This window comes from Chenopodium album, chromosome 1 (genome assembly GCF_948465745.1).
Source record: "Chenopodium album chromosome 1, dcCheAlbu1.1, whole genome shotgun sequence".
NCBI lineage: Eukaryota > Viridiplantae > Streptophyta > Magnoliopsida > Caryophyllales > Amaranthaceae > Chenopodium > Chenopodium album.
The window spans coordinates 23,452,910-23,597,088 of NC_137834.1; the positions used below are offsets into that span (position 1 = coordinate 23,452,910).

A 144,179-nucleotide genomic window follows, 5' to 3' on the forward strand; every position below is an offset into this window, starting at 1 on the left:
ATAACGTAAGTGTCTCATATTTACAGTTTCCCACAAATCGATACATTTTTGTTATGAAAAACGAGATACTTACGTTATATATATATATATATATATATATATATATATATATATATATATATATATATATATATATATATATATATATATATATATATATATATATATAATCAAGATCATGTGAGAACCAATGTCTATAATAGGAACTAGGAACTTATATCAGGCATTGATCGTGCATCATCATACGGATCACAATTCACCCGCTTCATTAAGGGTAAGATGGTAAATGTAGCGGTTTGAATGACTACCCCCAATTTATCCAGTTTCCATTTCCCTTTCTCTCTCTTCTGATACACTTTCTCTCTCTTCATGTGAATTCTCTCTCGTTCTACGAATTTTATGTTCTTTGGTTTTCATCTTGCGATTCTTCTTCACTCTTTGTTAGTTCTTAAATTTGAGCAAGTAAGTTATTTGATTTTTTTTATTCTTTGTTGTCCTGGATTCAATTAGGTTTTAATGTTTAGAGATATAGTTGTATGATTTTGAAACATAAATTAGTGTTTTCAATTTTTTGGTGCAGTGTAACTTGTGATTTTGCTTTTTGTTGCTTTGATTTCCTTTTTATTTTAAATTTGCATTGTTTCGAATCGTTGTTTAAGTTCAAATTTTGTTTTTAATGAATTTCTATGGATACGTTGTCAGCGTCTAATAATTATCGAATTTTTAACTTTTTTTTATTGTAATATTATCATCTGGAATTTGGATTTGATTATTGTTGTTTTCTTTGATTGAATTCGATTTTTGGAAATCAAGGTTATGTGATTTCGATTGCGAAAATTATGGTATTGACAATTGTTCTGTTCAGAATTAGTGGTAATGTTTTTCAATTCTGGGTATAATTGTTTCATGTCATATATTCATATTGGAGTATGCAACTGCAGCTTGTAATAAACTAAACTAGATCTTAGAGTTAGGGTATAGTTGTTCTATTGATTAATTATTCTTTTTCATGTTTCATGTATGTGGTTATTTATGTCAGTCAACTATATATTTGCTTTGTATGTTACTGATGTGTACTTAATTTTCGATATCAATACAAGGAGATTAAAGCATGAGAGATTTCCTTCGTTTAATTCTATTAATTTTATGCTTATGATAATTTTTTATTTACTTTTGTGTAATTTTTCTTTACATTAAAAATTTCTTATTTTTGGGATTACTATAGATGAATATTTTGAGCTATAAAACTTTGAGACCTTTGAACAGCTTAGCTTTTTGAGAACCTAAGAACTATCTAAAATCCCCAATGAAATAAGACAAATGCTATCATCAATGGTACGTGTTTAATAATATACTTTGTTGATATCCATGCCAGTTTATATACAAATAGTTCATGGTGCGTTTGTTGTCTTGTGATTCTAATTGTTTCAATTTTGTGCTTATTTTGGCTTGTGATTCTTGTTTCAATTTTGTGCTGATGTTGTCTTGTGATTGCTTAACATTGACAAAGCACTCATGGAGTCATAGTGTAGAAAAAAAAAATTGATTGTTGCCCAGGTTGCGTGGGGAGTTATGTTGTTGGTAAAAAGTCGAGAAAAAATTACGAGTTTTCTTTGTGGCCTTGTGCATTGTGAGAATGGTGTAGCTATATGTGGTCAAGGAGTAGGGGTGGGGTGTTGTGTCTTGGTGGTTGTTGTGTCTTGGTGGCTGTTGTGGATGAGGGAACTAGACAAGTGATGTGTTGCAGGATAGTTGGTATTAGAAGCAAATGGAAAGAGGGTAGCATCCAAATTTTAGACTTCTTTACAATGTGCAAAAATTTCTAATCTCTGTGATTTCCCTCCCTGCCCCCCTCCATATACATTCATAATTGTAAATGGAGGCATATTTTTTTTTATTTACTTTTGGTTTTCTTTTGTTTACATTAGAGTAATTTTTTATTACTTTCAATGTTAAATATATATAAGCCTACTAGCTCAATAGGTAGAGCATTGTGTAATTGCACAAAGATGTGGGTTCGAATCCCACGACGTAGGTTCATTTGTGTAATGTGAAGACTTGGCTTTATAGTAAAATTTACTTCATAGTTGTTTGTTTAATTAGCTTTTTAATTTTTTTGTTTACTTTTGATATTGTTTTATTTACTTTTAATTAAAAACCCTTTACATTGAACTCCATATGTTTTTTTATAAATTGACTCATCTTGTTAGGAATAAAAGTCAATAATGACTCGAAGATTTTGTACTATAATAACATTTGCATAGTCATTAACCATTTTAAGCTAATTTATTATTCGTATACTTTAGAGCTAATTTGATTTACTTCAAAGATATTTTGAATAACTTTACATTGTTTTGTATTGACTTTTACAGATAACTAATGTAGGAATCGAACCTACACCTCTATGCATTTGCATAGTGCTCTACCAATTGAACTAATAGGTTTACTTTAAAGTTTTTTTTTAATTCACTTTAGATTATTTCTTATTTACTTTAAGAAAAAACTGAATGCATACCAGCAGGTTCAACTGCAAATTTGAACTAATATTCAACTATATACTATATATATAACTTTCCTGATTATAAGGGAATTAAAGGGACCAATTTGACTAAAGAATGGTGATCTCATATAGCTGAATCAATATCCGAAGTCTTTACCGATCACCCCATGTATCATTTGCAAGATGACTAATGCATGCATTTGCAAAGAAGATGCACCAGAAATGGTGTGCTAAAGTTTCCTAGCACTTTATAATAGTAAATTGCCAAGGGCACCCCATAATTGAACTTTAAACTTTTGGTTTTTAAGAAATCAACCTAAGTGCATTCACTGTATCAAAATATTATATTGAGTACTACATATGGCACACAACCTAAGATCAGATTCATTATATATGAGTGATAAAACATAATTCATAGTTCATTATCAGCCACCACAGTGAGTGTTCCCTGGACAGATAACTTGTTAAGTAATCAGTAGTCTGGATCCCCCATATCATAGACGAAACAACAACAACAACAACAAAAAAGAAAAAGATAAAGATGGCTAGTTCTAAGGCAGAAAATCATGTACTTGGAAATATTGCTGTTTCACCCATTATATAGGAGCTAGAAATATATCTACAAACATATGAACGTGTTGACACCTTTTAGATATGTCCACATCCCTCAAATCTGGATGATTGATTGACCAAGCCACATAGAGAAAAGACTTAATCATACTGCAAGGACACTAAATCAATTATTAAGCCTTCATGGACCTGAGGAAATACCATCTTTTATCAATGTCCAAGTCAAAACAATTGATTTCTGATAGCAAAATTAAAGAACAGATTGGACTCAAATCCTCGATACTTCTCTGGTCTTAAGGTGAAGTTTAAGGAAGCATAACATAATTACCCTTTAATCATGCAATTCTGTAGAATGGGTAAAGAACCAATAAGCTAAAACATTAAATGAGCATAATTATGGACTTATGGTCTTGCAAGTAAGTCACACAATTTCACTACACATTTTCATCACCAATACATTGAAGCAATCAACCAGAACAAAATCAACATGAACCCAATTTATTAAGCTCTTAAACCTCACGTAGAAAGGAATCAAACAAAGAATAATTGAGAACAATATAAAGTATCACATCATATATTGCAAAATTAAGCTATATCTAATATTGTAGATTTGTAGTATCAAACTAAGTCTACATTTCACTAAAAAAAACGTATGGATCATCTATCTAGAAACTACAAAATCAATATCCAAAATTATTTTACTTTAAAATATAATTGATTTACTTTTACTTGGTTTCTATCTACTTTTGAATTTGATTAAATAATAGTATAATTCATTGAGGCATTTTGTCAAACAGTTAGTGTGCAGCAAAATAATCAAAATACAAGTTACCTCTAAAGTTGAGAAAATTGCAGTCAAATTATCAAATTGTAGAAGTAGTTAGGTTTGATCAACCTGCAGATTTAACAAACAATCAAGATTGAGAAATTGCAAATTTGGAGCAAATTCTTGATCTAATCCGAAAATTTACCTGAAATTACAATGAAGCTTTAGAAACCGCGATTTTGGACCTAATTTAGCATATGTATCCTGAAAGTACTTGCTTATGAAATCAACTTGCACATTCAAACGAGAAATCGAACTTTCACGTAATAATATCAAGAATTTGAGTGCGAAAATGCATAATTTAAATCAAATCAAGTATTTGTTAGATGAAACTATGAAGAACTAGAGGGAGAAAGTATGGAGTAGAGAGAGAAAATGTTAGAGCGAGAAGGTGTACTGTGTAGGCGTTTTGGACATAAGCTAATCACAATCGTTGATTTTTTTATGATCTGACGGACGAGAAAGGTTCCTAGTTCTCATTATAGGAGAGGTTCTCATTATAACTTGTTCCTATATATATATAGGAACTAGGAACTCATCACAACCGTCATATTAAAAGGAAAGAAACGGTTCAGATAATTTAATATTTAGAATTCTAAATCATGCAATTAGCTCTACACTTTGTCTCTCCTCCGATCAATCTCTCTCCTCCGATCAATCTCTCTCCTCCATTGATGCTACTGCTTTGAATTCTCCTTTAGAGAAGTTTTCGAGCATTCTCTTCTCCATTAAAGCAGCTTTCGTGCTCTTTGTTAAACTCAAGAACAATTGGAGAAAACGGCTTCGCCTTATGTATTCTATTAATCACAAATATATACCCAATACAATAGAATACCTAACTTGCCTAAAACTCCTAACAAGATAAACTTGCCAAAAATACAATATTAACATAAATATAACAAACCAAACTCTAATACTCCCCCTCAAGTTGGAGCATGTAAATCTCGAATGCCCAACTTGCGTAAGAGAAAACCAAACTGCTGACGTCCAAGAGCCTTGGTGAGAATATCTGCCAACTGATTACCTGTCGAAACATATGAGGTAGAAATATTACCGTTTATCAACTCATCACGAACAAAATGACAGTCTACCTCTATATGTTTCGTACGTTCATGAAACACCGGATTCTTAGCTATATGCAAAGCCGACTGATTATCACAAAACAACTGCATAGGCTTTGAATGCTTAACACATAGAACAAACAACAGCATTCTCAACCATTTCAACTCACGAGAAGTGAGAGACATAGACCTGTATTCGGCTTCAGAAGAGGATGTGGCTACAGTAGGCTGTTTCTTAGTCTTCCAAGAAACAGGGGAACGACCTAAGAAAACAAAATAACCTGACAAGGAACGCCGACTCAACGGACATGCCGCCCAATCACTATCACAAAACGCCGTTAATCGTAAATCCGTCGTAGGTCGCAACAAAATACCTTGCCCTGGACTACCTTTAAGATAGCGCAGGACACGAATGGTCGCATCCCAATGAGAAACCTGTGGAACACTCAAAAACTGTGCCAAAACATGTACTGAATGACTCAACTCTGGTCGAGTGATCGACAAATAAACCAAACGACGATACTGTTCCGGATGAGCGAACGGCTCCCTGGAAGCATGTGCAAGACGATGATTCTGCTCCATCGGAGTATCAATGGGTTTACAACCCAACATTCCTGCCTCAGTCAAAATATCTAGAGCATACTTTCGTTGAGAAAGAAAGATGCCCTCGGGACTCCGAGCAACCTCAATGCCTAAGAAATACTTAAGCAAACTCAAATCCTTCATATAGAAGCATTTACTCAAATAGGCTTTAAAACGAACAATAGCATCATGAGAAGAGCCTGCAATTATCAAGTCATCAACATATACAAGGACATGAAAAGAGACACTGCCCTGTACATAGCTAAATAGAGAGTAATCAGCATATGAGTTTTTAAACCCAAAACCTCGCAGAGCACTTAACAGTTTTGAGAACCACTGTCTCGGGGCTTGTTTCAAGCTATTTAAAGATTTCTCCAACCTGCAAACTTTGCCAGGTGTCGGAGTATCGTACCCTGGAGGAAACTGCATATATACTTCTTCATCCAAATCACCATGAAGAAATGCATTATGAACATTCATCTGATGCAACTCCCAATTCAAAGAGACTGCAACAGACAACAAAACACGTACCGTAGTCATCTTTGTAACTGGAGCGAACGTCTCATTATAATCAACACCTTCAACCTGACGGTTGCCATAAACAACCAAATGAGCCTTGAGACGTTCCACCTTAGATTTGTCGGTGTACTTGATTTTATACACCCAACCACTAGCAATAGCCCTCTTGCCTGGAGGAAGATCCACAACGGTCCATGTGTCATTGCGTTCTAGAGCATCAATCTCATCTTGCATAGCCTTACGCCAACCGACGTCTTTAACCGCCTCTTTGAATGAAGACGGTTCCTTCCCCTTAGTGATCGTAGCTAGAAAACACCTGTGTCTGGTAGAAAAATGATTATATTCAACATGACAAGCTATAGGGAAAGGTTTACCCGAGGAATGTGATTGTGAAGGGACGACAGTTGATGTAGATGGGTATATATTTTCAGAAATGATAGTATGAGTAACATAATTCCGATGCCATGAAGGGGGACGTTTTTCACGATGACCACGACCCAAATTATCCGACGAACTCCCCCTCAAATTTTCACCATCTAATTCTCGCTCAACAACAGTCGAAGAACGCACATTACCATCATCGGAACGAGAAAAACCACTATGATCAACAGTATCTTGCTAAAAAACTATATCGGAGCGAGAATTAAGATCACCAACAATATCGGAGGTCACCGGAACTACCTCCGGTGAGGTAGCCACCCGTGGTGGCTGGACAGCAGCCTGCGGTGGCTGTACAGGCGGGGCAGCAGCCTGTCGCAGCTGGCAGGGGATGTTGGCAGGGCTAAAAGAACCTGCCCCATGCGGGGCAGTGCTGTCCGCAGCCTGGCTGCGGTGTGGAGCTTGCTCCCGCGGCTGGGCTGCGAAGCAATCTGCTGTGGGGGGCTGTGTCGCGGCCTTGCTGCTGCTGGCAGACCGTACCGCAGCTTGGCTGCGGTTGGAAGACGTATCCCGCGGCTGGGCTGCGGAGCGGGTTGTCTCGGCCCCCGACACTCCAACTAAAATGTCACCAACCAAAAAATTACCCCCCTCGTCGTCATCCCATACCGGGGGATTTGCAAAGTATCGTTCCCACAAAAGTCTCCGCTCATCCGGAAGAGATTCGAGATACGGAAATTTATCCTCAAAAAACTGAACATCGCGACTTATAAAAAATTCATTTATCTCTAAATCATAAAGACGCCAACCCTTCTTACCATGAGGATAACCTACGAAAATACATTTTCTGGAACGAGAATCAAACTTATCTTTAATCCGGGGACGATTCGCAGCATAAGCAAGACACCCAAAAACTCGCAAACTATGGTATGAAGGTGTCTGACCGAATAAAAGCTCATGAGGGGTTTTACCCTTCAAAATCGAAGTTGGTGTGCGATTAATGAGATGCACTGCAGTCATAACACACTCACCCCAAAAATACTTAGGCAACTTTGCCTGAAACCGAAGAGCTCGTGCCACATTTAAAATGTGACGATGTTTACGCTCAACTCTACCATTCCGTTGAGCCGTGTCAACACACAACGTCTGATGCAAAATACCTTTCTTAGCAAAGAAAGAACCCAAACTGAGAAACTCCTGACCATTATCACTACGAACCACCTTAACCTTACGGCCAAATTGAGTCTTAGCCATAGCACAAAACTCACGAACCAACTGAGAAGCTTCATATTTACCAACCATTAAGAACACCCAAGTAGAACGCGAAAAATCATCAACAATGGTAAGGAAATACCGAGCATCACAACTAGACAAAATCTTATTCGGACCCCAAATATCACAATGAATCAAATCAAATATACCAGATGCTCTGTTCGTACTCAACGGAAAAGTGTTACGGGGTTGCTTCCCCATAAAACAAATATCACAATCAAAAGAACAACCAGAAGAACTACTATGACCATGAGTACTATGAGAAACTCCCGGAAGAGAACTAACCACTTGCATCGACGGATGACCAAGACGTTTGTGCCATAACAAACTTGCATCTGAAATCACCACTTTATTTGCCTGAGGATTCCGAGCACGAACCGGACGAAAAATATAGACCCCATCACACTGCTCCCCCGCTCTAATCAGGTTCCTCAAACTGCGGTCCTGAATAATGCATAGCTTGTCAGTGAACATAACAGAATAATATTGGTTTTCTAACAACTGAGACACAGACAACAAGTTGCATTTAAGAGCAGGAACATAAAGAACATTATGAAGAGTTAAATTATCACACAGAATAACTCTCCCTTCTTTTGTAGCAGTAGTGCTCTTCCCATTAGGCAAACCAACAGGAGACAAAATATCAGATAAATCTGTAAATAAGTCAATATTACCAGACATGTGATTTGAAGCTCCATTATCAATGAGCCAATCGACAGAATATATGTGCGAATAGAAGAAGAACTCGAGCATTGAACGACAGATAGAAGTTCCTTCCATTGCTCATCAGTGATAGTAGGAACACTCATACGATCTGCGTCAGTAAGACGCTCAGAAGTACGGTTAGATTGAGCTCCCATTGAAAAAGAACACCAAGCAACTCAATAAAACACTAACCGAACGATAACAAACACCCAGTAAACACAATGGAGCACCAACCACACGCACCAAAACAAGTAACCAAACTCAAATCGATAAATAACCAAGAATCCTCCCCAGTGGAGTCGCCAAATTGTAGGCGTCGTTCGAAGTGCGCCTACGTTAAGCATGTTGTGAATATGCTTGGCACTCATAGGAAGTGAGAATTGACGTATACGATTAGGGACAAGGAAAGTAGGGAGCCGCCAACAAGTTTTTAAGGAACTTGTAAACCGTTCACGGATCATAAAGCCAACCACGATTAAGGGACAACGATAGACAACAACGATTGACCCGTGAAGGTTACACCCCATTCATAATCCATGAGATTACTAACTCCATATGGTTCGGAACCACGAAAGGAGGATCGGGGATGATGGTACGAAGTGAGTCATGGAGTCACATTCGCCCGTATTGGCCTCTACTCGATTCTTATAGTGAAAAGTGATTCCTGCGATCTCAAAGGCATACAAACAAAGATTCAATTTGTTCCAAACTATTATTAAGCTAAATTGGTTGAATATTAATGCACCACATAATTCTAAAATATCGTGACCACTTGATTAAACAATAAGATTAAAAAGGAACCTAAACCGGTTGTCCAAATTATCTTATTAGGCGTGATTTTCAATTACATATTCCCTTTAAACATGCAATATAGTGATTATAAATAAATATAATAACATCAATATTGGAAGCAATTCAACAATAATAGCATTAGTCAAATTAAATATAAAATAACCCTAATCATGATACTAGCAATATTAAAATAAAATAAGAGTAATTAAATTAATTAATTACTCACATTCTGCGCATTCCTTTAAATTGCTACATCATGAATAAACTGTTAGTAACTTCAATAAAAATATAAAGTAAATGGAAATTAAATTAAATAAATATAGATTTGATTTGGTCCAAACCCTCAGTTAATTATACCTATCACGCCTTGGTTAAAGTATAGAACTTCAGGTATTGTATGGACTCCTTGGAGTGCTTAGCTTAAAGGAAAAAATAGTGAGAGAATGGGGAGGCTAGTGTTTAGGCTAAAGAGGGAGAAGAAAATTATTTTATGATCAAGCTTGTTGATGATTGGAAAAGGGGTGATATGACCTCTATTTATAGAGAAAAAAGAGGGTCGAAGAATCAAGAAAAGATAAGAATTCGAATCGGGTAAAACTCTTGCGATAGACACCAATTTTTGCGGTTTTTGTTTTTATCATATCTTTTGATCCAGAAATCGGAATAAGATGAATAAGATATGGTTGGAAAGATATTGAAGTCTACTTTCTAACCCAATTAGAATAAGATTAAAATATTTTATAGAATAAAAGATATGGCCGAAATAGTGAGACGGTGTCAGTTTTGGATAGAGTTTGACATTTTATTCATATCTTTTCCGTTATAGCTCGGAATTGATATTATAATATATCATTGGAAATATAATTTCAAGGGCTATCCAACCATATAAATTTCAGATAAAAAATATGAGGCACGAAATTCATATCTGTCTATCTTTGAACGTCTTTCAATTCGGATAGAATTAGGACTTTCAAAAAAAGGAGTTTTATTCAATTTCAAACTCTTTAATCTTATCTTTTCAAAAATGAATAATTAAGATCTTTTAGAAACTTATAGAAGCTACTAATTAATCCTAATTGGTTTAGGAATTGGTTCAAATAATTTGGACCCTTCACATGATCATTGGGTCGTAGGTAAGGTGGGCTTAGGTTCGGTTTGGGCTAGTTTAGTATTTTGGCCATAACTTATTCGTTATAACTCGGATTTGGGCTTATAATATATCGTTGGAAAGCTTTTTTCAAGCCCCATCCAACTACTTAATCATTGGACCCAGATTATGAACCAAAATAAACTGGATAAAACGTTTTTTATAAAAAGGACACGAAATGACTGATTTTAAAGGACACGAAATGAATTATTTTGGGTTTAAAGGCACGAAAAGAGGAAAATAAGTTATGGTTTGGGGAAATGGGCTAGGAATTGGGTTGGTTTATGAAATGGAATTATGGATTTAAGCACTCCAAAAATTAAATACTCAACCCGACCAATAATGGCGGTGAAAGGTTGTTCATCATCGGGTTTGGTTTTGGGGAGACATTTTTAGGTGTCTACAGAAGCCCCCACTTTGACTGAGTTTGTAGAAACGTCAGTTTCTAAAACGATAGTCAAAGTAGTCGATAGGGACGGAGAATGATTTAAGACGTTCTGCGATCCTAAATCATTCTGTATACGCCGATACCTGCAGAAAAATGTTAGTTCTACAGATAAAAGAGTAAAGGGATAGAATGCGTATCTGACACCAGTGTATCGGTGACAAATGAGTTTGGTATCTTCCTATGCTTGAAGGAATCCACCGGATGACGTTTGTTGAAATGTTTTCCATGCTTGAGGAAAGCCGATAGATGAGTTTGGTAGCTTTCTAAGCCTGAAGAAACCTACCGGATGACACTTTCCATGCTTGAGAAAAGTCGACATATGATTTTGGCGTTTTTCTATGCTTGAAGAAATCCACCGATAATGCTTTCCATGCTTGAGGAAAGCCGACAGATGATGATATTGCAAGTCTCTGTGTATCGAGAACCTTGCGTCATGAAATGATGGTGGTTCGATTGTCCCCGAACGTAGGTTGTAGATGGTCCGCTTTTCCCCGGACGTGGGCTGTAGATGGTCCGCTTGTCCCCGGACGTGGGCTGTAGATGGTCCGCTTGTCCTCGGACGTGGGCTGTAGATGGTCCGCTTGTCCCCGGACGTGGGCTGTAAATGGTCCGCTTGTCCCCAGACGTGGGCTGTAGATAAGACCTGCAAAATAAAATTTGCCAAGGGACTCGTATATAATGTGATTGACTTGACCAACTGACTTGTCCAGTTTGACTTGACATGACATGACATGACATGTGTATGACTTGTGATTGTGTGTGTCTTGAGTGAGTGTGTGCAATGACACAAGCAATTAAAAATGCAAAAGCAAAAGACTTGACCAAGTTTGACTTGACATGACATGACATGTGTATGACTTGTGAGTGTGTGTGTGTATATGTGTGTGTGCAGACACTAGCAAACGAAGATGCAAAAGCAAAAATTTTCCGTCAATTTTTGTCATGAGTGGAGGGTAACGACTTTCTCCCGAAAAAGAAAGATGTGAAAACTGAACTTTTATTTTCGAACTTCCCTCGATGAGAAAATTTTGAAAAAAGTTTTTTTAAACTTCCCCAAAAGAAAAGACGCGAAAAAAGGAAAGAAGTTTTGAACTTCCTCGTTGAGCAAGACAAAATAAATCGCATGGATTGAATTGCTTTTCTTGAAAGTAATGTATGCATGATGCATGTCCTTAGGCCAAGAGGCTAAGGACAATTACATCATGTGACACGATGAATGAACTTAGATCATGGAGCTAAGCATCATTTATGGTGTAAAGAAACGATCTTGAACGTCACTTAGGTCTGGAAGCTAAGCACGTATACAGATGAAGTGATTATTGCATAATGAACGTTGCTTAGGTCAAGGAGCTAAGCACGATATGCTTTGTATGATTAAAAATCATTGATATATAAATGTTTCTCAGCACATTATGCGATGCATGAAACAATGAATATTGCTCAGGTCAGGAAGCTAAGCAAGTATACAATGTTTCTTCTAATGAATGTTGTCTATAAATATGATGAAACATGCACAGTAGGGAAACAAGATTTCATGATAAAGGGTTCCTAAAGAGAAGATGATATGAATATGTATGTGTGAAAGAAGTGTGTGAAAGTGATACTAAGGTTGGCTGCAAGGGTTATGGCGATGGAAATTTATGTGAGAAGAGTCAAAATGGTGACTCTTTAGGCTGGGTAAGCTAATGTGATGTGGGTTCAAGCCCCCAAGTCTAGCTCTAAATGGATAGGGTCATAGGATTAAGCATTGGATATTCTTTGACGCGATCATGCATTTGAATGTGGTCGCACCTCGATATGAGGTTTCCTACGTATCCGTTCGGAATCAGGCCGAACGTAGCTTTAACTGAACTTTGCACAAGTGTGTGTACACCTCAAAGAGGTCTTTCAAGGGTTGTAATGTGGATAAGCTGAAGGTTTAAAGAAGAAAGGGGTAAAAGGCTCAAGACCCGAGAGAAGCCCCCAAGATATGCAATTATGTATTAGACTTTGCAAGTTTTATTTTTCATATATTTTTTTTGTTTTGAATTTCTTTTTTTTTTTCTTTTTTCCATTCTTGTAAATCAATGTAGGCAATCTCAGATCATGCGGTCCATCACTCACTTAGCATTCATGTTTCTCAGGCACGGTACCAAGCACTCGATGAGAGACGCAATTTGAGACATGTTCATATCGGAGACATTGGAACACTTGCCTTTAGACATTGTTTTATTTTTGCTTTGCTGCTTTTTTTTTTTACTTGCTTTTTGAATGTTACACAAACTGCACATCTTCCAATCCCATGGTTGAGTGAATGTGGGTTGAAAAAATGAAGGTCAAACGTTAGACGAGGCTCAAAGTGGTTGATGAAAAAATGGATATGTGATTGAATGGTAAATGGGGAATGACAGGGTTCCAAAGGTGCCTCAAGTCATTGGTGTACCTTGTATTTAGTTTGGCAATTTTTTTTATTTTTGCTAATTACGTGATCGAATGTAAGAAAGAGATGCTCATTTATGAAGAAGGTAAGAAATGTGACACATAGACACATGGATAAGGAGAGCCTATGCTAGACTTTTTAAGGGGAGGGTTTGAAACAAAAGAAGAAGAAAACGTGAAATCTTGGTGAGAAGCTTGCATCGTGCTTTGTCTTCATAATTGTTTGTGAGTTATTTCTAGCTGCCTGCTGAGGAAAATAGTTTCTTGTTGTTTATGCTTTGATTGGAAGGAAAGAAGGAAGGAGTGACGTTCCCCTTATTCTTCCTACTATTGACTAGTGATTTTAGACTCAAGTAATGTGTAAGGATGAACTCGCTTAATGCATTCACTCAATACTCGGATTGGAAAGGAAGAGTGTATGAAACAATTTTGAAAACTGATGGGAAATACTCCACTCATTCCTATTACGACGGAAAGCGATGCATGCATGGTCCTAGTATACGAACATAAAAAATATAGTGCATTACTCGGAGACAAAGTGTGTGCAATGACTCAACATGTGTGATTCGATGAGTTTATTAAGACTCGTGGTATGATCGCATGGCTAGACATGAGGACGTTGTGAAAAACAAAAGACCCAATGACCAAATAGCACGGAAGACTAAAAGACAAACTAACTTGATTAATTTTGTCCAATTTTAATGTTTATGCTATTTACTAGGTGAAAACGGTCCATTGACAATCGTTAGTCATAAATAAGATCAACCACAATCAAAGACAAAGAACACATGTTAAGGTTAACACAAAAATCGATCACAAGAAACTAGGAAGAGGACTAGAATTCTAGAAGAGTTATGACTCATGGGTATAAAAAAAATCTATAATCCTATGTTATACGAGTTGACACGGATTAAAGGACTTGGCTAAGACTAGCTTGACACGATTTTTTTTTTTTTTAAATAAAATAAAAAAGGTAACGTTAAAAAGACACCTAAACTGGACAGGTTGTAGTATATCGGTTATAACTTTTGATCTGTGACTTTGATTAGGACGAAACCAACTCCAAATGAAAGATAAAACTCGGGGCTACATATCCATAGGCTATACGACACGTAACTCTTTCTAGAACTTCGGCTATGACCAAAACAAGTTGACTCTTGTGCAGTATACGGGAATAAAAATCCGGGTGACTCAAAAATTATAAAAAAATCTATGACTCGACTCTAAAAAAAATAAAAAATAAAAAGGGTTTAATAAAAAAAAATAATTAAAAAAATCAATAAAAAAAATGCACATATAAGCACATCGTCACGAATGATGCAATGAAGTTCGCAACCTAAAGTCAAGTTCTATGTTCGACTATGGTCAAGCTTATTTGGGTGTCAAAGGGTACCATGGTTAAGATTTTGGACGCGTTAGCAAGGCAGCCTCCCTTGAGGGTGTATGCCAACGGGCGGCTCCGCGAGTTCGTGATGAAATCAAACTCGACTCCATGGTTTGGGTGGATTTAAAAACTCGGATGAACCCTTATTGCCATGAGCGTTTTCGGGTTGATAGAGTTTAAATCCCTCGGGCTACCCACATACGTAGAACACGTACTATTGTGGCAAAATAGGTAAGCTAAAATTCATATGCATATGTGACAATGCCAATTGAATCACAGGAATATTTTTCAAGAATCTTTCAAGTCTCATCCACTCATCTCAATTAAATACCGATCACTCAAATCGATAAATAACCAAGAATCCTCCCCAGTGGAGTCGCCAAATTGTAGGCGTCGTTCGAAGTGCGCCTACGTTAAGCATGTTGTGAATATGCTTGGCACTCATAGGAAGTGAGAATTGACGTATACGATTAGGGACAAGGAAAGTAGGGAGCCGCCAACAAGTTTTTAAGGAACTTGTAAACCGTTCATGGATCATAAAAGGCAACCACGATTAAGGGACAACGATAGGCAACAACGATTGACCCGTGAAGGTTACACCTCATTCATAATCCATGAGATTACTAACTCCATATGGTTCGGAACCACGAAAGGAGGATCGGGGATGATGGTACGAAGTGAGTCATGGAGTCACATTCGCCCGTATTGGCCTCTACTCGATTCTTATAGTGAAAAGTGATTCCTGCGATCTCAAAGGCATACAAACAAAGATTCAATTTGTTCCAAACTATTATTAAGCTAAATTGGTTGAATATTAATGCACCACATAATTTTAAAATATCGTGACCACTTGATTAAACAATAAGATTAAAAAGGAACCTAAACCGGTTGTCCAAATTATCTTATTAGGCGTGATTTTCAATTACATATTCCCTTTAAACATGCAATATAGTGATCATAAATAAATATAATAACATCAATATTGGAAGCAATTCAACAATAATAGCGTTAGTAAAATTAAATATAAAATAACCCTAATCATGATACTAGCAATATTAAAATAAAATAAGAGTAATTAAATTAATTAACTACTCACATTCTGCGCGTTCCTTTAAATTGCTACATCATGAATAAACTGTTAGTAACTTCAATAAAAATATAAAGTAAATGGAAATTAAATTAAATAAATATAGATTTGATTTGGTCCAAACCCTCAGTTAATTATACCTATCACGCCTTGGTTAAAGTATAGAACTTCAGGTATTGTATGGACTCCTTGGAGTGCTTAAAGGAAAAAATAGTGAGAGAATGGGGAGGCTAGTGTTTAGGCTAAAGAGGGAGAAGAGAATTATTTTATGATCAAGCTTATTGATGATTGGAAAAGGGGTGATATGACCTCTATTTATAGAGAAAAAAGAGGGTCGAAGAATCAAGAAAAGATAAGAATTCGAATCGGATAAAACTCTTGCGATAGACAACAATTTTTGTGGTTTTTGTTTTTATCATATCTTTTGATCCAGAAATCGGAATAAGATGAATAAGATATGGTTGGAAAGATATTGAAGTCTACTTTCTAACCCAATTAGAATCAGATTAAAATATTTTATAGAATAAAAGATATGGCCGAAATAGTGAGACGGTGTTAGTTTTGGATAGAGTTTGACATTTTATTCATATCTTTTCCGTTATAGCTCGGAATTCTCTAGGGGTTTGCTGGGATCTTATCGGTGACCCTTCATGCCGGCGTCTTTGCGAACTTCCGGTTTGGTTAAATTGATTGCCATGAGCTGTAAAAGGCATCCCTCCTCCATCTTGGGCTGCCCCTATTTCTTTTCTTTTTTTACTCATAGCGGTCATTACTCTAGCAGCCGTTTCCAACTCTTCTGATGTAAACCCTGCCATAGGGTCTGCACCTGCTCCAGTCTGCCCTTCAGGGGTTAACGGCATATGGAATTCATTACCCTCCAAAGTATGAGTTTCATCCTCAATCTGAATTTCTGGATTAGGCATTTTTTCTTTTTTTTTTTTTTTTTTTAATAGGAAAGTATGAGGCTCTTTCAGGCGATAGAAGCTATTAAATAGTTCCCCTCCTTCTAGCGCCAACTGTTTCTGCAGGAATCCGATAATCCAAATCCAAGATCCGAAGCTCGAGTGTATAACCCGTTCTGCTCCTATCGGCCAAATAAGAACCTACACACAGAGAAGAGATTAGCTAGCCCCGGGGTGAATCCAGGGATAACCACTCCGAAGATTAAGTCAGCAAGTGTTTATAGAAAAAGATGATTTAGAGAGAGAAAGTAATGAGAGAGAGAGAGTAGAGAGAGAGTAGTGAGAGAAAAAGTGCAATAAATGCTACCTTCTTTTTGAAGTAAAATCAGATTATTTATAGGTTAACTAAGTGACAGGTGGCAGTTTAACAAGTAATATGATTTCTGCCACGTGTCAAATGTGAGCACGACACGTGTCAGCTACTTCCATGCCGATATGTATACTTTATACAGAAATGCCGACATTAACAAGAGTTATTGATGGACCGGATTCGAATAGTATGTCGGCCTTTCATACCATATCGGCCTATTACGATTACCGTTATGCCAATATTTCCCCATACACTAATGCAAGAATATAAGAAATCCAACTTGATAAAAAAATGAAGAGGCAAGCCACGTACCAATTCTTCCCTCCAAGGTATAAAGAAAACTGACTATATTTTCCTCTAATAAAGAGAAAAAAGAAAAGAACAAACCAACCTCACAAACAAAGGAATACGGCACGGCAACAACACACAAATGCCGCACCTAGACCAAGCTACCGCAACAACACAGCAGCAAACAACACCAAAACCGCAATGCACTTCGCAGCACACGCTACCACGAACACTTGTAGCACACACAAGCGCACCACGCAACCCACTGCCACGCAACACACACAGCAGCAACACACAAGTAGCACTACTCTCACGCAGCACACACGCACCACGCCAAGCACTACCCTACACACTTCACCAAGCAACGAGCACCACACAAAGCGGCACCCCAAACAATAACAACTCACGCAACAAACCCAGTAGCACCACGCAACAAACCGCAGCACCACGAAACACACAGCACTCTAGAACGTAGTGCACCGTAACACCCAAACCAAACCGAAATAAAAAAACAGAAATTGGGGAAATAAACCCTAAGTTCGAACAAAACAGAAATTTTGTGGAGAAAAAAAAATCGAATTGAAGCCTTAATCTCTCAAAGAAAATAATTGCGGAATAAAAATAGCGGAAGAACTAACCAAGATCGTAAAAAAATTCTCTAGAAATTAGAGAGGCCTGATACTATGTTAAACTCAAGAACAATTGGAGAAAACGGCTTCACCTTCTGTATTCTATTAATCACAAATATATACCCAATACAATAGAATACCTAACTTGCCTAAAACTCCTAACAAGATAAACTTGCCAAAAATACAATATTAACATAAATATAACAAACCAAACTCTAATACTCTTTGTACTCCATTGAAGCAGTAAGATGTTTTTTTTCTGTTTATTTATTTTTTTAAATCAACGAGTTTCAATAATGTTATCTATATGTGATTTTTCGTGAATTTTGTCGTTAATAGGGTCAATTTAGGGTTCTTAATAGTGTAATTCTGAATTACCTACTAATTGTTGCTATGTCGTCCAAGGTGTTATATGTTTTGATGATAAATTTTTTAATGCACACTAACTGTTCGACAAAATACCTCAAAGAAACCAAGTAAAAGTATATTTAAAGACTGAAATATGATTTATAATATATATATGAGCAATCAAAATCAAAGGGAGTGTAGAATCAGAGGTGTGAATGCTAGTGTGGTCATGAATCAAGTATGCATGCAACTGAGCTTTAGTTAGGGGTTGCTAAACGCAACCTAAATTTACTTGACGCAACCCTTTTTCCCTTATTTTTTCAACCTTAATAGAATTATAGAAATTATCTTTTCTCCCCCTCATTCAACTTGGTAAAACATATTAATAAATATGAAATTTTCTATCACGCGAGTACCAAAATTAATGTAAGTTTTTCGTTTTTTTTATTATTATTATTATTTTCGAGTACACTTCGTGTGAAACAAGTAAATTTCGACATTGAACAATATCAATGCCTATATTTCGCACACATTGAACAAAACAATATACTTTATTTCGTACATATTGAACAAAATTATATACTCTATTTCATACATATTGAACAAAATAGTATACTTTAATTCGTATATATTGAACAAAATAGTATACTATATTTCATACATATTGAACAAAGCAATAAGCTCTATTTCTCACAAATTAAATAAAACATGACCATGATAACCACGAAGCAACTTGATCGACAAAAGACCACCTGTGCCGTTGTTCTTCTGCGAGGCCTTTTATTCCATGCTCGTTTTGCCTCTACTTCTTTTGTTTGAGACCCATTAGGTTCTTGTGGAGGACAGCTGCAGTGTGGTCGCGGGGCAGTCTATTCATGCCCAAGTGAGCAGCAGGCAGCTTGCGGTGTGGGCTGTTTCCCCCCTCCCCTCCCAAGTGTAGCAACCAATTAACATAACTTTTATGATACAAGTGTAGGCGCTGCATGATTTTGTTAGCAAATGGAACAAGAAACATGAAAGACAATTTAGATCAAAGAATTAAACTTATTTTACGCAGGCTTGAACCAGATGATGAAAATAGATACTAGTTGAGACAAATTAGATCATAGCTTACAAAAAATAAAGGAACATGCTATTAAGAAACAAGCTGCCATTCATCTTACTTATCTTATACCCATTTGGTCTCCTTTCTTTAGAAGATTTAAGAATTTATACTGAAACTACTGTGATCATATCCTATAGTAATACCCAATACATCTAGTCATGATTCTTTGCTAAATGAATTAAGCAACAAGGAGTATGAGGAATAAATTAACACTTGATTATACAGCTCACAAATTAGAATGCAAACTAGTAATTCAGATTCAAATGAAAGAAATAGTAATTTCTATTACTACTCAGTTATACAAAACAACTAGAACTATTATATCCCTGTTAAACAAAAAAACTACAACTATTATATCCCAGTTTAACAATAATACATCTGTTAACTTTCCTAGTTATTAGAGAGTTGAGTGAGCTAGTTATGTTTTTAATATTCCTGATGACAGGCTTGATCTCTCAAGTAGCTCCTGTAGTGTTTGTGAAGTTCTGTATCAAGGTAGCTAAATCTCTTAACTACGCTTTTAATATTCCGTTAGCTCTTAAGGGCGGTAGCCCACTGCTTCAGGGATTACTTTCTTGAAGATTTTGCCACTATCTTGGATCACTTTCTTCCCTTCATTGAAGATTACCCAAACTGCAACTGCTTCCCAATCTTCTCCACCTTCTTTCCTTACTATTTTGCAGGCTCCTTTAAAGAGAATTCGGATGGAATGGTCTGCAACATTGCCAGAGTATTCGTATTTTTTAAGGGTTGGTTTATAGGATTATAGGCACTAAAATATTCATGATAGTTTTGTGCTTGACGATAGTATTCTAATCACTAGCAACCGTTAAATTCCATAACATAATCATAATATAAGTGATCTCTTAACGTAAATAAATAATAAACTAATGTGAATACAAAAAAAACTTTAAAGTAAACCTATTAGCTCAAGTGGTTGAGCAGTATGCGGATGCATAGAGGTATAGGTTCGATTCCTACATAGGTTATGTGTACAAGTAAATATAAAACACTCTAAAATTATTTAAAATACCTTAATGGTGTGTTTGGATTCTAGAATTTCATTTGAAATTTCGGAATTGGGACAATTATAGTGTTTGAATGTCAAAGAATTTCAAATGAGGAATTTGCCCAAATTATACAACTACCAAGTAATAACCCATGAAGGTAAGGATTTCAAATGACAAGGTAAACCATGTCATTTGAAATACTCAAATTCAATAATTCAAATGATGCATTTGAAATGAAATCTATCTTCCCAAACACAACCTAAAAGTAAATTGAAATAACTAAAAAGTAAATCAAGTTAGCTTTAAGGTGTGCAAAACATTAATTTCCTTTGGAGGTATTTTATCAACATTAAACCCGAAAAGAAGAGTTTGGAAGTGCAACTCACTGGGGATTAATGCAGAAAATGGAAAGGAGCTGAAGATCGAAATATGGATAATGAACTACCTGACTTTTTTCTTCTCAAGTAGCATTATGGCAGATAGTACTGTCATTCACTTCATTTGCATTCTATGGAGCCTATGGCTCACTAGAAACAACGTTAATTTTAAAAACCAAGCTGTTGAACCGGCTAACATTCTGTCACTTGCAAACCAGTGGGTTACTAGGTGGGTTAACTCCACTACTTATTTGCAAAAAGCTCAGAAGACGCTAATATCAATGCTACAATGGATGATGCCAAGACTAACCCATGTTGGAGCTCAGATGGAGGTGCATATAATGAGGACATCATTATTCTCATTTGACGGAGCCTGGAAAGAAAATGAGACTTAATCACACAAGTCATGTAGAGCAGCAGGATGGGTAATCAAGTAAAGAGGTGTGGTAATTGACAGAGGGAAGGCCCCTGATCCTTGCAACATCACCAACACTGATGGCCTTACAAAGTGATCGCGAGGTTAATAGGTCGTTAGGACTACTAAACCTAACAAAATTAGAAATTTATAATAAATAAGGTATACGAACAATAAATTAGATTGAACTTATTAATGACTACGAAAACTTTGTTATATCACAAAAAATCCTAGTCATTGACTTTCATATACTTATAAGATGAGTCACGTTATAAGAAACAAAGTATATTAAGTTAAGTGTAGAGGTTTTCAAATTTAAAGTAAATAAACTTTAAACAAAAGTAAACAACAACCAAAAATAAAAAAAAAATAATAATAATAATAAAAAAAAACTAATAAAACATACAAATAAATTAAACTTTAATGCAAAGTGTAATATGTAGATTACACAAATGAACCTGCGTGGGATTTGAACCCATATTCTTTGTACAATTGCAAAACGCTCTACTGGTTTAGCTAATAGGCTAGTAAATACTATACATTTGAAGTAAACATTAATAAAACTACTCTAAAGTTATTTAAAATACATCAAAAGTAAATCAAAATATCCCAAAAGTAAGTTGAAAAATTATAAACGTAAATTAATATATCTCTAAAGTAAATCAAAATAATACTTAAAAGAAATCAAAAGTAGAGAAATATATGTCAAAAGTAAATCATAATTACTCTAAAATAAATAAATAATGTTTAAAAGTAAATCAAAATATTATTGAAGTAAATCAAATTAGCTCTAAAGTATACGGACAATAAATAATCTTGAAATGATAAATGACTAAGGAAGCTTTATTATAGCACATAACTCCAAGTCATTTGACTTTCATATCCTTACAAGATGAGTTAAATTTTAAGAAACAAGTATATTGTGTTCAATGTAGAGGTTTACATATTAAAAGTAAGTAAAATTATATCTAAAGTAAACAAATAAAAAAAAATATGATTAGAAGTAAATAACTAAACTTTATTATGAAATTATAATCTTTACATTACACAAATAAACCTAAATGGGATTTGAACCCACATCTTTTGTGCAATTGCACAATGCTCTACCAATTGAGCTAGTAGGCTAGAATATCTTTAACATTAAAAAAATATATATCAAAAGTAAATAAAAAATATCAAAAGTAAATCAAAACGTCTATACACTATACGTATTAAACTCATGAGGGGTTAGAAACTCTAAATCATTTCAAGCAGCTCAAATAGATAGATTAATAGACCTATCGGTAACAATTCCCCTAAAATTTTGAAGCTGATTCTACCACCAATGATGCAGCAAGTCAGGGCAAACGATAAATAAAGGTAACAGACAACAAACCAAACATCAAGTAACAGGACCACAAGTCCACAACAGATCCATATTAATTCTACAAGGTAATAGCCAACCCTCTATTGCTTTACTTCATCAAACTCTCGATACTTACGGAATCAAACCTTAGCATTAATATGCTTATGGGTAAAGTTTGGAAGTTACAAAGGATGCTTTGATCTGATAATGCTCGTAGGTTGAGAATTGAGCTATGACAGACGGAATAAGTCTACCACTCTTAGTAAGCACCTCATGCATTGGTTGTACATCTAAATCATGCTTCGGGAGAAACTTTCTCCACCAACAAAAAAATCTCTCCAATCCTTCCAAAGGCATCATACATGAGCTATCCATAGGTATATGATTCTTCTTTTTCGCTATAGCAAAGCAATATCTCAATGGAGTACCTTGTCAAAAATCCAGAAACTAAAATCAAAAGAACCCCTGGGTAATACCAAGTACTTTCATGGCAGTTGGTAAGCTCATAATACTGGCACCAACAATAGTGCATGACAAATTAGATACTCCACTTAAATATGAAGCTGTGTTAGCATCATCCTTTGTTATAATCAAAGGATGATCTTGCAACAATGGCACCTTTTTACTCTTTTATTCTCTGTCTATGCCCTTTAGAGGATTAGTCTGCTGACTCTCAATATCAATACTCGTCATCTTTTATGGACTGATAATCAATGGATAACAAGATTAATTTCAGGAGGCAATCAAGAATGCAGTTATAGGTATATGGAAAAAACTCAAGATAAACAACAAATTGATAGTTAGTTAACAATATATTTAAAACAAGATAAACCAAAAAACATATGCTTTGAGACTCAAATGTCTTAACAGTTCAGAAAAATGAGGGTTATGAACCAAGGCTTTGATAATATAGCTTTCTATAAGATAAACTAGCTACCACTCAAAATCCGCTCTTTCCTACAATTGACAATCTGACATAGAGTAGTCTACTATATAGGCCCTCATACACAACTCCAAATTCACTCCCCCACTCCAGACAACTTTAAGCACCTACAAAATATGCTACTAATACACAATTACACACATACAAAATACGGTACCAACAAATCAAGCCACAAAATTAAAGAGGGACAGAATATCATGTTAAAAGTAAATAGATGTGCCATAGCACTCTAAATTAAGAACATAAAAACAATATAAAAAATCAAATTGATTTATATAATATCAAAGTGATGTTAAATTCTCTACCTATGACCAAAAATTCCGAGAAATCTTAACAAAAACCGTAACGAAATTTCAGCAAAATCGTAACAAAATTGCTCAAACTAAAACAACCAAAATACTAATTGCAGACTCAAATTTATTAAACCGCAATTTCAGTAATTGAAATCACAAATATACAAACAAATCATGAGAATACATAACCAAATTATAAATTCACGATCAAAATCAACAAAAATCTCAACAAAATCACAATCAAAATAAGCGAAATCACACAAGTATTCATCAAAAAATAGCGAAAACCCTAATTATATCAAACTTGAAATAATGAAAACTCGAAAACACAAGCCCTAATTAAATAAAAAGAACAAAGAAAAACAAAATAAAAAACTTACTTGATCAGAATTAATAAGGCAATGGAGATTTGAGAACAAATTGAATGAATTTGATATGCAAAGAGATTTCGCAGGAAAGAAATCGCAGGAGAGAGATTTTGAAGGAAGAAAGAGAAAGTATGAAGAAGAGAGAGAGAGAAAAGAAACAGCCAAATTTTTAGGTAGTCATTCAACAAGCCGAAATGACTATTTCACCCTTAATGAAGGGCGGGTAAGATTATGACCGTCCGATGATGAGCGACCAACGGTTGTGATGAGTTCATAGTTCCTATTATAGACCTAGGTTCTCACATGATCTTGATTCTATATACTAGTATATATATATATATATATATAAACATTTTATATGTTATTCAAAACCCAGAAAATTTAAAGATGGCGTTATTATGATAGAAAGGGGGAGGTAAAAATTTGTAATGTTATTTTCCAATATGGCCCACTAAATCTAATTAAATAAAGAATTTAAAGCTTTTACAAAAACATTAAAAATTAAATAAATAATAAAGCAATATAAAATTAATAAGGCCACACTTTTTTTGTCAATTAAAACTCAAATTTGAGTATCTAAACTTAGCAACTTTCTTTTAAATTATCTAATCTAGATACCAACTTATTGGTATCATTTACAAAAAAATGCTCTCTCTCCTTTTAAATAAAATAAAATAAATAAATAAAACTTCAATGAGTCTAATCATTGGAGATGGTCTAATGGTGAGACTCCAATTTGAGTATTGAAATACGAAATGAGTTTTTTTTTTTACCTCCAATGATGATACTATACTCACTTCTCAATTTAGCAACTCATGTGAAACCTAATTTCTCAATGGTGAGACTCTCTAAAATATACAAATATCACTTTCAATTTATAGCTCACCAAATCCATTTATTTTTTATTATCAAATATTGTAAGATTAAAAAAAGATAAAACTTAAATAAATTACAAAATATATTAGAATATTGACAAGGGGCCCATACTTTTTGTCAAATGAGACTCAAAGTTGAGTATCTAAACTTAGCAACTTTCTTTTGGAGTTGCTAATTTAGATACCAACGTATTGGTATACATTGCAATAAATACTCTCTCTCTTAAAAATATGCACTTAAGTATCACCATTAGAGAGGGTCTAAGAGTCCCCAATAGTGAAGTTCACCCCATTAATAAAAATAACTTAAAAAAAAAAAGACAAATTATATTGCATCACAATATCACATTAAGGAAATAGCTAGGAATTTTACTTCACAAGTGATAAAATAGAAAAAACAACCTTAATTACTTCGTCACAAAAAATAAAGCTAGAACAAGATGCAAAAATGCGACAACAATATAACACAAGTTTAGACTAGCAGAATGACTAGTAGATGAAGAAGCTCTTCCAATAATCTCACCGGAGCTCGGTGCCGGACCATATGCCATCACATTAGGGCCATAGGGAGACTCCGCTTGACCACTCGGCGAGTTCGCCTTAGGGAAAAATGAGGAAATGGCTGGTGATGCTGAAGAAGTGGAATCCGATGGTGTAGTAGTTGGGTATGGAAGCACTGCCGGAGACGCCGAAATCATGTTTATTGATGATTTAGTAGCTATAGCCTCCACCTCCATACCAAGTACCATGATAGTCATTACCAGTATGATAGCTTGGATTGCTAAAGAACTCGTTACTTTGGTCATACTAGTTGCCATATTATGCTTAGTATTGTTTATTTTTGGTAGTATACTACTTATAACATGAATTTGCTTTGCTTATATTTATATAAATAAATAATGTAGATTTAGATGCAAAATTTTATGGGAGATGAATGAATAATAATTTTGGGTAGAAATTTGATTTTGGTATCACGAGAAACTTTTGTGTTGTATAGTGGAGTGCATTTAGGCGCATAGGGCCTATGTATTTGGCATGCACATAGGAAGACAATCTAGAGTTCGGTGGTACATTTTCTCTTTTATTTTAGTATAGTGGTACATTTTTGTGTACTACTATACATGTATAATGTATCATTAAAGTATAAGTTATTTGAATAGTATTTTTTATATACTATTATGTACGTAGTGGTACTTTTTGTCATCAAATTTTTCACCTTCAGATTTCCATTATTTACAAAAATGTCATCCTATTTGCATCCTTAATACATAGGGACTATGCGCTTAGATTTTTCCAGTGTAGTTTAGCATATATTGGGTTGGTGTATTCCCACAAATTGTGGTAAGATTTTGGTTTGGTGTGCTGTGTTGGGCTTTGCATTTAGAGATTCTTTGGTTTTTAGTGATGTCTTTTCTTGATGTGGGATCCAATGGGTACTCAGTTGGCAGGTTAAACAGACATTTTTGTGCCGAGACACATGGTTGGATTACCAGCTAGTCACATGGGCGGTTTAAATGTTTAATGCATTTCATCTGTTTCAAGTATATTTAACTTTTTTTTTCTATTAGAAAATTTGTAAATTGCAACCATTTAAAGTTCGTGTTTTGTAAATTGCAGCTCAAAAGGTCGTATAAATTATAAATTACAGTCCAATTCAATTTTTACATCGATTTACATGTTGAAAAATATTCAATTAAGGTTTTAGGGGTCATTTTAGCCCTGTAGGGTCCAAATTGAGCTCGAAATTAGAAAAAAAATATAACATAAGTGTCTCGTTTTGCGTAAAAAAAATATATCAATTTGTGGGAAACTGTAAAAATGAGACACTTACGTTATTTTTTACTAATTCTCAGCTCAATTCGGATCCCTAAAGAATAAAATGACCCCTAAAACCTTAAACGAAGATTTTTAGACATGTAAACCGATGAAAAAGTTGAATTGAGCTGCAATTTATAATTTATACGAACTTTTGGGCTGCAATTAGCAAAAATAAATAAATTAAATAGCTGCAATTTGCAAATTTTATATTCTAAATATTCACAGTCTCCCTGTCTCTTAATAAAGGAGTATTTGAGTTTTTTCACAAGAATTAAAAAAGTTAGTGGAAGTACATCTGGGGTTTGACAGAGATGAGAGAGGAAAAAAAAAGTGATAGAGAATCATTGAAGAGTAGGAGAGATAATGTATTGGAAATTGATGTAAAAACTAAAAAGTCGTCATTAATCTTAAAAAGGGGAAAATACAAATTAATCTGCCAGATAAACGAATTTTTGTTAATCTGATGGCATTTTTGTAAATATATTGAAAAAGCAAGGTCATTTATTCAGTACTTTTGGTGAGTTGTCCAATTACTATTTGCTTTTTGTTTTTACTGTTTGGTGAGGAAATTACACATATACCCCTCAACTAGTACATGAAAAGACGCATATACCCTTCACTAGTATTTTGTTTATCTGGGGAATTAACTGGGTAATGACCATAAAAAAGTGACGACAACTCATCAAAAATTAGAGAATATTCTTAAATAATACAATATTAAATAAAAATAGGCTCTTAATTTTGGGCTTCCCATAAATTAATACAAGCTCTTTTAAGTTATTATTTTGAAACTTTATACTTCCTCTGTTCCTTTATTAAAAGCTTGTATTAATTTAGGATTTTAAGGCACGCATGACTCTTGCTTGTCATGCAGTATATCTTCAGTATATCATGCCCTAAAATCCGAAATTTAATTGTATATATCTTCACTTTTCTTTTAAGTGTAACACACTTTTTTGACATTCCTTTTTAAAAATTGATTAGAATATTTGAATGAGCGACTTTTTCAAAATAATTTGAATATCAAGATTAGAGATGGGTTAGCTATTACATTTATAAATTATTTTGATTAATTTGTTCGTTTACAACATTGTTTAATCTCTTCCTCAAAGCTCATACCAAGGTGTATTGCACTTAAAAGAAAACGAAGGAAATATATTTAAAGTAAAACTAATGCATTGGCATGTATTTTAGTAGTGTCAATTATTTTGAGATAGAGGGAATATGATACTCCTTTCATATTTAAGTGACTTACTAGATTTCCCGTGAAGTTTTACTAGAAATATACTCCCTCATTCTGATAGTGTATCAACTGATTCAACTCGACTAGAAACTTGTCGATGTATAACTTTAAACATTAATATCATTAGTTATGTAATATAAAAAAAATAATAATAATAAGTACTCGTAATATCAAGTTGATATTATGAAAACATACCTTTGACTACTTTAGCAAAACTTTATATGATAACATTTGCCTTAAATCCTTACATAAGAGTGTTGAATTAAGTCAAAATTAGTATGTAAATAGCATGAAATTCAAAATGATGCAACTTATTTAGAAGCATAAAGATTTTAAGTTGCAATGTTTGAGAATCAAATATTAGAATATGAGACATAGAAAAGAATTTTAATTTTAATTTTAATTTTAATTGAATTTTGATTCTTTTACTCTTCATTTAGGATTTTAGGGCATGCCCGACTCTTGCCATAATGTCAGGCAGTGGCGGATCCAGGAATTGTACCTAGGGGTTCAAACTTCATTAAACACTTGATATTCGAATGTACGGATATAATTTGAGTATTCAAGTATAAAATAGAGTGTTCAAATAAATATCAATACACAAATATACAACAAAATAAGTCTAAATTCCAATAAGAATCGACTAGGGTTTTTAATTTTGTAATCAGCTTTTCTATGAGAAAAGAATGAGAAACAGAGGCAATAAGGATTGAGGAGTAAGGAAAAAAAAGGAGAAAATTAAACGTCTAATATTTTATATATTTGTTTCGAACATTATATATATATATATATATATATATATATATATATATATATATATATATATATATATATATATATATATATATATATATATATATATATATATATATATATTCCCTCCGTCTCCGATTGATAGTCACTTTTGCTAAAAATCCCATTATTTTGTACGGAATATAATATTTGAAGTCATTTAAACATCAAGGTGATAGAGGGAATCTTAACACTTCGTATTTATGTAGATTTTAATTTTTAAATTTATCAAGTACGGAGTATTACCCAAGTTTTGTACTACTAAACTTGATGCAGTAATATTTTGACCACCGCTTAAAAACTCACTAACGAGCTGGATTCATTAACACTCTTTAAAAAGCCAAATGACATTTACCAGTGAACTTGAAATATAGGTTATTTACCACCAAGTACATAAAATATTAAGTCAAACAAAGGTTTTCTTCGATGAAGCCACAATCATTGATAAATAGGTTTTGCATCATGCTACATCCGTCACTTGAATTTGCAGCTTTATCGAAATGATGGTCTAAAGATTTCTTGTATTTTTTTTTTTTTTTTTTTTTTGACAAAGGCTAAAGAACAAATTAAGGATTAGAAAACGAAACTAGATTAATTCTACAGAAATTAGCTACTTGGTGTGCCTGATGGACTTGCTGTCTATCCACCTTCCTGATGCATCAAACATCAAAGTGCTTTCCCTTACTCTTGATTCCCTGCAGGGTCCAAAAGTTGGCCATGTTACCATCTACTCTTGACACCAACTGTGTAACCAAAGCCACACTATCTGTAAACATCTCGACCCTCTTGAAACCCTTTGTTTGAGCCCAAGTAAGAGCTCCTAGGCAAGCTCTTGCCTCTGCACAGAAAGCTGACTCCACCATTCCATAGTTTCCTCCTCCATCATATATAACATCCCTATTGTTGTGAGTAAAGGTCCAACCAGTACCCATTTTCTTTGTATGTTTCTCCCACGATCCATTAATTTGGATATGAACATCATAAGTTCCATGGTTAAAATTACCCAGATTAGCAGCCAGAAAACCAGGTGGGTAAAGAGGTTCATGATTTCCCAAAACCACATTCTCTTTACTTTCAAAACATTGTAGTTGCTCCCTACACAGATGTATATTTCTTCTTACCATTGCAGGACCACCAGCTTCATTTCTAAAGACTCTACCATTTCTAGAAACCCATAAACTCCAAAGAGTAATAATAAGAGTCTTGATATTTAAACTATTAATTCCATCCTTGCTATATAACAGCAGGATTTGGGCCTGAATCCATTCCTTTAGAGAAGTGTCATCAATTAAATTCACAGTTGGGTTAATAATACTATCACCCCATGAATCCCTTGCAATCTCACAGTCCCTAAAAATGTGTTGCATTGATTCTATTTCCCCACAAACATCACAAGAAGTATTAAGAGCTATTCCCCTATTTGAGAGATTCTCTTTAGCAGCAATACCCCCATGGTAAAGTTTCCAAATAAAAATTTTCCATTTTTGTGGGATTTGAAGCCTCCAAACTATCCTAAAGAAACTTCCCTGTTCTGCAGTAGTAAGATTACTTTCATTGCTTCCCTGCTGCTGATTCCTTAAGAATTTATAGCCTGATTTGACTGTGAACTTACCATTTGGTGTATGCTTCCAATACTGTCTGTCATGCTGCTCCGAGTCTGGCAATTCCAGAGCTATTATCTCTTTTGCATCTCTCTCCTCAAACCATTTAGCAATCTCCACTCCATTCCAGCTCATTGTATTATGATCAATAAGGTCTGACACTCTTAAGTTTCTTGCTGCTGTAATTGTGTGGTTACTTCTAATTTCAGGCATTTTTCCATTCACCCAGGCGTCAGAAACTGCTGCTACTTTGCTCCCCATTCCTATTTTCCACACAAAACCTTTCCTGAAGCTGGAAACTGCTCTGATTAATCCTCTTTTACCCCAAGATAAGGCACCCTTTCCTGAGAATCTTGGTTGTAGGATGTTAGAAAAATATGTTCCTTGTGCTTTATAGATCCTAGCTATAGTCAGCTGAGGATTTGTTTGAATTCTCAGCGCCTGTTTGAACAGAAGAGTATTATTGAGTAGCTCAGCTCCTTTAATGCCTAATCCCCCTTCAAACCTTGAAGCTTGTATCATTGTCTTCTTAACCCAATGCATTCCCTTATCTTCTCCATTTCCCCACCAAAATCTTGTAATTATGGAGTCAATTTTATTTGCAATCGACGTAGGTAGCTTAAGACATCTCATCACATGGGAAGCAATGCCTATAAGAACAGTATTGATTAGCACTAGTTTTGCCCCTTGAGTCAGATTCAGAGAATGCCAAGCCTTTACCTTTCTCGAAATATTATCCACTAAAAAAGAGAAAATCATACTCTTCTTTCCCACCATGTCAACTGGAACACCCAAGTGCTTTTCAAAATGTTGGACCCTAGAAACTCTTAGGATACATTTGATATTATTTGCGATATCATCTCTTAGATTCGGGGATAATTTAATAAAAGACTTCTGCAGGTTCAATTGCTGACCCGAAGCATCTCCAAATCTTTCAAGAATGTCCTTGACTGCCAGAGTTGACCTCTCAGAAGCTTCAAAGAAAATCATTGCGTCGTATGCAAAGAAAAGATGAGTGATAGATGGAGCTCTTCGTGAAACTCTAATTCCTTTAAGACCATTTATATCCTGTGCAAGAGTGAGCATGCGAGACAATATATCCATACAAAAAAGAAAAAGGTAGGGAGATAAGGGGTCTCCCTGCCTGAGACCACAATGTGGTTTGAAGGTATCAGTTGTTTTCCCATTTACTAGTGCCTTGAAAGAAACAGTAGTAACACACTGAGAGATCAATTGTAACCACTTTGCAGTAAACCCGTACGCCTCAAGCACTTTTAGAAGAAAAGTCCAATCCACTCGGTCATAAGCCTTAGACATGTCGATCTTTAAAGCTGCTAGCTCAGACGTTTTCCTGGTATTAATGGTGTGCAAAAGTTCGTGACTAAGCAGAATATTGTCTTCCATATGCCTCCCAGGAACAAAGGCGTTTTGATAGTCTGAAATCAGCTTAGGGAGCAGACCCTTCAGCCTATTTACTAGGCACTTTGAGATGCACTTATATATCGTATTACACAAACTTATAGGACGGAATTGTGTAGCATACTCTGGAGCTTCAAGCTTTGGGATCATAACTAATAGGGCTTGATTCCATTTCTTAAGCAGAAAACCCGATCTAAAAAATTCTTCAACACTTTTAAACACTTCATTCCCCACTAGATCCCAGTTTGTCTTGAAAAAATCTGCAATTATACCGTCTGGGCCTGGCGATTTATCAGCCTGAAAGGAGAACATAGCTGACCTGACTTCTTCATAAGAGAAGGGGGCATCCAGTCTTTGTTTTTCACTTGCTGAAAGAGTAGGAAGTGCTAATTGGTTTACAATAGCTGCCGTCTTATACTCCTTGGAATCTGAAATTACGGGCTGCAAAGTCTCTTTTAATGAGAGAGTAATTTGCTCAGCTACCTGATCCTGCCCCTCCACCCATACATCCTCACTATTCTTGATCATAGTGATTTCATTCCTTTTCTGTCTTTGCTTGACTCTGCTATACATTAACTTAGTTGGACAATCACCAAATTGAATCCAGCTTTGCTTTAATCTTTGCTGCCAGTAACCAAACTGTAATTCATAGTGTGTCATGGCTCCTCGCAGCCTATCCATGTAAGTGTTTCCATCCTTACTAGTAATAACAGAAGTACCCAAAAGTTGTAGTTCAGCTGTGATTTCCTTCCAGTTTACACCCCATACTTTCTTATGTAGCAGACACCACCTCTGCAATCTAGTTCGAACCAGCTTTACTTTATGAGAGAGGTTATAATTTGCAGATCCCTGTATGTCCTGCTCCCAGCATTGCCTAATAATGTCAATAATTTCAGGTATGCGAAGACACCATTTTTCCAGTTGGTAAGGCCTGTTTGAACCCTTCACCTCAACTGAAGTATTATATGTAATTGCAGCATGGTCAGACACTGTGAGGGGTTCATTAATAACTCGTCCTTCAGGAAAGTTTTCAAACCACTGTCTTGAAACATATGCACGATCCAGTCTTTCCATAATCAGCTCATTCCCATCTCTTTTATTACTCCAGGTGAATCTAGGACCAGAGAAAGGAACTTGGATTACATCTCCCTGTAATCTCCAATCCAGAAAATCCTCATCACCTCTTATAACTGGGTTACCACCCAATTTGTCATCTAAATTTTCCACTTGATTAAAATCGCCAATAATCAAATGGTTAGGATATCTATTTTGTAAGTTTAGTAGAGTATGCCAAACTTCTACTCTATTATCAACACTAGGCTCTCCGTAAAAGAAAAAAACATACTTCATATCATCATTTAATTCCACGATTTTACAAACAATGATATTTTTTGAGGAAAAGACACAAGTAACACTAGCATTAACCCAACCTAAGACTAAAAGGCCCCCTCTAGCCCCATCTGCATCTACTCCACAACAAAAGGAGGGGTTACAAGACCTTAATCTTTTACATAGATCATTCTTACACATCTTAGTTTCAGAAATAAAGAGAAAGGAAGGGTGTTTATTTTTAACTAACCACACTAGATAGGGAATTTTCGGGGCGTGTGGATCATTTAAACCTCGAGAATTCCAGGAGATGAACTTCATTTAGGGGTTGGGAGCTGATCTGGTTCAGCTTCCTCACCCTTTTGTTCATCTAAGATTGAGTTTAAGATGCCAAGTTGGACATCACAATCCATGTCTTCCATTTCCATCAACCTTGCTGAGTTGACTTCTTCACTTTTAAGCCTTTTGCTTCCACGAGTAGCTGAGTTAGTTTGAAGCTCCTCACGCTTAGTCTTACCTCTTTTGACTATATCCTCCCCCATACAAACACCCCAATCTCTTGCCATATCAACATCAGAAAGTGCCTTAGACTTGAATTTCCTAGTACCATTTTTATCCTTATACCACAAGCTAAATCCACCCTTCTCTGCCCAGCCATTCAGAGTCTTCAGCCTTTTGCTTCCCCTCCAGGTACCACCCAAATCTGCTTCTCTTATGTTGCAGTCAGCAGTTGAGTTTGTTCTTCTTCCAGTTCTGCTTCTCTTCTTTTTGTATCCCCATTGCATCAAAGTAGAGTTTGAGAGGTCCTGCAAATCAATGGAATCCAGCGGAGAAACTGGTGTATTTGGTGGAGCACATTCAGTAAGTCGAAAGTTACTCACATCCAAATCAAACAGGTTCGGAACAAATCCAGTTAGCTCTGTGTTTCCTTGATTTTCCATGGTCGGATAACCAAGCGAGGCTTTGAATTCCTGTAAAAGTGTAACTGATCGCGCCATCCTTCTATGTGCTTCTAAGTCAAACCTGTCAGTTTGCCTCCCATTATCATAAAAGCGCTGCACACAAGGTTTAGTAGTTGAAGAAATTAGAGTCGTTCCCCTGTCTTGATCCCTTTCTTCCCATTGAGCATTTGCTTGATTAGTAATATCCTGCAGTAAACCAGACCCTCTCTGATTGACATTCATCAATTCTTGGAAAGGAGTAGCAGCCCATTCAACAATTCCCAGAATAATTTCCATATGATTTATTTGAATATATTCCAAAATTTGACAACCTTTAATATCTCGTACAAGAAAACGTTTTACAAGCAACCAGACTCACCGTTAAGAGTGTTTATTATTCAAATTAAAACCGAAATTCAATCCAATTTAAATCAAATTATTAATTTAGATCTGTTAGTTTAGATGAACTACTACAGAGGGGGGGTGAATGGTAGTAGGTTCCAATTGTGAAACTTATGCGGAAATTAAAAACAAAACATAAAAGGAACTTAAAGAACACAGCAAGTTTTATGAGGAAACCATCCAGTGCCTAGCTGGAAGTAAAACCTCGGCCCCATTGGGACTTATAAACAAACTCCACTATAATAGGCAACTCTCCTAGTACAACCTATTACACAGACCTTTGCTTCGCAAGTTCCTCCTCGGACACTTGCTAATTGATAAGAACCTATCCTATCAGACCTAAGACACACTCAGACACCTTTTTCGACCCAAGATACACTCAGGTTCCTTTCTCGACCTAAGACACACTCAGGTTCCTTTTTCTCACTGTGCAACCCAAGACACACTCGGGGTGACTCACTACCACTTGAATTTTAGAGATTTCAAACTCATACACTCAAATGTGAATTTATAGAGAATTCACAATCTCACCCCAAAATCCAAAACACTCAAACCCATTTTCCCATTACAAGATCTCAAAGAATAACTCTAAATACATATATATGAATAAAGAGATAAAACTAATATGTTGGACACTCAAGATCTGTTTGGAACTCACTGGACGTACTGTAACCAAAATCTGATAGGAACTTTGACCAGGAGAACTGACTTAGCTTCGTGGTGAAGGATAAAACTATTAAGCACGACCACTACACTTCGTCAGTCTCAACTTTGAATGAATACATATGAGCATATTTATAGTACACTCGAATTATTCATTTCATCTTGAAAAAGATAAGTTTTCTGAAAAGATAAGTTTAAAAGATATTTTCTAAAAACAAGTTTTCCGAAAATATATCTTTTTGTTAAGGATAAAATCTGTTATGAATAATAAGATATAATTAACATAAAATCAGATTTTATTCCAATCTTATCTTTTTGTTTAAAAATACTTTTTAAATAAAATTATCTTTTTCCAAAAGAGATTTATTAGAAGATAAATATCTTTATTCAGTAAAACCAAATCCCTAAAAGATATGCACGTATTAGGTAAATATATATATCATTAAAACCGACTTTTAACGACGTGCATACTTAAGTTCCTATTAGGTTCATGAACTCTGACAGTCTCTGAGTTCCTGACAAGTCAGTTACTCTAATTTCATTGACTGTGTTGGGGTTCACCTTGGTTCTGTATAGACGTGTTCCAGACCGACTTTTATGTCCAACATATTTACATGAATCCTAGAGCAATATACTTCTATTTCTCTGTCTTCATGTTGCTTCTCTAAAACTCTTGTTCTGGAATCCTGTAGTCTTGATATATTCTGGATCTTAGGGTTTGCCCCAGCATTACACCGGAACCAGGTCGTTACAACCCGTTGATATATGTTCCTGTCAGGAAACACCTTTGCCCCAGCATTACATCGGAACCAGGTCATTACAACCCGTGGTATGTTCCTGTCAGGGAACACCTTGAAGTTCCATTTCTGGAACTCTTCTTCTAACTTTACTTGTATCCTCATGGATCTTCTAAAGTCCCTTTGTTTCAGTTCCTTCTTCAACTCTCAGAGTTTACTAAACCTGCAAATAAACATGAGCACGGGCCGTGCCGGCACGCGGGCGGCACGGGCCCGGCACGACTCCGGCACGGCACGGTCGGCGGCACGGCACGGCACGGCGGCCCACCTGTGGACCGTGGGCCATGCCGTGAACAAGTTTCTGGATTTTGGCACGGGCACGGCACGTGGCACGGCGGGCGGCACGGTGGCCGGCACGTGGGCCGGCACGCTGGCACGACCCGCCGGCACGGCCGGGCACGGCACGGCCCGTGCCAAATGACCGTTGAAAAATTAGCCGTTTTTGGCCGTTTTCCAACAGCTATAAACGGCTAGTTTTCCACCCCATTTCCCACCCAAATTCCCTATAAATACCTCATATTTTCCTCCAAAATTTTCACAATTCATCAACTCATCTCTTCTCTCTTATTCTCTAATTTTCTTACTCCCAAATTCTCAATTCTCAAATTCCTACAAATCATACAATCTTGCTCTCTTTTGTGAAAAGAAAAAAAAAATTCCTACTCTCTTATAAATTTTACATTTTTACTATTATTACTTTTATTAGTCTACTACCAAAAAAATTGTTATATTTACATTCGGGAAATTATAAGTTCGGAAAATTATAAATTTGGGAAAGCATTGAAGCGTCATTGTAAGATCTAACTCAACTTTATTTTAATTTGCTATTGTTATTGTTAATGTTAGTTGTTAATATTATTATTATTATTATTATTATTATTATTATTATTATTATTATTATTATTATTATTATTATTATTATTATTATTATTATTATTATTATTATTATTGTATTCTTGGAACTACTTAATTATATAAAAACTACTTTCTATTTTAATTGTGGGTTATTTGGATTGTTGAAATCTGTCTAAGGCGGGACTTGGGCTCTGGACAACGTCGCTCCTAACCTCTCCTACCTGGGATCTCATTGATCCAAGTAATCGACTATTATTATAATTATTTTTAAAAATTTAATTTATATAAAAACTACTTACTAATTCTTATTGTTATTGTTATTATTATTGTTGTTAATTGTTATTGTTATTGTTACTTTGTTATTGTTATTTGTATTATTATTATTATTGTTATTGTTACTTTTATTGTTATTATTATTAATTAATCATGGCATCAAACCCGAACGTTTCCTCCTCCTCTAGAAAAGCCAAGTCAAAACATAGGGAATCACCAAACCCAAACACTTCAATGCCTATGCCCCCCCCCCCTAACATGCCCTTTCCCTCCCCTAACATGCCCTTTCCAAACACTTCCACCCCTTTCTTTCATCCCCAAAACACGGGAGGGCAAGAACAAATGGATGATATGGCTCCTTGGACCCAATTTCAACAAACCCAATTTCAACAACATGAATTTCCTTTTCCTCCTCCTTCCCAAGGTAGCCAAACACAAGCCTCCGGGTCAAGTGAACCATCCACCCAAATGCCCAACACCCAAAATCCTAACATATTAGAGTGGTGTACCGAAGAGGATTTTGCTCAAACCAAAAGAAAGAGTGAAGTTTGGTCACATTATCAATTAAGTAAAAATGGACAAAAAGCCAAGTGTCGGACTTGTGGTAAAATTTTCTCGGCCGATACCAAGGGAGGGACGGGACACCTTAGTAGACATACAAAAAAATGTGGTGGACCATCTAGTGATCCAACCCAACCCAAAATTTCTCAATTCCATCCACAAGGCTTCATTTACAATTACGAGAGAGATAGGGATGAACTTGGGAGAATGATTGTACATGCGGAACAACCTTTACATTTCGCCGAAAATGATGCCTTCAACAACTATATTAACCGAGCACTACAACCAAAACACAAAAAAATCTCCTGAAAAACCGTTCGATCTGCTGCCATGAAGACTTATCTAGAGTACAAATTGAAATTAGTAAATGAATTAGCTAATCTTCCTAGTAGAGTTTCTTTAACCGCCGATGCATGGGATGGTGGGTACGGACTTCACTATTTATGTGTTACTTGTCATTGGTTAGATAATGAGTGGTTATTACAAAAACGCATCATTCATTTCAAAATGCTTGAATACCCTCATACCGGTCTTAACATTTCACATCATTTAATGGAAGCCATTGATACATATAGTCTTAGGGATAAAATCATGTCTATGACTTTCGATAATGCAACTTCTATGACATATAGTGCGAATTTGGTCAAATCCCAATTGACCGATGTTATATTAGATGGAGATGCACTTCATGTTAGATGCATTTGTCATGTTCTTAACTTGTGTGTGAAGGATGGAACACAAGCAATTGGTCCATTTTATCACAAAATAAGGAATGCTATTATGTCTATTAATAGCTCTAACATGAGATATCAAGAATGGAAAGGTTTTTGCAGGCAACAACGGATAAAAACCATAAAAATAGCACCGGATTGTCCAACTAGGTGGAACTCCACCTATGAAATGTTGAGTCGGGCAATCGAGTACAAGGTTCATTTAACATTTTTTTATAATATGAAATTTCCACAATGTGCTTTACTAGAAGATGATTGGGTTAATTGTGAAAAATATATGCAGTTTTTACAATTACTATATGGTATGACACATTGTTTTTCTTCTGTATATAATCCTTGTTCTCATTCTTTTCTTAGCAATGCATGTTTACTTGCACAACTTTTTGCGGAACACCGATCACAACATGTTTATCGTGGATATCTTCCATCCATGGAGGAAAAATGGCATAAATATTACACCGATATTCCTATGATTTATATTTTTGCTTCTATTTTAGATCCTAGGCAAAAATATGATGGCACCTTTTTATTAATTGATATTTATTATAGTAACATGAATTTTGAAGATGATGTTGAAACTTTTAAAAATAAGGTGACTGATGAGTTTTTTTCTTTATATAAAGTTTATGAAAGTAAATATGGAACCGTGTCTCGATTTGCCCCTTCTCAAACATCCAAAAATGTAAGTAAACGGGCCAAAGGTTTATTTGCACAAGCTGCTAACATGATGTCCAAGTTTTAAGGTACGGAATCATCATCAAGTAAGAGAACACAAAGCGATGTTTCGGAGTTGCAAATGTACTTAATTTACGACTTCATGAAAGGCATGGACGATGAAGAGAAGTTTGGCCTCGACATCCTCGATTGGTGGAAATCACAAGCCGTGAAACATCCAAGTCTCCTCCGTTGCCTCCGAAAGAGCTTTTAGTGCGTCGGACGAGTTTTAGACGATAGAAGAACAAGACTAAAACCCGAAACACTTGAAATGTGTGTTTGCTTCAAGGATTGGTTGGATGCCGAAACTCGTTCTCAAGATTGTACTTATGCACAAAACGACGACGATGAAGGAACGTCGACTTCTTTTAGTTCTCATACTTCTCAATCAACTCAATTAGCGGATGAACTTGAACCTCTAGGAGACGAAGACGGAGACGAAGATGAAGACGAAGGCGAAGACGAAGACAACCAATAATAATTACATGATTACATATTTACATTATACACTATTGTATTCTTTTTGTATTATCGAACTTCGTATTCCGTATAATAAATGAAGTTATTCAATACTCATACACTATTGTACGATTTTTAATTATCATTACTTATTTTGTATTATTGAATTATCGTACATTTGTACCGGCTACCGTCATATAATAAAATAAGTTATTCTTCAATTTTTTGTGTTTTCGGATTATCGCACTCGTATTTTTTTTTATTATATGCATTGTTGTTTTTTGCTAAATTAATAAAATTGTTTTTATTTGTTTAAATAAACTTAAACATAATTATTAATTAGATAAATAATTTATATAACCTAAATTAAAATAAAGTTGTTCAAAAAATGAAAACAAAATATATTAACATTAACATAAACATAAATTAATCACATATATTAAGTTGTACTAAAAAAAATATATATCGTTTAATTCGTTTTTTTTTCATTTATTTAAAAAAAAAAAAAAAAAGGTGGCACGGTTTGACCCGCGGCCCGGCACGGCCCGCAAGGCACGTGGGTCGTGCCGTGCCGTGGGCTGGGGTGTGCCAATTTCAGGCACGGCCCGCCGCGGAGCCGGCACGGCACGACCCCCACCCCGGCACGGCCAGGCACGGCCCGTGCCCATGTTTACCTGCAAACATCACAACACTAGAAAATCCTTATTAGATGGAAGTTTGCTCAATCATAACTATCATCATCAAAACCTCATAAGGGTCAACAAGTTGCCCCTTTTTTATGATGACAAACTGAGCAAACTTCTGAGAATAACAAAGTAAAGCAGAAGGTTAGTTTTTTTCATTTATAAAAACAATAAAGAAAACTAAACTAAATTAAAAGACTCCTATATATACATGACCTATATATGCATAGGATACTTACCTCGTGAAGCTAACATATGTAAATACCTATTTACATAGTTACCTTCATGGTTCCTTAGCCATCATCATGCTTATCAACCATAACATTTATCATTGTTCTTGTTCCTCTATTGCTTATCATATATTACTCAAGTTCCTTACATATATACCTGTCATTACTCAGGTTCCTTGTACCCTGTTCCAAGTATAACTTGTTCTATCTATGCACAACTTAGCAAACACGTTAGATAGATAATCATCATTAGTTTACAATCATCAAAACCTAATTACTCAAACAAGATCGGATCCGAACTTTAAATCGAATCAGATCAAATTGATTTTTTAAAAAAATTCAAATTTTCGAATCGGATTGACCTTGTTTGGATCAAAAAAACCAAAATAACATATGAAGACATTATTTATAAATAAGTATTGTTACTATTAATCTTGTTAAACTATGTTTATCATCATATTAATATTAATCGTGTAAACTTATAACTTATGTTTTCAATACTTATGTTAATCGTGTACTTTTAAGAACTGAATTTTTATTATTGCATTTTTATTTTTATAATTGCATTAGGCCCAAAAAAATTGCAATGTATTTAATTCAGATTTTTGAATCGGATCCAAATAACCGAGTTTTAATTATGATTAGATCAGATTGGATTTGGTGAGGAATTCGAATTGGATTGAATTTGATGATTGAAGGCCGAAATTTATTTCGGATCAGATTGAATTTGGCGTAAACCCAAACCGAAAATCGAATGAACACCTCTACTCACCATGAGTCCAATAAATCTAACATTAATAATCTAATATCTGACATTAATAATCTAATATCTGACATTATTTATATTGGACTCACCTAATTTTTACTACAAAACTTTCCTAGAGTAAAAATTTAAGGTAAAACAAAGAAAAAGAAAAGAGTAAAAAATAGTCAAAGTCCCTTTATTAAAGTATTGATTGTAAACAAAAATATTTAAAATTATAATTAAAAATAAAATTAAAATTAGCTACCTATATGGGCTATATGAACTGATTTGTTAATCTATGTAGAGGCCAAACTAAAATTTTCCCTATTTATACTTGGGCCCCGTTCTTTAGAGCTGCTCTACTCTGCTCTGCTCAAATCAAATTTGCTCTGCTCTGCTCAAAAGAAATCTGCTCTCCTCTGCTTAATTTTCAAATAATAATTAATAATAACAATTAATATTGTATTGATGACAATAATTTATTATTTTGAATAATTATAATAATTATTGATATTAAAAATAATTTTAATAATTAATAATAATAATAATAATTATTATTTTAATAATTAATATTAATAATAATACTACTAATAATAATTATTATTATTAATAATAATTATAATAATTAATAATAATAATAATTTGAATAATTAATAATAATAATAATAATTTGAATAATTAATAATAATAATAATAATTAATAATAATAATAATTATTATTATTATTATTATTAATTTTAATAATTATTAATGATGATAATAATAAATATTATTATTATTAATAATTATATCAATAGTAATAATAATAATTAATTAATAATAATAATTAATAATAATAATAATTTTAATAATTAATAATAATTATTAATAATAATAATAATTAATAATAATAATTTTAATAATTAATAATAATAAAAATAATAATTTTAATAATTATTAATGATGATAATAATAATAATAATAATAATAATAATAATAATAATATAATAATTATTATTATAATTAATAATAATAATAATTATTATTATTATTATTATTATTAATTATAATAATAATTATTATTAATAATAACAACAACAACAACAACAACAACAACAACAACAACATTAATAATAATAACATTAATAATAGTATTACTAATAATGTTGAAATCTGCTCTACTCGCCTCTGCTCTACTCGGCTGTCCTGTAATCTGCTCTGCTTTGCTGAAATTTAATCTGCCCTGCTCTGCTGACCCCTGCTCTGCTCTGCCCAAAAGAACAGGGCCTTGGTCTCTTATACAGTATATGCTGAGAGCCAGATATTGAAGAACTTTCTTTTGGACAAGAATATAAAAATGCTGAATGAGCGGGCTATAGCTGAAATAGATTGGATGCTGTCATTTGTCTACTTGTGATAAAGCTGTTCAAAGTTGGATTAAGATACGGAGTAAATTGTATGAATGCAATGAACAGATCACAGATGATGGATGATGAATAATTTAGATGGAATAGCCTAACTGCAGGGGCATCGAACAGATGTAAAACTTAAATTTGCCGTTCCTATTATTATCGTGTTTGAGTCCATCCATCGGCCTATTATCCCAGATCCATATTCCCTGATACAGCATAAGAGTTGCATTGAATCTGAGGGGGGGCTGCCTTATTTCAGGTGGCAGAAGCTCCATAATGTAAACAATGTATTGCTGAAGCTTCTTCCAGATTCTACAATTGAACTGTTGATCGAGATCCAAAAATAAGCACTCGATTTGGGGTCAGTCGCAAAAAAGGAAAATTATCTCATTTTTAATTCTGAAAAATACTTCTGTATAACGTACAACTCATGTCAATGCTTACAGATTACAAGGACTCAAGACACTGACCCCAAATCCATTGCTTAATCTGGGGTTACGGAACCAGGAAATAAATAGGGGTATGAGGTTACAGTAAACAACAAAAAATACAGTTACATATGCAAAACATTGGGTAGCAACATGATGAAACAAAAACAATGGCTCCTCGCAATATTGCTTTCTCCAAATCCCACGCATCAGAGGGCTAAAGAAGCCTCAGGTGAGCTGTATCGTTTAATCTTTTTATCTGCCAACCAGTTTTCCAAGAATGTTGTAACACAGTCACAGAAGAATCCTCTACACAAATCTTATGTGACATCACTGGGCTGCAACCGAGGATGCCCAGCAATAGGCACTTGATAGAAGCTGAATGACTGAAGACTCCAATGCAAGTTAAGGAATTCTGAGCATTTATATCACTAATAGAGCTTTGTCGGCTTGGTTCCTTGGGGGACATCTCCTCCTCATGGTAGTTTTCAGTCTTATCACCTGTTGTAGTAACCACTTGCAGCCTGCTTTTTCCAGATTTTTTCCTGGATAACTGCCGGTGTCTGTAAAGCAAATCCCACTGTGGTGCAGGGTAAGACTGTCCATCTCGATCATTAATAGAGTTTGCATAAACATGTGAACTCTGTTGGGAAAACCCGCCATCATTTGTGCGAGGAGAGAGAAAATCTGATCTGAGCTTTTCAGGCAGAACCAGTAAAGTCCCATGCAGGAACTGAACCATTCGGAATTCCACTTGCCTGAGTGACTCTCCAGACGGTGCAGCAAAATCTGGCTGAAGTCTGTCTACTATATTCAGTATGTCAGGAGTATACATTTCAGAGCGCGGGCAACCCTCCCAATGGCCCTGGCTCATATCTGTGAGTGCATCAGCTGACTGTATCTGTTGCTCAGGAAAACTCATCTCCTGCACAGATGCATTGATGAAAATAAATTCCAGGAATATGAGATTTCAGAAAGCCATATTTCAAGTAGCATACAAAAACAAAAGGCAAGAACAAGATGCATTATATGTCACTTGATATTCTTGGTATAGCAGTCGAAACCTTGTCCATGACAAATGCAGTTGTTAAGATATAATTTTGAAGATGTATTAAATTAAGCCAATCAATCAAAGCCTTAATCCCACAAGGGAAGATTCCACAAGTGACATACAGGACACGGAGAATGAAAAGCAGGGGCAGGGTCTTATTCTCTCAATAAATTGAAATAGGGCATCAAGACGTAGAATAATGCAGTTCACCATGTTTCAAGGAAATGAAGGATGTGGCAAGCATATTTCCTAAATAATACTGCGACACGGTCCAACAATTCTTGGATCTGTCTGGATATCCACGAAATTTGTGCACAGTTATTCTATGTGATAAAATAGAAATAGTCCATCAAGCATTATTTATAGAGTGCTATCAGTAATGCAAAATGGAGAGCAATTATATTACTCCGTATGATTATGGTTGCATCCTATAGTGGTAGATTTTAATGAAGCAAGCAATTAATTTGGGTCTAAAATAATCTACATATATATATTCACACAATCAATCAATCAATCAATCAATCAAAGCCTTAATCCCAAAAGTGGGGATATATATCCCAAAAGTGGGGATATATATTCACACAATGTTTAACTGAAATCCGGTATTTAGACGATAAATTTTGAAAAACACCATCATATGCAAAATCTAAGTTTCCAGAAGCACAAAATCAATCAAAGAATTACTCATTCTGCCCCTAAATAAAAGTCCAATTTGACCAAAGATCTTGTCCATAAGTAAAAGTCTTATTTCTCTACTTTCTTTGTTACTATTTTATTTTTATTACTTCCTCCGTCTTTTTATTATTGCACCATAGGGGTTGGGTATAAATATTTTGGTAGTGGGAAAAAAGTAAGAAAGAGAAAGGTAAAAATACAAAATTGCCCATGTGACATATTGATAAATTAAAAAGTTGTGTGAAAAAGCAAGGGTATGTTGGGTATTTGTAGTGTGAACACAAATAATTTTTTTCCTAAAGAGGAAATGGTGCAATATTTGTGAAACTTCCTAAAAAGGCAAGTGGTGCAATAATAAAAGAACCGAGGAAGTATTTAAAATCAACTTCAACCAACTAAACCCCATTTTTTTTCACTATTATCAACAAACCCCACTAACTTGTTTTTTATATTCACCTTTAATCAATCAAGCCCCACTTCTTTTTGTATTCACCTTTAATTAACCAAACCCCACAATTGTTTTTTTTTTTTTTTTTTTTTTTTTTTTTTTTTTTTTTTTTATAATTAACTTTCCTAAATACTTGTGCAAATGGAAAATGAGACTTCCATTTGGAGAGGGAGGGAGTAAATGTAATTAATTTTTGGCAACATCATAAATACATGACAATCAGATGAGTGCATATGTGTGAAGAAAAATTGTGACATTTACACCCTAAAAACCATAAAAGCAGAATACATGTATAATTTGAAAGTAATTCATCAGTAACTTCTATCTATTCAACCTATCTCAGGCTTTTAAATTTGAATGTTTATTTTATTATTTAAGTTAAGAAAATTCTCTTCAAGACATATGACAGTGAGCAGTGAGGCCCTTATCTAATAGATAAAATATGGCACAGCACAAGCAGCTTAATGGTCAAGTAAATGCTTTTTTCAGAATCTTAAACCACAGCATAGACTTATAATTTGTACATTAACATTTAACAAGAGCGTACAGTAATTGAAAACAGAAGCTAGGGTATCTTGTCCATACAAGCCAATGTATACAACATCAGACTGTCCGAAAATGTTGCAAGGTGATTATATTCAAGCTACTAATTACTTCATAAAGAATTGATTAGTGGTTGATAGTACTTCCTTAAATAAACTATAGTAAACACTATAGAGAACAGGGATTTATTATTACGACTGTTTCATATTGACTCCATGGAAGCTAAAAATGGAACTCCTTGCTGTTTGAGGAGTTTTCAAACCAAAAAGGTTCCTTTGTTTCTATATGATTGGGTTGTCAATAAAATTGGTCAGTAAGAGAGGCTTTCAGCTTACAATTACCCAAAAAAATAAAAATGGAGAGCGAGAGAGAGAGAGAAAGGTAATATCTTTCATGAATTAACTTCTAAGATCCTGCTTTGGTTATGGACATTATTATCAGGCTGAAATGAAGTCCAGCATCCATTTACAAACAACTGGGCTTGAAGGTGAGAGATAAGAAGTCAATCTAAACCCTAATTATTGACAGGTGAAAGGTCAAGGAAGAAACAATGAGTGTATCATATAAGAGAAATTAGAAGCTATAGGGGCACAATGCTTACACATTTCTACAGTGGCTAAGCAAAGTATGTTATTGGGGGATTGTCCTACAAAGGAGGGTATTGAACTTCAAAGTTAAGAGTGGTATGGCAAGTAGGGCTATTAGATAGCAAGTTGCCAGCTGGACTTATTGCTTGTAATTTTGATTCAAGGCCCTTTCTAGTTAGAGACGGGAAGTTCATATGCCAACGCCTCAAGAGCCCCATCTATCTGCATTCCTAATTTCACAAGTGATGTCTTAGGAATGATGGAGCAACAAGCAGCCAAGTAATTAGCAGGCTGTGAACTTCAATTTGCAAAACAATTAAAAGAAAAGTGCAAAAGTCCTACGAGCCAAAAGAAAAGGAAAAAATCTCCCATGTAAAGGGTAGAAATATTTAAGGGAGACAAGGTAGAGTAATTAGAACCTTGCAGGCAGCAACTTTTGATAAATCCATATACAACTACTAAGTTTTGATATATCACAACCCCCGTCTCCTTCTGAGGATTTTCTTTCAGTTGTTTTACGATAGAACTGAGTTTTCCCTTCTTGCAGCAGTGCCTTAGTTAAGTACAATCTTACAACAAGTCTCGATCAAAAATTTTGGGTTCACCTGCATCATTCCAAAGAGTTGACGTGCCTCCATGAATCCTTTAAGCTTTAACATACATCAATCTGTCATGGGTGTAGTTGGCCTTTGCCAAGACAACATTCCATTGTCTAGTTATCAATTGTTATTTAATTGGAATGACTGATGTGATAGGAATCAATGGCTTTTTCATTTTGAGGGTCCTAAATATAAGTAAAAATCCTATGAATACAAGTCACATTTATGATTTTTTAAAATCAATTCCCCTATAATCTTGTTTACACAATTTCCCCCCTCTCCTCCTTCCCTTATTATATACGAATTATATTATAACCTGTAAGCCACATTATATATATTCCACAATTAACTTTTACACAATTGTAATTGGAGGTTACTCTAATTGCTAAATTGGGAAACTGTTGATATTTTTCCGATAGACAAACTACCAGAAATATGAACTGGTATTGGCATCAAAACTATTCTGTATTTTAAAATTTTGACTATTCTGTATTTTTCCTTTTTGGAAGAAAAGATTTTAAACAGTAGCAGAGCAAATTCCAAAAGAGAAGTGTAAAGGGTTTTTGGGACAGAAGAAAAAGGAAAGTGTTGAATATTTTGGTGGTACGAAGGGAGTACATAGAACACCTTCATTGGTTGTTGAAGCCTCTCAACTCAAAGAATTAGCTTCAGTAGAGTTCAAGGTCATCACTACAAATTTAGTTGCCACTAATGTACGTGCTAAAATCTGTCTTATAAACTTCTTGTAAACTTTCACTTGAGACACTAAGACTTCTTTTTCATAATACTTGGACTTCATTAAACTGTTTAGAGCATCAAAGTGGTCTTTTTCTCAATGATTTTGAATATTTGTCTTGCGTGTCTAGATTCTAAAAAGAAAGCTAAAACTCAAATTTGGGTATCAAAGAACAAAGTTTGACAAGTGAAAGAATCTAATAATGTCAAGAATTTTCATCCCAATACCCAAAGATATATCAAGTTAAAAAGTGGAAGAAAGGTAATTTTACTTTTTTTTTTTCACTGCGCTGAAATGCTCAGACACTAACCTGATTAGACAAAAAACACATAAAATTATTGTGCTCTTAAGCCCACTAGATCTTTGTTAAAAAATAATAATAATAATAATAATAATAATAATAATAATAATAATAATAATAATAATAATAATAATAATAATAATAATAATAATAATAATAATAATAATAATAATAATAATAATAATAATAATAATAATAATAATAATAATAATAATAATAATAATAATAATAATAATAATAATAATAATAATAATAATAATAATAATAATAATAATAATAATAATAATAATAATAATAATAATAATAATAATAATAATAATAATAATAATAATAATAATAATAATAATAATAATAATAATAATAATAATAATAATAATAATAATAATAATAATAATAATAATAATAATAATAATAATAATAATAATAATAATAATAATAATAATAATAATAATAATAATAATAATAATAATAATAATAATAATAATAATAATAATAATAATAATAATAATAATAATAATAATAATAATAATAATAATAATAATAATAATAATAATAATAATAATAATAATAATAATAATAATAATAATAATAATAATAATAATAATAATAATAATAATAATAATAATAATAATAATAATAATAATAATAATAATAATAATAATAATAATAATAATAATAATAATAATAATAATAATAATAATAATAATAATAATAATAATAATAATAATAATAATAATAATAATAATAATAATAATAATAATAATAATAATAATAATAATAATAATAATAATAATAATAATAATAATAATAATAATAATAATAATAATAATAATAATAATAATAATAATAATAATAATAATAATAATAATAATAATAATAATAATAATAATAATAATAATAATAATAATAATAATAATAATAATAATAATAATAATAATAATAATAATAATAATAATAATAATAATAATAATAATAATAATAATAATAATAATAATAATAATAATAATAATAATAATAATAATAATAATAATAATAATAATAATAATAATAATAATAATAATAATAATAATAATAATAATAATAATAATAATAATAATAATAATAATAATAATAATAATAATAATAATAATAATAATAATAATAATAATAATAATAATAATAATAATAATAATAATAATAATAATAATAATAATAATAATAATAATAATAATAATAATAATAATAATAATAATAATAATAATAATAATAATAATAATAATAATAATAATAATAATAATAATAATAATAATAATAATAATAATAATAATAATAATAATAATAATAATAATAATAATAATAATAATAATAATAATAATAATAATAATAATAATAATAATAATAATAATAATAATAATAATAATAATAATAATAATAATAATAATAATAATAATAATAATAATAATAATAATAATAATAATAATAATAATAATAATAATAATAATAATAATAATAATAATAATAATAATAATAATAATAATAATAATAATAATAATAATAATAATAATAATAATAATAATAATAATAATAATAATAATAATAATAATAATAATAATAATAATAATAATAATAATAATAATAATAATAATAATAATAATAATAATAATAATAATAATAATAATAATAATAATAATAATAATAATAATAATAATAATAATAATAATAATAATAATAATAATAATAATAATAATAATAATAATAATAATAATAATAATAATAATAATAATAATAATAATAATAATAATAATAATAATAATAATAATAATAATAATAATAATAATAATAATAATAATAATAATAATAATAATAATAATAATAATAATAATAATAATAATAATAATAATAATAATAATAATAAAATAAAATAAAAGCTCACTAGATCTTTATTTCATAAATCACAATCTTTATTTTGAAGCCTGCCGATGAATCTAACAACTATGACTCGACCAATGTCACACAAATAATTGTCTAAGCCCACGAGACATACGAACTAAAAAGGTGAAACATTCTCCATTTTAGGCACTATCTGGATTATCTGGAAGGGTAAACGACCGCTTCCCTTTCCAAAAAGGCATTAGAGGTTAATCTGGTTTAGAATGTAAAATGTAAAGACTCGATTGCACAATGATAATAAGGCTTTTACATATCACAAGAATAGAAACACTCCAAATAGATTTGATCATCTGAGGTCATATTGCTATATACTAAATTATTACCAAGGAGGAGGAATCCAAGAAACAAAAGAAAATCGTTTTGAGTTAAACACAAAACTTATATGCATGCACTTTACGTTGCTCATAGTAAGATATTTTCACAACACTCACATTTTTCACATTGATTTCCTAGAAATCTTTGTTTTTGTTTCTGCTAAAGCATCCAAGTATTAAACTGAGTAAGAGTAACTAAAACACATAATGCATAAACAATCTAGCAACATAACGCCTTTAAAAACATCAGAAATCTTATCATGATGAATTAGCATAGAAGAAGACATGGTCCTCCTTATTCTATGAACATAAGGCCAGATCATATTTGATTGTCATATTTGCTTAAATGTGTCTACTGCTTTTCTCAAGGTATGAAATTTACTCCACAAATATAATCCATAAAAGATCAACATATCCTCAAGAGTGCAGCTTCTTGCTTGTACTGCTTTAAGTGCACATCACGCCAGCAGTCAGTATGCAACTCGAGAACCAAACAAGACGGAAAAGACCCATGGTCCACAACAGGAAGGAGGTATATGGATCCCTTGTCAATTGTCATAAACCAACATTTTAAGGTATATACCCAAGTCCAAATTTTAAGCATTTGAGAGATAAACCCTATTGAAGTATGTGTGATACAAGCACAGCTAAAATTATATTGCTCAATGCTCTTAAGCAATCACCATCACAAATTGATGAAACCAATTTAAACTCGTTTCAAAATTCTATAACTACATCTATGAAAATCCTTTTTAGTCTTAGTCCCCATTCCCACCTTTCCTGCCATGTATAGTACTCCACTAACTACAAAGTACAATTAGCTCGACAAACTCTCATTATTGTTATACTCAAACCAACGCCCTTGCAGACACAATACATGCAGCATATACTTGGATAATTCAGAGACAGCCAATAAATGCTCACATAAGAACTCCAACAAATCCTTCAAAGAATCCTCATCATATAACCTCCTTTTACCATATGGCATCGTCTCTCCATTTGAGAGCCTATATTTACTCCGAACACAATTTGAAAACCATATTTCGACCTTAAAATTCAAGAATGTCCCTAATAACCAACAAATGGTAAAAGTTCAACTTCTCCCATATTACCATATATCACATTGTCAACACTAAACATAATACAAACAATTCCACAATAATCAATAGCATCCAATTACAATAAAAGCATTTAACAAACAAAACCCGAAAAACTATACCTGACAAACAGAAACAGCAGTAGCTTTAGCTCGATCCAAAGGAGAAGTATAAACAGCATTAAACCTAACACCTTGAGAATTCAAAAACACAGCCAAAGCCCTAGCTTGCCTCTTCCCATTAGTAGTCAACCCGGCATTTGGGCATCTCCCACTAATCAAATCAGGCCTCAAACTCATCTCACTTTCTCCATGATTAATCAAATAAACCTCCATCACACTACCCCTATCTCTCTCATCTTCGATCAATAGCATCCCATCCGACGAGTAACTCCTGCCGAAGCTCACAGTAGGTGGCGGAGGCGGAAGCGGAGGCGGCGGCGCAAGAACATTGTATGGGTCCCACACCTTGATAGAGGGTCCCATCCTAGGGGTCCCTAGAGAGGAAAGCTGAGGAGAAAGAGGGGAAGCTGAAGCATAACATGGTAACATCTCTGGTTCTTGTTCTAGAACCTTCTTTACAGTGTGTGAATCTCCTTGTCCTGTAACTCCATTTTCTTCTTCTTCTTCATCATCTTCTTCTTCATCTTCTAGAGTTTGGACTGATTGATTGGAACCCATTTGAGTTTTTTTTTTTTTTTAGCTAGATTATGAAATTTGGCTGATTTTGTCAAATTATGATCTGGGTTATTTGCATATTGCAAGAACAAGTGATGTTTTAGAAGCAAGAATTATTGGGCTTGTTTTGGGAGTTGAGAAATTTAAAAAAATATATATAAAATTGGGATAGTAAATTTGAATGATTATGTTTAATTATTGATAATTGGAGTAGTGAAGTTGGTTTGCTGGATGAAAGAGTGTGAATAGATTGCCGGGAATTGAGGAAGAGTGAAAGGCAGATCTGATGTGATGAGAGCTTTTACAATGAAATTCTGTTGTTTGTGGATTGGTAAGAACTAAGAAGAATATTTGAATTTAAAGTTTACTGTGCAAACTTGAGAGTTGAGACTCAGATAAATTTCCCAATTTCAGTTGCATGACACTAGGGGTGTTCAAAACTAGGTCCGGACTGAAAAAATGGCTTGGACCAGACCAAATTAAGTGGTCCGGTCTCTGGGCATAGAAATTTATTTTTTCGGTCTGATTGATCCAAAACCGTATTAAAATCGGTCTTTGTTCAGACTGTTTTTTTCTTAAATTTATGCATAAAATCTTAATTATGGTTAAGATTAATCTTAATAATCTTTGAAAACTTTAATTATTTTAGATTTTAACACCAGCAAAAAACCTCAAAATGGTTTTAACACTCCATAAAAAAAATTAATTTTAACACCATACCATTTTTCGAAAATTTGATTTTACCACCACTTAACGGATTTCGTTCAAGAATTCGTTAAGTAGGGTCACAAATTCATGTGTCGCTTTATTATTGGCCAAAAAAAGGAGGGGAAAAAAAAAACCCCTACCTAGTCACCACTGCCCCACCTCTGCCACCTTGACCCAACGCTGTCGACGACACATCCCCTCCCCCGACCCACCTGAAACCTCCCCCTCCCTATACCGCGACCCTAATCGGCCCCAAAAGCCACCAAACCAAACCAAACCCCTTCTTCTCCGATTTCGGCCACGAATTCTGCCATTAATGGTAGAAATCGGCCGATTTTGGGGCTGAGTGGCCTTAACTGGCCAATTTCGACCATAAATTCGTGGCCAGCCATTATTGTATGCATCTGACAGTGTTGTAGGGGTTACGTACCAAGTCAGTACTACGTGGGTTAATTGGTGAGTGTTTTAGAGGTTACTTTGTTCATTTACAAGTGGTCACATAGTGTGGTCAACCTTGTTGTCAAAATCGTGATCCGTATCGTAGGATTGTGCGATCCTACGATCCCATTTTAGTCAAATAATTCGGTTCGGATGCGGAATCACAAAGCAAGTAGTATCGTTGCAGGATCGGTCAGGACCATACAAAATTGGATCCCCTTAAATTAGTATTGGATAGTATAGGATCGGGCAGAATCGGACAGAATCGTGCAAAATCAGTCAGAATCAGATAAGATCGGTCAAGATCATACAATCCTACTTTTTAGTTATTAAAATGAGCCTAAAGCAATCAAACTTTCTCTAAGATAGGAAAGTTACTATCCAACTGCTAAAATTTATACAATTTTATGGCTTAAAAAAATGTGTATCTAGTTTTGTAGTAGCCTTATTACTACTCCTTTTATTAATTTCGTACGTTCTTACGATTCTACGATCCGATTTTAATTTATCAATTCAATCCTACTCCTATCACTGATCCAATGTAGGATCCCGATCTCGATCCATGTAGGATCCCGATCTTAACAACCTTGTCAGATGCATACAAAACACTTTTTTTTTTTTTTTTTTTTTTTTTTTGCTATGGGAGTAATAGTACTTCCTCCTTTTTAAAAGTGTATCACTTTGACTTTTTTACTATTCATATACCACGTTTGACTTTTTTTTTAACTATTTTAAAATAAATAAATAAGTGTTATTATATACAATCAGAGGCGGATCCACGTTGACGCCTGGGGGGCACGTGCTACCCCTACACACAAAAAAAAAAAAAAAAAAAAAAAAAAAAAAAAAAAAAAAAACTGTTTTTTTTCTGAAAAAAGCTACCTTGATATTTACATAAGGATTATAGTCCGTATATATATTAACTAACTTCAGCATTGGTTCAGTGGTGAGGAAGAAGAATGGTGAAATGTGTTTGTTCTCCTCAAGGTCATGGGTTCAACACCCCCTTAGATAAATTTCTTTTTCCATTTTCACACCTTTTATAAACAATCCTCATAATAATATGAAATACTCTCTCCGTTATATTCAATGACATTCTTCTTATTTTCATTACATGATATTTATTGCAATTATTTGGCCACTATTATATCTTGTTTATATATTAGTATGAAAATTTACACTAAAATGAATATAAAAAAAATCATACTCTATGATGTCTCCATCTGTGTTTAAGTAAATGAAATGTTTTGACTTTTTACACAAGTAATCTAATTCACTTTGATTAATGTTTGTGATTTATACATCAGAATAAATATAGAACGTGAGTACTTGTTAGTATTGTCTCAACGAAAAATTTATTAATATTCAATTGTTATAATTTTATTTTTAAAGATATTTTCAGTCAAAATTTTACATTAGCATACGTGCATAGGAAAAATTTATGCCAAAGTTTTCCATATAAATTCATAAGCAACTTTGACTTAAAAAATAATAAAAAAAAAAATAGGTGGAAAATTTGTCATAGTATAATTGATATCTAGAATATAAATTACTAGATGAAACCCGTGCGATGCATGGTTTGTTTGATTTTTTTTTTATGAGCCTTAAATTTGTTATATATTTAGATAAAATTCCTAATATTAAAAGATAATATATAATGTTTAATTAATTAAAACTTAAAAATCTCATTCGCCAATTTTGCTTACATGGCATTTGAATTATTTAATTCTAAAAGAAATTAATAATCTCCTATTTAATTGGCTACTACTAAGATTTATAATCTTACATGGCGCACTAAGAAAATTAGATCCTATGTGGCTCTCTAAAAACTCGGGAAAAAACTCCCCTTTATATATATATATTAGATTTGTAAAAAAAAAAAAAAATAGCATGCTTTAAAAAAAAATAATAACCTTAAAAAAAAAATAACCTTGTCAATATAAATGTTTGAATTTAATTGTTAATTATTGTACGACTACACAACGCATTATATTCAAAATTTAACGTACTTTGTTGGCTGATTATATTACGTTATAACGCCATTATATTGTTAATTTAATTGTCCAGTGCTACCCCTAGTTAGGATTCCTGGATCCGCCACTGTATACAATAATAAATATAATATATCATTAGGTTAGTCACAATGTCTATTTTCATAATTTAAGTTTGTTACAATTTTTACTAATAAACAATTAAAGATCGATATGAAATTACGAATGGTTAAAGTTACATACTTACATCACCATAAATATACTAGTCAAACAACTAATGCATTTAAAAAAAAAAAAGGAGTATTAAAGAGAAAATCCAAATTTTTTTATCTGATAAACTTGTAACATATCTCCTCTCACAATAGTTTTATCGGTTTTTTCACCATATACCCCTAAGTTTTTTGTTTATACACCATATACCCATGAAAATTTTCAAATTTACCGTATACCCCTGAGGTGTTACTAAAATTCACCATATACCCCTAATGATAACAATATGAGTGAAATTTGATTAATTATGCATCAAAACCACCTCAGATCTCTCCCTCCATCCCCGAAACCACTAATCTCCTTTATCCAATCCCTGAAATCACTCCAAATTCCCATGATCATATCCGTATGATCGATTTTGAGGATGAGAAAAAAAATTTGGGGTGTTTTTGGGGGGTGGGAAAAAGAAATGTGGGTGATTTCGGAGGTAAAAGATTGTATTTAGGGTGCTTTCGGGTTATAATTAACCCTTATGATTGACAAAATTAACAATCAGTAGTTATCAATGGTATATGATGTATTTTTGTGAAAAGCTCGAGGGTATATGATGAAATTTAAAAAGTTCACGGGTATATGGTGACTAAATAAAAAACTCAGCGATATGTAGTGAATAAACAAAAAACTCAGGGGTATATGGTGAAAAACCTGTATTTTTATTTTTTTTGGGTGTTTAACCTGGTTCCCTATTTGGGCTAATTCGAATTCAAGGCTTAGTTATGAGTGGTTCGTTAAGTTCAAGTCCCCTCCTAATTATTGTTGCGAGAGATCCCTACCAAGTATATTCTCAATCACCACTGCACCGACAGTCAATTAGTTCCTCTCACAATATAATGGCCATGCCCTTGAGTATAAATTCTTAAACACGATCTGTCCTTTTTTTTTTTTTTTTTTTTTTTTTTTTTTTTTTTTTTGTAAGGTAAGAAAAAGGAAAGAATTAGGACCCCCTCCTCACGAGGGGCGATCCTAAAGCATCTGAGGTGAGAATGGGGTATAAAGCTGAAGAGGTACAAAATGGAATATCTAATTTGTCGGTGACAATATGCCCAACATTTGCTATCCAATTTGTTGCTCTATTTGCTTCTCTGTAGACATGTCGGAGTTTCCAATGGGGGAATCTAGAAGTAGGATCTTGATATCTTCTATAATGTGATCAATTTGCCATGGGGTCGACCAAATATCGTTTACTGCGTTGACAACTAGGAGGTTAAACACGATCTGTCTTGACTCTTGAGTATGTTTATAAAATCTTAGGCCCTGTTTGGGAGAAAGATGAAAGCTGAAAGGTGAAGCTGATTGAGTTAGCTGATTTTATTAACTGATTTGACTAACTTATTGTATTAACTGATTATATAATAGTGTTTGGTAAATAGCTGATAGATTAAAGGTGATTGAGTATGTGAAATGACCAATAAGCTAATTGTGGGGTAGGTAGTTTAGATAGGATTTTAAATTAAATGAGGTTATAAGTGTCATTTCACAATAATTAATGAATAAGCTAATTGAAAAGGCTCCTAAAATGAGCTTTTTCAAAAAGAGCTTATTTAGTGGAATAAGCTATTTCAATAAACTTACTACCAAACACTTGTATTAGCTTGTTTGACTAGTCAATCAGCTAAAGTTAGTCAAATAAGCTAATATACTTCCAATAAGCTTACTACCAAATAAGGCCTTAAACTTTATACTCCTACTAGTACAGTAGTAGTGTAGTACGGCCCTACTCCTTCCTTTATAAAATAAACACGATTTGTCTTGAGTATGTTTGAAAGTTGGTGTTCACTTTCCCTTCTTTTTTCCAGCTCTCTTAGCTTGTTCTCTCTTATTCTCTCTCATCTATAATAAACTTTTTTCTAACCAATTTCAACAAAATGCTACGATTGTTGCAAAGGTATGTAAGTATCCATTTATTTTTGTCAAAATTTGTCATATGTGCATACATAGTTACATACTTACATGCATATATTCACTGTGAATTATTGGTAAATTTCTTTGTTTTTTTCCTTTTTATCAGAGAAATGAAGTGGGTGTTCTATCACCAAGCAAGATTTTCTTCCTCCACTTCTTCTCCTGGAAGGTATGCCATCGTATTTAGCTTTACGCGTTTATGTTTTCGTTAATGTGTAGAGAGACACAAAGGCAATGGCATAAACAGAATTTGATCTACTATACATGCCCCACACATTCAAATCCTGCAAATAAATAAACGTCTTTTTTCTTGAAAATAACTACATCATTATTTTCAAGTCGAAGGTATAGATTCAAATCCTGCAAATAAATAAACGTCTTTTTTCTTGAAAATAACTACATTATTATTTTCAAGTCAAAGGTAATAAGATACAAACTCATGTAGTCATGTGAGTAAGATTAACTTTGATACCTGATGATTAATAAAGTGTTTGTTCCTTAGGCTTTAAAATATTGGAGCAATTGAAATTCATGTTAGAGTTGAAACTTTAATTGAGGTTGAGTACTCTTATTAGGCTTTTTGGAAATTAGGTGTGACGTGTGAGTCTTACTTTATTTAATTTGTTGTTGGCTTTTATTTATTTTATTTTACAAAATGAATAGTTGTTTGTTGGTAACACTAATTTTGTTATCATTATTTGAGAGTTGGCTGCTAACTTTGTTTGGTCAGCCGTTAGCCTTGGCCATATAGAATTACAATTTACAAGTACTACGTATGTACGTATTATAATCGTAGTAGGTTTGGATGACAATGGTAAGGGAAAAAGAACGTTGAAAAGTCTTTGTCAATAATTGATCTTGCCCATTGGTGTTTAAGCCTCCTAAGCTACTTCTACAATATTGTACCTATACGAGGTATAAAAATATCAAAGGCTTGTTATTGTCTAAATAAGGGCTTGTTTGGTTCACCTTATTTTTTCTTATCTGATCTGGCCTGATTTGGTTTGATCTGATCTGATCACTTGACTAAACTTTGACCTTAAATGTACGATAATCTATGCGGAAAAATATATCAAGTAGGGTCTTGTTAGATTCGTAATAATGTGTATGTTATTAATATATGATTTTCATAATTTTTTTCATTACGAAATTAATGATATTTAGCGATAAAAAACTGTACATAAAACGATAATCTGATCTGAACATATTTTTTCTAAAATATGTAAAAATAAGGTGAACTAAACAAGGCCTAAGGGTGACCTTGTATCATTTCCTGTTCAAATACCCAGTATGTACTCTCTCTCCATCTCATTTTATACTACTCCCTCCGTCCCCTTTTGATAGTCCCTTATGGACAAATTTTAGTCCCAAAATGTTCATTCCATTTCCTTTTTCCAACAACTATTAATATTAATTTTTTTTACCAAAATTCCCTCCAATTTGCAACAATATTTGTGCAAATTTAACTTTCCCATGTAAATTTTGTTTTTCCATGTACTTTTATTACTTTATCTCTCTATTTTTTTGCATACCCAATGTCAATTTACTTTTTTAATGCACTTTAACTATTCTTTTTTGTGTTTATTAATTCCCGTGAAAAATGCCCATAAGGGACGAGAAATCTTAAAGGGAGGAAAGTTAGGCATTTGTAAATGCATAACATTAATTAAAATATTATTAAAACACATGATAGAGAGAGAAAATAGGAGCGAGATAGGAAGAGGGAGGTCTGTAGGTGGACCCCACCTATTTTTTGGTCGAATTGTATCACGTGATGGGGGACCACAAGTTGATTGTTCCACTGAAAGTTTATATGGTACCATTGAATCCTCAGTGGTACTATTTATGCATAAATTTTGTACAACTTAATGCATATAAATACCATTATGTGCATATATAGTATCACTGTATATTCAGTGGTACCATTTGATCATCCAATGATACCAGAATATGCATTCGTTTGTACATAGGTATTATTACATGAATACCCCTTGTTATGCATTTATAAATGCCTAACTTTCCTCCATTTCTAGTTGCTCCATAAGGGACTATCAAAAGGGGATGGAGGGAGTATGTTAAAAAAAAAGTGAAAGTACAATTATAGACAAAAGTTAGAGAGAGAAAGTATTTCCTCTAACTTTTGTCTATAGTTGTACTTTTCACTTTGTTTTTTAATTTAAGGCAAATGAAAAATTCAAGGGTAATTAATATTATTGGGTCTCCAAAATAGGAAAACAAGAAATAAAATGTGAGACGGAGGAAGTATTTAATTATTTATAAACATTATTTCCACGGTTTATTTTAATTGTCACATTTTGACTTCAGCATTTTCATGAAATCCCCTTTGACCGTATGTTATGATCTATATACATATTGAATATACAATCATATGGGGTGTTCCTGATTTACTACTGAACCACAACACACCTATTTGCATTATAATAATTTCTATATAAGGAATCTTGGGTTTAAGCTCCAAGCAATTTTGGGCCTGTACAATTGTACATACGTCAACATTCTTTCAATTTGCACTCATGGGTGTGTGTCTTCGGCCACCCTGTACCATATTCTATAATGATTGTGTTAACTCTTAAGTAAAAATAATCTCATTTTTTTTTCTACCATACTCTTTTTTTTTTTAGTTGCTACACTTTTATTTTCACGATCTCTAGATAATTTTTTAAGAGGAAAGAGACAGAGGAAATTTCCAAAAAAGGAAAATGTAGCAGCTAAAAAGATACAGAGGAAATATAATATTTTTTTTGCCCTGTTTCAAAAAAATAGGCTTGAAGGTAAGATTGCTCTAATTACTGGTGGTGCAAGTGGAATTGGTAAGACAACTGCCCAAGAGTTCATCAAACAAGGAGCACATGTCTTCATTGCTGATATAAATGATAAACTAGGCCTAAAAGCAGCCTTTGATTTAGGCTCAAAAGCTCAATTTGTCCAATGCGATGTTACTGTTGAGGCCCAAGTAGCCCAAGCAGTAGACACCGTGATGGCCCACCATGGAAAACTCGACATCATGTACAACAATGCAGGCATAGTAGGCCCATACTACCCACCTAGCATAACCAACCTCGACTTAGATCAATTTGACCAAGTCATGCGGGTCAATGTCCGAGGCACGCTAGCAGGGGTCAAGCATGCTACTCGGGTCATGAAGCCAGTTGGTTCGGGTTCAATCCTTTGCACCGCGAGCATATCTGGGATCTTAGGCGGAATTGGGCCACACCCGTATTCCATATCAAAATTTACAATACCTGGCTTAGTAAGGTCATTGGCTAGTGAACTATGCAAATATGGGGTAAGGATTAATTGCATATCCCCAAGTACAGTTGCAACTCCTTTGGTAATGGAAAATTTTAAGAAAATATATCCAAAGGCAACAAATGAACAAATAAAGGAAATAATTGGTGGATTAGAGGAATTTAGTGGGACTCAATGTGAAGAAATTGATATTGCAAAAGCAGCTTTGTATTTGGGTTCTGATGATGCTAAGTATGTTACTGGCCATAATCTTGTTGTGGATGGTGGCATTACTTGTTTTAAGTCTCTTACTTTACCATCTCCTGATCAATTTGTGTAATAAACTAAATGTTAGCATCATTGTTTTTTTTAGTAATTGAAGCTCTATTTTTGTATAATGTTTCTATTTTATTATTTTAACATATTTTTTTTTATGACAATAAATAGCCAAGTTGTGCAAGTAAGAATTTATATCAACAAGAGGTTTAAATATAATCTATTCTTGACTTTTCTACTATTCACCTAAACAGGTTAGAAACACTTTCAATAAATTGATTTTGAATTTTTCTACTATCCACAGTATGTGCATTATTTTTCGGTATTTTTATTTGAGAAAATAAATATTATCATGTAGATTTTTGTTATATACATCTATCGCAATGCATATTTTAGATATTATGAGTAAATTTTAGTTATGATTTAAAGTACTAATGATCATTGAGGAATTTATTCGCTGGCAAGCTTAAAACTCAAAATACTTCATACAAAACTATATTAAGAGTTTAAAGTAGAGTAGATCATGATCAACCAGGAGCGTAGAATTCTTTCCTCAAAAAAAAAAAAAAAAGGAGCGTAGAATTCTTAGCTTTGGGTAGAAATTTTGGGCGCCACTATTATTGGTCCAAAATAGCAGATTTATAACGGATTTGTACACAACTTTTTTGGTCTAGACTTGGGCTCGACCCTAAGACGTGGACTAAAATGGGCCGAGCTAGACCACCCATGATCAAGTCTAGTTTTAACATCTCTTTTAGTCCTTTATATGCATTTTAGGATTAAAAAGTTAAGAAATTCATAATGCACAACGCAGAGACATTAAAAAGGATTGTTAGGATTGCAATGATCCAACCGATGATGAACGATTCCAACGATGCTGCTTGTGTTCAATTTTGAGACCAATTCAAGCTACTTAGCCACTCCAAACATACAATTTAGATCGAGATTTTGATAACCTTGCCTATACCCCAATTCAAGCAATTTGGCCAATTCAGACATACAATTTGGATCGTGATTGTGAAAACCTTGCCTATACCATATCATTGAATCCACTAATTTTTTTTTTTTTTTGGTAGATTAGTTACTGTGTACATACTAGTCCAAGGTAAAAATAACAATAAGGCCCTGCCTGGATTCCTTGAAATAATTAGGGGATTAAGTTCATAAAGGATTATCATCTAAAACTTTCATTTTCGCAAAAGCATAGATTCGTTGAGAGATGCGTAAGATGCTCCAAAAATCCAACACCTACACCACGAATAATTATAAAACCATTCTACTAGATTCGTAAAAATTCTCAGAAATTAAAACTTTTTCGAACAGAGTTTCTTCAAACTCAAAATAAAATTCCCCCAAATTCTCTCTCCATAATTTCATGTCCATCTTGCCCTCTCACACCCATCAAGGTTCAGCATCATCGTCTTCGTCTTCCTCTGCTCAAAACCCTAATTTCAATCATGGCTTCCCAATCTCCATTGATGAACCTCAATCTCAACACCAACAGAGCTCTATCTCTTCCCCGCAAACTCCACCTCTCGATTCGCTTCGGATCTCCGACCCTCAATCTGAAGCTTCCTTCCCCAATTCAATTTCAGGTGATTTTAGGGTTCTTACTTTCGAATTCGGATCAATTGAGCTAATTAGGTTGTTTGTATTACTTTTGAATTTGCTTCTTATTGCAATTTATTTTGGTTGTTGTGATTTTAGGTTCAATGGCTGAAACTGCAGGAACTTCTAACGGATCTTCCAAAAAGGTACATTTCAAAGATGTTTTTTTTTCCTAGTTTTGTGTCATTTAGAATTGTTTTCTGAGGTCTATTTTGAATTAATTAATGGAAGCCGGAATTCCGTTGAATAGATATTGCTCGCAGTGGCAGTGTATTACCATAGTGGATTACAGAAAGCATTTGTTCACTTTCATTTATCAACTGTGTGTGATAAGCAAATAGGGTATACTAGAATAGATGAGGGATAATCATTATGGAGTGAAGGGAGAAATCATAGATTAAGGATGTTAAGAACTGATTTATTTTCATGTAACGTTCTATCTGTATCTTTTCTGTAAAACATTTTTGCATGTTGTTGTGGGGGTGGAGGGTGGTGTTATTGTAAGTAGCTATATACTCTATTTTATTTTTGGAAATTGTATGATCTGAAAGAGTATGCATGTGCTTTTAAGTAGGTTGGAGTTGGTAGAACAAAATTCTCTCTCAAATGTTGAGCAAGTTCTTTGCCAGTATGAGTTTATGTGCGTGTATATGGATGTCATTTTATTTATTTATCTTTTGCACATTTTGATTATATACACCCCTTATCTTTTTAGGTGATTGGACATGGGAGTTCAAATGGTAAGAAGACATCTAATCACAGTATCAACAGTAGAGTTCAATCTCACTCTGTTGCTCAAGGAGGTGTTGGGTCTCCTCCATCCAGTGGGGAAGTTTCTGGCTCTCCGCCAAATGGTAGAGCAAGTGGTTCTGCGCGGAGAAGGTATCAAACAGTAAGCGGTAATCACTTACTAAATTTTCAATATAATCCAATCTCTCGTGCTCAACCTAGGGGTCCTCCACTGAAAAAGCCTCAGAAGATTAAGCCTTACAACAAGGACCTTTTCCTCCAGGCTAACTACAAATTTGTTGTCTTGGATTCTGGAAGCTATACTATTGAATCTATGGATCCTGACAAAACATTACAGTGGGAGGATATAATATGTTTGAGATACTCAACTCCGCACCCTATTCAATGTCCAATTTGTTTGGATACTCCTCTCTGCCCACAGATCACGTCTTGTGGACATATATTCTGTTTTCCATGTATCTTGCAATACTTACTTATGGGTGAGGAAAATCATAAAGCAGAATGCTGGAGAAAATGCCCACTTTGTTTTATGATGATATCCTCAAGGGATTTGTATACTATCTTTGCGGAAAATGTTACGGGCCACAATGTTGGTGATGTGCTAGAATTTATGCTTTTAACTCGGAAGAAAGACTCATTTTCTCTTCATGAAAAGGTCAAGGAAGGAACGAGTAGCAAGTCTTGTGACTCCTTTTCAAAGTTCATACTTACTTTGGATGTGGATCTCTCTGTTAGAGAAGCAATATCAGCATTGGATAATTGGCTAGCACGAGCTGAATCAGGGCTTGTTGATGACATAGAGAAGCTTCCATATGTTTGTGCTGCTATGGAACACTTGAAACAAAGAAAAAAATACTGGACTGCTCGTCGAAATTTCGGAGGCAGCAAATCCTCTGAAACTATTGATTGTGAACCTGTTAGCAGTACTTATCCTAACTGCAAAGATGATGAGCTTGGACATGGAACTTCGTCTCCATCAATTCTTGATAACAAGGGGCCAAACAATGTAATGGCAGATGTTGTCCATGAAAGTGCTTGTTTAGTTCAGTCCTCTGAAAATGATGAATCACTTGAAGGACTTGATGTGTCCGTGTCCTCTTCATATGAAGAAAGCAAGACCTTGCTAACTCCAGTAGGTTCCCCGGGAGACACCAAGGAGAAGGAATCATACAATTTCTACCAGGTATGTGATCATTGTCTTATGCTCTTGCTAGTGTCGATATATGATATTCATACTACTATTAGCCCATGGCTGTGTCAAGCGTCAACTGTTATTGACTTTGCTTGGTCAAAGGCATTGTTCATGTTAATGAGTGTTCATGTACATCAATTATCTTTTAGAGCTGAATTAACATGGCGAATTGTAATATAGATTTAATACTTCTGAATGAGGGTTGCAATTGATGTCACATTTGGACAGTTGCTTCAATAGTTCTGAAGCTTAAATCTGGTTCTAATTCTTCCCAGATACCTATTCAATCTTAATGGGGTAAATGTACTTTTTTATATGTTTCAGGCCGTTGATGGTCAGCCTATTATCCTTCATCCACTAAACATGAAGTGTCTTTTGCACCATTATGGTAGCTATGATCTGCTTCCTGCAAGGTATGTACCATTCTGTTTTTTCTGTTGGCTGCAAAAAGAAAGACATACTGTTACCTCCAATACTTTTTGTTCATCCCAATATGGCCAATATTAACTATTAAAAAAAACTTTTATAATTATTCAAATATAAATGAAAAATCATAGGCATGTGGGGTCTTGTTTGATTTGTCTCAATGAGTACTTTAATATTAATATTTATATGTGTTTTTTTTTTCCTAACATGTAATTAAAGATATTAACGATAAAAAAAAATGTGCTTTGTAAACGTGCCAAAAAAAAAGGGGAAAAACATTTAGGATTGAAAGGATTATTTTTAGGGCTTCCTGGTTAAGGACAGTTTAATAGAGGTTTTTGATCCCTATAAGATTGCTTTAAATTGTGTGAATTAGTTATATTCTGTCAATCTTCTTCATATGATGGCAATTTATGTGCTATAACTAGTGCCTTCCGGCCAACAATTTTGCCTCTATGGACCGACTTTGCCAAAATAATTGACTGTCCAGGTTTGGTTCTAAAACGTAAATGGTTTTGTACTGCATTACAATACCAGCAAAGATATGTTTCCAGTGGCCTCTGCCACCTCCGCCGCCGCCACTTCTCCAGCCACCTCCGCGCCACCCACCTTGGTCAGGTGGTTGCCATTCCTATTCCTCGTACGGCCTCTCCCCAACCGGCGTTGGAATTTGTTCCATCTCCGGTCGTGGACTGTTCTCTCCTACCAACGGAGTGGCCTGCGTGTTTAATTGAGGTTGAGCTAGCTTCGCCTTCTCCAATTCTTCTGGCTGTTTAGTGATTTTGCCTCGATCTATTGCACCTTGCGTGTCGACATTGGTTCGGAAACGGTGTATGCGACCTTCCAGTCGAACGGTGGTGGCCGCCATCATTTCCTCTGTCTTCTTCCGTTCATCAGCCATGGCTGCCTTCACCGCCACTACCACCACTCGTGTAAGAGCATCCTCCTCTGGTGGTTGCAGCTTTCCCTCAATGGCTGTCAATTGGTTTTTCAGGCCGGCGAGGGATTCCTCCATGGCGTCCTGTCGTTGCGGCATGCTTGTCTCCATGACCGATCGTTCTGATACCAGTTGTTATGTATAAAATTCTGCTCAACAATAGTTTAGCTAATTTGAGATAATTAAGAAGGAAAGCTTGAAGGTTGATTGATTGATTAATCGGGTTACAAGCTAATGGGGGATAAATATAGCTTTAGGGTATAACTCTCATAGTAACTTGAGGCTACAAGTCTCTCAAATGTTTACTCAATTTTCTGAATGATCCTTCCTTCTTGCTACTACTACATTCTTATACTAAGGCTTGCTAATGGTCAAAGAAGACCTTAAGACAATTACATGTGATACTTAACTAAAATGGAAAAACCATACTTAAACATATAAGAACTTGGTTGCTTGCTTTCCTTCTCTTTCTTTTTATTAACTTTGTCATTTTGCAAAGTAATGAGTCCCTAGGCTGCCTACTGCTTATCTCCTCTTTTGCGCCTTGAGTAAACCCACCTGGGTTGACTCGGGTCATATACCCGGTCCATGACACATTTATATAGCCATGTCAACATTTGGGATGGCAATTATAAACCAAATATGCTTGTCTAGCTGTCTTACCTTTTTGTCTATGGCACATTGTTGGTTATGGTTCCGCATTGGATTTGATAGAATATAGGTGATTTGCTGGTTTAGTTAGGTAGTTCTCATATTTTTTCAATTTGTCATTGCTTTAGTTCCCTCTTGGAAATTATTTAAAGTTTCTGTTGGATGTTGGGTGGCCCCGGGGGATGCTTTCACGTTATGCTTAAATGTCTAGAGACTTGATACTAATGACCTATGTTTATGCTCTCTTTAAGTTCTCTTGATACTAATATCTGTAGACTTGATACTAATGTAACAGCTATGTTTACCTTTCTATTAGGTTCACTCCTATACATGATATGGACCCTCTAACAACTATATACTATAACCACCACCAACAATGACTTGAGTCACCTTCCCTATTGCCTACTATTCTATATTTGTAACTTTAATTAAATCCTTTTTTTTATATATAGTTTTTTTTTTTTATCTTTCATCCTTTCTATTATAATATTATTCTTATTTGATTCTCCGACTATGACTACAATATCTAGTATTCTCTTATCATCTAACATTTCTTAGTAGAGAGGAAAAATGTCTAATCGTTGCAAATAATATGAAACGGAGGTAGTAATTTATTTTTTCCTTGTCTTACATTAAATATAAAAAGTACCCTAGGATCAACAATCACGCAATTTTTCAGAAATCAATTAAGTTGCCTAAAATTAAATGCTGGTCAAAGTGTTGATCACAGTGTTTGTAAAGCCTCCTTCTAGACCACATACTTTGCTGACTGCTAATGTATACAAGACTTAAATGATAGAGTATAAAACATATTCCTAATGGTTAAGCTAATGATGGTTGATGCTCTTGTATGTGGGGGTGTGATAGAGTATAAAACATATTCATGGGCCTCAACCAGTATCTTAAGCTTTTGGTTGAGATGGTCCTTTAACATTAAAAGCATGAGTTTGAAAGAATCAGTATTTGCAGGAAGTTAGTAGAGGTGACAGGTGAGTGGAATACTAGGGGGACTCGTGTGTGAGTGTGTGGCATATCTGTTTTCTTTACCTTGGGATTCGGAAGAGTAATAGAGATTTTTTAAGCTACCATCTCCTATTTTATTTTGCAACTTTACCTTTTCCTTTGAATTTTAGTTCATACAGTGTTGCAACTAAAATGGGATAAAGGCAATATTTGGCATCCTCTTCAGAGACCAATTTTTTAGTGACAAAATTCTTGGAATGGAACTTTGGAAGGATTATGATTGATATTATTTATATGTAAAAATAAAATTTGCAGCTCTGTTGATCAGCATTTAAGTTCACTTTGATATTGATTCATGGCAAGCATTTTCACTGTAAATTTGTCTTCTTGTCTTTGCAATCATTATTGTACTTTTTACCAGCTTTGCATTACCCCATATTCTGATTAAGCTGCATGAATTCTAGAGTGAGTGGGAAAATATTACAATTGGAGTCTGTGACTCAGTCTGAGGCCATGAGGAGGCGTTACCGCTACCTGAGCCATTTTCCTTTGACGACCACATTTCAGGTAATACTATAATGCTGTATTTGGGTTCTTTTAGTGGGTTTGGATCTTGTCCTAATTCTAAAAGTGTTAACAGCTATGTGAAATTGACTTAAAAGACATCTTGCCTGCTGAAGCCTTGGCTCCTTTCAGAGATGATTTAAAGAAACGTGAAAGGCAGAGAAAGCAGCTTGCCAGAAAGGTATTGATAGCTGATTTAATTATCTTAAGTTTTTTTGCTTTCTGCTCTCTTATAAAGATATATCAACTGGCGAGTAACGTTGTGCCTGAACTTATGATGAATTGTGGTGCTTGGAATCTGTATTTTGTAAAGGAGTACTTTCCATTCTTATCTCATGACATTAGTTCTGGCTAAACCTGCTGTAGAAAAAAAGAGATGCCAAACCTTCCTTCTGTAAATTTAACAATCATTAATTTTTTTTTTTAAAAATTGACAAGAATAAATTTTGCTATATTCTCGGATTTGATCTTTCTATTGGTGATTGGCTTTTTTAACGCTCTGTTGGTGTCTTGGTGAGAATGGCAGCTGTTAATTATCTAGCTCTTTGATGTGGTTTCCATTCCTCATTCTCTAAAGCTGTAAGCTATGTATGGTGTGTGGCGTAAATGATATTTTGTGTGCTATGGGTTATTAAATCCTCTGTGAATTCTACTTGTTTTCCGTGATCAGACTGAATTACATAGATTGGACATTTTTAAATTCTCTCCTGTCGGCAATTTTGCAATGCAGGAACACGAGGATAAAATCAAAGCTGAAGCTGATACTTCATATTCCCTACCTGTTCATTACAATAATAATAGGCAAGCTTATGATAGCTCATCTACTTTCTCCATGGATGACTTTGAAGGTAATAGTATGTTCTAGATTTTGTCATCCTCACACAAGTTTAATCTACTTAGAAATTTCTTTATTGTGTACTTTGAAACCAATTGGTATTTTTTGCTCAACACATGATTTCCAAAATGTTGAAAAAAGAAGCTTTTAAGGTTAGCTGGTTGTGAAATTTTAGCCTAATGAGTAATGATAACTTTGACATAATGTCTAAACTTTACATATCTTCCTGTCCAATTACCCTATTCTATTACTTATTTAGCATTTCACTTGCTCATAACAAAACAGCTACAAGTTATTAGCTAATACTATGGAACACTCTTTTATAAATAGCTACTGCGTAATATTAACATCTAGTCAAAACATCTTATGCAACTAACTAGTCAAATTAGCTAATGCAACCAGCTCTTAACAACCGAACATAACTTAGACTATTGGGAAACAACTTTTTTGTGATTTGCTTCCTTTTTTGTAGGTCTCCAATGTTCTGCTCTATGCAACAGTTTGCTGTTCTGAATATTTAAGTGGCTTGTTTATAAGATCCCGTCATATAGTTTCTAACTTTCTGTCTTGGTTAAAATCATCACATCAAGTTAATAAGTTAATAATTCCTTAGTTATAAAGTATTGATGATTGCCAGTTCACTGATAGATTTGTTTTATGATTCAGCTCTTGGAAGTCCTGCCACAACAGTGGCGGCATCAAGCCCTTCAGTTCAAGGACGACAATTATTCTCAAATGTTGCGAGGCTGGGTTTTGCAGCAGGGTGTGGTTCTCCTTCCTTGCATATTCAAGAAACTGCACCTGAAGCTGATGTTGGAAGAACTAGTTCTTCCACCGGGATTAATGGTACTCTATTCTTAGTAACTTGAGCCATTTACATATGCAATATTGGGAACCATCATGTTTGATCTGGATTATAAAGTAACTGCCACCATGCCCCATTACCTTAGTCTTGCTACTTAATATTGGAGAAAGCAGTATTAGCCACTTTCTTGCGTATATAGATCATTGGATAATAAGCTTGTTATCTGGTAGATGATGGGGTGGTCATTTTTAGCTTCAAGCTGGGTGTATTGAGCTGTTTTTCTACCACTGCAATAATCAATATAAATATAACTTGTGATCTGATTTGGTGCTTGTGTAGGGTCAACAAATCAAGGTGTCCAGACTGTACACTCGTTTGCAAATGTAATTTCTCGGGAGAGACCAGAGACACGCAAGACCAATGAAACAGGGAAGAAGGGTAAGAAATCAAGTCGTGTACTCCTGTCTACTGCTGGTGGTCGCCGCTACTAGAAATCTGCCTTAAACCGTTCATAACCCCCTCTTCTGCCATCATATTCTGTATTATATGACGACTAAGTTCTAGTTTGTGGTGAGAGTTTAAGTTCAAGCAATAAAATATGGTTAGGATTTGTGTACATATTTGTTGAGTTCTGTGAATGCAACAAAAGCTTGTCAATGACTTATAAAATGTCATTACTAAGCCTAATTGACTATCAATGCTTGCTGATTTTTCCTACTGTATTTGTTAGCATCCTGTTGCCGTTCATAGAGATGATTATGGTTATATATAGGACGATTGTGTACTAAAGTTTCCAGACGGTAACTCTTGAGGAATTGAAGATATTTATTTATTCGTTTATTTAACTAGGTTAAAATTCCGTGCTGTGCACAAATAATTTTTTTACAATCAATCAATATCAATATATATACCTATACTAAAAGCGAAACTAGAAATGACACTTGCCAAATACTTCCTCCGTTACATATTACTCGCAACAAAGGAATATTTTATGTCTCACAAATAATACCTCTTTGTTGCGAGTAATTTGTAAGGGAGGAAGTATTTAATTTGATACTTACTTTACAATAATATTTCTTTTCTATTTGGCAAGTATATTCATTTTTACACATTTAACAAAGATTTATTTATATATTTTATGACGGGAACAAAGTCATATAATATCAATATCATCAATATATACCTATACTAAAGGCGAAATCAGAAATGACACTTGTCATAACCTGGTTAAAAATTTCCCTCCAAAAAGTTTTTTTTATTTTATTTTATTTATTTATTTTATTTTTTTGCCAAAGCTACTTAGAGAAGTATTTAATTTAATACTTACTTTACAATAATATTTCTTTTCTATTTGGCAAGTATATTCATTTTTACACATTCAACAAAGATTTATTTATTTAATTATTTTATGACGGGAACAAAGTCATATAATACAATAATGTAATCTTATCTATAACTTGTAATGTAATCCATAGTTATTTTTATTAGTCGTGCATGAATTTCTTCCTATGTTTTCTTTAATGATTTAAAAAAAAAATCATAATTACATAATTTTCATCCTATTTTGCAATTTTGATATTATTTTTTATAGTAAAATAATTGTATTAAACTAATGATAAATATTGAAATTACCGTGCATGGCATGGAATCTAACATAGTAATATTATAAAATAATACATAAAATATATTAAAGATATTCAGTAATATTTCATTTGGGTAAATATGAAATATGATTGTCAAATTGGAAAGAAAATATCACAAGTTATAAATAGATTACTCGAAGATTTTGCACAGACAAAAAAAAAAAAAAAAAAAAAAAAAATTACCATTGGTATACCAGTGATTTTGACTATTCACATTTATATACTTTTAAATTTTTGCCTTTTCCATCGGTTCACTCGTGGTTTGGTCTTTTTCTCAACTGTGATTAACACTGTTAAAAACTATTTCACTAAGTTAAACTAACTAAGGAAAAGACTAATACCCCTTTTAAACATTTAATGTTTCAATTTGCGTGTTGAAAATTGTTTGGTGAAAGTTTTGGGAGTCATGTTAGTCCATAATGATCCAAATTAACCTCAAAATTAGAAAAAAATAAAATAAAATAACGCGGCCGTTACTTTTTTGTGATATTAATTGTTCGGTTAAGGTTTTAGGGGTTATTTTGACTTTTTTTGGGTCTAAATCAAAGTCGAAATTGTCAAAAAACAAGTGGAGTAGAGGAAAATAGTTTTTAGTTAGTGGTTCCATGCTATATTTAGTAAGGTGTCAAGCTATTTCGGGATGAAGCTACAATTAGGAGTGAGCAAAAAATCAGGGTACCCTGAATCGGAACCGGAATTTGTTAGGAACCGCAGGTTCCGGAACCAGAACCTGTACAAGAGGTTCCGGTTTCGGGTAGCAAACTGGAGAACCTGTTGTAATAGGTTCCGGTTTAGGTTCTTAATTTTTTGGAACCGGAACCTGTAGGGTACCCTGTACCTGATAAAAGTATCACTTAATTTCAAATTATACACTAATTCTTACTCAATTTTTAAATAATAAATATCAAAATTACAATTATAAAAAAATATATATTAAATTTATTTGTTAGACAACTACTATTAGTTTGTCTTATTTGCAAGTTGCAAACATTATAAATTAGTGACCAACCAGTTTTTTATTAAAAATTCCGCGAAAAAGTTAGTGAGTATATTATTTGCAATTTCCAGGAACCTGTTCAACAGGTTTCGGTTCCGGTTCTCATTTTGAGGAACCTGTTGCAACAGGTTCCGGTTCCTGGAATTTTTACAGGGTACCCTGTTATGCTCACCCCTAGCTACAATGATAATTCCAGTATCTATTGGTATGCAATCACAGAAATTTCAGTTGGAGGGATATCTAAATTTGAAGGCAATATTACAAAGGTCAGGCAGCTCCAATGCAAGTGAGCAACCCAAAATGCAGAGCTGAAATAACGATATATCCAGGGTGTATGATATCCATTTATTCACATAACTAAAAGAGTAGTAGTAAGAGTAGCAAAAGAAGGCCTTGTGCTCTGTCAGGACGTCAGGAAAACGAAGTTATTGCTGCAACATTGGATAATTTCTGCTAATCATGCAGCTAACTTCGAAAATAATTTGACATTGTACTCTATCATATGGGCTATGGCAGAATACTAAACAGCCGAAAGGAGTCGTTTAACACATCAATTAACACATCAATTACAAATCTAAATCGGTAATCATGTCTTCCATCCAAGTGGCATCAAGATTAAACCAGTGACTGCCATAATCCATTCTAATTTCAAGTACAGTGTAATCATTACTCAAAAGATAATCTGACAGGAAAGGAGTTGATGGACTGACTTATACATCATTCTAATATCAAGTACTTTGTATACTGTAACCATTTTTATGACATTAATTGGAGCCATAGACCCTTAATTTCCACATCCAATTAACAATAACTATACAGGACTTTAACATGCAAATTTCTGGAACCATAGTAAAGCAATTTGTGTCTAATGGAGTAAAGGGCAGCCACCCGATGTACAGTAAACATTTAAACTATTTACAGAACGTTAGAAAGTCACGAGTATAACTCACCATAATCATGAGCAAAATTGAGGAACAACTGCAAGTCATGCATACATCTTAGGAATTAGAAATAAGTGGAGGCAAGGAATCAGGTTCTAGGTGCCAAGACCATTCAGGTATACCATGGGCTTCAATTCCTGGGACAACAAATGCCTCAATTCGGTGTGAAAAGCTAAGCATCTCTGATCTTGAAACTACTCGGCTTAATGCAAACCCATCACAAAGTTGCTTCTGGAAAAAAGTTTTATATCCCGGAACTTCTTCCAAGCTCGCAGTGCTCAGGCCAGAAGGCTCTGTGAAATCTGAAGTTATTTCAACTATTCGACAATGATAGTCTCTAAAGTCCTGTTGCTTCCATCTTCTATTCCAGTTTTTGTACATCGCCCATACCTCACCTTTCTTGGGATAAATTCTGTAAAACAGATTCTTGGTAGTTCGGTCACAATCCACCAAATGAGAGAAATTACTCAAAGGCATAACAGCAATCCTGGAACCTAGTTTAAATATACCACAACTAACAGGTAAATTCTCTTCAATCCAAGAAATCTCTTCATTATCCATAGGATTGGGATGAGGCTCCAAAAAAGTCACTTCAACTGCTCCCGCCATAAAAACTTTATTCACCAGCGCATACTGCCTAGGCATTTGGTCAGAGCCATCATAGACAGCCCATACTTGACTTGGAGTAAAATCATTGGTTGTCCATTCCATTTTTAGTGAATTACCTACCGAATCCACTGATGAAGGGCATGATGTAGGCCTCTGACTGGTTGAGGAGTTGATGGACGAAGGATCTTGCTGTGGCATATCACCAAATACTCCAATCAATTTCCCACCTTCTAAATCACATGCTGGAAGTTGATGAGAAAAACGATACAAGAACTCTGCAGGGATTTTGAAAGTACGCTCTTGGGCAACTTCAGTCTCTCTTTTGTAAATATTGTTTGATCCATCAACCTTGACTAAGGGCACAGCAAGCATGCCCTCCTCGGAGTAACCTTCAATTATCCTTATTACCTGTAAACTACATGCTTTTTTAGATTCAGGGTTTTCCAACCAATCAAATGGTCGCCAGTCTTTATAAACTGCCCAAACTTCATCTTCTTGTGGGAAAATTTCAAATTCATCATAAGTTGGGCTGACTGTACAAGGAACCACATGGGAGAAAATAGCAGGATCAACTATAGATTCTTCATTTTCATGTAAATTGAATAAACCACATACCACAGGCAACCTGACCTCACACCATTTCCTTTCATCTTCATTTTGTGGTATAGGTCGCAACCAAGTAACATCGAGCCTGAAAGGTGATTCTGAAACGTTATTGATGCGAGCATACCTACGAGGATAATTTTCACTATCATAAGCAGCCCAAATTTGACCGACTTCAAAAGCTTCTGCCTTCTTTGCGTCATCAAAGTTAATGAAATTTTCATGATTCATATGATCTGTTGTGGCTCTTAAATTCTGAAGTGACTTCTCATTTGAAAGATCAAAATCCATAGCTGTAGCTACATTGGTATCAGTAATCTGAGTAGCCTCTGACTTCAATGTGGAAGAATGAAAATTCAATTCTGTAGAGTTAATTCCCTTGTTCTGTTGATTATCATCGGCATCATCTGAATCATCAACTTCAATAGATGTTAAACTTCTTCCACCAATACCTACAAGACCTATTGCAGCATCTGCATTCTTAGAAGCAGAACTTTCACAGACAGGTGAGGAATCATGTTCTTGACTCAAACTCCGACCATTCTGATGCCCCATATCACCAAGAGAACTCACAGACGGAACAAATGATTCACTAACATCCATGCTTGTCAGCCTTCTTGAGTTGAAGATCCAAGTTTTGGATGCGTTTGAAAGAACAGCATAAGCTTCATGGACTAACTTCAAAGCAGGGACAGACCCAGGAAAGTCATCCTTTATTCCTTCTAATAGGCTAACAAGTTTATTGTACTTCGACTCTATTTGAGAATTACTAGCTTCTGGACTAAGTTCAAGAACCCAATACCAATCAATTTCACCATTCAAAGTCAATTCCGATGTACATAAGATGTCACAAACAGTTATCATCTGAGTAGCTATTTTGAAATCTGGAAACTGATTATGGGCTTCAAGCAGCTTAGATCTTGCACCTGCATAGTCCCTGTTAGCAGCCATCCTTTTCGCAACTTCGATTTTTTCCAAACAACTAGACCTTTCTCCTTCCATTTTTAAGAGGCCTAATGCCTACAAAGTTGAATTCAATCTTAGTAAACAACAGATAGTTCAAGGCCTATGATAGAATCTTAAAAGTAAAAACCCTCCAAGCAAATTCTCACACATCACAAAACTACAACTGAACGTACTACAAATGCATCATAACTTCATTACTAAGTTGCAGATGATTAAGAAATATCGAAAAAAATGAAAATGAAACTCGTTTTTCAGAGAACCTTATTCCATGTTCTAATAAAAACATGTAAAATCCCAAAGTTTCCTCTCCTGAGCACCTGTACAAATTTGGTGAACCCTCCTTTTGCTACAAAGCCATGCTTTACTAGTATATAAACAACAGGAGATTATAAACACAGCAAGAACAAAGCTGATTAGCTTAAGAGCAACATTCAGCAATAAACTAAAGAAACTACAGAATAGTATACATTTCAATTCCCTTTTTTTTTTTTTTTTTTTTTTTTGACATCTTGTATTTTAGGAGATAGTTAAACATACTGAACAGATCAATTTGTACTCCTCTGATCGCGCTAAATTAACATTTGTAATCGACTAATTGCGCTGAATCAACATTTCATTAGGAGAACAAATACAGTAATAGTACTTGCCTAGTTTGTTTGTTTGTTTTTTTTTTTTTGGGGGACAGTGGAGTACTTCTGTACTTGCCTAGTTGCATATTAGAAGATTAATCAACTCTCAACTCTAAATTGTAATTAAATCACACTGCATTAACATAATATGAACTTTATTAAGAAACATTTGGGTTAGTAGTACCACTCATGACATTTTATAGGACGAGGAAAAAAATTGAATAATTTCCTAAAAACATTGGTCTATTGGTAGGTTTTATTGCATTGCATTAAGCATATATGTAAACTGTAAACATAAATCATCAAAAAAAAAAAATTGAAACTTTCACAACTGCAATTACCAATGAAGAAAAAACTCTAGAAATTGAGTAAAAAAATACAAATAAAGAGAATTTAATTCCAAATTACCAAGAAAAGAGTAATAAATAAGAAAATAAGCATATTAATTTCCTTAATTTCAAGAAAAAATTGCAGCAATGTAAGTTTCACTTTTTCTAATGCAAATGGCATCAATATATAACACTGATCGAAGCGTGATTTTATCAGTTACACATTGAATTGGGGAAGAGAAATAAGAAAAGATACTTACAGAGTTACTCAACAAAATTGAAGCGGAGAGGAAGGACAGAATTGTGGTAGCTGGGTTGGTTGGAAAAGAATGATGCCTTTTTACTGTCTTTAGAACTAATCTATTTTCATTATGTGTGAAAGGTAACCAAAAAAAAAATATCACAGAAAAGGTTAAAAAGGTAACCAAAAAAATCCCACAATTAAAAAGACTCGGGCTTTGAGAATTGGGAGTCCTTAAATATCAGAAAAATGGTGAAAAAGGACGTCTGCAAATGGTATGGCTGCTCGACACTTGGTGTGCTCAGACTCCCAATTGTTTATTGTCTGACTTTGCGACTGTCCAGTCTGTGGTCACTCAGACAGTGTGTTTGTGTGTTTACTGATTAGACTTGCCCGTTCTATTAGGTATTGGGAACGGCCGCCTCTACCATGTAGTGGGTTATACTTCATTCTCGTTTCAATTTTCAACGGGGGCACTTTAAAGGCAAGAGAATCATTAATTATGTGTCCACTGTCGAGTCCGTTAACTCGATTAGGTTAACATGTGTGAGGTTCTGATCCGATAAGACAATTCATCTTACCTAATAAAATTTTTTTATTAATTCTGTCTCGTCTTAGTCATGGACTAACTTTCATGACTGTACTTTTTTTTTTGACAAAGAGTACTATTAATGAAAAGCATTATTACAACCTAAACTAAGTACAGAAAACAGAAATACACAATAGAACATTGGGGGTCGGACCATACAACTTCTTACGTTTAGAAAACCAAGTGTACTCAGTGGGACAAGAAGCTATTCTTTTAAAGCCACTTAACCTGCAAAACAAAGAGTTAGTAAAACATGCTGGAGACCTGCTTTGCATAGTGGCATATTTCCTTCTAAACCTGGGACGGGAAGACGAGACTAAACCCAACAATCTTTCAGAGGAGGAAGGTCTTGGGTGAACGGGAATCTGCAGAGGGGGAGAAACAGGCGAAACTGGTAGGAGTATTGACGCAACTTCACATGATGACTCGTGACCTGCCATACCTGTGGATGGATCTTCTTGCATCAAATCTGGAGTTGTTTCACACCTATCGTACCCTTCCACAGGGGGGTGACTAAACTCCATTGGTGGAGAAACTTCTTGAGTTTCACCACTATCCATCTTTTTCAAAATATTGGCTACTCGGATGGTAATGAAATTCTTTTGGCGAGAACAGAAGTATTGTACTGTTCGCCCTTTGGAAATCACTCCATACATCGTTGGAGTGAGACACAAATAGGAATCATTTCGCTTTCGGCTTGAAAACCGAAAACTTGACCCTGTGAGATTTGGGTTTTTTGTTTTTGAAGTGCCCTTCAAAACACAATTGTTATCAATAACGTTGGGCCTAAGATCTTGGTTGGTAGGGTTGACTTTACCCTCCAAATCCAAAGAATTTCCACTAACGTCCTTTTCCATTTTGGTGTTGTCTTTCACACCTGAACACCTACGAACATAACCATCTTCACGACCATCTCTTTCCTTTCGTTTCCCTTTTTTTCCTAACTTCCTACCATTATCTTCCTTCCCACAGCGAACATAATCTCTAAACTTCTCATCTTTCCTTGTTACTGCTAGTGCCTCATCAACAAAATCCGGAGACCAACCCAATAAGGATATCACCTTCTTTAGTTTTTGTTGTGACTCACTATTATTGGGATCTAATTTAAGGGCTTGTGCAAGGTCCATGAAAGCTAAGGTTGGTTTATTGAGTTCTAATGCGGCAATCGCCCTTCTATAGTAAGCTTTCACATTAGTAGTATCAAAGCACAAAACCGCTTAACATAATTGACCCACTCTATCATAGTCTTTTACCTTGATGAAGCAAGCACCCAAGTTCAGATTAAGGGACACAGCAGTGCCCGAAAACATCAATTTATCCTCTTCACTACAGACTGAAGCAAAGGACAACAATTTAAGAGTAAGAGAGTATTTTGCAATAGCAGATCCCATTTGATTTTGCTTGTAGAACATGTGTTTTGGGTATTTTTGTCCCTCGGGAGAGTTACGTCACGAAGACTGATCCGACTTGAGCTGCACCTGCACAATAACGGAGACTCCGGGTGGTTGGAGCTCCGCCTCCGACGGTCAAGTTAGTAACTTGAAAAGGAATAAAGAGTACGGAAATTTAGGTGGGTATCTGCTCGGATTCCAAGCTCAGGTGTTTCTCTGATGTAAGAGAATGCAGGTATAAAATGGTAAAACGTTGTCCTCAAAATGAGGGACATCTCCCTATTTATAGGGTCTTTGGGAATTGTGCCCCTGATTAGGTCACTGAACCCTAATCATTGGTGGGCTGCGCCGTTTTGCGGCGTTCTCGAGATTTGGGCCTGAAGGCCGCCTTTTCCCTTTTATTTCTGGAATGACACGTGTCAAGCAGGGATTGGTCCATTTTGGACCAATCCGAGGCTGACACGTGTCACCCTCTGATTGGGCCACGTGGCAGGGTAAAAGACCCTAAACATTTGCCCCTCACAGATGTGACGTGGCACGCCACGTGGCATCTGTGACACATGTCACGCTCTGGTTGGCGGTAATTTTACCGTTACAGAGTAACCGTTCACCTTCCGGGTAAATTACGGAAATGTCCCCAAATTTACCCTCTATATATAGCCGTTTTACCCTCATAATTTTGTACGTTTACAAAAATTTACTAGAGAGAAAAACTTTGAGAGCAGAAGTCATCCGTTTGAGTCAGACGCGAGCAAGAAAGTTTGTTCTTCAGCGACCCAGCCGGTCCCGCCTACTTTCAGATACCAAATCAAAAGGTACCGTCTTTGTCTCTCTCAGCTCTTTTCTTTTTTCACCGCTTGTACATGTTTCTTGCAATAAATGGATGCATCACCAACACACACGGCACAACCTAGGTTAGAGTCCAGCCGGTCACCAGGGAAGGCTGAGTCTAGGACTGGGAGTGCCGGCTCGGGGTGTTGGGACCACCCTTTGCCATGGATTCCGACCAGTTATGTGTCTGTGCAGGACACCATGGCTCGGACAATGCAGACGGCCACTGATCCAAATTACAGAAGCGAAGGCTCAGGCGGCCAAACGCCTGAGGGAGAAACGTCTGGTCAGGGAGACCAGACGGCTCTGGAGAGATCCCCTCCGCGCGCCCCTTCAACCCCTGCTGACTCTTTCTTGGAAGAGTGTGACCAAGGCGGCGACGAGGCCGCCTCTGCCCCCATGGACCAAAGTGAGGAGGGGACGGAGAGTGACAGCTCCGCCTCTACCTCTGAGAGAAGCGATGACTTACCCCCTCTTCCGGATAGCGAGGAGGAAGAAAGGAAAAAGTGGAGCGAGAAGGACGATCCCTTCAACATCCACGTCTCTTCCAAGGACCGGATCCAAATGGAAGAGAACTTAAAGAACTTTACGAAAATGCACCCGCTAGGAGACGGGTATGAGATCCGGGTGCCGCCTGAGCTGGGCACCATCGCCTGGGGGGATGATCAATAGAACGCCAACAACTATTTTGGCTGTTATGAGGCGGCGTTCAAAGCCGGCCTTCGCTTCCCCCTTCACCAGGCGGTGAAGGCAATTTTGAGAGGCTACGGCCTTGGGGTCTGACAACTTACCCCCAACTCCTGGACCAAGATTCTGGGGTATGTTGCCGCCTGCGAGTTCCAGGGGCTTAACCCCGGCTGGGAGGCTTTTGCAAGCATGCACTACCTCAGCAGAAGCCCAGGCGGCTGGAGGGCGTGGTACACTCTAACCACGCAGCCGCAATATATGATGACCTTGGACAAGGTCTCCAAGTTCGATGGCTGGAAGCACAAGTTCTACCTGATGTCAGCCCCAACCAGACGGGAAAACTATGAATTCCGTCTGTACAATAAGAAGCCTGATTTGTTGGGCAGGAAGTGCGCTCTTCCCCGGATCCCAGAGGAAGACTTTGACAAAATAATTGAGGCAGACTTTTTCGGCCTCACAGACGCAACTCAGTCAACCGGGGAAACAATAAAAGTTCCTAAGAATTGGATTCCCAAGAGCGCCTGGTTTAGGGATGAATGTTTCCTGGCCACCTGCGGGCTAGGGCACATGTTTACCAAACGTATGCGCCCGAGTTTATACCGTCTGTGGTATTTTTCTATCGAAATTGATTTATGATTTTGACCAATTTCTTTCTTTTTGCAGAAGAAGCACTAAACATGTTGCAGTCGGAGAAAACTCCCAAGCGGTCTTCTGCGACCATCCGCAAAGATCTTGCAGAGAAAGCTGCGGCCGATCTCAGGGCCAAGGTATTGAGCGCCTGACCCTTTCTATCTTAAGTTTATTTTAAAAACTGTCTTGCCCGGATACTAACCTTGACTTGTTTATTTTTGCAGGGGGGAGAAGTTGGGAAATCGTTTGAGAAGAATCTCAAACGGGCTAGAGAGGAGGCCCCAGCCGTTCTTAACAAAATAAAAAAGTCCGCCTCTGCGTCAACTCCTGGCGCCTCAGCCGGGTCTAAGACGATACGGGTATCGGGGCGACTCGAGAAGGTAGGCGGCAGCCTGGGCCTTGATCTTGTCAAGCCCTTATCAGCAGCCGCGGGGTTCACCACGCCTGCAAGCGGTTCCCGCTTGGCCGGCTCTGAAGGTAAGAACCCTTTTGAATCCCCGCTTGAGCTGGGGTGGCCTTTACGGGTGAAATCCCACTCCCAACAGACGTCATCCTCAGACGGTCGGCAACAAATAGGTGCTGCCTTAGTTTCGCACTCATCACGTATTGATTGTGGTGCAGATCAATCTCCCCGCTGGCCAGACGTCCAGAAGCACGCCAAGGCCATGCTGGAAGCCGTCCGGAAGAGGGATAAGGACAATATCCCTGGGATAGAGACGTTCAATCTTGAACGCATTCTATCCCTTCTGGCTGAGGTAAGAAACTTGTCAATTCAATTTTATTTTTTCCAAGTGTTTTATCCCGCCTGCAATTCTTATACCGCCTGCTTTTTTGCAGGCCATGCTGCGGGTGGACGGGCTCAAACGTCCTTATTCCCGCAAACGGGAAGAGGTAAAAAGGGCCAAGAAGTCCTCCATAGACGCTGATAATATTGCTTTACACTCGACTATCGTAAATGAACTTGAAACTAAAGCAATAATTATGACACAGGCGTCTCAAATCCAGCAGCTGGAGCTAGATCTGAAGGCGGCCGACCAGCGGGCTACGGACGCTGAGACGGCCAAGAAGGGGGCGGAGGAGGCCCAGAAGAAGGCAGACGAGAGCGCCAAACAGGCTGATGAGGCGCTCAAGAAGGCCCAGGCGGACCTTGGCAAACTGAAGACCAAGGTTGAGAGGCTGGAGAAGGATGCTGCTCAAGCTCAGAAAAACTTTGCAGCAACCCTGGAGGCGGAGCAAAACCGCCTTGTTGCTGAGAGTGATGCTGACAACGACGCTCGTATGAAGATTGCTTGGGCTGCCTTGTACCCAGACGCGGATTATAGCATCTGGGCAATGGCGCACAGCTATGCCGAGTACGTGGTGTACTTGAGAGAGAAAGGCGAGCCAGAGCCTGCCTCCTTTGAAGCCTGGATCAACAACAATGAGCCGACTGCGCCTGAGCTTCCTGGTCCTGGTGAAGCGCACCAAATTCTCTCAGATGATGAGGAGAAGGGGGAGGACCAGGAGGCTCCGTCTGCAGGCCAGAAGTGACCCCTCAGCGGCAGTATGCCAATCTTTGCTTTCTTTTAATTCTTTTTATTCAGCGGCTATATGCCAAAACTTGCTTTTTCCGGCCTGCGTGCCGAGTATCCTTGTATTTATCGGCTGTGGAGTCGTGTTAATTAACAATTTCTTTCTCTCCCGGACGGGGTCCGGTTAACATTTTAATCCACTACAACCGTTTGGTTGGGTGGACTTTATGAATTGCACCGACTAAGTCGGTTTTGATCATTTTGCATTTGAATTTTTGTTTTTTGCAAATTTTTATTTTTGCCTAACTTGTCAAAAGCATGCGGCGGTTTCCTGCCTTACTAGTCAATAGTCTGGCTGTCCTTGCCCCTGGACGGCTGTGTGATTGGTTTCAAGTGGAGCTGGTTGATTGACTTGAAAACGTCCGATGCTGCGAAGAGCATGATATGTTTGTAAGTCAGTCAATCACAGTAGTGATTGCCCCAAACCAAGTGCACAGCCGTACACCAACAGGCGTTTCGGTCACTACACAGACGGCGTATGCCCGTCTTGGTAGAGAATTCATAGCCATTGAACTCTTTTGCCCCAATTGGGGTGAGAGGTGCAATTTTTGGAATAAATAACCTAAGTGAGTACTTCAGCCGGTGACCGACTGATGCCTATGGGCATCCGGTATCTAGGAACTTATTCGTTCTTCGTAGGTTATTTTGGTCAGACGGCTATGAGTTGACCAATTTGGTCGTTCAATTTTTGTCGTCTGCATGGATACATAGAACCGACAGATAATCTGTTCTCTGCGACGATTGCACCCGGAGGGGTGTCGCCGGACGCCTTTGTCCATGTTGGGACAGGCGATTTTATAAAATGAGCAACCATCCGGCCATTTTAGCCTCTGGTCTTGTTTGAGACCGGTTGTGTAGCCACTAAACGTTTTTGTGCTTAGTTTCTAAACAGTATTGAATTTACACTAAGTATCGAACTTAGTTTTTTAGACAAACGGGTGAGTCTGGGTATTACCCAGGCGGATAATTAGGCGGTTGAATAAACAAAGTATCAAACCTAATAAACAAGGGATCTGAGTATTACCCAAGCGGTCCAACTAACGTAACCTTTACTAAGTATCAAACCTAGTTGGGTAAAAGAGAGCCCGCCTGGGTATTACCCGGATGGAGAATAAAAAAATAACACAATTTGCAAACAAAATTTACTTTCTCAGAAGTAGTACTTTTTCAGATTGTCTACATTCCAAGTTCTAGGCAGGCGCCTGCCGTCTGGGGTTTCGAGGCGGTAGGTGCCGTCCCTTACTTCTTCATAGATCCGGTAGGGTCCTTCCCAATTTGGTGTTAGCTTTCCTAACTCATTGGCCCTACCGGTTGCCTCCATTTTTCGTAACACTAAGTCGTCAACTTTCAAAGGACGCTTGTGTACTTTTTTGTTGTAGGCTCTAGTCATTCTCAAACGGTAAATCTCATGACGCAAGACGGCATTGCCCTTGCGTTCTGGGAGTGAATCCAATGCCAGGCGCATTGCTTCCCAGTTTGCCTCTTCATCATACAGCATGACTCTGAGAGTCGGCTCGTAATGTTCGATGGGCAAGACGACTTCAGCACCGTAAACCATGAGAAATGGGGTTTCACCGGTTGCCCCTTTCGCTGTTGTCCGGATGGCCCATAGGACATGGATTAATTCTTCTGCCCATAAGCCACCGGCTCTCTCTATTTTCTTTTTAATGTCGTCTGAGATGAGTTTGTTGAAAGCTTCAACTTGGCCGTTTGCTTGGGGCCGGCCAACAGATGCAAAATAGCTTGAGATCCCCTGATCTCCCAACCAAGTTTTTAGCTGAGGCGTCTCAAACTGGGGACCATTATCAAACACCATAGACATGGGTACCCCGTACCGGGTGATAACATTCTTCCAGATGAAGGAAATTACGTCTGAGGTCTTGATGTTTTTAACCGCCTCAGCCTCAACCCACTTGGTGAAATAATCCACAGCCACTAAGATATAGCGCTTTCCGCCTGGAGCAGGCGTGTAAGGACCTAGGATGTCCATGCCCCATTTTGCAAACGGGATTGGGTTGTGGATGGCCGTCAGATCAGTAGCCGGACGATGAATAAGTTTGCCAAACTTTTGACACTTGTCACATTTTTTCACCAATTCCTTGGCGTCTGCCTCAAGAGTGGGCCAAAAGTAATGTCGTCTGGCTCTGACGGCTAGGGACCTGCCGCCTATGTGAGAGGCGCAGAATCTCGAGTGCAAGTCTTCAAGAACTTCCCTCCCCTTTTCTGGGGTGACACACTTCAACAGAGGTTTAAGAAACCCCGCCTTGAAGAGTTCTCCATTTCTCATCTCAAAGCTTGCAGCTCGCTTCTTCAGGACGGCTGCTTCCTGTGGCGAATCAGGAAGGGTGCCGTCTGAAAGATAAGCCCGGATGCCATCCATCCAGGTAGAGCTTCGGTCTAGAACTCCAATGGGATCTTCATAGATGCTTCTCTTTTCCAGAACTTCCCAAAAGACAGACCGAGGCGTATCATGGCAGGCGGAAGATGCCAGTTTTGACAATGCATCCGCCTGATTGTTTTCAGACCTAGGCACCTGATTAAGTCGGAATTCCTCAAGTGCCCCGACCTCTTCTTTGACTGCCTGAAGATATTTGATCATAGCCGGATGGGTAGCCTCATAACTTCCCTCATACTGGCTAACGACCAATTGAGAATCAGAGTAGGCGTCAATTTTCATGGCCCCTGCCGCCTTACACATGCGTATGCCGGCTAGCAGGGCTTCATATTCTGCCTCATTGTTAGAGGCCTGAAACTTGAAGCGTAGTGCATATTCAAATATGTCTCCTTCAGGAGACTCATAGATTACGCCTGCACCCCAGCCGTTCTTTGTAGAGCTCCCGTCTACGTACACTTTCCAAACCCGATCAAGATTATCCGGAGCCACCGGACGAGTCATTTCAACAATGAAGTCGGCGAACGCCTGACCTTTCACTGCCTTTCTTGGTTCGTAAGTGATTTCAAGGCTCTGCATTTCAATAGCCCATTTCAACATTCTCCCGGATGAGTCCAAGGTAGACATTGGCCGCTTGAGTGGCTGGTTCGTGTAGATCACCACCGGATGTGCCAAAAAGTAAGGCTTCAATTTTTTGAATGCCATATACAAAGCAAGGCCAAATTTTTCAACCATGGGGTACCGGAGTTCAGCATTTTTAAGAACATGGCTAATGAAGTAAACCGGGAGCTGCACGCCGTCTCGCTCAGCAAGGAGGACGGCACTGAGGGCATGGTCTGAGACGGCTAAATACATGTACAACGTCTTCCTAGGAAAAGGACTGAACAACCTAGGCAGAGAATGTAAATTCTCTTTCAACCTCTGGAACGCCGCCTCAGCATCATCCCCCCATTCAAATCTGGTCTTCTTCCTGATTGCTTGGAAAAAGTAGAGGCACTTGTCACCTGACCGACTGAGGAACCTCCCCAAGGCGGCCAGAAAACCGGTGAGTCTCTGAACTTCCTTGACAGAGCGGGGTGACTTCATGTCAATCACCGCCTGTATCTTTTCGGGGTTAGCCTCTATCCCCCTTTGATCAATCAGGAATCCGAGAAACTTCCCAAACTCAACACCAAAGACGCATTTCTTAGGATTTAACATAACCTTATGCCGCCTGAGGGTGGTGAATGTTTCTCGGAGATCAACAAGGTGATCCGTCTGTAGCTTGGATTTGACTATCATGTCATCAATGTACGCCTCCACATTCCTCCCAATCTGATTAATGAAGACCGTATTAATCATCCGTTGGAAAGTGGCAGGCGCATTTTTCAAGCCAAACGGCATCACAGTATAACAGAATAACCCCTGATCAGTGACGAAGGCCGTCTTCTCTTGATCTTTCTTCCACAAGGGTATATGATGGAAGCCGGAGTAGGCATCCATAAAGCTCATCAAGGCGTGACCGGCTGTAGAATCGACCAGACTGTCGATCTTTGGAAGCGGGTAACTGTCCTTTGGACACGCCTTGTTGAGGTCTGTGTAATCAACACACATGCGCCATGTCCCATTCGGTTTCTTAACAAGGACCACATTGGCCACCCAGTCGGGAAAATTACAAGGCCGAATGAACCTAGCGTCTAGCAGCTTTTTGACTTCGGCAGCTACTGCCTGACTTCTTTCCTCGCCGTGGTTTCTTTTCTTTTGCCGGATGGGCTTCTTTTTGGGGTCCACGGTGAGTTTGTGGACAGCGAGGTCCGGGCTGACGCCTGACATCTCTTCCACTTCAAAGGCAAAAATGTCTTTGAATTCCTTCAGCAGAAGGTGCAAGCTTGCACCCAAAGTAGCATGAGCAACCGTCCCAACCTTAACAGTACGTTCTGGACGGCTGTCATCCAGAACGAGATCAATGCTTTCGCCAGCCGGTTGGGGACGGAGCTCATCTGACCGTTCACCGGTCAGTGATTGCTATTTTTTCTCTTTCTTCACTTCCACCAGCAGAGGTGCCTTTCTTTTCTTTCCAGCTGCTGGTGGGGCAGGTGCTGGATCGGCATCCTTGAAATTGTCAAGGTCTATTGGTTCCTGGCCGCCTGGGGCCACAGTATCTCGGACGGCTGAGAGATAGCACTCTCGGGCCGTCTTCTAATCCCCATTCAAGGAACTAACAGAGTCGTCATCCCTCTCATACTTGATGAGCATGAGGGACGGGATGATTACTGCCTTGGCTACGTTGAGGGTTGGCCTGCCAAGAATGATGTTGTAGGCGGTCAACTCCTCAACGATCAAGAATCTGACGACAATATGTCGTCCCTGGCCTTTTTCTCCCAGCCGGATGGGTAAGTCAATTCTCCCGACTGGGTAGACCATCCCACCCCCAAAACCAACCAAGGGGTGGGTAACCGGATGCATGCTGCTGACGTTGTATTTCAGCTTTTGCAGGCATCGGAGGCTGATGATGTCTGATGAACTGCCGGTGTCTATAAGGATCCGTCCAACCAACTGATTGGCAACCTTACATTCAATGACCACCGGGTCATCATGCGGGCGGCGGACGCTGCCCCTATCCTTCTCAGTGATCAAGACGTCTGGGAAGGAGGAGCTGGCTTCCGCCTGTTCATCATCATCTTTGTCCATCTTTCGAAGATGGCTCTTGGTGCCCCGGATGGTAGGGCCACCACATGAGAACCCGCCTGCTATAGTGTAGACCGGCTCCTTGTCGGTATCCGAACTACTAGCAGGCTGGGGGGTAGTCTTGGAGGACTGACCCTTGTTTTTCTTTTTTGCCCCGGCTGGGGACTTAGAAATGTAGGACTTCAACAGCCCTTTGTCAGCTAGACGGTCCAACGCACGCTGAAGACTGAAGCAGTCGTTGGTGTCATAGCCGACCTCCTCATGGAACTGACAGAATTTATTCTTGTTCCGTGACTGGACATAACTCTTCATAGGATTCGGCTTCTCAATGGACAGCCGGTCCTTTACCTCCATGAGGATGGAGTTGCAGTCTTTATTAAACTCGTACTTGGGAACGTACGGTTTAAATTCTTTCTTTTTCTTCTAGGACGGATGGTCAGAGTCAGTAACCGCCCAAACTTCTTTTCTTTTCTTGCTCTCTTCTTTGTTTTTAGCCGGCTGAGCTGACCGGTTGTCTTTCTGTTTGTCGGACTTCTTAGAGTCCGACTGGCTACCAGGGGAGCAGAGGTCGGTAGCTTGAATGTAGCTTTCCGCCTCCCTCAGGGTCGCCTGTAAGGTGAAAGCCCCTTTTCTGACGAGGTCGAACTTAAAAGTCGACCCGTCTCTCAGACCTTTGAAAAAGTCTGTAAAAGCTACCTCGTCAGACAGTCCTTGAATCTGAATTCTTATCACGTGGCAGGGTAAAAATACCCTAAACAACATGTTTCCCTCATTTTTTAAACTCTTAACAAAATTGAGAATCCCAAAAGGATTCTCTAACTGCCCAACTGAAAACTCTAACCCTTGAGAAGAGATATCATTCTCTTCAACATGTGAAATACACAACATACCCCTTAGTTCTTCAAAACTAGCCATAAGACCGAAACAAAGTACTAGTAGAATAAAACACTAAAGGAAGGCAGAAAACTAAACCTCTAGGCTTCCCTTTAATTACACAAAAGTAAACATACCAGAAAGATGAGAAATCCAGCGACCAAAGAAAACCCTAATCTTATTGCTACCAATTGAAGGGCACCGGAGAGCAGTGACGGGTGAGCCACGAGATGGATATAATGACTAACACAAGCAACAAAAAATAACAGCAATAAGTGAAAATATAGGCAGGGCTGAACCACCAAAGGGGAACTCTGCAATTTTCACCAGCAGACCAAAAAAACAAAAACTAAAAGGCAGAAAGGGAGATAGAAGAAGTGATTGAGCTCGCCGGCGACGGCTAAGCGAGCCGCGCCAGTCGCCGACGAGCAGTGGCTGGGAAAAAGGGGAACGGTGGGGGCGGTGAAGGGATAGGAACGAGGGTTAGAGAGAGAAAGGGATAGGAACGACGATTACATGTTTCATGACTGTACTTGATAACCCTATGTTAATTAAGAGGGTATTTGGCTCAAGAAGAGGAAGTGTGAAAGTAAAGTAATCGACGAGTGAGAAAATGTGATTACTCATCTTTAAGTGTAACAATTTGATCTTTTGCACTACTTTTTTATAAGTAATAGTATCGACTTAACTTTTCAATCAGCATATATAAAAAAAAAAAAAAAATAAATAAATAAAAAAAAAAAAAAAAAAAACATTGTTACTTGTAGGTTGTAGTACTAGACAATATGCTGTTGAATTAGTCACAAATTAATTAAACTTGAACACAATAAAAGGGGTCATGTTAGGTTATCAATGTTAAAATTATTTTAGTTTCATTCATTTACTTCTTAAATCTCTTTTTCAAAATGCGTGTTAAAAGTCAATGTTGCAATTAAAAAAGGAAAAATTGTGCAGAATTATCTCAAATTTGTCTCATTTGCCGAAAATAATCTCAACTTTTGTGTACTTTTTAATTTGATTTTTTTTTAATTCTTTTTTTTTTTACTAATCATGTGCTAGCACATGTTCGGCAAATTGTTATTATAACAAGTTGGATAACCAGTTGGGACCACTAGAAGCAATTTCTTGTTTAAGTTCGGATTATGAAAAAATAATCAATAGTTGAGATTATTTTCGGTGAATGAGGCAAAGTTGAAATTATTCTAGGCAATTTTTCAATTAAAAAATTAACCAAAAAAAGGTATTACTTCGTACTAAGAAAATTATGGTAAAAGCTAGTATCTAACACTTTCATGATTAGGTGCATGGATTGTTTATATATTTTGTTTACTAAACTCGATATATTATCTTTATTTTCTGCATGATGCATGGATTTAGATCAGCTCAATGAGGATCTTAATTATTAAAATCGTGTTTAGAACTTTAAATATGTAAATTTTATATATTGTCTGTTTATTTTATGGTGTAAAATAATTGTGCTAAGTCAAGAATTCTTAGGAATTGTTTTTAAATGTCGTTTGGCTATCTTATATTAATGAAATCTTTTTTCTTCCAGATAAAAAAAATCCGAATGTATAGAATAACTAAAAGCTCGTTGCGGTAAGCGGTAATAAATTATATGAATAGTATTTGATTTGTTTGTATTTTTGCTAAAAACTTATGTTCATTACCATGTCAATAGTCAATAGAAATCTACCTATAAACCTTTAATTGTTTTTTAATTACTATTATCTGAATAATATTAAAAAATTTGCTAAGAAAATGAGTAGTTGAAAGGGACTAGCATTACTATGGACACTAGCATAAAACTTCTTCACAAGTTTACTTTACTTTGAAAATCAATACCATTATCCACTCTTTATTACCAGCTACCAAACATGCCACTAAACCTTTCACAAGAACCATAGATCTAATGCTTGAGGTAACTTGTGAATTCGATGCAGCACACTCAAAGGTTTAGGACTTAAGACACAGTTAACTTATTAAACCTTGGTCCAACTACACCTTTCACAGAGATGTTACTGCTTTGTTACACCTGACAACTTCACTGAACAAGTGAACATCCAGTTCATAAACAAAGAAAAGAATTACCTCTCTCAAATGAATTGCCTAGGAAACCACTCATCAGGATCACAAAAGACAGGAAATTTTCTTCGTATCCTCATAATCATCTTCAACTTTACTCAGATGAAAATACAAAAAGAAGAATGAGATACGGAGTACTCCGTATTTCACAACTGATTAGTAACTGTTCTCATTAGCAGAACATGAAGATAACACACTAGGGACTAACGAAAAATACCAACAGGTACACATGTAATTTGAGAGAAGTACACTATATGCACAAGGCATAAAGTCAGAATCGAAATTGAACAAGAAAGCTGAAATTATTGTTTGAAGATATCAGCAAAATAGAGTACCAATAACTGCTTCCTGATGATGAGTTGCAGCAGGCTATATTCCACCACCCTCCAATAGAAGTAGAATTACCTGAAATTGGGAGTCAAAAGACTGACTTCAAGTCAGCCAGGGAAAGATACTCGCTGGTGACAGGAAGAGCCAATTCAGTCATCAAGGAGCTAGCATTGCTAAAAACTGTGCGCCTCAATGAGATAGGGAGTGGTGGCAAAGGTTAAATGATTTTTGGAGTATTTATATTTTTTCTCTACTGCCTTTATTTTGACAATAAAATCCTTCATTCCTTATTTTCTTTCAAATTTCAGATGAACTCCTCCGCCTTTTGGGTTCCAAATCATGATCCTCGGAATAGCTAATTTCCATTGGCTTAATCTATAAATATATACTCCATAATAAGCAATAAAGTTATCAACAGGCATCATATTTTCATGAACTCACACCATACAAAAGGAGCCTCTAAACAATCAATTAGAAATATCTATGCTATCATACAATGTGTTTCAAATGAATCTTACATGACATTCTTTAATAGTATAGATCAGATACACACATATATAGCCATTATGAGACCAGGTAAAGACTAACTTGATATAATCTCAATGAATTGTTTTTTTTTTTTTTTTTTTTTTTTTAATTTTATTTTTATTATTTTTTTTAATACTCTGTATGAAACTATGAACTAATGTCAGCTCATAATTGGCATCAAGGTCCTGAAGCATCCAGATATGACGCCCCATATCAAGGATTAGTCTGACAAGTCACATATACCATTTTTCTTACCTTATCTCTTTACCAGCTGGTGGTTGAGTTTCCTGCTCTGGAACTGCTGCAAGATTCATGATCTTCATCGGCATTTCATGGTTATGCCTTCCCTCATATGTTGTGATGAACGCTCTAGAATCGTCCAATGCTCTTTCTACATACTTCCGTACATTGCATTTGACACTGGTGCAGCGGTAGTAGCTTCTGTAGGGAAAGAAAATATATGATAAAATTTAAGCTACTTTAGAATAATATTTAAACCATTCACCATTAATGGATGTTTCTCTACAAAATATGGTGACTTGTTCTTCTAATCATGATGCAGTTATTAATACCTCCATCTGAATTAGTGGTTACATTATTGAGTCAAAAACTTTTTATTACTTTTTTTTTATAGTGATATTCATTTTAAAGAAAGTAAGTCATTTCTTTGTCTGAAAATATTACTCAAGTATGCCTAGAAATATATAGTTTTCACATTTCATAAGAAGTAAGGGTTTGTAATTGGTCTTGAGCATAATACCGTTTCTAAGATTGAGTGATGAAGAGAGTATGGAATGATTTACTATAATGGATCTTCTAAGACTCTGTCATGTGCAAATTAATTCTTAATAACAAGGGTTGGACTGAGGATAATGCAACTAGTCTTTTTGGATGGAGGAAGTGTCTTGCTAATTCTTGTTTACAGTCACTGGCTCATTGCGACAATACAGCCAAATAGCAATCTAATGTATTTTGCGGGGGACAATTTTTATACCTAACTACTGTAGTAAATAATTTAATTAAATGCAAATCTGAAGAGTGCCCCCTGCCCCCCCCCCCCCCCCTCCCCCCTACCCCTTCCCACTTATAACCATTGAGTCCAAACACGTCTAATTACATCATAACTGCTAACCTGGGGTATGGACTCCCTTTCACTACCTTCTGTCCATATTTTCTCCAGCGAAAGCCATCGCCCATGATTTCAGGCTCGTTGATGTTATGCACCCAGATGCAAGGCTCTTGTACACCTTCACCTGATTTTCCAGTTTCATTGTTTTGAACATTTTGTTTCCTAATACCAAAAAATAAGACATGTTCATGCTAACACTTTAAGAGATATAACAAAGAAAACATGCATAAATCACACCTTACCTTCTCTTGTTTTTTATTCTACCACCATTGGCGTTTAAACCCTTGGCTGATTCTTCACAACCCCCACCAAGTCCAGCTGAATCCACAACAGTCTTGTCACTAGGATTGTGCTTTTCTGCATCAACAGGATGGCATACTGGGGCATCATTTACAGGAAACGTTGACTGCTTGGACAATTGCATTTCATTTTCATTACTCATCTGTCTCTCAAAACCTTCATTTTTCTCACAAATATTATCATGCAACTTGGGGTCACTACTATTGGGATCTTGATTAGTCCCAGCAAACAATTCCTGTCCATGTACTCCAGATGAACTGCGCTTGGCATGATCTGGCTTCGGATGGTTATGCTCTCCTTTATAGACAATTTCTGTTATCTGCCCATCTAATGACCTCTCAACCTTTTTTTTCACAGGGCATTTCAGATGTGTACACTTATAATAACTTCTTGGATACTCACTACCCTTGACTTGTTTTTGCCCATATTTTCTCCAATTATACCCATCACAAGAGGGTTGATCAGCACCAGTTATGGAAGAAGCCATTATTCTGGACTCTCCCTCTACCATTTGTTGTGCCATTGTAGGAGACTTAGCTGATTCAGCTAATTCAACCCGTGGCAGATTACTTGAATGCTGACTTGAGAATAAATGTAGCTTTTCCTTCTGTGCAGGCACGTTAACCTGGGATAATGCTTGTCGATGAGTAACACTGGAATTTCCCTGCTCCATAAGTAAGCAGAGAAACAAGGATAACAACATCTACAACTAAAGGAGTCTACAATGTGTGAAGGTGAAACCTAAAACATAACATTGATGTCAATTGAATGAACTAACGTCAATACTAAGTGTATCATGCCAAATTAACTGTTACTCTGTCAAGAGTACCTATATTCTCCTAGTATGAATCTCACTAGTTACAATTAATCTCTAAGGCTCTAATCCATAGTCCATAGAAGACTACTCAGAAGGCTATGCAGATAGATCAATCGAGTAAATATAAACTCGAGCATTAAAAATTGTAGCAAGTGATTTCATTTAGTACTTCGTGTAATGTTTGCCAATACACTCATAAATTAGGATGAGATCAGAATCCAACAAGATGAGAAAGCTTGATTTAGAGCCAAGAAGGGAACTGAGCGACAATATAGTCAGCAAGAATATCCCAAGAAAATGACTTCATGACCATTGGAACAATTAAATTGATCAATTTTAAATTCCATTACAACTGTTTTCTCAGATCCCTCCAGGATAAGAAATATATCCCCCACCCACCCTGCCCTTCCTCCTCCCAGCTTCATCCTTTCTAATCCTCCCCCCTTTCTTCTTTCTTCTATAAATCCCTTTAAACAACGTTTAAGGCTCGTGATTAGCATGCATGAAGGCCAGAAAAGGTATAAATGAAAGTTAAAAGGTATGAATGATTTATACTAACCATGCTGAGCAAAATAGAAACAGTTGCCTTGGAGACAACCTTTGCTAGTGGTTTGAAGATGGTGGATCGATCAGGGGCTCTGGATATGGTATCAGATGATGAACAAAGAGCTTCGTTGGAAGTGTCCACCTGTGATAGCGAGTGCACAAAGGTCAGAACAGATAGTTCGCTGAAGAAATTTTCCATGGGGCTGAGATTGAGACTTGCCTGAATTTCTTCGGTATGTGGAGACTGATTGATTGTGGACTTTACCCTCACTGTTTTGGGCTTAATAGCAGCAACTGCCATTTCAGAGCTAGCATTCGCAGGTGGTGGTGATGCATTGATAGCACCAGAATGAAGTTTAGAGAAAGATCTAAAGCCAGTACAAGATGGCCTTGAAGCTACTGGCTTTTTTATGACCACTCGATCTATTTCTTTTACCTCCATTCCCAACTATATGCAGTAAAGTGATTACGGAAGTACAGACAGGCTACAAATTAGGACCTCCAGCAGAAAAATAGTTTATGTATGCATCAGAAGCTTCATTTCCTCAAGAGCTCAAGACAAGTCCATCAACGGTAACTTCATTCAATATTTGCTGGTTCTGAATTCAGGGCTCCAAATAAACTCAACAGGCCTGTAGAATAGACTAGATGAGATATAGGAAAAATAGACACAATAATACTATCATCAACATCAAGGTTACTCCAATGCCTTTGAAAAAGCTCATTTCTGGATTTGAACACCAAGTTAGGGTAACGGAGTCTCCTATACAGCTATATTCTACGATACTAGAGAAGTTGTTTCCATCTGCCCTTATATCCGCATCAAATGACACTATGCTACATTGCAATCAGAAGCAATGGGGATTTCACAAGCTATTATAATTTACGTAATTATAATCTATAAGTAGAAGAATAGTAAATCCATTATTCTATAGGAATTGGAGTACATGTTCCAGCAAAATTCAAAATCATAAAAGCCACACCAACATACATGTTTAATCTAAGTTCTTTAGAGCACTTCAAAATAAATAAAGAGCAATGATCTTGCCTATTCTTGTCATCTCAATATCTCATGACATAACAAGGTTATTGTTCTACTACCCATAACAGCATGACTCAACAAATGTTGTGAGCTGAAACCCGAAGTTAGCTGCCAGCTGAAAATGGAGGTCTTAAATATTGCTTATTAGGCTTATCCTACCAGACGTATCAGTACATCAACTACAGTTTATTCTCTGCCTCGGGACTGGCTGAACAGAAATAATCTGAACTGAACATTTCATGTACTGTTTTATGGAGCATGACTTCAACTGTGAATGAACCTAATCTAAATTAAACCCGATAAGAACAATTTGCATATCAGGTCTACAAATGGTAGAATTACACTCCATTAGCATTTGAGACTATTGATAGTGAATCTAACTAATGGTCATTCAGAAGAAACTAATTGTGGAACATATTAGGACAATCGAAATCACCTCAATTTTAACAATTCTTTCGGCCAAAACTCAGCTGAGGTTGACTAAAACAAGTGCAACACAACATTCTAACACAAGTACACAACTCTAATCAAAACTGGTACTCTCTCCATTCCTTATTAGGCCCTGTCCAGTTCACCTTAAGAAAATAATACTTGTACTTATTAAGTAAAAATAATTTCAGTTCAGTAAAAATAGGTTCACTTCAGTAAAATTAATTTCAGTTCAGTAAAAATAAGTTCAATTTAGTAAAATTAATTTCAATTCAATAAATATAATTTCAGTTCAGTAAAATCCAATTTTCTTAAAGAAAAATTATAATAGAAAATCAGTAAAAATAATTTCAGTCCAGTAAAATTAATTTAAGTTCAGTAAAACTAATTTAAGTTCAACAAATATAATTTTGTTTCAATAAAAATAATTTTAGCTCATAAAAAATAAGGTGAAGTGAACGGGGCCTTATTTGTTAGATTCCGTAGTTTCCAAATATCAAATTTTATGATTGTTAATAATGCATAGTAGATGACATTGATGTTCAAAGTTAAACTGTGCAAATAGGCAAATGAAACAATCAAAGAGAAACAGTAGTAGTATTAAACCTGAAGAAATTCAAAAGATAATTAATTATAAGCTTATAAATTCTAGTCCCAAATACCCTCCTACATTGATTACATTGCTGCACAAAACCGTATCCTCTGCTAATTCATCAAATAAATTTAAATATGATAAGGGGTAAACAAAATAAACGATACCTTTTGTTGGGAAAAATATTGAATTATCCGTATTCAGGGGCTAAATTGAATTCTGGGGATGTTTGAGCTTGAAAGCTTGAAGAGTTATTAGTAGAATTATGAAAATGGAAATAAATGTGCAGAAAAAATGATGATAAAAGAGGGAGAAGATGAAGAGAATGAGGAGTTGATGATGAACTTCATGCTGGGTTTGGTGTTGCAACGTACTCCTCCAACTAACAGTCAACCTTCCACACGAGCTTTGACTCTTATAAACTCACCTACAAGGCCACAAATGTGCCAAAATTATTGCCAACATTTCTCAGACTTGGACTCAACTTAAGGGTAAAATGGGAAATTCACATATTGAATAAAGTAAGGAGAAGTTGAAGCCAGTTGGTCCTCACAATTTGTCAGTCATTCAATAAACAAATACGTAGTAAAAAAAACCATAAAAGCTTTGAAGCTTTTAAAATAAGAAAAGGAGGAGAGAGAAAAAACTTATATCACATTTCACGAAGAACAAAGAGAGCAAATTCAAAACCTAGAAAGAGAGGCGGTTTTCAGAAGCATTGTGGAAGCCAAATTCGCATCCTGTAGTAGTAATTTGAAGCGTAACAGTTGCACTGAAGTACCGTGGGTGTCTGCCGGATTTTGGTTGCCGCCGATTTCGGAAGGAAAGTGCCGGAGTATCGCTATTCATGGGATGTAAGTTTCAACCATTATTTATTAATTTTTTCCCATAAATTTGCGTGTTCTTCTATCATTTGTGGGAATGTCGAAGAATTTATCAAATTATTTGATTAAATGTGAATTTATGTGTTTTAGGGTTGATCAGTTAAGTATGTGTGAAATTAAGGGTTTTTACTTTGAATTATGTGTGAATTGAATTTAAGTATGTGAATAGAATTTAAGTATTTGTGGAATTAAGGGTTTTTACTTTGCCAGATGTCCTAATTTGCTTGTCCAAATAATTATTGCACCTCTTCGTTCGAATTATGTGTGTTAGGGTGTGGGAATTGAATGCAAGTATGTGATGATTTTTGATGGGTGATGAAGAATGTAAGTATGTTGCAGTCATTGTAAATTATGGGTAACTGTTACAGAAATTTGTTTGGTGGGTGTTTTCGATTTGAATGAGAAATGGATTTGCTAAGTTGATGTCCTAATGTGGTATGATGATGCCTGTTATGAGCTTTGATTTGAATGATAAATTAATATTAGTTGTTGTTGTGTTAATTCTTGTTGTTAATCTTTGCTTTAAATTGGGTAAATTATATTTTATTTAATTAATTGATGTGAATTTTAAATGCAATTTGAAGAGGTGTTATGTGTATGATTGTGTTGAGTTACTAAGAATTAGGTGATCTGATAATGTTGCATGGTTTTGATACCATAATATTCCAGTTGGTGATCCCATAATTTTGCATATGGTGATACCATATTCTTGGTTGTTGGTACTCTCTTCTCTGGTTTGGTGGTATTGGTTGGTACCATTGATTTGGTTGTTGGTATTTGATTAGTGTATGTAGTGGTATATAGGAACTTGTTTGGGTCACTAGACGAAAATATGAATTGGCCACCGGTTCAAAACCCGCTTTTGCCACCGGTTTTGAACCGGTGGACATTTGGGGGGTGGCAATAATCTTATTAAAAAGCCACCGGTTCAAAACCGGTGGCAAAAACAAATATTGCCACCGGTTAACCGGTGGCAATAATGCTTCCCGCAATTTTTTTTTTAATGGTATTAACAAGTATTGCCACCGGTTAACCGGTGGCAATAATGCCCATAAAAAACAAAAAAAAAAAAAAAATTTTTTTTTGCATTTATTTCACTTAAATTGTAGTAGAAACTATATTTATATGTAAAATACATAAAAACACATATATATTCATCAGTACCTAGTAATTGTACACTTTTTAAGAGTGAAAAAACTAAATTAATAACTACAACTAAATTACTCATACAACAATTCCAATTTAAAAGAACTAAATTAATCAAATTACACAAGACTAAAATTCCAACATTAAAATAAAAAAAAAATTACAATAAAAAACCAAAAAAAAATTACAACATTAAAATTAAAAAATAACCCATATAACACCTAAATCAATAATCCAGCATCTTTATTCTTCGATTTAACATCTACATCTAAATCAATATACCTGCATCAAACAAAAAAAAAAAATCGATTAAATAAAATAAATAAGCTGCGAAATAAAAATAAAAACCAGAACAGTATGCATGGTACCCATAAATCGATTTAAATCGGTTAAATAAACCCAGAAAAAACACACAAAAATGTAAACAAAACCCAGAAATTAAACAAAAACCCAGAAAAATAACCCAGAAAACTAAAACCCAGAAAAAAAAAAAGAAAAAAAAACCCAGAAAAAAAAATTAAACAAAATTCCCAGAAATTAGTGAAAACCCGAGAATTAAATCGAACTAAATAAAAAAATCAAATTGATTTTCAAAACGAGAATGAAAAACAAAATGAGAATTAAATCGAACTCAAAAAAACAAATTGATTTTCACGAACTCAAAAAAAAAAAAAAAAAAACCCAGAATTAACTCGAATGAACCCAGATGGAGATCGACTTAGAATCGATTAAAATCAATTAAAAATCGAATTAAAATCGATGAAAACACTAAAAAAAATCCAAAATCGACTAATTAACCCAGGAAAATCAATAACTAGTAATGAAACCAAAACCCAGAAGAAAACCCAGAAAAAAAAATTAAACAAAAATAAAAACAAAATCCCAGAAATAAGTTAAAAAACCGAGGAAAAAAAACAAGAAATTGATTCACGAACTCAAAAAACAAAAACCCAGAATTAATTGATTAAAATCAATTAAAAACCAAATTAAAATTGATTAAGAAACTCAAACAATTCCAAAAACGATTAATTAAACCCAGAAAATCAATCAATTAAACCCAACAAAATCCGATTAATTAACCAAGAAAAGTCGATTTTAAACACAAACCTCGTGCATGTCTTCATGGTGCATGTCTTTGTGGTTTATTGGTGATGGGAGACGAAGGAGAAGAGGGAGAAGGAGACGAAGGAGAAGAGCAAGAGAACAGAGCAGTTGAATTGAAAGAGAAAGAAGAGAGGGGAGAGCAGGAGAGAGAAAGAGGAGAGGGGAGAGCAGGAGAGAGAAAGAACGGTTGAGAGGGAAATGAGGTAGGGTTTGGGGTTTATAAGGGGGGCGTTTTTTTTTTAATTGATTATTGCCACGGGTTTAAACCGGTGGCCTTTACCATTTATGCCACCGGTTCGGTTTGAACCCGTGGCAATGTGAATTAGCCTATCCCGCTCATTTTTTAAGCCACCGGTTTTCAAAAACCGGTGGCCATAGAGCGGTGCCTTTTTGTATTTTTCTACTAGTGGGTAGTGGTATTTGATTAGTGTCTGTAGTGGTATATAGGAACTTGTTTGGGTAGTGGTGTAGGTGCTTGTCCAAATAATTATTAATATGGTTTCCTTTTTTTGCGTGTGTTGTTTTAATGTTTTAGTCATGATGTCGGAGCAGTACAATGATTCTTCAATAGGCTGCAGAAGTAAATGGGGGGTATGTGACAAAAGAATTTTAAAAAAGACACCTAGTATAGTGTTTGAGCGCAGTTTTCTGGTTATGATTTGGTATATGTATACATTAATTAATTAATTTTTGTTACCCTTCGCAGTGTACATACCCTTAAACATATAATGAGGACTAGAAATGGTCCAACTGGTTGATCTAGCAAACAACAGGCCAACAAAAAAAATGAAACAAGCAGTTGTTGAGGATGTTAAGGATGGAGATGAAGATAATAACTATGATGGGATGATCAGTGGAGCAGACGATTCTAACGATGCTGACTGTGTGGTGGAAGAAGAAGAAGACTATGGTGAAGGTGATATTAATCATGGTGATTACGAGGTGGAGTCAAAGTACCTTGTGACTCAACACACTGACAAGAAGCATAAAATTGTTCCCCCACCACCAAAACATATCAGACCCCCACAACCCCCACAGCCGAAGGTTGTCAGAAGAGCACAACATCCACTAGTAATTGAACAGGACTTTAATGAGGTATAGAAACACTATAATCTGAAGCAAGTAGTTTTTTATGTTTCATTGTTCTTTGGTTGATGATTTGTAATGTTGGGTAGATGATTTTGAGTTATATTTGTTGTGTTTAATGTAGTTTGTTGTTGGAAAACCGACTATAACTTTGGGTGAGCAAGTTAAAAAAAGAGGCGTGATAGTTGCGACACAGTTGAGGAATTGGAGGTGGAAGGTAAAGTTTGTTGATAAAAGCTTTTTTGTGGACTGTATTTTCTGCATGTTTATTTGTTGACTTTGAAGGTTTGTTTTGTTATTTTATTTCAGCCAGCGAACTTCAATTGTCGGATTGATGTATTTATCGATGTTGTGAAGGCGATGGGCATAGATGAGAACAAAAAAACAGTTGTTGGAGGAAAGTGGGTGTGGAGGGTTGTTGAAGCTGCCTTTAACAAAGATTGATTGTAGGTTTTGTTACTTGCTTATGGAAAGGATCAATCCAGAGAACAAGGTGTTAACTGGAGTAGATGGAAGGGAGATACCTTTATGCCCTGAACAATGGAGGTGCATATTTGGCCTTCCTCGGGGTCCAGACCCTGTGCCTATTAAAGTTCTTAATGCAGCCATGCAAGCAAAGGTCGATCGTATTGTTCATCGGTATGGGGAGATTACAAAAGACAATGTTTGTCATATCAAGATTCAGCAAGCAGTTGATGAGCTTCCTTTGATGCCGATTGTAACTGACAATGACAAGGATGAGTTTATGAAGGCCTTCTTACTAATGATGTTGGGACTGCTGATATGTCCCACTACGAATGGTCAGAGCTTGGCAACTGCATTATTGCCTGTTATTTCGATAGGGGCTGCTACACCGGATTTTGATTGGTGTTCATGTGCACACAGTTGGCTGCTGACTTGTGTAAGAGATTTTAGGAAGAGGCTTCACAACAATGGGTACTCGGCTGGTGGTGGTGTATGTGTCCTATTCCTCCAGGTCTTGTTTTCCTCTATATGTTAATTACAATTATTATGAAAGCAAAATATTTCTTGAAATGTGAGATTGATTTGATGGCATCCTTGGTATCATTTTTGGTTTGTTGATTTTAATATGATTGAAATAAAGGTTGTAGTCCTTATTAGTTTTGCTTATGAAATTGTGTAGTTGCATATCATATTAGATGTTTAGAGCAGGTAAACTATGCATCAACATTAATTGTGTTATGAAAACTCCCAATTGTGGTTGTGACGCACTTGGTTTTAATTGAAAGATATATGAGAATCTTCTGTAGTGGAGATGTACTTTAGGTCTTCTTACTTAACCTTTTTTTTTTTTATCTTTTTTTTTGTTTTCTTTATGCATTTGTTGTGCAGATATTTTACTTGGACCACCTTGCAGTGCCTCCTTTGAGTTGGGGGTTATGCCAAGATCGGTGGTGTGGACTAAGAAGAAACTGTCAGCTGCTATTCAAGCTGATTTGCTCCCATCCCTAGACTATGGGAAACAGAAGGTGAATGTGTTATTATGTTATATACAATAATTTGGACCCTTTTTATTCTAAGGTGATAAAATCTCTTAAATCAATGTTCATGTAGACAGTTGATGTTCCAATCGTTAGAAGTCAGGATTGCAAATGAGGTAAAGTGTAATGGTTTTTGTCGTGTTTTGTGTTCATGAAATAAAAAACTAATTATGTTTTTTATTTTTCTTTTTGTGCGGTAGGTAATGGAAATGATCATTCCTATGTTTGAAAATATAGAGAAGAAGATGCAGAAGATGATAAAAGCCCGCAACCAAAGCAAACCTACATTGATGAAGCCTATGTTTGAGAACATGGAGCAGAAGATGGAGAAGATGCTGAAAGCCCACAACCACATCATACCTACTTTGAGGAATGCGCCGAAGGAAAGGTCCCCTGTTCACAAGTCCCCTGTTGTGAGTAAGGCTGATGTGAGTACCGGTAGCTCTTCAATCAAGGAGCGGGAGTTGGAATCACATAATGTGAATAGGAAATCTCTGTCTGATATTTTCAAGAAGTTAGATGATGTTATCAATGTAGGGGATACAACGATGAGGGTTGTAAATGTGATTAAGGGAGTAACATCAAAGGTGTGTTCTCATTTTGGTGGCGTTCATGGGGACATGAAGGTGGAAGGTTTGGTTGAAGAAGGTGCTGGAGGATCGGAGGGGTTGGAGAGGTTGCTGCTGAAGGAGGGGTTGATGAGGGCAATGGTGAAAGCGGGGAAGAACGACTTAGGAAAGGAGTGTCTAATGATGGTGATGGTGAAGGGTTGTAGCCTCCTGAGACAACACATGAACCTGTGACAACCCATGTATTAGAGGAAGGTGAAGATGGAGAAAAGAACCGCAACCGGAGTGAAAGTAAGCGGACTCTAAAGCCATCTTCTAAGGTGCTTTCTGGAGACTTTGTCGGAAATTGTAGGGGTCGGGTGTCTAAGCTTAAGACAGCTGATTTGAATCTTGTAAAGTGGATTAAGCTGGGGACTTTCGGGCTTGGCAGGTGAGTCCAATCTGTAACTTATACTTTCGATGATTACATCAATTTTAAGTTTGTATTATATGTTTCGATGGGTGATTAGCTTGTGGACTTTACACAACAAATGTTCAATCATTTCTATTTAATTAAAGATTTCATTAAAGAAGTCATTCATACAGTATTCAATCTCCTACTATGTTTAATCCAAACTTGTTACACTTAAACACATTTTGTTATACCATCAAATCACCTGATACTATACCATGCTGTTAAAGTATAGACTTAGATGGTATTCTTCAGTTTACCATCCTTGCAAAATTTAGACTTAGATGATATTGATCACTATACCATCCTAGTACAATCTACTCTAAGATGGTACTTAGTATTATACCATCCTGATACAATCTAGATAAAGATGGTATAAGTTGGTTTATAATGAGTAATAGAAGTGTTTTCTATGATTTCAGTGGTCCTGTGCTGTTGGAATGTGAAGGGGAATATGCTAATAAGGAATGTTGCCATAATGTTCTGCATTGTCGCCGAAGGGTTGGTACAGAGTATGTATCTGTGGCGTCTAAGTTGTATACTAAGGAATGGGGCATCAAGTATGAGGGGCACAGTTCTTCCTGCATTTGTGGTACGTTAATTAGCCTTATGTTTGAACTGATTTGGTACTTCGAAGTAAGTGAATAGTTCTTCCTAATTTTTTTTCTTTGTTTTGGTGTACTTTACAGATTAAGCTAGTTACTGACATGGATGATGCTCCTACTCTTGCCAAAAAACATGGGCATCCTTTTCCCGGTGTGGCTTGTACCCAAGATTCGGTGGTGAGAGCTAATTGTGTAATTGCCAAATTGATAGTCGGTTATGCTTTGGTGAGTAATTAATCTGGTGTTGTACATTGAAGATATTTATCCCTGTACAAATGGATGAACATTGGTGGTGTGCTGCCTTCTCCTTCAAAGAGCAGAAGATATGGTTGATTAACTCGATGTACTCTGACCCTGTTCAAAAACATGAAGCATTCATATCAAAATTGATAAAAACTTGTTTGCTTCGTACCAAAATACGTAAAACTTGAATTTTGGTAAACAATTGATTACTGAATTATGTATTGAAATGAATCATTAAAGAGTAATGCAATGGAGGTGTTGATAAACACCCAAACACCCATGACAGTAGTTGGGTACAGGATACCTTTGGAGGATGCCTGTTGAAAGCGTCGAAGTTGTCCACCAACCAGATATGTGAGTCTAAAACTACTTTTTTAAAACTTACCTTTTGTGTTTGTACACAACTTATGTTTTCACTAATCTTATTGGTGTTTAGTCACTAATCTTATTATTCGTCCTATTTGTTTAGTGTTAGTTGTGGGGTTATCATGCTAGCTTGCATTAGAGCTAGCACGGATCGTTTTCAGATAAATATCAAATGGTCAGTACTTTGTTTTGTACTGCTGAATTGTTTGGATTATTAGTTGAAATTTTATTATCTTTTATATCATATCCTTTGATTCACAGGAAGGAGGAGTTCGTTGATTCACTGGACATGGAATTTGACCAGGCACAGTTGCTTATTGAGGATCTCCGTTCAGTTTGCAATGAAAGACGGGACAATCTTGATGGCTTAGTTGTGTTGTAGATGGCTTATGCTTGTATGGGGTTGTAGACACCCATTTGTGTCTCCCCAAAACCAAACCCAGTGATGAGTACCTTTCACGTCGAATCATAATCGAATGAAACGAAAGTGTGGAAAGGTCTAGTGTTGCGGAAAGTTTTATTTCTTTTCTCTTCTCCATGTTTTTGAAAACTTTATTTTAAGAAAACAGCCAATCCAGTTTGGTTGGTCCATGATATGGGTCCAGTAATGGTGTAGTTGGATGGGGCTTGCAAAGACCTTTCCAACGATATATTATAAGCCCAATTCCGATGAATATTGAGGAAGTTATGACCAATTTACTAAACTGGGCCCGGTTTGAGCTTTATGTACGGCCCAATGATCTAGGGGAGGGCCTAATATGATTTATCATTCCTAATGCAATTAGGAATGGTTTTAGTCTTCTAGAACATTCTAGAAGGTTCTTTTCATTCTTAATTCAATTAGGATTCTTCAGAGTTTTAATTAGATCAAATAGCATTTTCGACTGAAATTATATTATTTTATCTTCCAGTATGGGAAATTTATCAGATTTCCGAAAACGCGTTGAAATCCAATTTGGCGTCCAACCCCAGGCCTTGGCGCCTGGAATCAGGATTGGCGCCAGACGCCAGCCATTGGCGCCTGGCGCTAGCCACTGGTCCTGGCGCCTATGAGCCAGGGCTGGCGCCAAGGTTGTTTTGTGGTCTTCAGACTCTGTTTTGATAAATTATCTTTTTTGGATGATTTTCTCTATAAATATCGTATCAAAAACTCCGTTTTCATCATCAATTACCATTCATTAATTCTCTTCATCTACAAACAATTCATCTCTTTTCATCAATTTTCAATAACATTAATTCTTTAGTATTCTTTTCTAAACTTTGCTTTTTTAATACAAAATTCCGCATTCACAAGATCTAGAAACACCTAGCCATATTCGAAGTTGCCTTCGCCCTAGACGTGAAAGGTTTTAATTTTTGAGGGTTTGGTCCCAAATCTCTATTTAAATTATTTAATTTAATTGTTTGTTTATTATTTTCTTTGAAGTTACTAACGTGTGTATTTTGTTATTAGAAAGAGGTACGAGGCATCAAAGTAAGTACTTTAATTGATTTTATTGATTTATGATGTAGATATCATGTCTATATTGTTTTTATGATATTCCTAGTATCATGTCTAGGGTATTTTTAATATTAAATATGATTGCTATGATGCCTTTTATTCTCTTCCTAATATTTATTCATGTTAGTATCATGTTAGGGCTAAAGATTTGATTTTTATTGCTTAGTGACATGCTAGGATTTGTTATTAATCTTGTTAGTATCATGCCTAGGATCTTGCTATGCTTTAACATGATTATGATTATTATGATTATGATTAATATTATTATTATTATTAATGATGTTGATTATTTATTGTGTTGCTTGATTATTTATATTTATTGCTTGATCACGCCTTTTATTGCATGTTAAAGGGAACTTGGTACTTGTAATCACGCTTAATAAGATATTAATAATCTTATTTAGGGTTAATTGTGATTATAATTTCAAGTGATTGCCAATAATAGATTTGTTTGTGCATTAATATTCAACCAACATAGATTAAACAGGTTTAGGGTTAATCCTATTGATTGTATGTTAGTCAGAAAGCGCACATGAATACGAGCAGAATAAAGTAGAGGCCTATTATTAGGGCAGGTTCAATCTCTTTTAGGTTGGATTTTTACCATCATCCCCGAACCCTTATTTGGTTCATGACCTTATGGAGTTGACGATCTCTTGGATCGTTAAGGGGTGAAACCTTCACCTCGTGAACGGTTTACAAGTTCCTTAAAAACTTGTTGGCGACTCTTTTGCTCTATCTTCTTCCCTTTTGGACGCCACCGTACTTTAGTGTATGATCACAGTGGGGTTCAAGATAGTGGGATTTTGAAAGCTTGAAATTATTCCCTACAGTTTTTGTCCGACAGTTCGAATTATTTGTCGAGTCATCACCTACTGTCTATTTAGTCAGTTTTCTGTTTAACTCGATTAACTTTGCTTAATTAAATTCATATTCGAGTTTAGGCACTAAGTTCCATGGTCTTACACAAGAGTCCAAGCATGTCACTTACACTCAATACACACACCAATACACATGTCTTGACCATGATTAAGGGAGTCTTGTGTGCGCGCGTCATTTTTCGTCATTTTTTTAGGGGGGTAAGTCGGATATTAATCCTCCAATAAATAATAATACTTAAGTTCCCTAAACACATGTACATTATTGCTCCCTAAAAATATGCATACCTTTTTTTTTTTATAAAAGCCATAAAGTCAAATTGATTCGAGTCAAGTAATTAAAACGCAAACTGGCTTAATTTACAGCGCGTGGTCAAGAAAGGAAGGACGATTAATCAAAGATAACCTCTTCGTACAAGTCCAACTTTTCGACAAACCTATAGCTCGCAAGAGGAAAGCAAGAGTCATAATGGCAACTCAGGAAGAAGTTAACGATCTCAAGAACCAATTGGCTACTGTAACTGAGACACTGAAGCTTCTCGCACTTAAGATCGAGGATCCCGCGAAGCAACAACAAATGGACCTCATGCAAGAAAGCCTAAGCAAGTTGTCCAGCGACTACAAGTTTCAAGAACTCACATCCCAAGGGGTCTCGGTGGATAAGGATCTTCTTCCGCAGAAGTTCAGTGCCAACGACATCCCAAAGTTTAGGGCAATCGACAACCCATACTTCCATCTAAGGGCATTTGAAACAATAATGAGTATCAAGGGTATCGATAAGAAGTCTTCCCTTCTCTGCTCTCGCTATCTCTCGAGACCGTTTGCCAACAATGGTTCTTTTCTCTTGAAAAAGAAAAGACCTCTACCTGGGAATCCATAGCAAACGCTTTCGTTGATAGGTACAAGTGCAACGTTCAAGTCGAAACCGACCATAGAGAACTTGAAATCCTCTAACAGAAGGAGAATGAAGGCTTCACATCTTTCTTTAACAAGTGGAGAGAAACCTCAGCTAAAATGATTGAGGTACCAAGTGAAAAAGAGTCCGTGAGACTGTTCATTAAAAACCTCCAAGAAAAATATTCAAAACATCTTAAATATCAAAATAACCTTCATACCTTTAAGGCTGTTTATGATATTGGGATTAATATTGAAGATGACTTAGCTAAATCTAAAGCTGCCAACAATAACTCCAACAGTGGTTGGAAAGGAAAGAAGAACGACAATCCTTCTTCTTCCAAAACCACCCACTCAAATAATGTTAGCGCCTTTAATCTAGGAGAAGTCCTCGCCATGAACAATCAAGGACAAAAGAAACCCTTTAGGAGAAACTTCACTCCTATTGGCATGAGTTATGACACCGCGTTTGATCGACTAAATGCAAAAGGTCTTATAACTCCCATTGGACCATTTGGAGATCCACCAGTCGAGAAGAGGTCGCCTAATTGGAACCCCAATGCACATTGCAAATATCATCAAGGTAGGACCTTCACCTTCTGTATCATACACCACGGACGACATTTGGGCTGAAGAAGATTCATCAATAGACGTCCTCACAAGATCCGGGAGAATACAACCTTCCGTTTCAACACAACCTATGCCTACTGTACAACAAGTTCCCATACCTATCATCGAAGACAATGACATCGTTAAACAATTCAAGAAGACAAAAGTTGAGATGAATGTATGGAAGCTTCTGGCAACATCTCGAGAACACAGGTTAGCTGTGATGAATGCCTTGGATAAAATCGGGATAGATTCTGACACTACTTCTGAGGGACTAGCTAACTTCCTCACGAGTGACCTCCCTAGTCCGATTAATCTAATCACTTTCTCTGATAAAGATTTACCCCCGGAAGGTGACAAACACTACAAGGCATTAAACCTCACGGTAGTCTGCAAAAGGATGAATGTTCCCATGACTCTTGTAGACAATGGATCGGCTATTAATGTCTGTCCACTTAGGACTGCAAGGATGCTCGGCATAAAGGATGAGGATTTAACTCCGTCCACACAAGGAATAAGAGCTTACGATAATACTCGACGTCAAGCTCTCGGCAAAATAACCCTAAATGTAACGGCAGGAGCAATAGAACATGCTACTACTTTTCAAGTAGTAGACATCAAAGCCTCATTCAATTTGTTGTTAGGACGCCCTTGGCTCCATGACCTAAAGGCCGTCCCTTCATCTCTCCACCAACAAGTGAAAGCCATAGTTGGAGGAATCCCTATCACCATTGATGCTTCGCCAATGAGGATCAAATCAATAGAGAATCCAATCATCAACGTGGAGCACGACGAAGATGATGAAGACCTATGGGGCTTTAACGAAGAAGTCTCCTTAATCCAAGAGGATGAAAGGACATCTCTTTGCCACGACCCCCATTCCAACATGATTATCAACACTATGCTAAAGAAACAAGGACACTTCCCTGGGATGACCTTAGGAAAGGAGAAGGGGATAGCAAAATCGATAGAGTCACCTGGCTTCCCTAAGCTAGATACTTTCGGACTTGGTTTCGAACCGACTCGGAAAGATCTCAAGCGAGCCCAGGACAAATTGAAAGCACGTAGAGACGCTCGCATTCAAAAGAAAGCAATTCCAATGGATCAGTACCCTCTTACGCTTAATGGACAGTTTATAAAAGAAGGAGAGGACTATCCATGCCATGAATTTCCCGAACCATTTGTTGTAAATGGCATACGACAACCAAGATTCGAGATTTTCTTGGATTGCTACTTCATTGACGAAATCCCAACTCCCGTCCATAAGGAAAAAGCACCCCCATACTTTGACTTTAACGTCATGGGATTACTGTTTGGGCGAGAAAAGAATGAGCCAGTTTATGAAGAAGATAACTCCTCACTCATTCAAACGGTCCTACAAAGCGAAAACTTCGACCCTTCAAAGCTAATTAATCCAGCTGAAGGATTATTGCAAGGGTGGCGCAAGACTATCAAGGTGATTACTCCGAGTGGAAGGAAGATATCAATCACGACAGGACAAGGGCCGATGTTTGAAGAATCGTCAGAGTCAGAGTCAGAGTCTGAGTCAGAGTCTTTCCCTGTAGAATCTTCTAAGTCTTTAGCTATAACGCCTCCCCTTCCTATTTATTCTCCTAGGATAGTTAGTGATCCAGTCCCTGAAGACATATTACTCTTTGATGTAATGATCTCAGAGTATAATAATATCGCTCATTCTTTTTACTTCTCGTGTTCTTCCCTAACCCAAGATGACGAACATTGCTTAGCTAACGATGAAAAAGATAAAGAAATTATTAAAGCAATGGAAACACTTGAAAAGAAAACACCAGTAATTGAAGAGACTGAAACAGTTGACATCTCAAAAGATTCAACTTGTAAAAGAGAAGTTAAAATCGGACTAACATTGAATAAACAAGAAAGAACCGATTTAATTAACTTGCTTAAAGAATTTATCGATGTATTTGCTTGGTCATATGAAGATATGCCAGGCATTAACAGAGAAATAGCTCAACACACTATACCATTAATCCCAGGAATGAAACCTGTAAAACAAAAGTTACGTCGAATGAAACCCGACGTAGCACTTAAAATAAAAGAAGAAGTTCAAAAACAAATAACTGCAGGTTTCATCAAGGTATCCAAATACCCCGAATGGGTCGCCAACGTCGTCCCAGTTCCAAAGAAAGACGGAAGGGTAAGGATGTGTGTCGATTATCGAGATCTAAATAAGGCAAGTCCAAAGGACGACTTCCCTTTGCCACACATCGATATTCTGGTAGACAACACAGCAAATCACGCGCTTCTCTCATTCATGGACGGATACGCAGGGTACAATCAGATTCTCATGGCGGAAGAAGACATGGAGAAGACAACTTTCATCACACCATGGGGCACTTACTGTTACACGGTAATGCCATTTGGGTTGAAAAACGCAGGTGCTACTTACCAACGTGCAACAACTGCCTTGCTTCATGACATGATGCACAAAGAAGTTGAAGTATATGTCGACGACATGATTGTGAAATCAAAGGACCGTCCAGGCCATCAAGTAGCCTTAAGGAAATTTTTCGAAAGGTTAAGAAAATACAATATGAGGTTGAATCCATCAAAATGTGCTTTTGGAGTCACCTCAGGCAAGCTCTTGGGGTACGTCATAAGCTCTAGAGGAATAGAGGTAGATCCAACCAAGATTAAAGCAATCATGTCAATGCCACCGCCCAAGACCGAGAAACAGATTCGAGGATTCATTGGCCGGTTGCAATACATAAGTAGGTTAATATCAAAACTGACAACGATATGTGAACCAATCTTCAAAAAGCTCAAGAAGAACGTACCAGTAGTATAGGATGATGAGTGCCAAAAAGCCTTTGACCAGATCAAAGCCTATCTCGCAAATCCTCCCGTATTAGCGCCAGCACTTCCCGGAATACCTCTTAGGTTATATTTGACGGTTACCAAGGAGACAATGGGAGCCATGGTAGCACAAGAGGTAGAAAACAAAGAGAATGCAACATATTACTTAAGTAAGAAGATGCTCGAATACGAAACACGCTATACACCACTCGAGAAATTGTGCCTCGCTTTGGTGTGGGCCACAACTAAGTTGAGACATTACATGTTGGTGCATACCGTTTTCGTGGTATCTCGATTAGATCCACTCAAATACTTGTTCGAGAAATCAACACTCAATGGACGTATTTCAAGATGGATAGTCAACTTAGCCCAGTTCGATGTGCGGTTTATGCCACAAAAAGCCATTAAAGGATCTGTGGTGTCAGAATTTTTGGCAGATTTTCCAATAGAAGACTCGACACCAATACAGGACAATGAATTTCCAGATGAAGATTTGATGGTCACCGAAGATGATACCTGGACCTTGTATTTTGACGGAGCCTCAAACCAAAAGGGATGTGGTGTCGGAGTGCTACTAGTATCACCTAAGGAAGAACATGTCCCAATCTCAATAAAGCTTGATTTCGATGTTACCAACAATGCTGCTGAATATGAAGCATGTGTGGTAGGCCTTGAAAAAGCTCTGGCATTGGGAGTAAAAAAGTTAAGGATATTCGGAGATTCTTCTCTAATCCCCAATCAAATATCTAAAAGGTGGAAAGTAAGGAGCGAAAGCCTAGCCCCTTATCAAACCTATCTGGAAACTCTTACCGATCAGTTAGAGAAGGTGGAATACACATATCTACCTAGAGAAGAAAACCAATTTGCTGATGCCTTGGCAAGATTAGCCTCAATGGTTAGGATTCCCACGGATATCGAGCAAATGCCTTTAACTATCGAAAAAAGGCACAAACCAGCGTATATACAGGCTATAGAAGACAACGACCCAGTCCAAGATGAAGATGAAGAACAAGAAGAAGAACCATGGTACACAGACATTCTCAACTATGTCACCAATGGAGAATACCCTCCTCATGCTGACAAAAGAGCAAAACGAGCCTTGAGACTTTTGGCTTCTCAATATGTACTCATAGACAACGAGCTACATAAAAGGGTACCTAAAGGTCGAGCTCTCCTATGTGAAGGGAAGGTGGATGCACAAAGAATAATGAGAATGGTCCACGAAGGAATCTGTGGAACTCATGTAAATGGCAAAATGTTAGTCCAGAAAATAATGCGAGAAGGGTATTATTGGACTACCATGAATAGGGACTGCCATCAATATGTGAAAAGATGCCCTAAGTGTCAAATTTATGCCAATTTACAGCACGTTCCTCCATCTTTGCTCTACACCTACACGTCACCTTGGCCATTCTCTACATGGGGAATTGACATAATCGGCAAGATCACTCCTCCAGGGACAGGAGGCCACGAATTTATTCTAGTAGCAATCGATTACTTTACAAAGTGGGTTGAAGCGCAATCATACGCTAAACTCACTGCAAAACATGTAGCGCTCTTTATCGAGAGAAATATCATTTGTCGATATGAAGTCCCACATGAAATGATAAGTGACAACGGAACTCACTTTCAAGCCGAATGTGAAGATTTGCTACATAAATATGGTATCCAACATCATCATTCGTCCCCTTATAGACCTCAAGCAAATGGAGCAGTCAAGGCAGCTAATAAGAATTTAAAGACTATCATCGAGAAAATGACATAAAATTATAAGGATTGGCCTAACAAGCTTCACTTTGCATTGTGGGGTTATCGCACGTCAATCCGTACGTCAACAGGAAATACACCACTTTCTTTGGTATATGGAATGGATGCCGTACAACCTATCGAACTAGAAATACCATCTCTACGTATTGCGCTAGAGAGTAAACTCGATGAAGTCGAATGGACTAGGGCAAGATATGAAGAATTGATCCTACTCGACGAAAAACGACTAGAAGCTCTACATCACACCCAGTGCTATCAAACTCGTATGGCTAGACATTTTAATAAGAAGGTCAAGACAAGAAATATCAAAATAGGAGATTTGGTATTAAAAGCGCTAAGAAAAAAATGTTTTAGATCCAAGGGGAAAGTTTAGACCTAATTGGTCTGGCCCCTACATTGTCAAAACAATCCTGTCAGGTGGTGCAGCAAAATTAACTGATATGGATGGCAATGAATTCTCAAACATGACCAATCTTGACCAACTTAAAAAATACTACCCATAATTACTTGAGTAGGACACTCAAGAGAGCTACGTTCGGCCTGATTCCTTAGGAAAGGATACGTAGGCAACCCATTACGGGTGCGGCCACTTTATTTTTCGACATCTCCGCGTTCCAGAATCAACAAAAAAGTCAACAAAAGTCGGAAAAGCAACTGGCGTCACAGAACAGAGTCTGGCGCCAGCCAAAAGCCATTAGCGCCAGACGACGGTATTGGCGCCTGGCGCCAGACCTCAATAGCTGGCGCCAATCTGCAATTACCGGCGCCAGCTCGGCATTAAAATCTGGGCGAATTTCGGTGTTTTTTGGAAAATTTTCGACTTCCGTACTCGAAGAATTTCTGGAAAATTAATTTTTTCGGTTTTTCATTGCTTTAATAAAATAAATTTAAAGTAACAATTTAATTGAAAGCTGAAATTTCATTAATGAAATAAAATTGCATTGTTAATGGAATTTAAATAAGGCTGAAATAAATTAACTTTAAATAAAAATTAAGAATCTAATGAATCTAAAGCTAAGCAATGTTCTAGTCTTTCTTCTCCTTCTTTGCCCTTTTCCAAGTCTTTTCCGTTTCCTCCTCTTCATCCATTACTTTAGCCAGTAGGCATCCTTTAGAGGACCTACATTCAGTTTTAGAATAGATTGTTTCTCCCTCAGCTAGCACCCCATGCTTCTTTTCCACCCAAGTCTTTTTGTCTGTAGCTTTCCTTTTCCCCTTGTCTTTAGTAGTATTCTTCTTCTTAGGCATTGTAGGTGTTTTGAACTCAATTCTTGCACCTAAGCGTTCCTTGGCTGGTGTTACCCTGTCACCTAGACGATTCTTCAAATCAGTTCTACCTTGATCAATTGAAGATTTCTTCAACAACCACTTCTTTACATCATTAGATAAAGAAGGGGGAACCTTTTGGGTAATCACTTCCCATAAAGGTCTAGCGCTCCAGTAAGTGTCAAATTTATCTACTTCTTGAGATATGGGATACTCATAGGGAGGACGAAGATCCCCGGAAGGAATATTTTGAAGCAAGCCATATTGTCTCTTTACTCTGCAGGGATAATAATATGTCATGCGAGACAAGCTTGGAAGACGACAGAAAGGTTGCTTGTTAACACCAACCATCCTTTTTATTTTCCACCATGGAATGACCCACTTGATAGCGAAATCACGTGATTCAAAGACTTTCTTCCACCCATGGCGCCCAATTTTGGGAATGCGCTTCTTTCTTCTCACAAAGCAAGTGGGCGTATAATTTTCAATGTCGTCCGGAGGGCTAATTAATCCTAGCCTCTCCATTAGCCACATCTGTAAAAAATTCCAATGCAAATAAATTAATATTACAATACAAATATATTTTTTTGATTCCTGTAATTAAAAATATTATTTTTTCTACCTGTAATAAAATTGGAGAACCGCGAAGAGGTGCTTTTGGGTCCCTTTTCAATTCATCTAGACTAATCATAGTCTCTCCAACTATCAATGGCATTGGATTTCTCCCTGATTCAATTTGTTCTAGCACAGTGGTTATAATTGATTGACCCTCGTTAATTTTACCACTACTAAGACAATATTGATTAAGCATGCAGAATAAGAACGCCCTTCTTCTATATATGTGAAAAGATTCAGAAAGCGGTTTATCAAAATAATAGCGTGCGAATTCTTTTAAGTTCACTACATTGCCATCTACTATTTTTGATAAATCCCTTTCCTTCAAGTTAAAGAAGCGCTCAAAATCCTTATAGTAATATGCATCTACTCTAGGGATTATTACCAGGTCTATCGTAGGGAAGCCTAAAATAGCACCAAATTCCTCTGGCAAAGGGCTAATTTCATCATACCCTATTCTAAAACAATGTGTATCAATGCTCCAATATTCTACAGCGGTATGTATGAAGTCTATGTCTAGATCTACCCCTTTAATGCCATAAATTCCCCCCAAGTGAAATAAATCCAATTCTTTTCTTTCTCTAGCATTAAGAGATCGACACCATTCATGAGAATATTGGGTGAAGGTTTTAGTGGCTAAAGACATGATAATTATTTTTTCTAACGAGAAGAATATTTTTTTCGCTGGAATTATGTGAAGAATCGGCTGAGCAGGGGGCTATTTATGCACAAATTGCGAGGAATTTCAATCTGAATGAAATACGGAGTCAGCGTCCATTGGCGTCAAAACCCCGATATTGGCGTCACACAACAGCTCTTGGCGCCACACGCTATGTGTAGCGCCTGACGCCACGCGCCACAGGCTGGCGCCAGCTGGCGCCAAGTCAGCAGAACGGCCGCGCGTGGTCAGTTTGCGTTTTGATATTAAATTGGAGTCGGTTAATGACTTTATGGCCCTGTTTTAACTTCTTCTAAACATTTTTCTATTAATTAATTAAATATAGCAATTATTTTTAGTTAATTTTTATTTCTTTTTGAATTTTATGTTAATTTTCAAATATCAGCTTTTTTCTCCGTTTTATTTTTCCTTTTTATTTTTTCTTTTTGGGGGAGAGAGTCGGATAATACCCTCCATCAATAATAAAAATGACGGAATTTTTGCGCAAAGTTGTTATCACACTTGCACACACTAACATACACTAATATAATAATAGATAAATTTACAATAACATAAAGTACAAAGTGTCTAAATAATAAGTCAAAGGCAAAGTTCTATAAAAAGTCAAAAAAAAAAACATATACAGAAGCAAACTACGGCGCCGGAGGACGTAGGCCCATCATGCCATAAAACTGCGCCGTCCGAGGAGTCACCTCTCCACCAGCTCCGGCCTCAGCACCAGCTCTAGCCTCCGTAGGAGGAGGGAAACTCAAAACAGGACCGCTCCAGCCAAGGTCAACCTGAGGCTGAGACCGCGGAGGCTGCTGCGATGACGAGCCAACCTCGTACATCCCACCACCTCTGAAAGCCGAGGTAGCCTCTCCTACCGGTGCAGCAGGAGCACCCTCAGAAGAAGACCCTGAGCCCTCAGCAACATCGGCTCGAGCAGCCTCAGAACGACCACCTCTACCTCCGGACGAAGTACGACAACGTCTTGAGCTAGACCTCGCCGGATCTCTCTGCCCCTCAGGCCTCGTACGGGTGTGAGAAGCAATCGGCTGACCCTGCAAAAAAGATTAAATCAGAAGCAAGGCAAAACTGAAGCATAGTGCAGAAATAATGAGTAAAGAAAAGTTACCTCTCGGACAGTGTCGTCTCGACGACAGGTAGCCGCATTCCTCATCCGAACGAGTTGACTCCGGAAGGCATCTATGCATCGTGCCATAGCCAAAACCACCTCGCGTGAGAACTGTCAAGGAAAGTTAAGTCAGTAAAAATGCATGATAACTGAATACAAGATTCTGAATTAGAACTAGACTTACCCTGGTCTGGTGACGAGGAATCGACCGCTCCACGAAGCGCTCGCCCTCAGGAGCCGGAGAAATCATCTCCTCGATCGGCCCGTACATCCCCTGGTAGTGGATGGACATATGGGGTGGCACAAACTCAGTGGGACCATCCTGATAAAATAGAAAGAAATCAGCAAGGTATTACTTGGGGGCTACTCAGCGAAAAACAAAAGTTAAAGATCTTACCCTCACATCCTCGGCCGGTACAGGGGCTGGAGCCAGCAAAGGAAGTAGCTCCTCAGCATAACTCCGCCCAAGGATCACATGGGACCGCCAGAGGGAACCAGACTCCTCAGCCATGCTTGACAACTCTTTCTCGTCGAACATGTGACGTGGTGGAGGAGCAGGAACGACAAAAACATCGGAAGAGTGCTGTCTAGCGACTCTCTCTCCTAAGTACACAACCGCTCCGTAGGTCCCCAGAAAGTAGCGGCGCACAGCAGAGTACTGTGCGGCTAATCCAGGGACTGTCCAACCACCCCATGGTCGGTATACTACCTCAGGTCCCTATAAAAATACCAATCGGGTAAGAACATGTCTAAAACATCGCAGAAGAGCAAGATAAACACTAAAAGTCGTACCGAGACGATCCGACTCCGGACACGTGCAGTAGACATGTCCACATGGTGGCCGCCCCAAGAGGCGCTCACCGGATACCCCCTCGGCGATGGTCTCGCCGGCGCAATGGAAGGAAAGTACTCATAGAACCAGATCTACAAAAAAGCCAAAGCATGAATAAATGCTGACTAACATATAGGGCTAAAACTTTATAGGGAATAATGTTTACCTCTACGACTTTCCAGAAAGCAGACAGAGCAACGTTCGTCCTAAAGGACCGATGGCGACACGAGTCCCTCAGTGCGCGAACGAAGTCAGTATAGGCCAAGCTGGCCCAGTCATAAGTCCCGATCCGCCGGAGATCGCGAACAGCAGGGAGGTAGTAAAGCAACGCCCTACTACCCCTGTCAGGGGAGAATGTCCCTGACAACAACATCCGCACAAAGATGCGTACCCGCTGCTCTCGGGTGGTCGCATCGTCATCAAGAGCCGCTGCCAGCGTTGAGCGGCGAATCCCCCTAGCACTGAACTAAGTTGTCTCGACCTCAGCTCGGGCCCAAATAGCAATCGGCCCCAACAGCTCCTCGACCTCTGGAGAAAATACATCAATACTGCCGTCGAATGGCAACGACACAGAAGTGAACTCCAGTCCTGTGATGAGACTGAAGTCTGTAGGAGTGACCATCATCTCACCCCATGGGAAATGGAAGGTGTTGGTGGTGTCCCAGAAGAACTCCACCAAAGCGCGTACTACGTGGTGACCCCCGTTGGAGGCAACCATAGCCTCGGAGGTCTCAAACAAGGCAACCAGTCCGCAAGACTCCCATAGGAGTCTCGTCTCTCGATCTCTGGCAATGTGCATCCTATACAAATCGCCTAAACCATCACAGCCAGAGCCGTGATGCCGTGTCCTCCCAGGCTCGGTTCCCCGTCTCACCCTCTCGGAAATGTGGTGGACAGGGGCAAAGAACAAGGTCTGCTCATCCCACTCTGGGAACCGACCAAGCGAAGTGGACGGTGTAGTGTCGTCCTCCACGGGCTCATGCTCCCGTCTAGTGTTTCGGGACCGTGAACCCGAGCCTCTTTGTCTAGCCATGCTACATTGTGCAGAATCATCATAAATTAAGGTTCTATAGTATTTAAAGGTTTTCCTAGCCGCATGATACTATGTTCGCAAAAAAAAAAAAACAGAGTACGTAGTACTAAAACAGAGCACAAATTCAAATTGAGCATGACAACATTTTTTCAAGCAATCAAACAATTTCTTGCAACACTATAGTGATTATTGTGACAAATTGAACAAGAATTGCTAGCAAAAACATTAAGAACGGGCCACATTGTTCTTCACGACCTTAAGAGGTCCAACAATGGCGGATTGATCGTTTCTTCACCAAATTGAGTCAAAAAAGTCTCAAATTACTCCCAAGGCAATATACAAACATAAACAAGCAATTTCATGGCATAAAACTTGATAAACAAAGCAAATTGAGCATTATAAGTTTCGAATTTTCATGAAATTCGTGAATGAATATGCCAAGAATTCATAAAAACCGGTGTGAGTCGGAGGAAAACTTACATAGATCGGGAATATGGATGAGAAGAGCTTTGATTTGCAACAAATTTGAGCAAATTCGGTTGAGAAACGAATGAGCAACGATCAATTGAAGTTTCGACTTCTTTCGAGCAGCGTTCGCAACCAAACCAGAGCACGAAATGAACTGAAAACGGGAATTTAAAGTGATTCCCGTGCTGGCGCCAGTCCCTAGGCATTGGCGTCACATTCCGTGCTTGGCGCCAGACGCCAATTCCAGCGCATGGCGCTAATGCCGTAAGGCTGGCGCTAATTGCTTTTCAGCGACGCCAAGGCAGCCAGCCACCTGTTGAGGTTGTGCTAGCCTTTTGCGATATATTTTGGGTTCCTTGGTACGCCAGTCAGCCCCTCTAAGCAATTTGACATGATTAGGTAATCGGCTTGATTACGTAAAGTGATCGACCTGATAAAAGGATCCTCTCACTAAGCTTAAAGCGCCTAAGCATTGGCTCATTAGCAAAAGGCACCGACATACAGGTTCAAGAGCATAGGGCACCGACATACAGGTTCAAGAGCAAAAGAGCGCCGACATACAGGCATAGCGAGAGCAAAGTTCAGGCGAACTTTTAAAGATCGACAGGCGTGGATCTTCTGTATTTTCCTTTGGGAAATTATCGCATCAAATGAGGATGACTTCAAGAGAAGATATCTTCGGCGGAAAGTTGTCATGGACAACTGAAGGTAATTTCAGGGCGAAATTGTCTTCGATCATAGTTCCTGAGGCATGGAAGATGATCGTAATGCGGATGAGAATTATTTTAAGAGAAATAATTTTCGATGATATTCCCTTGGACGTGGAATATTATCACAGCGGAGAAGGTAGTTTCAGGCGAAGCAATCTTCTAATTTGGAAGCAGTTACAAGGCGTAGCGGTTTTCAGGCGGGATGACATTCTCTAGCTTGCAGGAGGTCATCAAAACAACAACAACAACAAATTGGTTACTTTCAGAGACGTGTGCTCGACGGTGCAAGATACGCGTTTCTTAACTCTTTTATCTGTTTAAATAACATTGTTTTGCAGGTATCGGCGTTACAAGATTGATTTAGGATCGCAGAACGTTCTGAATCATTCTCCGTCCCTATCGTTACTTTGGCTTTCGTTTTCGAAACTCGCGTTTCTCCAAACTCAGTCAAAGTGGGGGCTTCTGTAGACACCCATTTGTGTCTCCCCAAAACCAAACCCAGTGATGAGTACCTTTCACGTCGAATCATAATCGAATGAAACGAAAGTGTGGAAAGGTCTAGTGTTGCGGAAAGTTTTATTTCTTTTCTCTTCTCCATGTTTTTGAAAACTTTATTTTAAGAAAACAGCCAATCCAGTTTGGTTGTTCCATGATATGGGTCCAGTAATGGTGTAGTTGGATGGGGCTTGCAAAGACCTTTCCAACGATATATTATAAGCCCAATTCCGATGAATATTGAGGAAGTTATGACCAATTTACTAAACTGGGCCCGGTTTGAGCTTTATGTACGGCCCAATGATCTAGGGGAGGGCCTAATATGATTTATCATTCCTAATGCAATTAGGAATGGTTTTAGTCTTCTAGAACATTCTAGAAGGTTCTTTTCATTCTTAATTCAATTAGGATTCTTCAGAGTTTTAATTAGATCAAATAGCATTTTCGACTGAAATTATATTATTTTATCTTCCAGTATGGGAAATTTATCAGATTTCCGAAAACGCGTTGAAATCCAATTTGGCGTCCAACTCCAGGCCTTGGCGCCTGGAATCAGGATTGGCGCCAGACGCCAGCCATTGGCGCCTGGCGCTAGCCACTGGTCCTGGCGCCAATGAGCCAGGGCTGGCGCCAAGGTTGTTTTGTGGTCTTCAGACTCTGTTTTGATAAATTATCTTTTTTGGATGATTTTCTCTATAAATATCGTATCAAAAACTCCGTTTTCATCATCAATTACCATTCATTAATTCTCTTCATCTACAAACAATTCATCTCTTTTCATCAATTTTCAATAACATTAATTCTTTAGTATTCTTTTCTAAACTTTGCTTTTTTAATACAAAATTCCGCATTCACAAGATCTAGAAACACCTAGCCATATTCGAAGTTGCCTTCGCCCTAGACGTGAAAGGTTTTAATTTTTGAGGGTTTGGTCCCAAATCTCTATTTAAATTATTTAATTTAATTGTTTGTTTATTATTTTCTTTGAAGTTACTAACGTGTGTATTTTGTTATTAGAAAGAGGTACGAGGCATCAAAGTAAGTACTTTAATTGATTTTATTGATTTATGATGTAGATATCATGTCTATATTGTTATTATGATATTCCTAGTATCATGTCTAGGGTATTTTTAATATTAAATATGATTGCTATGATGCCTTTTATTCTCTTCCTAATATTTATTCATGTTAGTATCATGTTAGGGCTAAAGATTTGATTTTTATTGCTTAGTGACATGCTAGGATTTGTTATTAATCTTGTTAGTATCATGCCTAGGATCTTGCTATGCTTTAACATGATTATGATTATTATGATTATGATTAATATTATTATTATTAAGTTAATGATGTTGATTATTTATTGTGTTGCTTGATTATTTATATTTATTGCTTGATCACGCCTTTTATTGCATGTTAAAGGGAACTTGGTACTTGTAATCACGCTTAATAAGATATTAATAATCTTGTTTAGGGTTAATTGTGATTATAATTTCAAGTGATTGCCAATAATAGATTTGTTTGTGCATTAATATTCAACAACATAGATTAAACAGGTTTAGGGTTAATCCTATTGATTGTATGTTAGTCAGAAAGCGCACATGAATACGAGCAGAATAAAGTAGAGGCCTATTATTAGGGCAGGTTCAATCTCTTTTAGGTTGGATTTGTACCATCATCCCCGAACCCTTATTTGGTTCATGACCTTATGGAGTTGACGATCTCTTGGATCGTTAAGGGGTGAAACCTTCACCTCGTGAACGGTTTACAAGTTCCTTAAAAACTTGTTGGCGACTCTTTTGCTCTATCTTCTTCCCTTTTGGACGCCACCATACTTTAGTGTATGATTTGTATGGGATACAAGTTCTGACGCGTAAAACGGAGGTTGGCGCCTGTAGGGAATAAATTTCAAGCCTTTAAATCCCACTAGCTTGAACCCCACTGTGATCATACACTAAAGTACGGTGGCGTCCAAAAGGGAAGAAGATAGAGCAAAAGAGTCGCCAACAAGTTTTTTAGGAACTTGTAAACCGTTCACGAGGTGAAGGTTACACCCCTTAATGATCCAAGAGATCCTCAACTCCATAAGGTCTAGAACCAAATAAGGGTTCGGGGATGAAGGTACAAATCCAACCTAAAAGAGATTGAACCTGCCCAAATAATAGGCCTCTACTTTATTCTGATCGTATTCATGTGCGCTTTTCAATTAACATACAATCAATAGGGTTAACCCTAAACCTGTTTAACTATGTTGGTTGTATTTAAATGCACAAATAAACTATTATTGGCGATCACTTGAATTATAATCACAATTAACCCTAAACAAGATTATTAAATATCTTATTAAGCGTGATTACAAGTACCAATTCCCTTTAAACATGCATAAAAGGTGATTAAGCAATAACAATAAATATCATCAAGCAACATAATAATCATAATAATAAAATTATAATAGTCATAATAATAATCATAAATAAAATAATCATCACCAAAATAATAATATTAATAATATTCTTAATCATCATAAATTATAACAATTATAAACATAATCATATTCATGTTAACATTAAAGCATAATAATAGCAAGATCCTAGGCATGATACTAACAAGATTAATAACAAACCCTAGCATGTCACTAAGCAATAAAAATCAAATCTTTAACCCTAACTTGATACTAACAATCATAAATATTAGGAAGAACATAGGAAGCATCATAACAATCATATTTAATATTAAAGTTACCCTAGACATGATACTAGGAATATCATAATAACAATGTAAACATGATATCTACATCATAATATCAATAAAAACCATTAAAGTACTTACTTTGATGCTTCGTACCTCTTTCTAATAACAAAATACACACGTTAGTAACTTCAAGGAAAATAATAAACAAAACAATTAAATTAAACAATTGAAATAGAGATTTGGGACCAAACCCTCAGAAATTAAAACCTTTCACGTCTAGGGCGAAGACAACTTCGAATATGGCTAGGTGTTTCTAGATCTTGTGAATGCGGAATTTTGTATGAAAAAGAAAAGTTAGAAGAAAGAATTAAATGAATTAGAAAACAGATTGTAGATGAATGATCGTGAGAATTGGTGAATGATTAGTGAGAATAGGTGATGAATGAATTGGTGAATGAAAACGGAGTTTTTAATACGATATTTATAGAGAAAATCAGCCAAAAAGATAAACAAACAAAACAAAGTCTGACGCACAAAAAACAGAGCTGGCGCCACCCTTGGCTAACTGGCGCCAAGGCCGATTTTAACGCGTTTTCGAAAATCCGATAAGTTTGCCGTAATGGAGGATAAAATCATATAATTTCCTCAAAAATGCTATTTGATTTTGATTAAAACTCTGAAAAGTCAACAAAAGTCAATTTATCAATGCTAATTGAATTAGGAACGAAAAGAACCTTCTAGAAGAATCTAGAAGACTAAAACCATTCCTAATTGCATTAGGAATGATAAATCATATTAGGCCCTCCCCTAGATCATTGGGCCGTACATAAATCTCAAACCGGGCCCAGTTTAGTAAATTGGCCATAACTTTCTCAATATTCATCGGAATTGGGCTTATAATATATCGTTGGAAAGGTCTTTGCAAACCCCATCCAACTACACTACTATTGGACCCATATCATGGACCAAACAAACTGGATTGGATGTTTTCTTAAAATAAGTTTTCAAAAACAGAGAGAAGAGAGAAGAAATTAAAACTTTCCGCAACACTAGATTTTCCACACTTTCGCTTCATTCGATTATGATTCGACGTGAAAGGTACTCATCACTGGGTTTGGTTTTGGGGAGACACAAATGGCTGTCTACAGAAGCCCCCACTTTGACTGAGTTTGGAGAAACGCAAGTTTCGAAAACGAAAGTCAAAGTATCGATAGGGACGGAGAATGATTCAGAACGTTCTGCGATCCTAAATCACTCTTGCAACGCCGATACCTGCAAAACTAGCGTTAGTTAAACATATAAAAGAGTTAAGAAACGCGTATCTTGCACCGTCGAGAACACGTCTCTGAAAGTAACCGATTGCTGCTGTCGCTGTTTTGATGACCTCGTGCAAGCTAGAGAATGCCATCCCGCTTGAAAACCGCTACGCTTGTAACTTCTTCCAAATTAGAAGACTGCTTCGCCTGAAACTATCCTCCTCCGCTATTATAGTATTCCATATCCAAGGGAATACCATCGAAGATTGCTTCTCTTGAAACAATCCTCAGTTGCATTGATAATACTCCACATCCAAGGGAATACTACCGAAGATTGCTTCTCTTGAAACAATCCCCATCCGCATTAATAATACTCCACATCCAAGGGAATACTATCAAAGATTGCTTCTCTTGAAACAATCCTCAGTTGTTTGTGACAACTCTCCACAATCTAGGGAACGCCACCTTGCTGTTTCGATGTTCACTTGCCTCTGAACAAAGAGGTTCTTTTGATATGACTCCAATTTCCGCTGTGATAGTCTTCGAAAAGATCACTGCTTCTTAATTTTTGCTATGCCAGTACGTCGGCGCTTTGCTGCTTGTGAACCTGTATGTCGGTGCTGTTGCTGTGATGACAATCCTCTTTTCTCAGGGAATAGTTGCCAACACAACTCTTGTATGATGTATGACAATCCGATTTAGGGAAAGTTGTCAATGCCACGTAACAATCCATCCTTGGAAATGTTGCCACGATGAAGCGACAATCCGTATCTTAGAAAATTTGCCAAAATCCAATTTTGGGAAAAGTTGCCAATGCTTCGTAACAATCTTTCATAAGAACTTTGCTACGATCGACAATCCACATCTTGGAATATAACTCTTGAAAGCAATCCACCTTGGAAATTTGCCAATGCTATGCGACAATCCTTTTGGGGAAATATTGCCACAATTGACAATCCACGTCTTGGAACATTTGCAAAAAAGAGTTGACCGACAATCCACTTCGGGAAAATTCGCCATTTGCTGAAGACAATCCACGCTGAGGAACTTTTGCCGAAATTTATGATGAGTAGAGACCTACGACAATCCTTTGGGAAATTTTTCCATAGGGAAATGGGTGTATGACAATCCAATCTCGGAAAACTTGCCAGCGATCTATGAATGTATGACAATCCGAACTTGGAAAAACTTGCCAAACAAAGAAGGAGCACGACAATCCACGCTTGGAAACTTTGTCAGAGATGAGAATCCAATCTTGGAACAATTGTCGTTGGAGAAGATGCACGACAATCCATTTTTGGAAATATTTTCAGTTGAGGATGACAATCCAATTTTTGGAAAGCTTTGTCGTTTAATAAGAATGCGCGACAATCCATACTTGGAAATATTGTCGTTTAAGTGCTTGCTTTTGAACCGATTGTAATGAGCCAATATTTTAGGCGCTTAAGCTAAGTGAGACGATCTTTTGTCAGGTCAATCACTTATTGCAATTGTAATCAAACCGACTACTTAATCATGTCAAATTGCTTATAGGGGCTAACTGGCGTACTAAGGAACCTGGAATTGTTGTATGATGAAGCCGAAATCACCTTTTTGAGAGGCTTCGAGCTCTGTCGTTGCTGAAATATCTCTGGCGCCAAGAATTGACTCTGTCGCCGAACGTTGTGATAGGGTCTTCCCTGTTCTGCTGCACCTGTATTTATTTTGACTATAGAACTTTGCTAATCTTTTCAATCATCTTAGGGTTGACCTAAGGCTTAAAATTATCTTAGGGTTGACCTAAGGTTTAATGTTGCTTGACTCATCGACTTGACACGACTCAAGGTATAAACTTGACTCGCTGTGATTGAGTGACTCGAGGTTGACTCAACTCAAACTGTTTGACACATGTGTTAGACTTAAATCAAAATGAAATGACACATGTGACTCATGACCCGTGTGTGCATAGTGTTGACTAAAAAAAGCAAAAATTTTCCGTCATTTTTGTGGAGGGTACCGACTTTCTCCCGCAAAAGAAAGACGCGAAAAAGAATCGAAGTTTGATGATGCATGTTGAATGAGCTTAGCCATATGTCGTTTGATTGATACTATCTCTCAAGGTGCAAGGATTAATCCATCCTAGGCTATCTCAACTGTTGACTCCATGATGAAAGTATTTGGGTAACTTAGGCACGGAGGCTAAGCACTTCGTACTTCGTGATGCAATGATGAGTGATGTTGATATGATAAGGCATGCTTCAACGGTGTATTAAGATTTCATGACAAAGGGTTCCTAAGGGAAGTATATTTGGTCATGTATCTGTGCAGTGTGTGAAAGTGACTCTAAAGTTAGGCCGCAGGAGCTAAGTGTGTGGAAAGATATTATTTCAAGAAGAGTCAAATGGTGGTGACTCTTAGGCTAGGTAAGCTAATGATGTAAGGATCAAGCCCCCAAGTCTAGCTCTAAGTGAATAGGGATGAGCATTGGAGATCCCTTGATATGATCATGGTGTAAGTGTGTGAATGTGAGTATGAATGCATGTTTATTACGGCCGCACCTCGATGTGAGGTTGCCTACATATCCGTTAGGAATCAAGCCGAACGTAGCTCTAGCCGAACCTCGCACAAGTGTGTATACCTCAAAAAGGTCTTTTAAGGGTTGTAACGTGGTTAGGCTAAAGGCTGAAGAAGAAGGGGATAAAAGGCTCAAGACCCTAGATAAGCCCCCAAGGTGTGCAACCTTGTTATTGAATCTTTGTATTTTTATGCTTGAGCTTCTACTCTCTTTTAACTCTTTTTGCTTTAGCATTTATTTTATTTTAATAAGTGTGGGCAATCCCGATCATGCGGTCTATCACTCACTTGGCATTCATGTTTCTCAGGCACGGTACCGAGCACTCGATAAGAGACGCAATATGAGACGTGTTCTTATCGAAGATATTTTCATATCGAAGACATTAGAACACTTGCCCTTTGTACACTTTTATTTATTTTGCTTTTGCTTATTTTTATTTTGATGTTTTGAATTACTCAAGCTCTTTTTTAGAATTGCATAAGTTACACACCATCCCATCCCAAGGTTAGGTAGATATGGGTTGAAAAATGAAAGGTCTATCGTTAGACGAGGCTCAAAGTGGTTTATGAAGAAAGGATGTATAATTGAAGGGTGAAATGAGATATGATGTAGCTACAAGGGGTGCCTCAAATCATTGGTATACCTTGCGTTTAATTCGACATGGATTTTTTTATTTTTTTTTATATTTATTTTTTTATTTTTTTTTTATTCAATGCAATGAAATGATCATATGCAAGGAAATAAATGCTCATTTTATTAAAGAAAAAGAAAGAATCTACAAAATTAATCCAAAGGAGAAGGAAAGGTGCCTATGCTAGACTTATTGGGGAAAGAAAAAAGAAAGGAAAAAGAAATAGAACAAAGAGGTCATAAAATCATGTCGTTGAAACTCGCCTCTATCTTGTGTTGTTTGCTCCGACATCTCCAGTCTTCTCGCTAGCTAGAGGGAATGGGATCTTATTTGCCTCTATGAGATCTTGAATGAGGTTTTGAAACCTATAGCATTCATCAGTAGTATGACCGCGCCCTCGATGGTACTTGCAATAGGAGTTTGGATTCCATCTCGAAGGTCGATTTTCTAGTGTTGGATCCTCGGTAGGGCCAATAGGTTTGATTAATCCTCGATCATAGAGACGATCGAAAGCAACATCGTAGGTCATTCCAATGGGTGTGAACTCTCGCCTAGGTTTCCTTTTAGATCCTTGATTGTCCATGGCTAAGACACCATTATGGTCAAAGGTACTAACATTATTACTAGAGTGGGCGGTTTCGGAAGAAGAAGGATTGTTGCTCTTCTTTCCTTTCCAGCTACCGTGGTTACTATTGTTAGTAGCTTTTTGCTTTGCGAGGTCGTCTTCGATTTCAATTCCAATGTCATAAACGGCCTTGAAAGAATTCAAGTTGTGTTGATATTTTAAGTGTTTTGAATACTTTTCTTGAAGATTCTTGATAAACATCCTCACAGACTCCTTTTCGGTGGGGCCCTCAATCATCTTGGCGGAAGTTTCCCTCCATTTATTAAAGAAAGAAATAAAACCTTCATTCTCTTTTTGTCTTAGCATCTCAAGTTTTCTATGGTCGGTTTCAACTTGAATATTGCACTTGTACCTATCAATGAAAGTGTTTACTATCGATTCCCAGGTAGAGGTTTTCTCCTTGTCAAGGGAGAAGTACCATTGTTGGCAAACGATTTCAAGAGATAGTGAGAACAGAGAGGGGAAAACCTTCTTATCGATACCCTTAATACTCATTATGGTTTCAAAAGCTCTTAGATGGAAGTAAGGATTATCCGTTGCTTTGAATTTTGGGATGTCATTGGCATTGAACTTCTGCGGAAGAAGATCTTTGTCCACCGAGACCCCTTGTGATGTAAGCTCTTGAAACTTGTAATCGCTAGACAACTTGCTTAAGCTCTCTTGCATGAGGTCCATCTGTTGTTGCTTCACGGGGTCATCGATCTTGAGTGCGAGAAGCTTCAGTATCTCAGTCACGGTAGCCAGTTGGTTCTTAAGATCATTGACTTCTTCTTGAGTTGCCATTATCTTCTTAGCCTTCCTCTTTTGACGAATTGGTTTATCGAAAAGTGAAACTTGAATAAAGAGGTTGTCCTTGATTAATCGTCCTTCTCTCCTCGACCAAGTACTGTGGAAAAGGAATTTGGGGATATTCATTGTTAATTATTTGACTCAAACTTTATTCAACATGCAATGGATGGAGGAAGTGAAGAAAGATGGAAGAATGTGAAGAAGATTTAGGTGGAGGGATATGAAGAATTAGGAATAGAATGTACCCCCCAACTCAAATGACGGAAAGACCGACTTATGCATGAACCTAAGACATGGTCATGGTGACATGTGCTCAAAGTGTGTGCTAAGACTAGGTGAGTGCAGGTGATATGTCAAGACTCGTGTCATGACCATGTGGCTAGACTATGTGACTAAGACTCGATTAACGACTCGACAAGGTGTTATTGACAGCGAAAATTAACCGAATTAATTAGCAAACTGGTTAATTAGACCCTAGGTGATGACTCGACCAATAATCCGAACTATCGGCCAAGCGACAAGACTGGCGTCACACTATGGAGCTTGGCGCCAGACGACAGAGTTGTCGTCAGGCGCTACACTTCATAGTGTGGCGCTACAGCTCAGACCTTGGCGCCAATATTGGAGCTTCGGTCTGGGACTGTTTTCGGTGTTATTAGTCAACTAGGGTATGCCTAAAGTCGTACTAGGTCAATTCCGATTAAAATATTAGACTTTATTGACTCAAATTAATTAATTAATTAATTAATTAATTAGGCAAAGTTTTTTAAGTCATTAATTTATTTAGTCTCAACACAAGTCAACAAACGGTTAAGAGAAACATAGAATATATATGCACAACCAATAATGCACAATTAGTCAAGTAGGCACAATATGATGCAATGCGTTTGTAACCTAACCATGGCTCTAGTTCTCTAAAGTTCGGGATATGGTTTAGTCAAAGAGGGTCCATGGTTAATTGTCCCGATGCACCGCGCGGAAGCCTAACCGTGAAGGGTTGGCGCGAGTGGATGGGACACCGCGAGTTTTAGAAAAAACTCGCTTCCATGGTTTGGTGAATTCAACATCTCGGATGTACCCTTTGTTGCACGAAGCGTTCAATCGGGTAGATGGAGCATGAATTCCCAGAGGGTTATGTCCATATGTAGAACACATATGGGTTTCAGAAAAGTGAGAAAAAATTCAATCAGGAAGTAGGATCGAGCAAACAATACGAAAAACCGGTCGAAATTAGAACGCATATTTCTGGCTCGGTATTGGGGGAAATTGGCGCCAACAATCAGAGACTGGCGCCAGCTTTTAAATGTAGCGCCTGGCGCCAAGGTTGGCGTCTGGCGCTACAGTTAAAATACTGGCGCCAATGCTCTGGCCCCTGACGCTACTTCCCACATGCCTCAGCAGCTTTGTGTGCTCGATAAAAGTTTCCAGTTTCGCGCGGTGTTATTTCGGTCCTAGTTCTGAAAGATATTTCTCAAATTTCCTATGTGTAAAATCCTATGTTTTTAACTCATTACGGATGGTCTTTACAATGAGATCTTTTTTATTCATATGACAATAATGTTAATCAAAATTCCGCACATGAAATACTTAGAACGTTTCGAGTCTCATCCACTCATTCTAAATCATTGCCGAAACAAATTCAGGAATTAAAATAGAAATCGTCCCCAGTGGAGTCGCCAAAAACTGTAGGGAATAAATTTCAAGCCTTTAAATCCCACTAGCTTGAACCCCACTGTGATCATACACTAAAGTACGGTGGCGTCCAAAATGGAAGACGATAGAGCAAAAGAGTCGCCAACAAGTTTTTTAGGAACTTGTAAACCGTTCACGAGGTGAAGGTTACACCCCTTAACGATCCAAGAGATCGTCAACTCCATAAGGTCTAGAACCAAATAAGGGTTCGGGGATGAAGGTACAAATCCAACTTAAAAGAGATTGAACCTGCCCTAATAATAGGCCTCTACTTTATTCTGATCGTATTCATGTGCGCTTTTCAATTAACATGCAATCAATAGGGTTAACCCTAAACTTATTTAACTATGTTGGTTGAATTTAAATGCACAAATAAACTATTATTGGCGATCACTTGAATTATAATCACAATTAACCCTAAACAAGATTATTAAATATCTTATTAAGCGTGATTACAAGTACCAATTCCCTTTAAACATGCATAAAAGGTGATCAAGCAATAACAATAAATATCATCAAGCAACATAATAATCATAATAATAAAATTATAATAGTCATAATAATAATCATAAATAAAATAATCATCACTAAAATAATAATAATAATAATATTCATAATCATCATAAATTATAACAATTATAAACATAATCATATTCATGTTAACATTAAAGCATAATAATAGCAAGATCCTAGGCATGATACTAACAAGATTAATAACAAACCCTAGCATGTCACTAAGCAATAAAAATCAAATCTTTAACCCTAACATGATACTAACAATCATAAATATTAGGAAGAACATGGGAAGCATCATAACAATCATATTTAATATTAAATTTACCCTAGACATGATACTAGGAATGTCATAATAACAATGTAAACATGATATCTACATCATAATATCAATAAAAACCATAAAAGTACTTACTTTGATGCTTCATACCTCTTTCTAATAACAAAATACACACGTTAGTAACTTCAAGGAAAATAATAAACAAAACAATTAAATTAGATAATTGAAATAGAGATTTGGGACCAAACCCTCAGAAATTAAAACCTTTCACGTCTAGGGCGAAGGCAACTTCGAATATGGCTAGGTGTTTCTAGATCTTGTGAATGCGGAATTTTGTATGAAAAAGCAAAGTTAGAAGAAAGAATTCACTGAATTAGAAAACAGATTGTAGATGAATGATCGTGAGAATTGGTGAATGATTAGTGAGAATAGGTGATGAATGAATTGGTGAATGAAAACGGAGTTTTTAATACGATATTTATAGAGAAAATTAGCCAAAAAGATAAATAAACAAAACAAAGTCTGACGCACAAAAAACAGAGCTGGCGCCACCCTTGGCTAACTGGCGCCAGGCCTGGTTCCAGGCGCCAAGGCCTGGGGTTAGGCGCTAAGCCCGATTTTAACGCGTTTTCGAAAATCCGATAAGTTTGCCGTACTGGAGGATAAAATCATATAATTTCCTCAAAAATGCTATTTGATTTTGATTAAAACTCTGAAAAGTCAACAAAAGTCAATTTATCAATGCTAATTGAATTAGGAACGAAAAGAACCTTCTAGAAGAATCTAGAAGACTAAAACCATTCCTAATTGCATTAGGAATGATAAATCATATTAGGCCCTCCCCTAGATCATTGGGCCGTACATAAAGCTCAAACCGGGCCCAGTTTAGTAAATTGGCCATAACTTCCTCAATATTCATCGGAATTGGGCTTATAATATATCGTTGGAAAGGTCTTTGCAAGCCCCATTTAACTACACTACTATTGGACCCATATCATGGACCAACCAAACTAGACTGGCTGTTTTCTTAAAATAAGTTTTCAAAAACAGAGAGAAGAGAAAAGAAATTAAAACTTTCCGCAACACTAGATTTTCCACACTTTCGCTTCATTCGATTATGATTCGACGTGAAAGGTACTCATCACTGGGTTTGGTTTTGGGGAGACACACATGGGTGTCTACAGCGCCAGACGCTGACATTAGCGCCAGGCGCCAAGCGTAGCGTCAAGCGCTAAAGCTGGCGTTTGGCGCTGACTAAGAATTTGACGCGTTTTCTTAAAATCAGATAGAAATTGGCTTACAGGAGGATAAAATCGTATTTTCCTCAAAAACGTTCTTTTATTCTGATTAAAACTCTAAAAAGTCAACAAAAGTCAATTTATCAATGTGTAGACACCTAAAAATGTCTCCCCAAAACCAAACCCGATGATGAACAACCTTTCACCGCCACTATTGGTCGGGTTTAGTATTTAATCCTGAGAGTGCTTAAAAAATCGTATTTTATTAAATTCATATTTTTGAACAGTCCATGGATTTGTCTTGATGTTTGGTAAAAGCATAGTTTTAATTTCAGCCCAAACTTATTAATTAATTATTAGCCCAAACCTTTTTTATTTTATTGTTTTATTATTTATTTTTGGCCCAAACCCTTTATTTATTTTTATTTTATTATTTTCTTATTTTAGCCCGAATAATAAAAGTCAGAAAAGGCCCGAAATTATCAGTCGGCACTTAAAATGCCGAAGGAAATTAGGGTTAAAAATGTATTTAGACGGAAAAACAGGCTGGAATTTCCCGCGCCACGGCAGGTACCTACCGTGTCACGCGAATCGTTCCCGTCTGACGGTGGGATTTCCCGTGACACGGGAGGTCTGCCGTGACACGGGACATTCCGTGTCTTTTCCGCGTAAACCCTTAACGCGTTTTTTATCCCGTTTTCAGAAAATTTCCCGCGTCACATCAATTATGTACCGTGTCACGGGAAAGTGTACCGTTTGACAGTGGAGCTTCCCGTGTCACGGTACAGTTTGACCATGTCACGGGATACTTTTTTAGGGTTTTTATCATTTTAGGGTTCCGTGTGCTCCCTCAGCACATTTTCCCTATAAATACCCCCTCATTTCTGATGAACGGGGCACCGAGTAATTCTCTTATTTTATTTTCTCCTCTCTTCTATGCTTTAGCCTAAACACTAGCCTACCCTTTTCTACTTCAAAATTCCTTCTTCAAGTACTCAAAGGAGTCCATACTTTACTCGTGGTTCTATCCTTAAGCCAAGGCATGAAAGGTAGAATTGTTTGAGGGTTTGGCCCCAAAATCAACTTTACTTTATTTAATTTAATTTAATCATCGTTTTATTATTTCCTTGAAGTTACTAACTCGTTTATTATTTTGTAGTTGCAAACAAACAGAATCAACGTAAGGATCATGCTCCTTTTATTTTTATTATTTTTCTAACGATTTTATGTTGTTGGAATTGTGATTAAATGGGTTTTAATATTAATGTTATTCTATTTATGATCACCATATTGCATGTTTAAAGGGAATATGTAATTGAAAATCACGCCTAATAAGATAATTTGGACAACCGGTTTAGGGTACTTTTAATCTTATTATTGATTGAAGTGATCACAAATATTTTAGAATTATGTGTGCATTAATGTTCCACCAATTTAGTTAAATAATAGTTTGGAGCGAATTGAATTATTGTTTGTATGCCTTTGAGATCACAGGAATACTTTTCACTATAAGAATCGAGTAGAGGCCAATACGGGCGAATGTGACTCCATGACTTACTTCGTACCATCATCCCCGATCCTCCTTTCGTGGTTACAAACCATATGGAGTTAGTAATCTCATGGATTATGAATGGGGTGTAACCTTCACGGGTCAATCGTTGTTGCCTTCGTTGTCCCTTTATCGTGGTTGCCTTTTATGATCCATGAACGGTTTACAAGTTCCTTAAAAACTTGTTGGCGGCTCCCTACTTCCCTTGTCCCTAATCGTATATGTAAATTCCCACTTCCTATGAGTGCCAAGCATATTCACCACATGCTTTAACGTAGGCGCACTTCAAACGACGCCTACACAATGCTAATTGAATTAGGAATGAAAAGAACCTTCTAGAAGAATCTAGAAGACTAAAACCATTCCTAACTGCATTAGGAATAATAAATCCATATTAGGCCCTCCTCTAGATCATTGGGCCGCATATAAAGCTCAATCCGGGCCCAGTTTAGTAAATTGGCCATAACTTCCTCAATATTCATCGGAATTGGGCTTATAATATATCGTTGGAAAGGTATTTTCAAGCCCTATTCAACTACACTACTATTGGACCCATATCATGGACCAACCAAACTGGATTGGCTGTTTTCTTAAAATAGGTTTTCAAAAACAGAGAGAAGAGAAAAGAAATTAAAACTATCTGCAACACTAAGCTTTCCACACTTTCACTTCATTCGATTATGATTCAACGTGAAAGGTACTCATCACTGGGTTTGGTTTTGGGGAGACACAAATGGGTGTCTACACGCCTCTATAAATATCTTTGTAACCCGATTTTTGGGGCAAGTTTAGAATAAGTTTTCATATTAGATTTTGATCATATTCTTAGCTTAGTGGAGAGCTTCTCTCTCTAGTTTTAGGGTTAGTTTTAGGAGTAGATTTTAGAGAGAGAAAGTGAGAAATTTCAATGGTGATTGAGAGATTGAAGATTCAATGGTGACAATTGTATTGGAGATCTTCTCTATTATCAATGAGCATTTCTAAACTCTATCTCATTTATTGTTTTGTTTAATATTCATGTTTGTTTGATTTGTTTTGATTGGATTTTGATCTTTGATCTTTGATTAGAGTAATTGTTCTTCTTTGAGTGCTGATTCTTGTTTTCTATAGTTGTTTTTTGATTTGATGATGTAGCTAGAGTAGTTTGCTTGCTAGGGTGATGGTGAAGCTTGTATGATGTGATGGATTGATGTAAATTGGGGGATAATTGATGGAGTTGATGATGTGATTAAATTGGTTGATTGATTATGTGCATGTGTGTGTTTGATTTAGGCTTGATCACCCTAGTTATTCACACTAGATTACATTGTAGGTTCACATTGATACGGACCATTGATTTGTGGCTTGCATTTAACGATTGAGGTGTCTTGTGACGTTCCTAGCTAGAGTTTATCGTAGTTGACGCTAGTTAGACCTATAGGAAAATAGCTTGATATGCTCTTTTGGTTGCATGATTGGTTTTCCCTCGCATCACTCGACTTAGTCAACTTCCTATCCCAATTTGCTATGTTCATTGCTATTATATGTGAATCCTAATCCCTAGCACTTTATTGGTTCGGTTTCTTCGTTTAAGTAGTTGTTAGTGTCACCTTTTTTCCTTCTTCTTCGACCTAGCTTAGGCACCCAAATCGAAAGCACTAGACATTACCGTTCCTTTGGGTTCGACCCTTGACTTACCTCTATACTTGTATTAAGTGTTTATAAATTTTGTTTGGCTTAGGGAGGATTAGTCAAACGACCTAGTTCTAACCCCACGTCAACCAACTTAGAGTATGTTGGTACTTTGTTGACATCATCATATTATGTGGTGGTATCACATTTACTACCAGCGAAAAACCATGCTTCACATTTACTACCGCTTTAAAATTTTATTTTATTTTACTACCACCCAAATCCCAAAATTTCAGATATCACTACCATTTGCCTGATGCCGTTACTATTTCCGTTAATGGAGCCCAACCACCTTCCAACCACCTCACCGCCACCACTCCATCTTCAATCACCCTCATTGCCACCATCCAACCTCCATTTCCCATCAACGCCGGCGCCCAAAGAAGCCCACGGTAGCCGCAAACTCCACTAGCAGCCCCTTTCCGCCGCAAACTCCACCAGTAGCTCCTTCCCGCCGCAAACTCCACCAGCAGCCCCGGTCCCAGCCCTGTTCCCATGCCCCCCTCTCCCTCACCAAAAAACCGACCCTGAACCTAAACACCACCCTTAAAACCGCCCTAAATGGGTTTTAGGGTTTCAGTTTTAGGGTGATGTTGGTTGCGATTGGCCGCAATTGCCACCCTTAAACCTCTGTAGACGACCCCACAACCCTCTCTTTCCTGTGATTTCCCACTGTTTTAGGGTGGCTGTTGCGATTGGCCGCAATTGCCGTTGCTACTGCCGCAAATGGACGCGTTTGGGGACGGTGGTTGGTCGCGTTTGGCCGCTGTTGCCGTGGTTTGGTCGCGATTTGCTTTGCTACTGCCACGGTAGTGTTGTGCGTAGTGGTGAGACAAGAGAGGTGTAGTTTGTGGGTGGTGGTGTTCTGGGTATAGGGCTTTCGGTGGTGGTGGTCTGGGTTTGGTGGTTAGGGTGGTGTCGTGGTGGTGGTATGGGTAGTTGCCGAGTTTGGGAGGTTACGGTGGTGTTGGTGGTGGTGGTCTAGGGTTCGCCGGCGTCAGGGGGCGCCGGAAAGGGGAGGGGGGAAGGTGGTTGTTTGGTGGTTTCGGTGGCTGGGGGTTTTGGTTTTTTAAGTTTTTTTTTTTAATAAATTAAATTAGTATTTAATGAAATATTGGGCCCCAATTAATGGAATCTTAACGGATTCCGTTAAGTGGTAGTGATTTTTAACAAACTCTTATTTATGTGGTAGTAAAATAAAATAAAAAATTAAAGCGGTAGTAAATGTGAAGCATGGTGTTTTCGCTGGTAGCAAATATGAAAATTTCCTTTTTTTTTTTGGTGTTTTCGATTATGTTTCAGGGACATGGTGCCTCATCACCACTAATAACAAGAAGGTCGATTAGAAAAGCGTGTTATGATACTAAGAAGAAAGGTGCAGTAACAAGACGTAATTAAATGATTATTCAGAAATGATATGTAATTTTTAATTTTTAGTTTTACGATTATGTAATGCAAGCCATATTATGCAGTGTAATGGTACTCTAAGTTTCTTAAAAAATTAAAGGGTACTCATATTTAGATTAATTTAGAATCTTTATTCCGCAACATACTACACCCCATACATGAAACAATTCTACTTACATACTATAAACCGCATACATAACAAATGAAATCAACACAAAAACAATAATCATCTTCTTAATGATATTCGTTCTTAAATTAATTTCAATAACGGTGGCCGAGATCTTGTCTATGCCCAACCAAATTAGCTTCGGAGGTACCATGTTTTCTGACCGAATGACGCTCTCCTCCTCAACCCATTTGAAGAAACCATTGTGTCAACACTTATAGTATAAGCGTCCCGGGTTAGAAGACTAGTCCAAAACACGCACTTCAACAACAGTGGACTCGTAATTTGGGCAATATATCATCTCCACCCATGACACTGGCGGTTGTTGCGACAGCCTGGTACTAGCCAAACCCGATATCTTAGACATTGTCTTCCAATGAAAAGGGGGGCACAAGTGAGGGATGAAGATTTTTATGTATTATTTTTTATAACAATGTTGTTCTTTTTACTAATCAAATGGCATATTTAATAATTTGTCATGTTGATACTATTCATACTCTGTGTCATGACCTTGGGAATGGGCACAAGCATAAAAGCGGGAAATTTCCCTCCAAATACGACGCTTGGCATGTTCAAAGATTTCGTACATTTGTTGGTATGAATTGATACCAAAGTGCAAACCATTATACACCAACTAGGGTTAAGATGGTATAGGTTTTTAAACATTTCGACTGATTAGCTACGCAAAATATGAATGTCATTAAATAAATTTAACAATGGGTGAATTCATTCACCAAATATATTACCCCTTTCGGTATGTCATTTCATATTCTTTGATTGAATAACTTATTAATGGGTTTCTAATTAAATGAAAATTTGTTGAATATCCAATCCAAATCCAACTTACTTGAATTTCCTTTGAAAATAAATACAAAAAAATATTACACTTCATCATGAATGAATGACAAGACCTCACCCTGCCATACTCCATGAGAAAGAAAAGCCTACTGAAACCTAAGATGGATGTAGACAACATAGGGCCAGCTGTGTTACAAGCGTGTGACAACTATAACTGACAATAAATGTCACCTCGTCCAATGTGGTGACAAAGGTATTACAACAAACGAGGATGGTATAAAGAAATACCACCAAAAAACATGTTATTTGTAGGATGGTACATATTTCCATACCACCAATTACTAAGATGGTATCCAGGGTCTGACAAGTCCCCGTACATCATTGTACCTCCTTTATTAGGTGTTAAATATTCTCAATTTGGCCTCGCCTCCTCAAAATACAGTCCTCTCTATTAGTAACCTTCACCAATTGTAATTGTTCATCATCATTCACCATGTTTAAAAGATTCTTTGGCCACGGTTCTAAAACCGAATCCATTACCACACAAGCCCGTGGGAATGAGCTTGTTGGTGATCAAAGAATAAATTACCACCCACGAGCTGTAATATACTTCAATACTCAAACGTCCATCACCCAACCTGAACTTGACTACAACAACATTAATTACTACCATGATACTGTGGATTACCAAGGGGGAAATCCTATCCCGTAGGACCTCGTGAAAAAGGGTATATATTCGTTCAAGTACGATAGAGATGGGTTTGAGCTGCAATTGATGGTAAATCGAAGTGGAGGTGGCCCATCTCCCCTACACCCATGATAAACCAAATACGCATGTTGCGTTTTAGAATTTCCTAGATTGGTGCTCAGACAAATTAAAGGAAGAATCCTCTCTTAAAATGTTCCCAACTGAGGTGCTTGCTGTTATGGATCCAATACCTAATATTAATGTAGAAAACCCAGCTGGTTTTAGCTTTCATGATTTCCTTGCCGCATTGTTTGTCACCTCGTACGCTTACTCCCTCCATGTCATGCGTGTAGATTTGTTTGTTCACTACTTGTGCTTTAAAGTGACAACAAAGGGGTTTTGGTTCCGAAGAGGACATTACCATGAGGTCGACATACACTCCGAGCAGTGTACGTATGAAGCCAATGACAATGTGTACCTTCCTAGGGGAACTATAGCGGTACATTGGAATGCCCTCGGTTTAGATCGGCCGTCTTTCATAACACATTTATAAAAACTATACGCTAAGCTACAACCATGGGTGTGGGTTATCACCGAGTCTCGTATTAATAGGAACACATATTTGGTTAGAGTAGTGGGTGAGTTTCCTGGTGGCTATCGAGTTTTTGGTTTTGCACTGCGGGGGTGGACTGGAGGAGCTGTTCTCATGTGGGACAGTAGGTGAATCCCCCGATTCACCGACCAATAACAACTTGGCAATTTTGAGATATTTAATGTTTGCTTTAGAATGAGATAAGTAGATTGTAGTAGTGTTTAAACTGTCCCTTTATATTTTTAATATGCTAAATTAGTATGTTTAAACTAGCCCTTTGTAGTAAATACTTGATGTACTTCCGCACCATTTACATCTTCATTTGTATGTAAAAGATATACCAAGCAGGTGTTGGTGGGTATAATAGTTTATATTGCAACTAATTTTCAATATCATCCATCACTTCAGTGATTATAACATTTTAATTATAAATAGCAACATTTAACTCACAAACTTTCAAATGGAAGCATTTAAATCACAGATATTTTAATTAGTTGTTTTATAATTATAAATTGCAACATTTAAGTTTCAAACATTTATATTTCAAATAAATAAATGCATTTGAAAGTTGATGGCATTAAAAGTAACATATAAGAGGTAGTTCCATTAAATGAAGACTTTAAAACGGCATTGCATTGATGGGGTAAATATGAGCTAAGTTGGTATAGTAATGAGCTAAGTTGGTATAATAATGAACCATCTTGGGGCTATATTAAACCATCCTGAGAAGATGGTATCTCTAAGTGTAGACACCCATTTGTGTCTCCCCAAAACCAAACCCAGTGATGAGTACCTTTCACGTCGAATCATAATCGAATGAAGTGAAAGTGTGGAAAGTCTAGTGTTGCGGATAGTTTTAATTTCTTTTCTCTTATCTCTGTTTTTGAAAACCTATTTTAAGAAAACAGTCAATCCAGTTTGGTTGATCAATGATATGGGTCCATTAATAGTGTAGTTGGATGGGGCTTGAAAAGAGCTTTCCAACGATATATTATAAGCCCAATTCCGATGAATATTGAGGAAATTATGGTCAAATTACTAAATTGGGCCCGGTTTGAGCCTTATATGCGGCCCAATGATATAGAGGAGGGCCTAATATGGATTTATTATTCCTAATGCAATTAGGAATGGTTTTAGTCTTCTAGATTCTTCTAGAAGGTTCTTTTCATTCCTAATTCAATTAGCATTGATAAATTGACTTTTGTTGACTTTTGGAATTTTAATCAGAATAAAAGAGTGTTTTTGAGGAAAATACGATTTTATCCTCCTGTACGGTTAAATTTTATCTGATTTTAGAAAACGCGTCAAAAAACTTATTAGCGCCTAACGCCAGCATTAGCGCCTGGCGCTAGCGTTAGCGTCTGGCGCTAACTCCGTTTTTTCACGTCAGAACTCTGGTTCGATTTTCTATCTTTTTGGCTGATTTTCTCTATAAATAGCCTCCTAAAAACTCCGTTTTTGATCATCTACAATCATCAATTCCTTAGTTCTCTAATTCTTTTCTCTCTCAAAGCTAAAGCTTTCTTTCTCTCTCTTTTCTAAACCACCCTTTACACAAAATTCCGCACTCAAAAGACCTAGATGCACCTAGCCAAATTCGAAGTTGCCTTCGCCCTAGACGTGAAAGGTTTTAATTTCTGAGGATTTGGTCCTAAATCTCTCTTTCAATTATTTAATTTAATTTATTTTTTTGATTATTTTCCTTGAAGTTACTAACGTGTGTATTTTGTTATTAGAAAGAGGTACGAGGCATCCAAGTAAGTGCTTTAATTGATTTATTGATATTATGATATAGAAATCATATCTAGGTTGTTATTATGATTCCTAGTGTCATGTTAGAGAGTTTTGATCTTCCTAGTATCATGTCTAGGGTAAAGAATAAGTTTCTTAAATCAATTATGATTCATGTGATGCTTCTTATTTTCTTTCCTAATATCATGTTAGTATCATGTTAGGGTTAAATATTTGATTTTTATTGCTTAGTGACATGCTAGGGTTTGTTATTAATCTTGTTAGTATCATGCCTAGGATCTTGCTATTATTATGCTTTAATATGATTATTATTGTTATAATTATTATGATTATTGTTATGATTATTATTATGATTATTTTTATAATTGTTATTATTATGTTGCTTGATATTTATTGTTATTGCTTGATCACACCTTTTATGCATGTTTAAAGGGAATTGGTACTTGTAATCACGCTTGATAAGATAATTAATAATCTTGTTAGAATTAATTTGATTATAATTCAAGTGATCGACAATGATAGATTTATTTGTGCATTATTATTCATGGTTCCAGACCTATTGGATTTGACGATCTCCTAGATCGTTAAGGGGTGTAACCTTCACCCTGTGAACGGTTTACAAGTTCCTAAAACTTGTTGGCGACTCTTTTGCTCTATCTTCTTTCCCTTTGGACGCCACCGTACTTAAGTGTATGATCACAGTGGGGTTCAAGTTTGGGTTAATGCTTGAAATATTCCCTACACTAAGAAAGTACTTGTTGTTCATACAAATCCTATTATGACAACAATTGGTATCCAGGTCAGTTGCGTAAACTCTTTATTTTACTTTTACTGCCAGATTTGTATAAAACATTAATTGGTTATTACCAACTTAAAGTTAAAGTGTCCATGTATAAATTCATTCTACCTAAAGGATTGTACTTGCATTTAACCCATATTTTAAAAAAAAAACTCTTTTAAAAAACTTACATATTTCCTTTCCATATGAAAAACAAACCCAACAATGGTAGTACCTCTACCACCAAACAACCACAAGAAGAATAACTCGTCAGTACACATATGCTGAAAAGGGGAAAGCGAAAGTGGAAGACTTTTACATATACAAGGAACTTGAAAAACCCGGAGAAAGGAATGTGAAGGATTCCATATGCGCGATTGCGCTTGAGAAACGATCAAAGTCTCTAATTCATCCATTTCAACTAGCCGTTTATAGTGGTAAAGGTTCGGGTGCTATAATGGGTTTAAGGTTTCATCCCGATTATCCGTACTTATCACTACTTCAACTAGGGCCACCAAGAGAGTTTAAAAAGGATGCATATTGCTTCTTATTTTACCTACTAGATGTATAAAACATGGCTTTTGTTTTTTATGTGGCAAAGTTGAAAAAAATCTTGCCAAAATGCATGCAAGACAAACGTGCATGCAAATAGATAACAAAGTTCTTTGCCTTGTTTAAGCCACTAGAAGCTTAGTTGGAAAGATGTTCTTGAACAAATTGAGAATAATGTGCCGGAGTCCGGTAAATGGGGTATTATTATTTTAGGGCTCAAGTTCTCTGGAGAAAATGGTGTGGGTCTACACATCATCGAGAAGATCAACATAACTTGTGAGTGGGTGAACTTCTCACACGAGAATTTGAGGTACGAGCTTGAAGAGGACAAAGAGAACTTTCTTACGTTAAAAAACATGATGATGGAGGCGAATGGGTTAGATATTATGGAAAACATTGATATTCTACTCACCAACCCAGACATGATCGATCTCCACCCTCAAGATTACAAGGCCCAAATGGATTTGGCTGTGAATAAGCTTGCGGAACGGCTCATTTAGGATATGGATTTAAGTTCTGATTCATACTACACCACCACATACACTGACACGGATGGAAGTGAAGAGATATGACACCGTTGGGTTGTCCAGATATAGTTTGCTATCGTTAGAGTACTGTTAATTGCTTTGATGGTATATTTTCAAACCTAAAAGTATTGTTTTTAGGAATTATGGTATCGTAATTTTAACATGGATTCTTTTGGTTAATTTGTTGTTTTTAATATTATATTCGTGACGGATTAGGTACCTTTATTTATGTAATTTATCTAGGTACATACCTAGAAGTGATATGTTGTTTTAAAATGACTATGTATGAAGTGATGTGATATGTTGTTTTAAATTGACTATGTATGAAGTCTTCTTTAACATATTTAAATATTAAAATTAGTTTTTTTTTTCCGCATCCTTTTAACTATCAAAATTAGCTTTGTTGCGCATCATCCTTAATATTGTAGATGCACCATTTTATTCTAATTTTGTACTTGTAAAATACTTACAAATACCTAACATGCATACCAAAAACAAAAACTAGTTACAAAAACCTAACATGCATACCATTAATAAACATGAATGCATATCATCCTGCAGGGAGTTTGGTATCAATATATTCTACAGTGCATATGATCCTACTACTATATGGCATCAAGGGGAGACATCTAGCTCGACAAAAATTAACGTCCATCGAATAGAGCATTGGTAAACAATTTTTTTCATCCAGTATTCACTATCCATTATTTACTACACCAAGAATTGTACTTGCTTTGGTAAAATTCTCATATTCAATTACTAACATTCAATACACCAACACCTAAAATTGTACTTGGAAAAATGTTGTATTTACTACACCAACAATTATACTTGATTTTATTCCTTTTAAGTTAATTGATTTATAATGGAGAATTACTAACACTGAGTACACCAAAACCTACATTTTGTACTTGCAAAAACCTTTATTTATTGTCCCTAAAAATGTACTTGCTTTTATTCGTTTAGGTTAACTGATTTATCTTATGTTTAAAACCCATTTCTACCACAACATACACTCTAAAAATTTAGAATAATAAGCATTGAAAATTAATCCTATGTAAGGTAGTACGTATGTTTTACAAATTTATGCATTTTGTAAATTAATATAATACGGTGCTTTTCCATAAAATACTACAATACTATCTTATATAACAACCAATCCCATTAACAATTACAATAGTATTTTATGACATTTTGAATACCAACAAACTGCCACGTTGGTATAAACCAACACATGTAATATAGAATAATGTAATATGACGTTCAACCGCCGTTCAAGATTCCAAGCTCGCGCTTGTGATACGAAATGGACAACGCCTCTCTTGAGATGAGACATTTGTGCTCTTTAAGACCATCCATTCACGGTATCATGCTTTAGTGTTATTGTCGTACTGATTGGAAAAATTCTTATTCGGAATCAAACTTTCCCACGAAGTGCCAAGTAAGGCCTTTATTTCTCGGCCCTAATTGTATGTGCTTACGGCCGCTCCAGTAGCCTAATTGTCAAAAACATCAATAACCTCATTAACCACAATAAACGCAAGATTAACATTACTTTCTATTTCTTTCATTTTCCTTGCTACAGCCTGTAACGTTTGTTTACGCTCCATAAAACCTTTATATATGAGTTATCGTGCTCATGCCTAAACAAATACGCTATTGAATCAAGAACAACAACCATTGTGTGCCTGCATCCTTCATGGGAGTTTACCACCATCAACTCAACTTGGATTAGAACCAGAAATATCTATTCAGCATTATCAATTTTTTTTAACATGAACCAAGCTAAGTGGATTCTCATCAATACATTGGGAAGGACACAAATGCACACTAAGATTGTGTA

The 144,179-nt window shown here is 36.5% G+C and overlaps 6 protein-coding genes and 2 long non-coding RNA genes across 14 annotated transcripts; 3 read left to right on the top strand and 5 right to left on the bottom strand.

The window, feature by feature from the left end:
• Nucleotides 1-22,127: 22,127 nt before the first annotated feature.
• Nucleotides 22,128-24,315, bottom strand: LOC145572715 (uncharacterized). Its single transcript, XR_014096926.1, has 2 exons — nucleotides 24,092-24,315; nucleotides 22,128-23,178 (listed from the first exon to the last, which is right to left on the bottom strand). It is a non-coding gene; the product is annotated as an uncharacterized LOC145572715 (long non-coding RNA).
• An 18,657-nt stretch (nucleotides 24,316-42,972) lies between these two features.
• On the bottom strand, nucleotides 42,973-52,355 carry LOC145572766 (uncharacterized). Its single transcript, XM_081631754.1, has 2 exons — nucleotides 51,432-52,355; nucleotides 42,973-43,954 (listed from the first exon to the last, which is right to left on the bottom strand). Exons 1-2 carry the CDS (start codon nucleotides 51,987-51,989, stop codon nucleotides 43,247-43,249), a joined length of 1,266 nt encoding a protein of 421 aa, XP_081487880.1. The 5' UTR covers nucleotides 51,990-52,355; the 3' UTR covers nucleotides 42,973-43,246.
• A 4,823-nt stretch (nucleotides 52,356-57,178) lies between these two features.
• LOC145572884 (short-chain dehydrogenase reductase 3c-like) lies at nucleotides 57,179-60,924 on the top strand. Its single transcript, XM_081631768.1, has 3 exons — nucleotides 57,179-57,278; nucleotides 57,402-57,464; nucleotides 60,080-60,924. Exons 1-3 carry the CDS (start codon nucleotides 57,259-57,261, stop codon nucleotides 60,882-60,884), a joined length of 888 nt encoding a protein of 295 aa, XP_081487894.1. The 5' UTR covers nucleotides 57,179-57,258; the 3' UTR covers nucleotides 60,885-60,924.
• A 1,084-nt stretch (nucleotides 60,925-62,008) lies between these two features.
• Nucleotides 62,009-70,391, top strand: LOC145642696 (uncharacterized). The gene is made up of 9 exons (XM_081693871.1): nucleotides 62,009-62,415; nucleotides 62,528-62,574; nucleotides 63,144-64,361; nucleotides 64,695-64,783; nucleotides 67,812-67,914; nucleotides 67,988-68,092; nucleotides 68,642-68,759; nucleotides 69,413-69,592; nucleotides 69,891-70,391. The coding sequence occupies exons 1-9, from the start codon at nucleotides 62,196-62,198 to the stop codon at nucleotides 70,040-70,042; spliced, it is 2,232 nt and encodes a 743-aa protein (XP_081549997.1). The 5' UTR covers nucleotides 62,009-62,195; the 3' UTR covers nucleotides 70,043-70,391.
• A 2,496-nt stretch (nucleotides 70,392-72,887) lies between these two features.
• LOC145573044 (uncharacterized) lies at nucleotides 72,888-76,729 on the bottom strand. The gene is made up of 2 exons (XM_081631775.1): nucleotides 76,529-76,729; nucleotides 72,888-75,364 (listed from the first exon to the last, which is right to left on the bottom strand). Exon 2 carries the CDS (start codon nucleotides 75,344-75,346, stop codon nucleotides 73,190-73,192), a length of 2,157 nt encoding a protein of 718 aa, XP_081487901.1. The 5' UTR covers nucleotides 75,347-75,364; nucleotides 76,529-76,729; the 3' UTR covers nucleotides 72,888-73,189.
• A 14,272-nt stretch (nucleotides 76,730-91,001) lies between these two features.
• Nucleotides 91,002-96,297, bottom strand: LOC145573201 (WRKY transcription factor 44-like). Its single transcript, XM_081631783.1, has 6 exons — nucleotides 96,106-96,297; nucleotides 94,096-94,507; nucleotides 93,889-94,017; nucleotides 92,455-93,137; nucleotides 92,216-92,374; nucleotides 91,002-91,524 (listed from the first exon to the last, which is right to left on the bottom strand). Exons 2-6 carry the CDS (start codon nucleotides 94,315-94,317, stop codon nucleotides 91,335-91,337), a joined length of 1,383 nt encoding a protein of 460 aa, XP_081487909.1. The 5' UTR covers nucleotides 94,318-94,507; nucleotides 96,106-96,297; the 3' UTR covers nucleotides 91,002-91,334.
• A 162-nt stretch (nucleotides 96,298-96,459) lies between these two features.
• LOC145642703 (uncharacterized) lies at nucleotides 96,460-105,576 on the top strand. 7 transcript variants are annotated; one of them, XM_081693885.1, is made up of 11 exons: nucleotides 96,460-96,792; nucleotides 99,779-100,167; nucleotides 100,283-100,375; nucleotides 100,468-101,134; nucleotides 101,512-101,648; nucleotides 101,861-102,659; nucleotides 103,103-103,272; nucleotides 103,370-103,462; nucleotides 103,543-103,882; nucleotides 103,998-104,069; nucleotides 104,156-105,576. In XM_081693885.1, exons 4-6 carry the CDS (start codon nucleotides 101,116-101,118, stop codon nucleotides 102,461-102,463), a joined length of 759 nt encoding a protein of 252 aa, XP_081550011.1. In that variant the 5' UTR covers nucleotides 96,460-96,792; nucleotides 99,779-100,167; nucleotides 100,283-100,375; nucleotides 100,468-101,115; the 3' UTR covers nucleotides 102,464-102,659; nucleotides 103,103-103,272; nucleotides 103,370-103,462; nucleotides 103,543-103,882; nucleotides 103,998-104,069; nucleotides 104,156-105,576. The 7 variants fall into 7 exon arrangements, with proteins under 7 accessions (XP_081550011.1, XP_081550016.1, XP_081550007.1 ...); XM_081693890.1 differs by adding an exon at nucleotides 101,734-101,776 and having other exon boundaries at nucleotides 101,898-102,659; nucleotides 103,370-103,882; nucleotides 104,156-105,574; XM_081693881.1 differs by having other exon boundaries at nucleotides 103,370-103,510; nucleotides 103,769-103,882; nucleotides 104,156-105,574.
• On the bottom strand, nucleotides 97,943-99,475 carry LOC145573359 (uncharacterized). Its single transcript, XR_014097452.1, has 2 exons — nucleotides 99,076-99,475; nucleotides 97,943-98,250 (listed from the first exon to the last, which is right to left on the bottom strand). It is a non-coding gene; the product is annotated as an uncharacterized LOC145573359 (long non-coding RNA).
• Nucleotides 105,577-144,179: the final 38,603 nt, after the last annotated feature.

Coding starts and splice junctions, on each gene's coding strand:
- LOC145572766 (XM_081631754.1), bottom strand. CDS start 51,989: ATGGGTTCCAATCAATCAGTCCAAACTCTAGAAGATGAAGAAGAAGAT. Junction 43,955..51,431: donor CTGCTGTTTCTGTTTGTCAG/GTATAGTTTTTC, acceptor GCATCTGTGCAG/GAGATGAGTTTTCCTGAGCA.
- LOC145572884 (XM_081631768.1), top strand. CDS start 57,259: ATGCTACGATTGTTGCAAAG. Junction 57,279..57,401: donor ATGCTACGATTGTTGCAAAG/GTATGTAAGTAT, acceptor CCTTTTTATCAG/AGAAATGAAGTGGGTGTTCT. Junction 57,465..60,079: donor TCCACTTCTTCTCCTGGAAG/GTATGCCATCGT, acceptor TCAAAAAAATAG/GCTTGAAGGTAAGATTGCTC.
- LOC145642696 (XM_081693871.1), top strand. CDS start 62,196: ATGTCCATCTTGCCCTCTCACACCCATCAAGGTTCAGCATCATCGTCT. Junction 64,362..64,694: donor AATCATACAATTTCTACCAG/GTATGTGATCAT, acceptor TATATGTTTCAG/GCCGTTGATGGTCAGCCTAT. Junction 68,093..68,641: donor GAAAGCAGCTTGCCAGAAAG/GTATTGATAGCT, acceptor TTTGCAATGCAG/GAACACGAGGATAAAATCAA.
- LOC145573044 (XM_081631775.1), bottom strand. CDS start 75,346: ATGGAAGGAGAAAGGTCTAGTTGTTTGGAAAAAATCGAAGTTGCGAAA.
- LOC145573201 (XM_081631783.1), bottom strand. CDS start 94,317: ATGGAGGTAAAAGAAATAGATCGAGTGGTCATAAAAAAGCCAGTAGCT. Junction 94,018..94,095: donor CACATACCGAAGAAATTCAG/GCAAGTCTCAAT, acceptor TCGCTATCACAG/GTGGACACTTCCAACGAAGC. Junction 93,138..93,888: donor TTTCTATTTTGCTCAGCATG/GTTAGTATAAAT, acceptor GCATTATCCCAG/GTTAACGTGCCTGCACAGAA.
- LOC145642703 (XM_081693885.1), top strand. Junction 101,649..101,860: donor TAGACTATGGGAAACAGAAG/GTGAATGTGTTA, acceptor TTTGTGCGGTAG/GTAATGGAAATGATCATTCC.